The sequence below is a fragment of the Meles meles genome, chromosome 6 (assembly GCF_922984935.1).
Source record: "Meles meles chromosome 6, mMelMel3.1 paternal haplotype, whole genome shotgun sequence".
NCBI lineage: Eukaryota > Metazoa > Chordata > Mammalia > Carnivora > Mustelidae > Meles > Meles meles.
In genome coordinates this window covers 49,429,841-49,542,613 of record NC_060071.1, presented here as the reverse complement: position 1 = coordinate 49,542,613, position 112,773 = coordinate 49,429,841, and the positions used below count along the sequence as shown (strand labels likewise).

General features: G+C 52.5%; 2 protein-coding genes and 1 long non-coding RNA gene across 6 annotated transcripts; 2 read left to right on the top strand and 1 right to left on the bottom strand.

Moving 5' to 3' along the window:
- Positions 1–16,539: 16,539 nt before the first annotated feature.
- IGDCC4 (immunoglobulin superfamily DCC subclass member 4) lies at positions 16,540–55,543 on the top strand. Of its 2 annotated transcripts, none has more exons than XM_046010355.1 (20): positions 16,540–16,649; positions 25,971–26,315; positions 26,924–27,065; positions 33,871–34,007; positions 35,344–35,484; positions 38,810–38,965; positions 39,772–40,185; positions 40,720–40,884; positions 41,428–41,565; positions 42,433–42,603; positions 43,647–43,883; positions 44,034–44,135; positions 46,036–46,219; positions 47,005–47,132; positions 48,613–48,783; positions 49,020–49,157; positions 50,116–50,221; positions 50,730–50,958; positions 51,681–51,842; positions 52,580–55,543. In XM_046010355.1, exons 1-20 carry the CDS (start codon positions 16,580–16,582, stop codon positions 52,988–52,990), a joined length of 3,747 nt encoding a protein of 1,248 aa, XP_045866311.1. In that variant the 5' UTR covers positions 16,540–16,579; the 3' UTR covers positions 52,991–55,543. The 2 variants fall into 2 exon arrangements, with proteins under 2 accessions (XP_045866311.1, XP_045866310.1); XM_046010354.1 differs by having other exon boundaries at positions 50,116–50,287.
- Positions 55,544–58,090: 2,547 nt separating this feature from the next.
- On the top strand, positions 58,091–100,579 carry IGDCC3 (immunoglobulin superfamily DCC subclass member 3). Of its 2 annotated transcripts, XM_046010329.1 has the most exons (14): positions 58,091–58,187; positions 60,265–60,570; positions 91,610–91,754; positions 92,075–92,205; positions 92,615–92,752; positions 94,244–94,402; positions 95,584–95,749; positions 96,040–96,287; positions 96,468–96,632; positions 96,899–97,090; positions 97,246–97,350; positions 97,843–97,981; positions 98,124–98,343; positions 98,596–100,579. In XM_046010329.1, the coding sequence occupies exons 1-14, from the start codon at positions 58,109–58,111 to the stop codon at positions 98,818–98,820; spliced, it is 2,418 nt and encodes an 805-aa protein (XP_045866285.1). In that variant the 5' UTR covers positions 58,091–58,108; the 3' UTR covers positions 98,821–100,579. The 2 variants fall into 2 exon arrangements, with proteins under 2 accessions (XP_045866285.1, XP_045866284.1); XM_046010328.1 differs by lacking the exon at positions 58,091–58,187 and having other exon boundaries at positions 60,091–60,570; positions 98,599–100,579.
- LOC123944892 lies at positions 99,447–109,423 on the bottom strand. Of its 2 annotated transcripts, XR_006818857.1 has the most exons (4): positions 107,732–107,931; positions 106,218–106,417; positions 102,301–102,403; positions 99,447–99,572 (listed from the first exon to the last, which is right to left on the bottom strand). It is a non-coding gene; the product is annotated as an uncharacterized LOC123944892 (long non-coding RNA). The 2 variants fall into 2 exon arrangements; XR_006818858.1 differs by lacking the exons at positions 106,218–106,417; positions 107,732–107,931 and adding an exon at positions 109,069–109,423.
- Positions 109,424–112,773: the final 3,350 nt, after the last annotated feature.

Sequence of the window (112,773 nt, the reverse complement as noted above, 5' to 3'; positions counted from 1 at the left end):
GGGAGAGAGAAGGAGATGACCCCCTCTAAAATTAGGAAATTTGGGTTTGTCTGATAGTCCTTCCAGTACAGGCACTTAATCTGGATTCTGTAACCCTCTGAAGCGATATGCAAAATATGAGTGGAAGTGCATTCTGGGGAGAAGGGCTTTGGCTTCTCCAGATTCTTGAAGGAGGATGATCCCCAAGAAGAACCACTGCTGTATTATGTATTAGGTTTGTAACCTTTTAATTTTTAAACATTTTAAATTATTTTTAATGCCCCCTCTATTATTTATTTATTTATTTGGGGGGGAGAGAGAGAGCATGAGCAGGGGGAGGGGCAGAGGGAGAGGCAGACTCCCGGCTGAGCAGGTAGCCAGATGTGGGGCTGGATCTCAGACCCACGGTCATGACCTAAGCCACCTAGGTGCCCTGAATGCCCCCTTATTTAAGTAAACTCTATCGGCAACGTAAGGTTTGAACTTGTAACCCCAAGATCAAGAGTCATGTGCTCTACGGACTGAGACAACCAGGCGTCCCAGGTTCTTAAAACATTAATTTGTATACGGAAATTACTAGAAATAAAGATGATCTTGGGGCACCTGGGTGGCTTGGTTGGTCGAGTGTCCGACTGGATTTTAGCTCAGGTCATGATCTCAGGGTTGTGGGCTCCGCACTCAGTGGGGAGTTTGCTTCTCTCTTTCTCCCTCTTCCTCTGCCCCTTCCCCCTCTTCCTCACAAATAAAAAATACATCGGGCGCCTGGGTGGCTCAGTGGGTTAAGCCACTGCCTTCGGCTCAGGTCATGATCTCAGGGTCCTGGGATGGAGTCCCGCATGGGGCTCTCTGCTCAGCAGGGAGTCTGCTTCCCTCTCTCTCTCTCTCTGCCTGCCTCTCTGTCTACTTGTGATCTCTCTGTCAAATAAATAAATAAAATCTTTAAAAAAAAAATACATCTTTTAAAAAACTTTAAACAGGGCATTGCTATAGACCAGTGCTTCCTCACGTTTTCACCTCATCTCACACACACACACACACACACACACACACACACAAGAAGGCATTTGTATGATGCTGGGATGGACTGAGGCACACCAGGTTAAACTGTTGAGGCTGCTTGCAGCATGAAGTGACCAGTGAGACCCCCAGGCTCTGAAGCATACACATAATCTCATGTATGGACTCCAGTTGGGAAACGTAAAGACTACCTTGGTCCCTCTCTCTTTTTCCCCTAAGCTTTTTTTTTTTTTTTTTTAAATAATCACACACCCAAAGTGGGGCTCAAACTCCTGACCCCAAGATCAAGAGTCACATGCTCTTCTGACTGAGCAGCTAGGTGCCTCTTCCTTGGTGTCTTTAATTCAGCTTAGATTTATTGCTAATCAAAAATCAGAGGTTTGGGCGTCTGGATGGCTCAGTGGGTTGGTTAAAAGTCTCTGCCTTCCGCTCAGGTCATGATCCCAGGGTCCTGGGATCGAGCCCCATATCGGGCTCTCTGCTCCGCGGGGAGCCTGCTTCCCTCTCTCTCTCTGCCTGCCTCTCTGCCTGCTTGTGATCTCTGTCTGTCAAATAAATAAAATCTTTAAAAAAAAAAAAAATCAGAGGTTTCTGGGGTACCTGGCTGGCCCAGTTGGTAGAGCCATTGATCTCAGAATTGTGAGTTCAAGCCCCATATTGGATGTAGAGATCCCTTAAAAATAAAATCTTTAAAAATAAATTTTAAAAAATCAGCTTTCAACCTGGCCATGAACATGCTGCAGATACTGTGCTGGCAGTGCAGATATCCCAGTGTCTAGGGCTCCGGGGCGCCAGAGTCCTGTCAGGGCTGTAAAGCCTTCCGACTTCCCTCCGGCCTAACCTCACCCGCTCGGAGGTCATGAGGAAACAATGATTGATCCCTTGGTGCCTTGAGGGGGAACAGTGAAACAACTGCAGTGTGAGAATCTCATGATTGTAATTTTATTTTGGGCTTGGAGTGGTTCCAGGAGTTACCAGGATTTAATGTTTTATCAGCCTGGTTCAGTCCACAGCTCTGGTGCCCTGGCCATGCCACCCTAGAAGGGGTTGAGCTCCCGATGAAGTGGATTAGTTGGGGCTCAGCTCTGACTCAGCTGAGTTGTTGAGTTTGCTGTGTGCTCCTTACTGAAAGCTACTCTCTAGATTGGGTCCCAAACTTGAGTTACTGAAATAGAAATTTGGAGAAACAAACTTCTAGTATTCAGTTTCAGGACTCTTCCCCACCGCCAAGCCCAGTCCCCTGCTATCTTCACTGGAATGGTGCCCTGCAGAAGTGGCGTAAGTTAACATGCTAGTCACAGGGAACAACTCTTTGCAGGAAGGTCCTCTGGCCAGGTAGATTCTAGAGACCACACTGCTCTTCTGTAGAATGAACTCTCCATGTTAGCTGGTCTCTGGGCATATAGGTGGTCATAGTGGAGTTTGGTTGAGTACCTTAGGATGTGATGCCTTGCCAGCTAATTGCTTTGCATTATCTCTCAGCTGTCCATTCCTCCTCGTTCCTCTTGCTGCTCTTCTGCCTCAGTCTAGGACCTGTAAGGTCATGGTGGGTAACTGTAGCAGCTCTCTAGCCTGGGTTGGGTGTGAAGACTAAGAATTAAGTGCGGGGCGTCTGGGTGGTGCAGTCAGTTAAGCATCTGATTCTTGGTTTTGGCTCAGGTGGTGATCTCAGGGTAGTGAGATCCAGCCCACATCGGGCTCTGCGCTCATCGCAGATTCTGCTTGAGATTCTTTCTCTCCCTTTCCCTCTGCTCCTCTCCCCACCTCTAAAATAAATACATCTTTTAAAAAAGAAAAAAAGAATTCCAGGGGTGCCTGGGTGGCTCAGTGGGTTAAAGCCTCTGCCTTTGGCTCAGGTCATGATCCTGGGGTCCTGGGATCAAGCCCCGCATCGGGCTCTCTACTCAGCAGGGAGCCTGCTTCCTCCTCTCTCTCTGCCTGCCTCTCTGCCTACTTGTGATCTCTGTCTGTCAAATAAATAAATAAAAATCTTAAAAAAAAAAAAAATTCCAGTTGACTTTGGGGGGACGCCTGGGTGGCTCAGTTGGTTAAGCGTCAAACTCTTGATCTCAGCTCAGGTCTTGATCTCAGGGTTGTGAGTTCAAGCCCTGCACTGGGCTCCATGCTGGGCACAGAGCATGCTTAAAAAAAAAAAAAAAAAAGAATTCCTTGTGACTTCAAAGAAGCTGCTCTCAACTTTCATTCAGCAAATATTCAGTAACAATCACATGCCATGCCTTTGGTAAGCCATGAGAAAACAGAAGAGGACACAACCCTTTTCCTTGGTAGGTGCTCAGGACCAACTCACCTCCCGCCTCACTAACACACCCAGAAGGACACTGCCACTTCCTTAAATGAACTTTATATTCTCATGTTCCTGCTCCAGTCCCTAATCAAATCGAAGGCCTTGGGTCACCTAACCTTTCCTCGCTTTCCCTCACCTAGGCTCTTCAGTCACCACAAGCATCCTGAGGGATTCCTCTTTTAATTAATAGAACACATACTTTGAAGTCGGACCCAGGTTCCTCTAGGCATCCTACAGAGCTTTGGGGAATTTTCCCCCCAAGATAAGTGGGATGGCAAGATGATAGCAGCATTGGCTCTGAAGCCTGGCTTCAACCTTTGCTTTTGCTACTTGCTAGCTTTATGGGCTTGGGCATGTTCACATAACATTCTGACCCTTCATTTCGTAAGTACGAAACAGGAATAGTACCAGAACCCTCCTCAGCAGATTGGTGGTAAGGATTAAATTTGCTCACTATACTATAAAGCACTTCTTGCCTGGCGTGCAACGTAAGTGCTCAGTAATGGTTATCTCAGACTGAACATTTAATTTTGCTTCTCCAGTTAGACATTCTGAGAGTAGGCACTGTATTTAAACTTGGCAAGTTCTTCCCACCACACAGTCCCGCAGGAATGGCTTCTTACATACTTGAGTAGCAAACAATTTTCTCTCCTTTTTTTTTTTAAGATTTATTTATTTATTTGAGAGTGTGAGCAAGGGGAGGAACAGAGGGAGAGAGAGAACCCCAAGCTGACCCCTGCTGAGTGCGGAGATCCAGGGTGGGCTCGGGCTTGATCTCACAATGCTGAGACCTGAGCCCAAACCAAGAGTCAGATGCTTAACCAACTGAGCCGCCCAGATGCCCCTCAAACAATTTTCAAATTTCAAATATCTTGACCTTGCTGTTTAGGTTCCCAGGCACCCATCTACCCTACTAATAGGATTGCCAAAAAAAAAACCAAAAAAACCCACAAAAACCCAAATTCTCCCGAAGTTAAGCTTTAAGGACTGTTCCTTTGAAATGTCACTGGAATTTTTATTTTTTGTCCCCCACTGAGGCTTTAGGCCTGGAGAAGTGTTGCTTCTTAGCCCTGGTGGCTGTCACAATTGCCTGGAGAGCTTTCAAAAATGCTAATATCTGAGTCCCTCCTAAGATCAATTAAATCACCATGGGAAGGCAGGGAGGAGGTCTGCTATCTCTTCGTTTTTTTTAGAAGCTCCCAAGGTGATCCTACTATGCAACCAAAGTAAAGGTAAAGCAATGGAAGATGGTATTCTTGGAATGTTCGCACCAGGACAGATTCTTAGAAAACTTCTCACCTACTGCTTGACTTCACAGATGAGAAGCTGAGGCCCAGAGCCAGGAAGTGATTATACTGTAGCCATCCCAGCCGCTTCAAGTCCACGCTTGAGCTCAGATCTGCCAGCCCTGTCTTCACCTCCCAGAGCAATGTTCTCCCAAACCAGGGCTCAGCGGAGGAATTTGCCGGAGTGAGGAGGCTGAGACTGCCAGAAAGGCTCCAGCAGAAGCGGAGGGAGTAGAGGAAACCTCAGGGCTCCAGGCCCTCCAACCAGTGTTCATCAACAGCAGCTTAGCTTCTGACATATATGAGACTGGGGAAATGAACATGTTCTGCAGTTTAAAAGAAGAGGTCATGGGGAAACTGAGTCCCAGAGAAGACTGCAAAGCCATTCAGCTGCCAAGTGGCAGAGCTGGTACCCAAAGTCAGGCTGACTAAACTCCCTGAGGTCCCAGCAGGGGAGGTGACTCTCCCAAAAGGCGCAAGACTAGTTGGGAGCTGGACAGAGATGCTGGAATGCAGTCTCTAGGGCTCCTCCTTCATTTCTTAACATCTAAGATGTTACCCTTTGTAAGATCCTGATATCAAAAATATAAAAATGTGAATAGGAATGTATTTTAGAATCAAGGAAATATGGTGTTTGCCTGAAATCTGAGTTCCTTCAGGGACTGAGATCATGCTGAGAAAGCATATCCTGGGTGGATCTTGGATATAAATCTCCTTGAACTTGCCCAGAGAAAGAAGGGGGAGCATGGGAAAGACTAGAGAATTTGGAACCTGATAGACTTGGGCTCAAGTCCAACAGTCGTGATCCTGAGTAAGCCCTTTGCTTCTAATCTTGGACAAAGTGGGGTTCTAATACCTCCTTCGCACAGTTGAGGTGAGGCCAAAGTGCCAAGCACAGGCCTGGCATGGAATGGGAGCCCAGAAGTGGTTTATGAAGCTGATAGTGGCATTCCTGCCACCGGTGACACCCCCTTTCCCACCCCCAAAGAGTGCAAGGCTGCCAGTGGGAGCAGTCCGCTCTCCAGGACCTGAGTTGTCAGGCCTGATCCCTGGGGAGAAGGGAGATGCTGGGTGAGGAGAGGAACATGACTCAGCCCCAAGGATCTTGGGAGAACAGCAAGTTCTAGGAGGTGAGCAAGGAGGGTGGGTACAGAAGCCTGCTGTGGGGGTGACTGGACTTGGCCTTGGCCTCGGCCTCAGATACTTCCCACCTGCCTGAGCCAACAGCTGATTTTCCGGGTTGTACATTATTAGGATGAAGGCATTGTTGTCGGTAAGGCCCAGGTAGGAATACCATGCTTTACCTGTGACCAGGTAACACATTGCCCTCAGTACCAACTGCTACCATTTGTTAACGGGGAGCATCCACCACTTAGAGTATTTCCTCATGACAGTGTCTTGTTCAATTTGATCTCCATGATAAGCTAGAAGACATCAGTTAGGTATTAGTATTATTCCACCCCCACCCCCACCATGGCTTTCCCACCCCACTCCCCAGAGAAGGAAATTAGAGCTCAGAGAGGTTGTACATCTTCCCCAAGGTCAAGTGAAGAAGAGGAATGCTAATTCAGGCTTCCCGCATCCATTAGCAACAATATGAATTGAACAGTTGCCATGGCCTGGCTCATGGTGAGGGATCCAGCGATCTGAAGATGTTCAGAGGAGCCAGACACATTCTCTACTTTGAAAAGATTCTCAGTACAGATGTGGAGATGGCCATGTAAATGAAAGAGGTTGAGTGCTTTGTGAGCTCCCAGGAGGCAGAGCAGGACAGCCAGGAGTGTGGGCTTTGACCTGTCCTGACTCCCACTGAATCACTTCCTGCTGTGTGACCTTGAGCAAGTTACTTAACCTCTCTGTGCTTCAGCTTCCTCTTTTTTTTTTTTTTTTTTGTCAGAGAGAGATCACAAGTAGGCAGAAAGGCAGGCAGAGAGAGAGAGGGGGAAGCAGGCTCCTTGCTGAGCAGAGAGCCCGATATGGGACTCGATCCCAAGACCCTGAGATCATGACCTGGGCCGAAGGCAGCGGCTTAACCCACTGAGCCACCCAGGCGCCCCTAGCTTCCTCTTTTATAACCTAGAACTAACCATAGTCCTACCAGATGGGGTTGCTACAAGCTCTGATAGGAGAAAATGCACGCCAGGCTCCTAGTATCTGTCACACAGCACTCAACGAAGAGGAGCTGTTATTTTTTTTCTGGGCAATGGGAAAAAAAGATGGTCAGGGAAGGCTGCACAAAGGAGGTAACATTTGGATTAAGTTTTGAAGAATGAGTTTCCCTAGGTGGGAGGAAGTCTTCCCAGGCAAAGAGAACACCTTACACATGGGCATGAAGGGATAAAGCAGCAGGTGGGGGAGGTAGCTGGCGGACTGGGAAGTGGGAATCTGAGTGTGTGAGGGTTGGGCAAGGAAAGGAACAGGCAGATGATTGGGGCTGGAGTGTGATGGGCCTTGAATAATGAATGCTAAGGGGGCTCTGCCTTTGCCCCTCACTCTTCTGCTTGCTTCACCTCCACAGGCTTCGTTTGCCTGAGAGACCACAGGAGAGAGCGGGTCACGGGGTAGACATGCTCTGATGGGAAACAGTGAGGAGGAAAAAGGTTATTGGGCACGACAGGCCTGGGCAGGGAGGGTACCGGCCCCCAGAGTCTGTGGGTGGACACAGTCACCAGCAGGAGGGGGTAGAGCTTCTGAAGATGGGGCACGGGGCTGGCTCAGTTGGTAGAGCATCCGACTCTTGATCTTGGTGTTGTGCATCCGAGCCCCACGTTGGGTGTAGAGCCTACTTAAAAAGAAAAGGGCATGGTGTGGTCATCCAGCCAAGGTCAGTGTGTTCAGCATCAGCAGAGGACCCAGAGCCCCTGGGAGAGAGCAGGTTTCAGCCCCATTATGCCAGATGTGCAGGATTTTTGCAAAGGGGTACTAGAAAGGCACCATCTGAATCCAAGGCTTGCTGGGGCAGGCTGGCCTTGAGCAGAGGTGGGCGTGTGGGAGCACACAGGACAGGAGCTAGCTGTTGGGTTCGGCAAGCTGGTGATGGGAGTGAGGCAGGGGGTCAGTGTTTGCCTGCAGCGCTGAGAAGGAGGGATGATTCAGGGCAGGAGGGCATCTGACTGAACCCTACAGAGAATTGTGTCACCTTTTTTTCTTTTTTTAGGTTTACTTTTCCCCCAATTTCACAGACACATAGCTTTATAGAGTCAAGTTCTCAAACAACCCTCTAAATAAAAATGTGTGTAATGTTAGTGACTTTTTTCAGGTTTTTTTTTGCATTATTTAGTGGCACTTCCTCTATGCAAGCTTAGAATTTAACTCGTTTCCTTCCCATTTTCACCAAACATGCACATTTCCCATCCCCCTCATCTTTTCAATATATTTCCACTGTAATTTTACTTACACTAATATTCAGTGCTTACACATCATTATAACTACGCAAATGTATTCAGACATGAGTCATTTTCATTCATGCAGAACTTCGTTTTATCTAGTTAATAATTATCTCTTTTTAAGTGTATATATTTGTTACTAACTCAATCCCAAACTTGTCAACCTTTCCATTGATTTTTCTGTTTTGTTTAATTGCCAATATTTCCATTGTTTTCTGCAACACATTTTCGTTGCCCACATACAACATTTCAGATATTTAATGAGTTAAAGAGGTTTTGATTGGCTAGTCTAAGAACAGAGCCATCATCTGTCATGTCAGTTCTTTAGGGAAATACGTTCCGATTTCCACGCAATTGTTTTATACACATACCGTGGGCATGATCATCGGTATAATGCCGGTTTCTGCCCTCAGGGACCTTCCAGTGTCATTGGAGACACAAGACCGAGACAAACTAATTTTGTAAATGAAGAAATCCCCATACAAGGCAGAAATAATCCAGGATGTATTGAAAGGTACGAGACCATGGGTGAGAACCTGGTGGTCACTTGGAAGGAGGCAGGGCTTGAGTTGAGTTTTAAGGGATTGTATACAGTTTTTCCATTATGGTAAAGTATACCTAACATAAAATTTACCAGCGAGCCAGTTTTCAGGGTACACTGGCACTCGGTACATTTGCACTGTTATGCAACCGTCACCAGAACGTTTTCAACATCTCAAACTAGAGATTATTCTTTTCGCCACTAAGTTACATTTAATATTTCTGATTCCAGAAATAACCCATGTCCCATGTCGACAAATGGTTAAAAACACAGAAAAGCACAAGGAAGAAAGGAAAAACATCCCGAGTCCATCAATTGGTTAGCGATCTAGTGGTGAGGGGCGGAAAGGAAGGTCAGGTGGAGAGGAGACGCCGCCCATGGGCTCAGAGGGCTTGAGCAGAGGCACAACTCGGGAGATACTTTTGCATGTGAAGGGTAAAGATACTGTAAACATGTCTACCTTGTGTATCTTCCTTAAAAGGGGATGAATCGGGGAGGGAGGCAGTCGTGGTTCTAACAGTGAACCCAGCCCAGTACAGACCCCAGCAGTTGTCTGATTATCTAGGATTATGTAACAAACCACCCCAAACTCAGTGGCATGAAACGGTAGCAGCCATTTGTTATTTTTACCGGCGTCCCAGTGCTGGGGGTTGACTGGTCTCGGGGTCTCCTATATGGTTGTAGTCAGACAGGGCCTGGGGTTGGACAGGGAGAAAGACTCCTCCCACATTTGGCTCCTGGGCTGGAACAACTGGGGCTCCTGTGGCAGCTCTACGTCCATGTGATCTCCCCTCGTGGTCTCCCCAGCATGGCAGCTTCAAGGTGGCCAGACTTCTCACATGGTAGCTCTGGGCTCCACCGGCCCATGTCCCCCAGAGAAAGCCAGGTGGGAGCTGCATCTTCCTTTGTGACCAACCTCAGAAGCCAAGCAGCCAAGCGACGTCACCGCCACCACATCCTCTCCCTGAGACCTGAGTCCTTAAGTCCAGCCTGTATCCAAAGGGAGGGCAAGTAGACTCTCTTTTTTTTTTTTTTTAAGATTATTTATTTATTTATTTGACAGAGAGAGAGATCACAAGTCGGCAGAGAGGCAGGCAGAGGGGGGGGGGGGGAAGCAGGCTCCCTGCTGAGCAGAGAGCCCGATGCGGGACTCGATCCCAGGACCCTGAGATCATGACCCGAGCCGAAGGCAGCGGCTCAACCCACTGAGCCACCCAGGCGCCCTAGACTCTCTTTCTTGATGGGAGAAGGGCTAGAGATCTCGTACCCATGTTTTAAAATCACCACAGTGGTGGATTTTGTCATCTACTCTAGAATGGTCTGAGCGCCACAGACCCCCACAGTAGGTCCTGCAGAGCATGTGGTCTGGATTTCGAGTCCCGAAGCCTACTGAGATCTCAGAGCTGTCAGGCAAGTGCTTCCCGACATTGTTGGAAACTCCACAGTAATATGCTCTCTTGAGGACTCCCTTAGTGATTCAAAACTTTCATCAGTTTGGCATGGCCTATGATAAATGAGCAACTTCTTTTCACATTCACTTTAAAAACATTAATTGGGATCTTGGGATCTTGGTTTTTTTGTTTTTTTTTTTTTTTTTGAGATCTTATTTATTTATTTGACAGAGATGCAGGGAGAGAGGGAACACAAGCAAATGGAGTGGGAGAGGCAGGCTTCCCGTCGAGCAGGGAGCCCGAGGTAGGGCTCAATCCCAGGATCCCGGGATCATGACCTGAGCCAAAGGCAGACGCTTAAGGACTGAGCCACCCAGGGGACTCCATTACCTGGGATCTTACTATATGCTGTGCACTGTGCTAGATGCCACGAAAACAAGAGCGAGCAGGACTCATGTGGTCCCTGCCACAAGGAGCTTACTGTCTAGCAGTAGAGCTGGACAATTCCATAAAGAACATTACAATCAAGTGTGCTAGGCGGTCTGATAGAGGCTTCAGCTCACAAAATAGTTTCTCCAGTTCTGATCTCTCTGCTCAGGTGAAAATGACATTTCTAGAGATTTTACAAGTTTGCCTGGATGCCAGGCAGGCCCCTCCCCCTCAGCATGTTAAATTGAGTGCCCCACTCCAATGGCCCCCTCTTCCCCGAGTCCTCTTTCTTTGATAGCATCCCATCCACCTAGTCAACCCAAGGGAAACTGCGGTCCTCGATGGAGCCTTTTCCGGGTCTCTCAACTTCTTCATTGACTGGCCCCCAACATGTTATTTCTTTTTTAGAACGGCCTCAAAGGAGTTATTTTAAGAAAAAATTATAACAGTATATTGTTAATTGAAGACAATTTTAACACATTTAATTCAATTGATGATTTTAAAAGGATTTTGTTTTTATGTATGTTTTTAAAGTTTTTTTTTTTAAAGATTTTATTTATTTGAGACAGAGACAGGGATAGCAAGAGAGAGCAAGAGCAGGGAGGAGAGAAGGAAGCAGGCTTCTGACCTAGCATGGAGCCTGGCGCGATCCCTGGACTCTGGGATCGTGATCTGAGCTGAACGCAGACACTTAGTCAATGAGCTACCCAGGCGCCCCAAAGATATATTTATTTTAAAGAGAGAAAGAGCATGTGCGAGTTGCTGGAAGGGCGGAGGGAGAGGGAGAGAACCTTCAAGCAGATTTGACTGAGCACTGAGTCGGGGGTGGGGCTCAATCTCATGACCCTAAGATCACCACCTGAGCTGAAACCAAGAGTTGGATGCTTAACTGACTGAGCTACCCAGGCACCCCTAAAGATATTATTCTTTAAGTAATCTTTACACCTAATGTGGGACTCAAACTCACAATCTTTTTTTTTTTTTTTTTGAAGATTTTGTTTATTTGACAGAGAGATCACAAGTAGGCAGAGAGGTAGGCAGAGAAAGTAGGGGGAAGCAGGCTCCCCGCTGAGCAAAGAGCCTGATGCGGGGCTCAATCCTAGGACCCTGAGATCATGACCTGAGCCGAAGGCAGAGGCTCAACCCACTGAGCCACCCAGGCGCCCCTCAAACTCACAATCTTGAGTTCAATAGTCACATGCTCTACTGACTAAGGCAGCTGGTTGCCCCTAAATTGATGATTTTTATTTCTTTTTTTAAAGATTTTATTTATTTATTTGACAGACAGAGATCACAAGTAGGCAGAGAGGCAGGCAGAGAGAGAGGGAGGAAGCAGGCTCCCTGCGGAGCAGAGAGCCTGATGTGGGGCTCGATCCCAGGACCCTGGGATCATGACTTGAACCAAAGGCAGAGGCTTAACACACTGAGCTACCCAGGTGCCCCAATTGATGATTTTTTAAAAATATTTTATTTATTTGACAGAGAGAAATCACAACTAGGCAGAGAGGCAGGCAGAGAGAGAGGAGGAAGCAGGCTCCCTGCGGAGCAGAGAGCCGATGCGGGGCTCGATCCCAGGACCCTGGGATCATGACCTGAGCCGAAGGCAGAGGCTTTAACCCACTGAGCCACCCAGGTGCCCCCCCAATTGATGATTTTTAACTCTCTTCCCTTAAGAAGTGATGCATGCTGATTTTAAATTAAAAAAAAAAAAAAGCATGACTTGTCAATGAACAAGATTGTATCTCAAATTTGGGGATTGAATGTATACTAAAATCTAGCCATGTGGTATAGGATCAAAAGAAGACAAAACTTGCTTACATGATATGATTGTATGTTTGCTAGCATTTAAAAAAGCTTTAACATTTTTGAGCTTTATTTATTTCTGAAATATGAAATAAGAGATTTTAGGATCTGTTGGGAAGTCCTTGTCTACGAATAACATTGTAGATAGTCTGCCTTTCTGATAAGCGAAAAGCCAAATGAGAGTGAACTATCATTAGATTTCAGTTTTAAACGTTGGCTTTGCATATTAGTGACTAATGACTTCTGATTAGAAAATGATACCATTCTTTTCTGATGAGGTTCAATTTGAGGCAAATTTGCAAAATTATCGTTCTCTCCTCAGCATCAGGTTTTTGTTAGTATAGCTATCAATGCTCCTCATACTTCCTGATGGTCCAATATGGCTGTAAATTAAATAATGCGTAAATAAGATTAGCAACAATTTAATCTCTTTAGTGGTAAAAACCATGACAGTAGTTAATGATGTTCACCTGAACATGCTCATTAGCCATCTGTGGTCATCTACTCATGAACACCCCATACCCCCTTGGAGGCATTCCATGGCACCATTTGAAAGGGGGGATATAATGGAGTATTTTATTGATGGACTGAAAAAAAAGATATTAAGATGAATACCACATACACTTTTAATGGCGTGAACTCTTTGGAGGAACTTCTCTGAAATGTGCATCGGCCCTCTTATTTTTCTCAGTGATGAAGCTGAGGCCCAGAGAGGGGAAGGAAGCTGGGCAAGGTCACAGAGCAAGGTCGCAAGCAAGAGGCAAGACAAGAACGTGACTCTTATTCCTTATGGCGATTTGGCTGTGGCTTGAGCCTGTTACACAGGTGTGGTGTCCCCACCACAGTCTGTATGTTCAAATATAAATACAGAGAAATTAATTGGGTTTTTGTGTGTGGCTTATGGACTTAGTGACACTCTTTATATGGTGACATGTTGTTGGTTGACTCATTCATTCAGCTGACAGTTGGATTCATCAGCTGCTCCCCAGGCAACAGTACATGGCCTGCCCCATCTAAGCCTAGCGTTCTTGTTTGGCTTTATCTCCCACCCTGCCCTCCTGCCCAGTTCATACCTGCCACATTCCACTGACACTGATTCAGGTATTTGTCTCCTCCAGAAACTTTCCCTTCTTCCCCCGAGATCCAGCCTCAATGCCCCTCCTCCCTGGACCCCTTCACAGCCTATATCACACAGAATAGGAGTTGCCTGCCTCCTTGTCTGTCTCCCTCATGGTGCTCAATCTAGCAAGAACCATCTTTTTCACCACTATGCTCCTAGTGCCCAGAGCAAGCTCTGCCCCGTAAGGGCTGGTCCATGGATATCTGTGCAGTTAACTATCCAATCTGCCATTTCCTGGACTCTCACACCACTGGCCTCTGCAGAGCGTGTTTTTTCCCTCACCATCAGCTCTACCCTCTTGAAATTGTCAAGACCCAAGTCAAACATCTACAACAATCAATAGTTCTGGGAAGACTTCTTCCTCACCAACCACCCCCACCCCCTCTACACATACACCACACAGTCCCACCTCTTGTTCCCATTCTCCCTGCCACCCATGTCACTTAGGACACTACTATCCCTGTGGGCAGGGACTTGTATCTTTTATGTTGGCCCCCTGGCATCTACAGAGCTCCGGGTCCTGGTCTCGCTGTTTGCAGTTCAGCAGGGAAGCCAGCAGACGAAAACCCCTGTCCTCCTGAAGCTCTCAATCTGTTGAGTGGACAGACTAAGAATAAAATAAGTCAAATGTAGAATATGTTAAAAAGAAGGGGGGTAAGGAGAGGGGGGAATGTTGTGAGGACGGGAGGGGTGGGGAGACAGAGTTCTAGACTGAACTAGGTAGGCAAAGCTCTAGAGGATGGAGGGAGGGAGCTGGCCACCAGGGCTTCTCATCATAAAAAAGACTTTGGCTTTTGTGGAACGTGGGTGGCTCAAGTCGGTTGAGCATCTGACTCTTGATTTCAGTTTGAGTCATGATCTCAGGGTCCTGGGATCAAGCTCCTCGTGTCACTCAGCAGAGGGTCTCCTGGAGATTCTCTCCTTCCTTCTCCCTCCATCCCTCCCCCTGCTCATGCTCTCTCTCTAAAATAAATAAATAAATCTTTTTAATTAATTAATTAATTTATTTTTTAAGAAAGACATTGGCTTTAGCTCTGAGATGGAAGGTACTGGTGGGGTTTGTGCAGACACGTGACATAATCTTGTGCACTTTTTAACAGGACAACTCGTGCTGTATTGTGAAAAGACTGAAGGGCACAAGGGGAGAGAAAAAGAGACTTTCGAGGAGACTCCTGCAATAACCCAGGTGAGAGGTGATGGTACTTGGATCAGATGGTAGCAGGAAGGATGGAGCTGCTCGGACCTGAGACAGGGAGACTCTGGGAGGTGCAAATTTAGCAGGGAAGATCAGGGCTCTGTTTTGGACATGTTAAATCGAGATGCATAGTAGACAGCCAACCAAAATACTGAGCAGGTGTTGAGATATAGAAGTCTGGGATTTCAGGGGTCCAGGCTGAAGGTATATGTTTGGGCATCTTTAGCATAAAGATGTCAATTTAAGCTCTTTTCTTCCCTGGCTGCCTGAAGCTCCACCACCATCATGAACAACAATAATTATCTGGACTAGGAAGTTCATGACCAACAGACTACTTTAGCAGAAACAAATGGTCATTGATATTCTTCACTCTGGAAAAGTAGAAATTCAGGGAAAACTAGCCAAACCATATAAGACCACACCAGACATCATCTCTGTATTTGGACTCAGAGCCCATTTTGGTGGTGGCAAGACAACTAGCTTTGGTGTGATTTATGATTCCCTGAGTATGCAAAGGAAAATGAACCAAAACCATGGCTTGCCAGACATGGCCTGTATGCAAAGAGAAAGACCTCAAGGACATGCAAAAGGAATGCAAGAACAGTATGCAGAAAGTCAGGGAGACTGGAAAAGCCAATGTTGGTGCTGGCAAAAAGTGAGCCGGAGATTGGACCACAGAAGGAGTAAAGATGCTGCAGTAACTTTATCTACGGTGATGGTGCCAATTTTTCATGAGAGAATTAATACGCTAAGAATTAAAAAAAAAAAAAAAAAAAAAGCTGTTGTCACTTCAAGGCTTGTTGACCAGCTGAGATCACTAAGAGAAGCAAGTGGGAGTACTCACCTAAATCAAATGCCGCCAATGGGCCCGACAATAAATGAATATATGCCAGATTCTGTTAGATCTGCAAAGTATGGGTCATTATTAAGGGTAACTAGCAATAAATGAGTAAGGCAGCTACCAGGTACAGAGACAAAATGGCTCTAAGTCATGGGAACACTGGAGACCTAAGAAATGACAAATCATGGCATCTTGGTCTTGGAAAGGACCTTAAATAGGTCATTTAATCTGAGCTGCTCTCCGTATCCTAGCCTGATGATTGAGTCCCCAGTTTTAGAACAAGAATAATGTGTGAGATATTGAGGCAACCAGTCTGGCCAGTGCAGGGAAGGCATCACATTGAAGAATGAGTGGGAAATGACCTTCTGAGTCTGAAAACCTGGGTTTCCAGATGTAGGGTTCTGATCCTAGATTTACTGCTCCCTAGCCTCATGTCCTTGGGCAAGTCACTTCACCTCCTCCATCCTCAGTTTCCCCGTGTGTGTAAATGGGAGCAATCAAACCTTCCTTGTCCCTCCCAGGGTTGTAGAGAGGTCTACATGTGGTAGTGCTTGGGGCAGAACACCCTCTTGCCGCCTTGATTATTCCGAGAGGAAGAGGAGGAACCCAAAAGAAGTTTCCAGCCCGGAATGGCAATGGAAATGAGGGTGAGGAGGATACTGTCCTGTCCTCAGTGCGTCTCCTGGAGCAGCCTGTGCAGTAACGAGGATTCAGGCCAGGATTTGGGCTATGACGGACTGGGCTCGAATGGCAAATGGGCCCGCGGGACAGAGACCTTGACTCTGCCTCCCCTGAGCCTGGAACCGAGATGGAGGAGACCCTGAAGCAGCGACGTGGAGATGAAAAGGACAGACCGAGGCAGAAAGAGACCCAGAGACAGGGAGTCCAAGGGACAAACAGACCCATAAACAAGCGGCCCAGCTGAGGCCCAAGACGACCCGGAGAGGGCGAGGCTCCGGGCGCAGACCCCGGCGGAGCAGAGCCCCGCGCCGCGCGAGGTCACGGTGCGCGGGGCCGGGGTCCCCGGCGGGCCCGGCGGCTGCACTCGCTGGGCGCCCCCGCCCCGGCTGCTCGCCCAAGATGGCGATGGAGGGGCGGGCGAGGCGGCTGCAGCCCCGGCCCCCGCGCCGGCCCCCGCTCGGGCCCGGGCCCCCGAGGCCGCGCCCCCGCCCGCGGCGCCGCGCCTCCCCGGGCCACTGACGCCCGGCGCGCCCTCCCCCGGCGGCGGCGGCCGTGGCGCGGGGAGGCGGCGGCGGCGGCTGCGGCGGCGGCCCGAGCCGGGCCCCATGGCGCGGGGGGACGCCGGCCGCGGCGGTGGGCTCGTGGCGCTGACCTTCTGCCTGCTGGCCGCGCGCGGTAAGGGCGGGCGCCGCGGCAGTGGCGGGAGCGGCTGCGGCGTGTCGGTGCGCCCGCGCCCCGGGGCTGCGTCGGGCTGTGGGGCTGGCGTGCGTCCCGGGTCCCGAGCGAGTGCGGGGCCGCGGGGCGAGCGCGGCCCGTCCCCGTGATGCCTGCGCTTGGGGGTCTGCGAGCTGCGGCCGGGGGTTGGGGGGGCGGCGGCTGCGGCGCGGACTTGGCCGCAGGGGGTGTGTGTCCTTGGTTTGCGGAGTCTGGAGTGTGAGTGTGTGTGAGTGTGTGTGCGCCCGCGCTCGGAGGGTGGGGACGGGGGCTTCTGCGGGCGTACGTGTCCGCAGTGCGTGTCACGGTCGCGGCGTGGCATCGCGGGGCCGTGGCTGCGGGGTTGGTGGCTTGCACCGGGCGGGCTCTGTCTTGCCCGCGCGTGTTCCTGGCTTGAGTGCGTGAAAGAGGAGGGGTGTGGGGGTGTGTGTGTGTGTCAGCACCTCCATTTGTGTCGAGATTGTGTGTAATTGTGTTTATGGGTCTGAGCTAATATTTGGCCTTGGCTTTTGGGGAGTGTCCTTGCCCGTGGTTGGGGGGGGACAGGGCAGGCGATTCAGGATTGACTGGGGGTAGAGGTGATAAAACACTCAACTTTGCCCAGTGGGTGTGGTCCCTGGGGCTGGTTGGGGCAGGGGGTTGGGTGGTTAGTGTCGCTCCCCCAACCCGTGGCTCGGAGCGGACTGGGGGGAGGGGGCAGGAAACCAGTTGCTTTCGTGGACTTGTCCAACACTCGCTCTCGGGATGGGACGCGTGTCACTCCTGCCCCACCCACCAGGGACAGGTCGGGAAAGTGTTGCCCAGGTCAGCAAGGCCTCCTTCCAGCCCCCCACCTCAGTGCCGGGTTGGGGTAGGGGTAAGAGACTTATCCACTCTGGAGAAAGGGCTGGGACTGGGGTGACGGAATCCCAGTGCTCTGTGCCTAGGGCTCCTTCTTCCACTCCAGCTCTCTCGCTTCCCGTGCTGTGTGCGTTTAGGGAACGGCCCTTGGGGAAGGTAGGTGGCAGGGCTGGGGAGGGGGATGGGCTGCCCGCTTTGTTCGCCTAGTTCTTGCCTTCCCTGCCGAGGGGGGAGCTGAGGATGTGTCCGGGGCGAGTCGGGGAGGGACTTGGAGGTGGGGGTGGGGAGGGGGATTTCTCTCCAGCTGCTGCGGCTTTCTAGAGAGACTCAGCCAGGCCACGTGGGAGGAGGCAGGGACGGCGGAGAGGGGAAGGAGCCTCCGTCTGGCCGGCCCAGGCCCATCTCCAGGAAACCCAAACAGCGGGTGGGAAAGTGCTGGAAAAAGCTCGGACCCCTTTTCTCCGGACAAAGACACGCCCCTCTCCAACCCTGGCTTGAGTCTCGGGACTGTCAGGTGAAGGGGGCGGGGAAGTGAGGGAGAGGCCTCAGCCCCCCAGGAGCCCAGGAGATTAAGGAATAGCTGTGCCTACCCTCTTAACGCTCTTCCAGGAGCTCCAGGAATGGGCTCAGAGTCACCCAGCCTAGTGGGATGAGGGCTGAGAACTACTCTCTATCATTATTGTATACCCGTGGGGCCTCCTGCAAGGGGCTCAGTTTGCCTCTGAGACCTGGCCTCTCCCTGCTCTTGAGTGCACAAGGCTCCCGGGGCAGCAGTGTGCATGGCTAAAGCAACTAGGCTACTCGCCCTCAGTCTCCCAAACCCATTGAGTGTGCAAAGCTTCACAGGCCTGGAGACAGTCCTATAGCGTTCTGACTAGCCATCCTGATCTGGACCAAGGTCATTCATTCATTCATTCATTCAACAAATATTTACTGAGCACCCTTTTTGGTTTAGCATGTGCCTGGTGCCTGGAATATAGTAAATAAGGAGGCAGACCTTGTCCCTAATGCAAAGCTTGCAGTGTGGTGTGAGGGAGACTGACAGAGGGTTTGGAAAGGTCAGGAAAGGCATCTTTAGGAAGTGATGAATAATTGAGCTCAGTGCAGAGGGTCAGCTAGCCCTGTAGGAGAGCCCTGTGAACCGCATGTGTAGGCGCTCCAAGGTGACTTCATTTAGACCAGTGAATGCAGCTAACTCTGGCTAGAGTTTAGAGTACAGGGTGAGAGTGGGAGAGGTTGGAGCTGGATAGGACAGGGCCCATAGAGTGTCAAGAGTGAAGGATGAAGGGGCTTCTGAAAGGCCTGATAAGCCCCACCAAGTTTTCTGCCTGAAAGCTTCCCGCCACCACCACTGTGAGCCCTTGGCAAGTTTGTTTAAGATTTTATTTATTTATTTGACTGAGAGAGATCACAAGTAGGCAAAGAGGCAGGCAGAGAGAGAGGGAAGCAGACTTCCCGCCTAGCAGAGAGCCCAACACAGGGCTTGATCCCAGGACCCGGAGACCAAGACCCCAGCCCAAGGCAGAGGCCAAACCCACTGAGCCACCCAGGCGCCCCCCTTGGCAAGGTTTAAGATCAGCTTTGCATCAGCTCACTGCAGCCAGTGTGGAGAATCAGTTGGGCAGGGCTGGAGGCAGGAAGCTCCAGCTTCCTAGGAGGCTGTTGTAGTATTCCAGAAGAGGATGGTGGCAACAAGCGTCATGGCAGTTGGTGTGGCCAGGGTAGCTGGCTTCTAGAGGTATTTAGAAGTAGAATCACTAGGATCTGAGGATAGACTGAGTTTGCAGGCAGGCACAGAGGGGGCGGTGCAGAATAATAGACACTTCAGCAACCTGAACTGGGCAGAATACAGGGCTGGTGTCCCCCAACACTGTTCCAGCCAGGGACCAGGAACTGGGGAGATTTATAGGAATGGGACTCCTCTCTGGGGGTAGTGGTAGAATGTTGAGTGCTGTTTTTTGGTTTTTTTTTTAAGATTTTTATTTATTTGACAGAGAGAGCGAGAGAGATCACAAGTAGGCAGAGAGGCAGGCAGAGAGAGAGAGGGAAGCAGGCTCCTTGCTGAGCAGAGAGCCCGATGCGGGGCTCGATCCCAGGACCCTGAGATCATGACCTGAACCAAAGGCAGAGGCTTAACCCACTAAGCCACCCAGGTACCCCTGCTGAGTGCTGGTTTTATCAGTGCAAGATGTGGGGCTCTCCCCTCCACTGAATCAGAATTGGGGGGGCGGTGCCAGAGGTCTGTTATAGGAAGGCTTACAGAACATGACAGCTACTTTCTCCTCACCAGGAAAGTCCCCTCACCCCCATCTCTTTCTTGGCCCAGAGACTCAGAGGCCCACCTCAGTTGGCGTGGCCCTCTCTGATTCCATCTCCAGGTTAGGAACCAGGTCAAACAAGTTTCTCTTAACAGTGAATTTTGTCCAGAAGTTATCTGACTTTTAGGTAGTTTCATGACCCAATTCATCATGTGTTGTGTGTAAATTACCAGTTCCTTTCTTTACTCCTAAAGGTACCTATTTCAATTAAGCTCTCTCACAATCAAAGTGTCATCCAATGTCAGCACTGAAGGGAACTTAGAAATAATTTTTTTTAATTTTAAGTTTTTATTTAAATTCTACTTACTTAACGTATGTGGTAAAATTGGTTATAGATGTAGAATTTAGTGATTCATCATTTTACATACAACACCCAGTGCTCATTGCAAGTGTCTCCTTAATGCCCATCAGCTACTTAGCCCATCCCCCACCCAACTCCCTAGAAATAATTTTAGCATGAACCCATTTTCCAGATGAGAAAACTGAGTGACATCCCAAAGTTGCATGGCTAGGGACTGAGCTGGGACTGGAACCAGTCTCTTGGCTCCTGGAGTCACACCTTCCCTGGATTTGGTACACAAATACCCAAGTTCAGTCTCTCTGCACCCCCTCCCCCTCACATGAGAAGTTTAGCTTTGGGCTTGGTCTCCCTCAGTTGGTGTGTCTGAGTCTGGGCTCTGGAATTCACCCTTCTCCGCTCCTCCCCACCCGCTACCTTCTGTTCAGCCTCCACGGTTTCTGAGGTACAGCAACCAGACTTGACACAGAATTCCAGATGCAGAACAGATGTCATTGCCAGGTGGGCTTGGGGGGCTCCCAGCTCCCCGGAGGATGGGGAGAGGGGAGGAGGAGTAAGAGCAGCTTTGATGGAGGAGGACGCCAGCCCTAGCCTGGTGGGAGGAGGGTGCTGGGAGCTGCGGTTGGGAGGAAAATCCAAGAGATAATGTTTGGCCCTGACATGCAGAAAAATAGAATCCTTATATTCTGGGTTAGGTGGGCTGTTAGTTACTCACTGCTGAGGCTGCGCCCTCTGGATTTGAGGGGCTTTCGGGTCACTGAGGTCGGAGAAACGGAGGCCCAGTAAGCTCTCTTTCAGATGCAGACCTGAGCATGTGAGCTGGGCCAGAGCTAAGCTTTCTGGATGGTTCAATAAGAGGCTCATTACCTTGTCACAGAGTTTGGAGGACAAAGTTCCAGCAAGGGATCAGAGCATACAGGGAGAGAACGGTGGGCACAAAAGAAAGCTATTTTGAATCGTATGAACCATACCGCAGGAGAACAGGTGAGGTAGTGAGCTTCCTAGTCCTGGTAATGTGTAAGTACAGAGTTTTTTTCAGTGTGAGTTTGCTGTTCTGTCTCTGTGCTTTTTAAGCATTTCGTCAAGTGTCTGCTAGTTGCCAGATAGGCAGTTTCCACATGTATTATTCCCAACACGTCTGGCCCTTAAGGAGTTCCTATAATTTTTACAGATAAGGAAATTGAGCCTTGGAAAAGCATAAGGGGCTGTGTCTCCACGTGTCTACTTACGTGTTCAAGGAATATTTATTGAGCACCTACTGTATACCAGATACTGTTTCTGGGACTAGAGGTTTAGAAAGCTGACTAGGACATGATGCTGAGTTTGTTGCCAGACAGGGGAGAAAAGGAAGTGTAAAACCTCAAGTAACAACTGCAGTGGCCAAGGTGCCCAGGGTCCTTTGGGGCAGAAAAAGGAGAAGCAACTCAATCAGACCCTGGGATGGCATAGCTACTGTGGGGAGAGGGAGCAGCAGGAACAACATATGGAACAGCAGTGAGCTCTCAGAGAGCTGAAAGTGGTTTGGTCCGGTGGCTACAGAGGCGCGCAGGGATTAGGAGGTAGGCAGGAGCTGAGTGTGGATTTGCTGTCAAGTCCACTGAGGCTGCGCCTCTCAGGAGCACACATGAAGGGAACTGTACAGCCTTCCCTGTGTCCCAGGCAACTGTCCCAAGCTCTCCTTCCAGCTGTTGGTGGGAGGGGATCAGCGTGTGGTAAGGGAGGTGACCAAGGTGGGGGGTGGGAGGAGGAGTTTCTGGAAGACACTGACTTGGTTCTCCTAGGAAAAGAGAGTGGTGATGGGGGTCATGGAGAACTTCCCGTACCCTGAAAACAAGTTGTAAATCTATTGGGCTCTGAAATTCAGAAGTGACAAGGCATTGATGTCTGTGGCAAGTTGTTGTCTTAATGAACGAGATATCTGGGCTTGGTTCCCCTCCCCCACCCACTGGCCCCTTTCCCGAAAGTTTACACCAGGCCCCACTAACCCCACGAAACAGCATTGAGCGGGCCCTGGGGCTCAGCCGCAAATCTCCTCTCTGTCTGGGTTCTAATTGGCCTCATAAAATCTAATTTATCCTGTAAGTGGGTAAAATAATCTGTTAGGAAAAGATTGAGAGATGGCCTCAGGGCTCCCTAGCATAGAAGCTCTGTGTCTCTGACAGGGTCTCACCAAGGAGCCTGAGGAGAAGGAATTGTCCCCATCGAGGCAGAAAGCTGGTGAGCAGCCAGAGTCCACTGTGTCCCCAGTCCTGAGAGGGACAGCTGAGAACTGCTTGTGGGAAGGGCTTTGGGGGTCAGCCATGGCAGTGGGCCGGGGGTGACAGGAAAGGGGTGACCAGGAAGCCACTGGACAAACGAGGTCCACTCCTCAGAGCATCACTTTCACGAAAAGATCTGGTGGTGTAGGAACCACGTTTACGTTAAAAGAAACATTGCTATGTAATGGAGCAGAATGCAAAATGTGCCAAAGGTTTAAAAATCAAAACATTTGGGGCATCAGCAAGCCTCCTGCCTACGTTCCCCTCTGCTGCTGGGAGAATTTTGGCAAAAATGAGAATAGTGGAGACTTCTCCTTTTCAGGCTGAGGGAACTGAGGCTGAAAGAGGAAAAGTTGCAGGCCCAAGGCCATACAGCAAATGACCCAGGAGGACCCTGACTTCCGACCAAGGCGTGTCTCCCCACCACTCATACCCTATTGTCCATCTAGGCAAGAGGAAGGATGGCTAAGGGGCCTGCAAGTGGCTATGAGATAGGAAACACATAAAGCTTCCTGGGAGAGGGGAGTGGACCGGCAGGGGCGGCCTCACAGAGGCCTGGCACGGGAGCTGAGCCTGGGGGGCAGGGGAGGCGGGGCGGGGAGGAGGGCATGGCCTGGGCACAGAAGTTGGGCTGGGCACTGAGGCAGAGAGAACCCTTTTTCTTACTCTAGAGCAACTTTCTCGTCAGTGCTGGATTCATCCCCAGAAGATCAAAGATGGTTTCCCCACACTGTCTCCCGGAGAGAGGAGACCCCCCACCCCTTGCTGGTCCTCAGTTTCCCCACTTACATATAGTGAGGAATCTCAAGCTTCCAGGACATTTCCACCCCCAGGGTCCTCTCCGAGGGGGACCCCTGGTTCTCTGCACATCTACATCCCTGTTGGTTTCCCTGTGCTACCTTGTTGGGCGCTGGGCTCCTCAGAGGTGGGGAAGCCAGACATCTGCTGATCCATGAATATTCAGGAAGGGAATCGGAGCCTCCTCTGGGCTCTGCAGCCAGCCGCCGGCCTCTCTGGCTGCCGTCCTGCCCGCCAGAGCCCAGGCTGCTGACATACCCAGCAGCTGCTCGGGCCCCAACTGTTCACATTGTTTGTTCAGCGCGGCAGGGGATTTTCCAGGCCCCGGACGTGCTGTGGGGGGCGGGGAGGCCGCCGGAGGGCTCAGGGATTCGTGTCATGTGGGGCTTTTCTCCCCTGAAGTGCAAACTGACTGCTCAGCGGCTGGAACCAGGCAATTGGAAGCCGCTGGGCTGAGAGCCCGGTCTTGCCTCCCCCCCACCCTGTGTTTGAATCTTAGAATTGAGGGCCGCAGAGGTAGAAGGGACTGGTTGTTAGAACAGTAATTAGCATTGGTACAGTAAAAGAAAAAAAAAATCTTTAATTTAAAAAAAAAGGCAAAAAAAAAGAACCCCGAACTCCAAACACTTGTACAGTTTCTGAAGTGCCTTTGAAGAATGAGCTCCCATCCCACCGTTGGTGGCGCTGACGTCCTTCGTCTTGTTTACTCCTCACAGGCTTGGTAGTGTCACCTTCATTTTACAGATGTGGAAACTAAGGCCCAGAGAGGTTAGACAGTTGGTAGCTGGAGCAGCAAGACTAGAAACTAGATCTTCTGTCCAAGGTCTAATGCTCTTTCCACCACAGCCAACAGCCCCGAGTGACATGAATGCCAGTTTGGTTTCCCCTATCAGAATGGAGACTGAGTGAGGACAAGGCCTGCCTTCTCCCTGCACCCACTAGTAATGCCGAGCCCAGGCGAGCAGTGGGAGGGCAAGTAGAGCCTTCCCGATAAATTAAGAGAGGCAGAGGTGTAGTTTAGGCTCCCTTAGTCTCTCCATCCTTCGCAAGTAGTGTCAGAGCCTGGCTTCGGCCCTGGCCTCCGTATCTCGGCCAGCTGGGACTTCTCTTTGCCGCTCAGTCTTGTTTCTCTTCAAGAGTGCTGGGAAGAGAGCCTGGGGACAGACAGGGGTTCTAAGTGTGGGCACAGATATGTCCAGGTTTTGACAAGTGCGGCAGAAACTAGGGTGTGCGTGTTCAGGTGTGGAAGGTTGTGTCTACAGTTTGTATGTGTGTCTAGATGGTGTTCTGTAGGTTTGCTCAGGAATAGGTATATCCAGCTGTGACTATTCACTGAATCATCCTAACAGCATAGAATCTCACACATCACCTGATACGTTTGAGTAAGACTAACATCCAGAAGAAGTGACTGGCCCAAGGCCACACAGCCGGATGGTGACAGAGCCAGGTCCAGAACGGAGCGGTTGCCTGATTCCCAAGCAGTTCGGATCTCTGCATGCCCTCCCAAGGCTGTCTGCCCAGACCTGCCTCGTAGTAAGGACGTGCCATTGTACTCAGCTCTGTCTTGGGTTCACTCTCAGATGGGCCATTCCGCCCTTAAGCAAAGTGTCAGGTCAGAGGATGAGAAGGGACCTCGGACCATTGAGCTTGTATGGGACAGGAAGGCAGCAGGCCAACCTTCTGGTTGACACACCTGGGGAAACAACCATTTCTCTGTGAATAATGGCGACTGGGCCTTGTCAACATGTTGGTTAAAATGAGAAGCATTGGCCTTTGTGTGTTTTTGCCTTGGCCCTGGAATGACATTCCCTTCCTCCATTTTCCCCTTACTTTTCCCTTGGTGGCAGGGGGCAGCTTTGGAGCTGCAGGCCCTGCTGGGGCCCCTGGAGACAGGCTCTGGCTTGCTGCATTGCCTAGGAGAATTGACCTCAGCCCTGCCTGCCACCGGGGCACAGTAGATTGAGCGATCGAGGTCAAGATGATCTGGAAGGTTCCAGGAAAGGAGGACCTTATTGAAAGCCAGTTCTGTGCCAGGCCAGGCACTGTGCTGTGCTCTTTTCCTACCCTGCGTCTCACAACAGCCCTAGAAGGAAGGAATTCCTGGGTCCTTTTTAACTGAGATACAGTTCACACACCACAGAACTCACCAGTGTACACAACAGTGATTTTGTGTATGCTCGCAAGGTTGCACAACCATCACCATGGTCTAGTTCCAGAACATTCCTATCACCCCGAAAAGAAACCTCATGTCCCTCGCTTCTCATTCTTCCCTCTCCCTAGCCCCTGGCAGCCATTAACCTACTTTCTGTCTCTGTGGAGTTGCGTCTTCTGGACATTTCATAGGAATGAGATCATAGAATATGTATCATTTTGTGACTGGCTTCTTTCACTTAGTGTAAAGTTTTTAAAGTTCTTCCATGAAGCAAGTATCAGTACTTCATTTCTTTTGATGGCTGAGTGAGATATTTATCTATTCACCAAGTGATGAGCCCTTGGGTTGTTTCTCCTTTTTGACTGTTACGAGGAAAGTTGCTAGGCACTGTGCTTTTTGGTGGATGAGGAAACTGGGAAGGTGAGCCCAGAGAAGGGTGGCAAACTGCCCAAGAGCACAGTAGGGAGGGGCAGAGCTAGGATCCAGACTTAGGTCTCTCCATGACACCTGTTATTCTTTGAGTTGCCCCAGCCCTTGGGTGGGTGACTCAGGATCTAGAGGCTGGGGGAGATGGGAGGACCCACACTGATGGCCCTGGGACCTGCCCTCTCTGTGCAGGGGAGCTGCCGTGGCCCCAGGAGACGACCGTGGAGCTGAGCTGTGGTGCGGGGCCACTGGAAGTGATCCTGGGCCCAGGGCAAGCTGCGGTGCTGGCCTGTAGTCTGGGGACTGCCGGACCCCCCACCAGCACCACATGGAGCAAGGACGGAGGCGCCCTGCCCGAGCACGACCACCTGCGCCTGCTGCCCAATGGCTCCCTGCGGCTGTCCCAGCCACCCGCACCCGACGACAGTGACGAGGCAGCCCCCGGGGTCTCAGAGGTCATTGAGGGCAGCTACTCTTGCCTGGCCCACGGCCCCCTGGGAGTGGTGGCCAGCCAGGCTGCGGTGGTCAAGCTCGCTAGTAAGTGCCTGCCTCGGGGGCTGAGCTGAGACCCAGGAGGCCTGGGGTGTGGGAAGTGGGATCCCCATTAAGTCCTTGCACACAGGCCTGTCCTTGAGCCCACTCCCCTTTCCATGCCTCTCTTCCTGCTCAGCAGGTCCCTTCCTGGTATGGCTACCTTCTTCCCACCTCTCCTCTTCTTCCTCTTCCTCCTTATGTTTCTCCTCCGGGAAGCCTGCCATAAAGGCTTGTTAGAGTGTGGGGCATGGGAGCAGACCCCCTCGGGGTTCTCAAGAGGCACAGATGACCATGAAATCATTTTAGGCCAGGAGAAATGTCCATCTTACTGCGGTCTGACCACCATGGTGACGTTAGGCGTGGGGCGCTGCAATTCATTGTGACCCAGCGTCTGACCAGTAATCACCGCTTCTTATCCCCCTGCTGCCCTTTCAATTGTCTCTGTTGGCTGGAATTTGCCCTGCTTGTGTTTCTGTCCCCCGACCCCCTGTGTTTCTGTGTGTGCATGCACGCACCGTGTGCACGTGTGTACGTGTGTCTCACTGTGTGCGCCTCCCCTTTCCTGTGCTCCTCCTCTGTCCCTGCCTGTGTCTCGCCATCCTCGCCCCCAGCACTCGCAGGCTTCTCTCTGCACCCGGAGTCTCAGGTGGTGGAGGAGAATGGGACTGCTCGGTTTGAGTGCCACATTGAAGGGCTGCCGGCTCCCGTCATCACCTGGGAGAAGGACCAGGTCCCAGTGCCAGAGGAGCCTCGGTGAGTATCCTGTGGGGGAGTGGGGAGAGGGTCCCAGTAGGCTGGCCAGAGAGAGCCCCGACATGTGCTCAGGAACCAGGATTCTTAGAGCCACAGTAGCTCCATTTGCCCAAACTGACTTAGGAGCCAACCACAGCCTGGTTCTCCACTCACGTAGGCCCCAAAGAGAAGCTGGGCAGGCAGTTTTGTTCCCTGCAAAGAATGCCACCCACTAAGCTACGGAGCTCAAGTAGAGAGCAGTGGTAGGGTCCTTCAGAGCTTATCTGCCTTACTGAAGAGGAGACTGAGGGCCAGAGAGAAGCTCTGTTTTGTCCAAGGCCACAGGTGAGTCCGTGGCAGGAATTTTGTTGTTCCTTAAGAGCAGAGCATGGAGGCTGCTGGGAGGCTTCCTGTCTGCAGGGTTCCTCCGGCAGCGCTACCTTGGAGGCGAAACCTCTCTTGTCTCTCGATGCCAACCTGTGGGGTGCAGCATATGATACCGGGTTACGGGGGTCCTTCCCGTTTTACCCTCCTCCCTCCCCATAAAGCAGTGGGTAGGTGCAGTGATCCCAGGGAAGAGTTTCTGGGGTCAAAGAGCAGCAGAAACTAGACCCAGGACTTGACCCTTACTGTGTCCTCCTGGGAAGGCCCAGATGTACCAGCAGCACAAGTAGAAAGCACGAGGCTTGTTTACTTTTGTGGACTCAGAGCTGGTCTCACCAAGCAGTTGTCACCCCTTGGATTCTTACATCTTCGGAGATGTGGCTCCAAGGCCTTTCCCAGCAACCCCCCCACCCGAGCCCCCTCCCCGGCCCGGTCCTCTGCCTCCATCTCTCGAGCTGTAGTTACCAGCTCGCCCACTCTTGTCCTCTCCTGGTGCAGGTAGGGCTCCACGGGCTCAGAAACACTGGTTTACAGGTCTCCCTGCCCTGAGACTTACCTGTCTTGAGTGTTGACCTGTCCCAGTTCCTCTGACTTGTGCCCACATCTAGGTAGGGGGGAAGGTGTAGGGGAAACTTCTGGGTAGATAAGCCACAGGGCACATCCCTGCAACAGTTGTGAGGGAGGAAGCAGGTCAAGCTGCTGATTTGGATGATTGCATGGCCTGTTGCCCCTCGCAGAGGTTCTCTCACTCAGCGTCATTCCCCCATCTATAAAATTAAAGGAAAAGAAAAAAAAAAAAAAAGGGTTGGACTAGATCACTGTTCTTTGGAAAACATTAGTCACTAAAGGTGCTTCTCGAGAAAAAGTATTCTGTGGTCAAATAACGTAGGGAAAAATGCCTATAAAATTCCCTTCTTGGTGTTGACAAGGCTCTGAGAAGTCCTGTATGGAAAGCCTGTTAAACTTGTTGAAGCAAGCACTTCCTAGATTCATCTGCCCCACAGCCCCTTTTGCCACAACCCCGTTAACATCCCATGAATGAGCATTCTAGGGAGCGACCTTGGAAGTGCTGACCCAGCCTTTCTAGCCCTGACATTTTAACTTCTGTGCCTTGCAAATGTGGGCCCCTTGCTGCTGTCTGGGAGTTGCTGAGTGAGAACCAAGGGAGAGCCCCCTCCTGGCAGCCCCCAGAGAGAGTAGGAGAGAGCCCAAAAGTCGCCCCCTGTTGAAAGGCATGATAGGCCCCCCTTAATGTGAGCTGTGTTTTCTCACTTAATCCTTCCCTTCATCATTCAAGGTAGGTATTTCTTAATTTCCATATTTTCTTCTATTTACTTTTAGTTTATATTCCTGGAAGATGCTTTATTCACATTCACGTAAGCAAAACAGAAGAAACAGTCATCACCCACAGAAAGTCTCTGTTAGTTTTCATGTCTATCCTCTGGAATTTTCCCCTGTATGTTTATAAATACCCTCTTTTAAAATTTGGATTATATTGTACACACAGGGGTTTTTTGTTTGTTTGTTTATTTGTGGCATTTTTAAAAAAAGATTTTACTTATTTATTTGACAGAGAGAAAGAGATCACAAGTAGGCAGAGAGGCAGGCAGGGGTGGGAGAGTGAGGGTGTGGGATAGGGGAGAAGCAGGCTCCCTGCTGAGCAGAGAGCCCCATGCAGGGCTCCATCCCAGGACCCTAAGATCATGCCTGAGCTGAAGGCAGAGGCTTAGCCCACTGAGCCACCCAGGTGCCCCTGTTTACTTGTTTTAAGTAAACTCCCAGTGTGGGGCTCGGACTCATGACTCCTAGATCAAGAGTCACCTGCCCTACCGACTGAGCCAACCAGGTGCCCCTGTATGGGTTTTTTTTTTGTTTTGTTTTTGTTTTGTTTTTTTCTCCATCACCTTTCTTCTAAAACATAAATGGGATTATGAAGCAACTTCTACTTTTTTTTTTTCACTTCACACATCATGAACCTCCTGCCATACATGGTTATGGCAGATACGATTATCTGGATTAAGTGAGAGACCCGGGGATCAGAGACAGAAGTAACTTGACCCAGGTCACACAGCTAGGACACAGAGTGTGGGATGCCAGAGGCCTGGCACGAATGACACACAAGCCTCTTATGATTCGATGGTTGGGGTAGGGAAGCTGCAGGGTCTGGAGAAGTTGATGCTACAGATGGGCTCAGAGGTCAGCCAACTGTGGCTCTGAGTGGACACGTTACTTCCCCCAAAGTTTCCCAGCAAACAGTAGGGCTCTGTTATCTCCCTACATGTAGTTCAAGCTTCATTCTACGAAGCCACAGGCCTCTCCCAGAAGTCTGGAGCTGCCAGTTTCTGGGCTCTGAGAGTGCTGGCCCCCAAGTCCTCTGAAAAGTGATCCTAGCTATAAATAAGCTAGGCTCACATGTCCCAGCACATTGTGTGGGGGAAATAAAAAAATGTCTTAAACAGCAACTTGATTATGCCCAAGGTATGTATTTTTACACACGCTCAGATATAGGACATGTACAAGTATGCTATTCATAAACTCAACCCAGTGGTTTGGAGACCGTGTGCCTTCTTGGGGACCATGCGCACGTGCAGTTAATAAACACACTGTCAAGGTATGGGTGTGTATTTTCAGAACTGATGGTGAGGACTAGAGCCCAAGGCAATTCCCTGCTGCTTACCCTAATGTCTAATGATAGGGGATAATTTTCCTTCCATGGGAACCAGTAATCAATGAGCACAATGTTTCCCACATCCCAGGCACTCACAAACCCCCTTTATAATTTTGGCCATTCCTGGGCCATTTACTCAATCACCTACTTAATACATTTCTGTAACTCAGCTCTCTTCCTTAACTTTAACACATGCTGAAAAGGAACATTATCTCACTGCAGTCAAATGGAAAACCAGCAACGCTTACCATAAATACAAAGTAGCCATAAAAATAAATACATAACCACTGGGATAAAAAAATGTGTGCCTAGATCCACTTGCAATCATTTTTGTTATCACCATTCACTCACACTTTAAAAATGTGGCACCAAGGGACCTCAGTCTGCAGGCTCCCTAATGTAGTCTTCTGCCCTACACATCTCCCAGGGCCCAGGGTGTCTGTCAACCTTGTGTGACCCTTGGCCAGTGGCCCTTTTCCCAGGGTGGATCTATGAAGGGCTCAGGGTGGGGGTCCCTTGGCTCTTCTGAAATTCAGAGCAGCTGTGAAGTTTCTACTGTGTTCTTTCTTTCTTTCTTTTTTTTTTTTTTTTAAGGTAATCTCTACACCCAACGTGGGGCTCAAACTCATGACCCCAAGATCAAGAGTCTCATGCTCTACCAACTGAGCCAGCCAGGTGCCCCTTTGCTGTGTTCTTGAATCCCTGGTTCCAAGTGGCCTTTTGGGGTTGGGACTCAAACACAGGCTTGGAAAGAGAACGATCCTTTCCTTTTGGACAGAGGTTGCTTTTCATTCTATAAGTAGCTATTTTGTTTTATTTGCAATCTGAATTATTTTTAAAGTAATAAAACACACCATTTTAATGGGAAAAAGTCACCTACCAACTGGACACAGACAGTTGTTACTCTTAGTATTGTTCCTTCCCAGTCTTTTAAACATGTACAGTTTATATCATTTAAACGTGTGTTTAGAATCTGGGATTCATAGATAGTGTTTCTGTCCATTATCTATTGTGAACTCACAACATAGTAGGGCTGGGGTTGTGAAGTAGGCAGGACAGGACTATTTAACCCATTTTTCAGATGAGAAACTGAGGTCCAGACATGTGATGTCACTTGGTACAATCACATCTGCTGGAACCAGCTCTCTCCACTATGTCACAGCTGTTTCTGTATTAAGAGCCTGGATTTCCCCAGTAAAGGGTTCAAGGTCATGCTTTTATTCAATTTCAATTTTTTAATTTATTTTTTAAAAGATTTTATTTATTCAATTTCAGTTTTTCAGGTTTTCTATTTCCAACCTAATAAATATTCAAAAAAAATTTTTTAAACACAACAAATAAGCATTCCCAGTAATCACACTGCCAGAGAAAACCTCCCTGAATGATGTAAGCTCTACCACCCTTGACTTTTTCTGTGCATATCCTCACATATCATTTATCTGGTTCCCAAACATAGAACTGCTTCTATGTTTGTGACTTCTAAAAGTCACTGTTTGGTGACTTTTGTCCCCCATTCACCAATGTATCTTGGACATCTTTCCAGGGACAGGGCTCCTAAAAACACGTTTTAACTAAACAGAAAAGATTTTAAACGAACACTAAAAGTGCTTCCATTGCCCTCTTGGTTAGAGGGTTGGAAAGTGGCTCAGGTTAGAAAGGTCTGGAGCCCTTGCTTAGGAGACAGTGCAATGAAGGCAAGGCTGTGTCCATGCAGAGGACACTGGGGTGGCGGTAAGCAGAGCAGACCAACTTCTGTTGGCCATAGTGATTATACATATCTGAGAAAGGTATCCCTTTTTCCTCCCTTCTTTCCTCCCTCCCTCCCTTCCTCCCTCTTTCCCACACATAATAAGGAGATGTTCCTTGTCAGAGAAGTATCAGCTTTTGGGTACCTGGAGCACAATTTCCATGGAAAGCCTGGGAAACTTTGGGGTTAGGAAATGTGGGTTGCTCTGGTGGGAACCCTACAGGCAAGGTCAGCTACATAGCCTGAACAAGGAGGAAGGGTCTTGAAGGCGGGATTTATTAGGTGTAGGAGAACTGGATGGAGGTGGAGGTCTTATTTCCCAGATGGGTTCTGCTTGTCCTTCCCCACTTGTCCTTTTCTATCAAATTTTCCTGGCCCAGGATCTTACCTCCCACCACCTCCATGTCCCCTCCACGTCCCCTCTCCCCTGCTGGCCCCAGCACTGACGTGGGCAGCTGCTGGAGCTGAAGGTAAGACCCTGGGGGAGAGCTGGGTTTGCCTGTGGCATGAGGGAGGGAGTGAAGCAGGCTTATGTGCATTCTCTAAGACTTTGGGCCACAGCAGGTTTCCAGGCCTGTGGCCAGAATTTTCTCCCAATGCCCTTGAGCTAGTTCTCCTTGGCTGCATTTAAATTGTTTCCCCAGGAGCCAAGGGACCTTCATCAAGCACACTGCTGTCCCATTCCCTCTCCAACCTTGACCTATTCTATATCCAGAGACCAGCATCATTTGCTTTGTTGAGAAACTGGGGCTCTCAGCCGGAAGCTAGCCCTGCAAGAATAGAGGTGGAGGATTCAGGAAGACCCCCGGCACACACACTTGGTCCAGAGCCTGCTCTGCTTACCACCACCCCAGTGCCCTCTGCACGGACACAGCCTTGCCTGCATTGCACTGTCTCCTAAGCAAGGGCTCCAGACCTTTCTAACCTGAGCCACTTTCCAACCCTCTAACCAAGAGGGCAGAGAATACCACCTTTATCCATCCTACCCCTCCTAAGCAGTGTGTGCGTTGCTTGGGGCTTCGGGACCCTTCCTCAGGCAGTCTTAGCCATCTGATGGCTGCTGAGACAGGCAGGTGAGAAGAACAAGGGATTTGGCACTGAAAGACCTGGGTTCAAGTTTTAACCCTGCTCCAGCTGTGAGTCCCTGGGGAAATAATGTCCTTGTGCTTCCAAGCCTTCGTCTTGTCACCAGTAAAGTGGAGGTTGTGATGCCCTCTGTCTCTTCAGATTGTTTTGAGGGTCAGATGGTATTGTGTGAATAAAAGGGATTTTTATCAGGGTGGGAGGAGTTAATCCAGGCAGGGGTAAACGAATTCACACTGTTTAGAACGCTGTATAATAAAAAGTAAGTCTCCTACTGCCCCCCCCCCATCCCAGGTCTCCTCCCCAGAGACAACCGCCCTCACCCGGGACTTCTGTGCAAGCACGTAAGCGTGCATAACCTCACACACCATTCCGCGCCAAAAACACTTTAGAGATCGTCCCATTAGAGCACACATGCAGCTGCCTCCTTTTTAACAGCTGCCTTGCGTTCCGTTGTATGAATGTACCCAAACCGATTTAGCTAGCTCCCCCGCTACAGATGGCCCCTTGGACTGTTTCCAGTCTTCTGCCATTGTCCTCGCAGCGCTGGAGTGAATATCATTAAACAAGTTTTTGTGTACATGTCTGAGAATATCTGTAGGAGAGTCCTTGAAGTGGGGTTGCTGGGTCAAAGGGCACAAGCAAGATTGATTTTAACATATTACCAGCTTGCCCTTGAAGGAGGGTGTATCGATGGGCATGGCCACCAAGACTAGAGTACCTTCCCCCATTCCTTCATCCACACTGTGTTATTAAACCTTCTGATCTTTGCCAACCTGGTAGGTGCAAATGGTATCTCACAGCTTTAATTTGCATGTTTTATTATGAATAAGGCTTGAGAGTGAGATGCTGGTGGTAGTTCAAGTTGGAGGGGGGAGCGGGACTTAGGACAGTTCCCTGCAGAGCTCCTGCCCACCTCATAGGTGCCCTCTCCCCTTCCCAAGGCTCATCACTCTCCCCAACGGGGTCCTCCAGATCCTGGACATTCAGGAGAGTGACACAGGCTCCTACCGCTGCGTGGCCACCAGCTCCATCAGCCAGCGCTTCAGCCAGGAGGCCCTACTCAGTGTGGCCCACAGAGGTAAGGGGCAGGCCAGGTGGGGGAACCCCCAGGGGTTTCGGGCATCAGCCACCTCAGAGCTGGCAGGTGCCGCGTGAGATCCAAGCTCTGCCTTCAAATTGCCATTGGGCAGGTGAGGCGAGGTAACGCAGAGAAGGCAGTACCACCCAGGAAGTCAGAGATAGAACAGGCTGGAACCCCAGACTCCAGTCTTGCAGTCCAGGGCTGTTTTCCTATAGAGGCTCTGTGCTCCCTAAGGTTGGGTGGGGCATCCGGGCTAGGGACAGAGGTGGGGGAGAGAGGAGGGGAGGCATCTGAAGAATATCAGGAAGCCCTGGTCCCAGCCCTTCTGGGCATCAGCGGATTTGTCCCTTGCTGCTGGCTGGACACTGCAAATCTGGTACCCTGCAGTCTGATGCTCCTGTCCTCTTCATTTCTCTGAAAAGCTCCTGTCCCAGTATGATGCTGTAGGAAGGGCACAGGCTTTGGGGCCGGAAAGACCTGGTTTGAAACCTGGCCTCTCTACTTACCATCTGTGGGACCCTGTGCTGTTATCAAATGTCTAGCTCAGGTGGGTTCTGGGAATAGCTGAGATAAGAGTGGAAAGTGCCCAGCACCTAGTAGGTGCTCAACAGATCTTAGTGCGGGCCTCCCCCAAGGGCCTCTCACTTGCCTTCCTCTGCCGTGGCACCCCCTCCCAACCCGGCCCTTCTGCACATCTCTTCCCATCCCCCTCCTCATCCCTCCCACCTCCAGGGACCCTACTTGCTGTGGTTTGACTGGTGGGTCTCCTAGTCTGGTCCACTTTGCTCCTGTGCCGGGAAGTCTCTGCCGCCACCTGCTGGACAGACCCGGTATTCCTCAGGATGATCCAGGGGACAGGGTCACAGGGAGAACTTGGTAGGGAATCAGAGCTCAGGGAGCTGCCAAGCTAGCGGAAACTCGGGCCTACCTCCTGCCTTTTCCACAGGGGAACCCAAAGCCCTCTGGAAAGGGGACTTGCCTAAGGTCACACTGCATTAATGGCAGTGCAGTAACCAGAAACTTTGACTGTTGACTCCAACCCCAGGCTCCATCCAAGTCTACCTGTGACCCTGATGATCCTCTGCCAGCAGGGTGGGCTCCCTTTGCAGGGAAGAATGGGGGTGGTGTGCCAGACGCCAGGTTATTCCTCCCCTGGCTCCAAAAGAGAGGGCTCTGAGTTCCGGTCCCTGCTCTGCCTAACTATGCAGCTGCTTTCCCCATCTGTCAGATGAAACCTTGACTGTTCCCTGCCTCACCAGGTGAACATCAGGTGAGGGACTGCAGGTAAAGACACCTCACAGTAAGGCTGCTTGCTGATCTGCCCTCTCTCCAGGGTCCCTGGCGTCCACCAGGGGGCAGGACGTGGTCATCGTGGCAGCCCCAGAGAACACCACGGTGGTTTCTGGCCAGAGTGTGGTGATGGAATGTGTGGCCTCCGCTGATCCCACCCCTTTTGTGTCCTGGGTCCGACAGGGTAAGTGGAGGGAGGGGACCCAAGGGTATGGAGAAGGAGGGTGCGGCATCTCACGTGTCCCCAAGGTGGGGTGACGGCTCCATATGGTGGGAACTCCTCTTCCGGGGCTGAGTGTGGGTGGGGGAGCCTGGACAGACTTAGGCATCGATCTGTGTAGCATGTTCCTTTAGGAAGCACTTTGCGTCTGCCACCCACAAAATCATCACTGAGACCTTACTCAGGGTGGGCTCAACAGTGTTGCAAGTGAATGTGTGAGAGCTGGGGTCAGGGGAAAGTAGGCCCCCTCCACGGGGCTGCAAAGCTGCCCCTCGGCCCCGCTCAGATTGCTGCAGCCTTGCGTGCTTGGATTTGTGCTGGGCACAGTGAATTAAAAAAAAAAAAATCAGATGGGAGAGACAGGGACCCTGCCCTTTGAACTCATAGTCTGCGTGAGGGCAATAAAACATACACCCAAGAAGAGAGGTTCAACGGTATCAGGCAGCAAGTGCTGAGTGCCAGGTGGGACTGTGTTCCAGCAGGGACTATCAGAGTAGTGAAGGCTGCTGGCCACACGTCACTGCTGCTGTCTACTGAGCGCTCAGCCTGCCCTCCTGCCAGAGCCTAGACCAGCCCTTTGAAGGGAGCAGGGGTGAGGACTCTTATTTCCACTGGATGGATGAGGAAACAGAGGCTCAGAGAGCCAAGGCCCAAACTTTAGAGCCTGTTCTCTTTCTGATACACCACTTCCTACAGCCCTGTCCAGAAGAAAAGTAAAGTTTTGTTTTGGTTTTGTTTTTAAGATTTTATTTATTTATTTTAGAGAGAGAGTGCATGGAGGACACACATGAGGGGGCAGAGCAGAGAGAGAGGGATAAGCAGACTCTACACTGAGCCTGGAGCCCAATGTGGGGCTTGATCCCACGACCCCAGAGATCATGACCTGAGCTGAAACCAAGAGTCGTACACCCAAGTGGCTGAGCCACCCAGACGCCCCAGCAAGGATTATTTTTGTTTCTGTTTGTTAGTGAGAAGTGACTTGTCTCAAGTTGATGGCAGAAGTCTTAACTCTGCTTTCTTTACCTTTCTTCCCTGACTCAGTCTATTATCCTATACTGCCTCCTTTCCGTAAGTTTTTTTTAAAAAAGATTTTATTTATTTATTTGACAGACAGAGATCACAAGTAGGCAGAGAGGCAGGCAGAGAGAGAGGAGGAAGCAGGCTCCCTGAGGAGCAGAGAGCCTGATGCGGGGCTCGATCCCAGAACCCTGGGATCATGACCTGAGCCAAAGGCAGAGGCTTTAACCCACTGAGCCACCCAGGCGCCCCGCTTTCCATAAGTTTTTAATCTCACATCCAAAAGAGTATATAATGAATACACAGAGTTTAAAGAAAAATAATAAACTGAACAACGATTCACCTCCCACTAAACTGATGGATAAAACAATGCTAATATCTTTGGGCCTTCATGACCTGCACACTTCGCTGGACTTGGGACACTGGCCTAGTTAGGGGATCCTGGCACCAGCAGGACCCTCATAATATTATTGCGATAGGCTTGTGGCATCACCCAGAAGTTCTAATATTAATGTTTCTCAAATCCTGACCTTGCATCAGGATGACCCAGGGAGCTTGTTAGAACCGCAGGCTCCCTCCCTTCATGCCTGGACAGTTGTGACCCAGGAATCTTAAACTGCCTTAGATCCTTGCTATTGAAAGGGTGGTTTTTGGACCCGCCACCTGCACCTAGGCAGAAATGCAGAATCTGGGGCTTGCCCTAGGCCTCTGCATCTTAACAAGGTTCCCTGAGATTCTGTGATTCGAGTGCACAGTGATGATTTGAGAATTGCTGTCCCAGAGAATCCCGACACGGGTGGTCCTGGGAACTCCCTTGCAGAAAGTCTGCTAATAGCACTTCTGGACAGAGATTGGGAAGAGAAAGGCTGGAAAAGGACTTCCTACCTGACACCTGTCACTGCTACTTTTCTACAACTTCATGAAGTCAGGAAAGGGACATGGCTTTTTGTTTTGTTTTCTTCTGATTTCAAAGGTTGTGTGTTCATTGGAGAAAACTGGAAAAAGCAGAAACAGAAAACATTCCACCACTCAAAGAGATTGAAATAGTTAACATACAAGTGTATTTTCTTCCAGATTTTTTTCTACACACATGTACATTTTCCCCCTGAGTTTGGGAGCATGGTATATTTACAGTTGCAAGTCTTACTTTAATTCAACAGTTTATCATAACCATTTCCCCATCTCTAAAACTTTCTCAAAAAGTAATTTTAATGATAATGACTATATTCCATCATTTGAATATAGCCATAATGCAATTTGCCAGTTCCTACCATTGAATTTTTAAGTCCTTTCCCATTGCCCACTGTTACAGAACACCACAGTGATCAGACCTGTTCTTATCTCCCCAGGACAGGTGCCCACAAATGGGATCCCTGGGTCAAAGTCAAGGTGGAGCCCCTCTCAGCATTTACCCTTTCTCTGGCAGCTTACCCTTTTTAAAAACTTTCTCAATTTGATAGTGAGAATTAACATCTGTGTTTTGGTGTGCATTTCTCTGATTATGTGAAGTTGAAGACTTTTTTAGTGTTTCCTGGCGATTTGCATTTCTTCTCTGGATCTTCCGTTCATGTTCAGAAAGCAGGGGCTTTTAAAATGGTTCTCGGGGGCACCTGGGTGGCTCAGTTGGTTAAGTGTTTGCCTTGGTCTCTAGTCATAATCCCAGGGTCCTGGGATCAAGCCAGGCAGGGGGCTCACTGCTCAGTGGGGAGCCTGCTTCTCCCTCTCCCCCCCTGCTTGTACTCTCTCTCTCTCTCTCTCAAATAAATAAATAAAATCTTTAAAATAAAATAAAATAAAAATTGTTCTCATTTCAGACTCAAGATAAAAAGTCTTGCATATTTTCAAATCTTTGGTTCTGGTCAGACCTTTCCAGCCATGTCTTCATCACAATATTTGGGATAAGACCATACAGGAGGAGCGTGTCCTTCTTGAGAGAAATGAATTTAATAATAATGGTAATAGTAATAACTGACGAGTGTACTGAGTACCTATTCGGTGCCTGCGCTGTGCCTGGCTTTCTCACAAACCTTATGGGTCCCACCCTCCCAGCATCCTTCCAGCTAGGGACTCTCCTCTCGCCATTTTACAGACGGAGACAGGAGGGCTCAGAGACGGTCAGCCTCTAGCAAGCGGAGGAACTGAGGTTCAAACAAGGGACTGTTGTGTTCTCTTAAGCGGGTGTGAAGGCCCCCTGTCCCACCCCGGATCCAGAGCATAGATGCAGGGGCAGTCCTCGGTGCCCTAGTCCACCATTCTTCCTCTCCTCCCCCAGATGGGAAACCCATCTCCACGGACGTCATCGTCCTGGGCCGCACCAACCTTCTCATCAGCAGCGCGCAGCCCCGGCACTCGGGCGTCTACGTGTGCCGCGCTAACAAGCCCCGCACACGCGACTTCGCCACGGCCGCCGCTGAGCTCCGCGTGCTGGGTGAGGCGGAGTGGGGGACTGGGCAGTGGGCGGGGGGGACCGAAGTGGGCAGGTCGGCTAGGGCCAGCGAAGGGAAGTTGAAGACGGGGGATGGGCAAGTGGGTGTCTTAGAATGATCGAGGGGCAATCCTGGAGGACGAAAAAGGGCTGGAGCTGGGGGTCCGGCACTCCGGGAGAAGTCCTTCGTTAGGGTGGGTACTGGAAGGGACAGGCTAGAGGACTGGAGGCGGGGGAGTGGGGGAAAGAGATTGGAGGATAAGGTGGGGGAAGTTGAGGCAGGGAGAGAAAGGGGGATGGTCAGAGCATGACTTGGGTGATGGGGGGGTGGAGAGGGGAGGGCTGAGTGGGACCTAGGTCACGGGGGGAGGGGTAGGACTGAGGGTTAAGGGAGATAGTGGCGTGGTCCGAGTGACACGAAACACTGGGGGACGGGGTTGCTCAGGGCTGGGGTAACTGTGGAGAGAGGTAAGTCTCCCAGGTGCAGGGGACACTGGAAGGAGGGGAGAAGGAGGTTACGGCACCTGAGGGAGTGGAGTGAGGCTCGGGAGGACCTAGGGTACTTAGGGGAGGCTCAGGAGGCCTGGGGACAATTCGGGGCGAGGAGGAGAACGGCCAGCGCGGGGCTGGGGTGAACCCGGGAGGAGCAGAGGTAGAGCGGCGCCGCCCGCGAGGATATGGGGGCGGGCTGACTCAGAGAAAGGTTGGAGCGAGTGGAGGGCGCACGGGAGCCGGCCGGAGCGTCCGGGGAGGCGGCAGAGCCCCTAGCGGCCGGAGCGCGCGGTCAGCGTCCCCCTCCCCGCCCCCAGCGGCCCCGGCCATCTCGCAGGCGCCCGAGGCGCTGTCGCGGACGCGGGCGAGCACCGCGCGCTTCGTGTGCCGCGCGGCCGGGGAGCCGCGGCCCGCACTGCGCTGGCTGCACGACGGGGCGCCGCTGCGGCCCAACGGGCGCGTCAAGGTGCAGGGCGGCGGCGGCAGCCTGGTCATCACGCAGATCGGCCTGCAGGACGCCGGCTACTACCAGTGCGTGGCTGAGAACAGCGCGGGCACCGCGTGCGCCGCCGCGCCCCTGGCCGTAGTGGTGCGCGAAGGGCTGCCCAGCGCCCCAACGCGGGTCACGGCCACGCCGCTGAGCAGCTCCACGGTGCTGGTGGCGTGGGAGCGGCCCGAGCTGCACAGCGAACAGATCATCGGCTTCTCCCTCCACTACCAGAAGGCACGGGGTACGTCCGCTGGGGACCCGCACGGGGGCGCCCCACGTGGGGGGCACAGGTTAGACTACAGGAAGGGTTGCCGCGTGGGTGGGTACTCTTGGGGATAGCATGGGAAGGGGTGGGAGCCCGCAGGAGAGACCCGCATAGATGTGGGCTAGGTCATAGCCTTCGACGCCCCGCTGGAAGGTTTAACGTGTGTGGCTCATTAACCCCCAGCCACAGTCTGTTAGGATAGAGGAGGAAGAGGATACTTTTCCTCCCAGGGTAAATGCCTAAGCATTCCTGGAGCTGGTTTATTAACTGCAGCAGGAGTCACTTCAGTTAGACACCAGAAAGAACTTCCTAACTGGTGGAGGAATTAATACAGTGAAACTAGAAGCTGGGGAAGTCTATACTCTCCAGCTCAGATGATCTGATGATAAGGTTATACACAGATTATTCTAGAGGCTGGGACAATGTGAAGGATCCCTAGATAACCTCCAACTGGCAGACCTTTGAGGGTGGCTTTCTGACAGTCCCTTTGGCCCCTGTGTACGGCCCCAGGCATGGACAATGTGGAATACCAGTTTGCAGTGAACAATGACACCACAGAGCTGCAGGTTCGGGACCTGGAACCCAACACCGATTATGAGTTCTACGTGGTGGCCTACTCCCAGCTGGGGGCCAGCCGTACCTCTAGCCCAGCGCTGGTCCACACACTGGATGATGGTAGGGCCTCTCAACCTTCAATGGGCACCTTGGGTTCCAGAGAATTCCTTGGTGATGGTAGCTCACTACTTTCTACTAGTGTATGCCAAGGCACTTTTACCTGCCTCGTGTCATCTTCTGTGCCCTGTAAGGGAGTGGGTGAGGGTTCTTCCCAACTTACAGTTTGGAAAACTGAGGCCCAGAAAATGAGAATGACTTGCCCAAGGTCAGTAGTACAGCTGGGACTTGAGTCCAGGTGTCGATTCCCTGTGTCATATGTCCCTTCTCAATATCCATGTGCCATCCGGTCAGGTAGGGACCGGTGACATGAACCCACTGGATGTAGAAGATTGTGCCCCATACCTTTTTCTGGCTTTTGGGTGGGAAGGATATCCCCTCATCTCCAGTTTGGGGCTCCCCTGAGAGGCTCCCTTTCCTCCCTCAGATCCTGGTCCTGGGCCTACTTCTGACTTGCTGTGTGACCTGGGCAAGTCTCTGACCGCTCCTGGGCCTCACCTTCCACGTCGGTGGAGCAGAGCTCACCCTGATGTTCTTCTGTCTCAGTCCCCAGTGCAGCGCCCCAGCTCTCCCTGTCCAGCCCCAACCCCTTGGACATCAGGGTGGCGTGGCTGCCCCTGCCTCCCAGCCTGAGCAATGGGCAGGTGGTGAAGTACAAGATAGAGTACGGTTTGGGAAAGGAAGGTAAGTGGGCACAGGGTGAGGGCTGCACCCAGCTGGGAATTGTCGCTATGAAGGGCTGGCCAGAGCAGCTGAGGGTCCAAGCAGGGATGCGGGGGACGTCTGAGGAAATGAGCCAGAGCTGTGGAATAGGGAAATGGGAACCTGGACAAGAGGAGTGAGTTCTGGGTGTAGGCAAAGGCCAAGAGGCACAACTCAAGACAGAGGGAGGCCCAAGATCTAGCCTCACCTCGACTATGGCTATAGTGGATAATGCTGTTAAGTCCCTGTCTCAGTTTCCTCATCTGTGAAATGAGGCAGGTAGCCTAGGTAATCCCTAGAATTCCTTCTATCTCAAAAAGACCAGACAGGGCTGTGGAGGGCGTATTTGCCGATTTGGGGAAACAGAGCATTGGGGAGGGCGTGTCAGGGCAGATATAAGGATCTAGGGGAGAGGGTATGCAACGGATAAAGAGTTGGGGGACGACAAGTGGCTGGGGGTCAGGATGAGAGGGAAGAAGGAGGGAAGGGTGAGGAAGAAGGCTTGGGTTCTGGCAGGTAGGCAGTGCCTGATGGCCTTCAGAGACAAGCCCTTGGGCCTGCACCCTAGTGTGTGTGTGTATAAGGGGATGGTCACGACAGCTCATGGGAAAGTGTGGCGTCCATGCCATGGTTCTCTCCATGCTGAGCTGAGGCTGATGGCCTGCATCAGCCCAGGCTGGAGGCCCAGGAGTCCACTCTGGAGCTGTGGAGCCCGTCCAGGCACCGAGGGATCTGTGCTGAGAGAGCACTGAGGAACCAAGATCTGGGGTGGAACAGCTGGTATAGGGGAGTTTGGGGGTCATGGGTCTTCAAGTGGCCACCCAGCAGCCATGTTTTCTGTCCCAGCAGATCAGGTTGTCTCCACCGAGGTGCCTGGAAATGAGACACAGTTTACGCTCAGCGCGCTTCAGCCCAACAAGGTGTACCGAGTACGGATTTCGGCGGGCACTGGGGCTGGCTACGGGACCCCCTCCCAGTGGATGCAGCACCGGACGCCCAGCGTGCACAACCAGAGCCACGGTACAGGGGCTGAGGGGAGAGGGAGGGTGGTGTGTGTGATCATGTGGGCGTGTGTGTGCCTTTGGAACGCAGGCCCCAGCACCCTCTTCGTCAGAGACCCTCCACAGATTCCCCGGCTTGATGGGCCAGGGAGACCAGGTGTTAGAGGCAAAGGGCTGGCCTTTACTAACAAACCTGGGCTCCAGAGTCCTTTCTATCTGTTGCGTGACCTTGAGCAAGCCATTCACAGCTCTGAGGTTTCACTTAACTGCCACGGGTTGGGGGTAGCGTTGTGAGGGTTACTAATGCATTGTAAACAAGTGTTTTGTCCATAACAGGAACTTGCCAGACAGTAGTTGCTTCCAGAGTAGGACCGTTGGTTTGTCAAGAGGCCCAGTAATAGAATGACTGAGTACAGACAGTGCGCATGCCACGTTCTGTCAGAACCCGGCACGCGTACTGTCTGTATGACGGTGGACAAGTTACTTAGCTTCTCAGTTTTCTTCTTTGTAAAATGGAGACAATAGTATTTTTATCATTTTATCGGGTTGTGAGAATAAAGTCAAAACACACGCCCAAGGAGCTTAAAACAGTGTCTGACGCATAGTCAGGCCCCACTCTTAGACTCCAAGTAGGCTCCCCACACCAATGGCTCCTCCCCTTCTTCCTGGCCTCAGCAACCCCGGGAACCCCCTTGCCTGTCAGTACCCATGCCTGCCTGCCTTCAGAAGAAATACAGAGCCCGACGCTGTGCCGGGTATTACCAGTCGTGCCCCAGAGGGCGTCCTTGCCAACACCTCTGCAAATGCCCAGGAGACAGCCTTGCATGCTCAGCACTCTGGGCGTGTGGAACAGCGAGTTCACCTCTAGGCTGAGCCGAGGCCTGGCTCCAGGGTTGTGGCCGCGGGCCAAGGCATTGTGGGGAGGCTGGCAAGGCTCTCGCTCAGTGCTCCCTTCCTGCTTCTGGCTTCCTCCTGCCCCGCTCCCCTCTCCCGTTCCTGGCTTACTTCTCTTCATTCCTCCTTCCCTCTCTTCCTCTTCCTGTCCTGCTCCTCCGCCCCTAGTCCCTTTTGCCCCCGCAGAGTTGAAGGTCCGGGCAAGGATGGAGTCCCTGGTGGTGTCGTGGCAGCCACCCCCTCACCCCGCCCAGATCTCTGGCTACAAACTCTACTGGCGGGAGGTGGGAGCCGAGGAGGAGGCCGATGGCGAGAGTTCCCCGGGGGGCCGTGGAGACCAGGCTTGGGATGTGGGGCCTGTCCGGCTCAAGAAGAAAGTGAAGCAGTATGAACTGACCCAGCTAGGTGCGGAGGGCTGCTGCGGGAGGGAGTGAAACAGATAGAGCCTTGGTGGGGCACTGGGCAAGCTGGGCATGGGAGCTGGGAACGGAATGCCCTCGGGGATGAAAGTGGCCTCAGGTCCCTCTAGCCAGTGACCCCCATGACCTTCCCCAGCCCCTGGCCGGCTGTACGAGGTAAAGCTTGTGGCATTCAACAAACATGAGGATGGCTACGCGGCAGTTTGGAAGGGCAAGACAGAAAAGGCTCCCACACCAGGTGAGAGGGCTGGGGAAGGAGAGGGAGGAGGGCTCCGTCGAGGGGTCCATGGGCCGCTTCCTTTCACTTTCCTCTGGGTCAGCCCTGGTGGTCAAGCCATCCGGTAGCCTCGACCACCCCCAGACCCATTCTTCTCAGTTTAAAGGTCCTCTTCTAGCCCCAGACAGCCTCTGCTGTAGAGAGAAACTTCAGTCGATGCAGTGTCCTTTAGGCGAACTATGGGACTTTCATTACCCATGAGCAGTGCTAATCGGGAATGTTTGGACAGAGAGAAACCCTGTGGCTGATCAGCGACTCCTGACCCTGTTTGATCTTTAAACGTTTTTAAAAACACATCCACTTACAGCGAACTATCAGACTGTCTCTCTATGCTAGGCAGGGAGAGCCTCCCTATGCGGCCCATCAGGGAACGGAGGCTCAGAGAAGTGAAAGGACTTGCCCAAGGTCACGTAGAGTTTTAAACTAGAACCAAGACCCCTGGTTTCCCAACAAAAGTCTGCCCACTGTATTACACTGCCCAGTGGCTCTGGGTGGGCCACCCTGCTTGTCCGTTATGACACCCCCTCACCCCTGACTTACCAGGCTGAGTTTCAAGTGTGTGTTTTATCGAAGGGAGCACTCAACCCAGAGCCAAGAAACCTGTTCAAATTCCAGTTAGTTCATTCAGCAAATCTTTTTTACTGTCTACTACCCTGTTGTGGAAATTTAGTGGTGAACAATACAGATAAAGTACCCACTTCTGTGTTATTTTGTATTTATGTAATAAACATGTCATCCTACAGTACTTACTGTATAGGTCTTAGGTCGGGCTGCCGTAACAAAAATACCCTAGACTGGGTGGCTTAAACAACATTTTCTTTCTCGCAATCTCAGAGGAAGTCCAAGATCAAGGCATCAGCAGAGTCAGTGTCTGGGGAGGGCCCAGGTCCTGGTTCGGAGACCATAAGCCCTCTTCTCACGGTGTCCTCACATGGCAGAAGGGGGGCTGGAGAGCTCTCTGTGGGCTCTTCTACACGGCGCCGTTACAGACGTGGAGTTTGTGCCCCTCCGCTTCCCCCCAATTCATACGTTGAAACTCCAGCCTCCAGTTTGCTGTATTAGGAGGTAAATCAGGTTAGACGAGATCAGGAGGGTGGGGCCCTTTTAAAAGTCACAAGAGAGCTCGCTTCCTCTCCTCTCTCCTCCACACGTTCATACAATGAGAAGTCGGCAGCCTGTAACCCACGTGTAGGCTCCTACCAGAACTTGAGCATGCTGCCACCCTGGTCTCAAACACCAGCTTCCAGAACTGTGAGAAAGAAATTTCTGTTGTTTGTAAACCACCCAGTCTGTGGTACTTAGCTATAGTGGCCGGATGGACAAAGCTAATCCCGTTCACGATCACCCCCCCAACCATGTGTTCAAATTTCAGCATATGAATTTGGGGAGACACAAAACATTCGGTGCTTAACAATAGGCCAGACCCTTTTCTAGATGTTTAACAAAAATTAACTAATTTAATGCTCCTAACAACACTATGAAGGAGGTCCTGTTCTCAGCCCCACTGACATAGGGAATGGAGGCACAGAGAGGTTAAGGAGCTTCTCCCAGGCCACACAGCTAGTGCGCGGCAGAGCTGGAATTGGAACCAGGGCCACTTGGCTCCCAAGTCTGTGCTTTTAATTGCCATCGTTTGCTGCCTCTCTGTAGTACAGTCTGCTGTATGTATGACCTTGGCAAAAATCACTTAAATTCTTGGGAGCCTCCGTTTCCTCAGCTGTGAGGTTGGGATGATGCTGCTCAGCTCACAGGATCAGAAGACAGAGGGTGAAGAACGAGTGCCTTGGAACTGTGAACCACTACCCATCTTTCGAGATGGGTGTCCTGCCTCCTTTCCCTACACCCTGTTTTCACCTTCCAGACTTGCCCATCCAGAGGGGACCACCCTTGCCCCCCGCCCATGTCCACGCGGAATCTAACAGCTCCACGTCCATCTGGCTTCGGTGGAAAAAGCCAGACTTCACCACAGTCAAGATTGTCAACTACACTGTGCGCTTCAGCCCCTGGGGGCTCAGGAATGCCTCCCTGGTCACCTATTACACCAGGTGGGGAAGCCAGCCCACGCTGCCAGAGGCTGGTGGGGGGCCGGGGGAAGGCAGCAGATGGGGTCAAGGGGAGGGACCCAGGGATTCAGGAAACTTTCTTGGCTCACATGTTATAGCGGGACACACTGAGGGTCTGCTGGGGCCAGGTAGAAAAGGGGAGTCCCTTCTATCCCGTCCCCTCCCAGCAGAGCCTTGCCCTCAACTTCAGGGAATGTGCGGCAGAAATAGGCAGACCTATTTCTCCAACCTCAGAGGCCTCCCGACAGGATGGGGAGGAGATGGCTGTGCCGCCGTCCTGAGAGGGCCCCCAGTCAGACAGGGAGACAGCGCCACTGCCCTGAGGAGCTGCTCGTTAGGCAGAGGAAAAATTCGCATAAAAATACTGAAGACATAATAAAGCACATAAAACAGATAGACTAAAACAAAGTAGGGAGACAGAGATACGTACAGCTGAAGCTCAAGTGCCATTAAGTCAAGGAAAAGATGCATCAGAGATGGATCCTTGGGTAGACAATGACTCGGATGAATCCAGGAAGGTTTCCCTGAGCAGGCGCCTAGTCTGGAGATTTGGACAGACTACCCTGGAAGCAGCGTTCATCCAGACCTCTCTGTAGGAATCCCGGGTGGTGTCCGTGTCACTGCCCCCCTATCCCCCACCTGGCACTGGCCAGTGAGTTGATTCCCCACCCAGGGGAGGGCCTGGGGCTGGCGGAGCAGATTGGGACGGGCCTGCCCTGCTGGGAGGGTGCTCCTGAGAGCACCAGTCGCATTTCTTGCCTCGGCAGCTCTGGAGAAGACATCCTCATTGGTGGACTGAAGCCTTTCACCAAGTACGAGTTTGCAGTACAGTCCCACGGCGTGGACATGGACGGGCCTTTCGGATCCGTGGTAGAACGCTCCACCTTGCCTGACCGTGAGTGGCCGCCTTGCCACCAGTCCCATCTTTTACCCCACTCCTTCCTGCTCCGATGGCCCTCTTTTTTGACATGTCCCTCAAAACCCTATTTCCGTCTATCCCTGGCTTCCATTCATGCCGGCCAGTCCTGTGCTGGTCTTAATCACTTACTCCTAAACACAATGAGACTTCGAGGAGGGGCTTCTTGTATGAGACTGCCAAGAACTCACTGAGCTGGTGACAAGGGGCCGGGTCAGGGAGGCTGGTGTCCTGGATTCTACATCCTGCCCGACACAAAGGGAAGCTTGGGCAGGTCCCTTCCCCCTTGGGCCTCTGTGTCCCCATCTAAAAAAGGATGGAACCATTCGCTGTGCACGCCCGTGACTCTGGTACCTCTGGAAATGGCATTCCAAGAAAAATGGACTTTTGTTTTCCTAGAAGAGGCTCTTTGGTTCTGCCTGCCCTAGCACTGTTCCCCTTCCCATGGACAGAAGACCTTTGTCTTGGGTGGGAGGGGGTGCAAAAGCCATGCACTCGCTGGCATTTGCTCTTGAAAAAACTGCATACAGGTTGTCTCCCACCCGCCTATCACTTCAGTTGTTATGGTCTTAAACTGCATCAGGAGTTTGGGCGGCCCCCCATGTTTTCTCAGAAGAGACTTTGTGTCATTGGCTCCCCAGCACCACTGACTGTGCGAAGACGGGGAAGTTTTCTCCTTTTGCAGATGGGGGGGACCAGAGCTGAGAGGGTGAGAGGCGAGGAGGCTTCTGCCAGCCTGTGATGCTGTGGCTGCCTCACGCCTTAGAGCCCTGGGTCCCCATCCCACCCTCTGCTGGGCCTTGAAGCCCTGAAACCCCAAATCTCTGTCCCCTTCCAACTCACTATTCACCTGTGTCCCTACTTCTCCTTCTCTCCCTTCCTCAGTCACCCCTACCCCCAGGATCAGTTTCTTCTCTAAAAACAAAACCACAAAGGTTGTACTTCTCCTACTGGGATGCCCATGACCCTTAGAAACTGTGTCAGGGGCAAACACAGACAAAGGCTCTACAGGGCATCAACTGATTTTACAGGAAGGTCTGTGGGTAGCAAGGGGAGTTAGGAACTTTCAATGATAAATAGTTTTAAACACTACTTTATGTTAGACTTCACCATGGACTAGAGGAGAAACAGCATGGGAGTTCAAAATGAAATGTAAGTCTTCCAGAAAATTTTGAGCTCTGCTCCTAGGTCTCTGGACACCAGATAGTCTCCTCCAGCTTTGGAAGTATTGAGGTATGGAAGGTTGAGATCTGCTCCAAGGAGTGAAAAAGAGTTTCTGGGAGGAGAGGAATGGTAGTGAACACCTCTTCCCTGCCAAATGTTTTCCAGAAACTCCTCAGTTAGAGATCAGATGTCATTTTGCTTTGTGGTTTGTCCTCACGCCCCTGTCTCCTGGCTGCCCCCAGAGCTGGGGCTCTCAGTGACGGTGCCTCTCCTCATCTCCTCCCCTGTATTCCAGGGCCCTCAACGCCCCCGTCTGACCTGCGCCTGAGCCCCCTGACACCATCTACCGTTCGGCTGCACTGGTGCCCCCCGACTGAGCCCAATGGGGAGATCGTGGAGTATCTCATCCTCTACAGCAACAACCACACCCAGCCTGAGCACCAGTGGACCCTGCTTACCACGGAGGGTGAGGGCTCCCTCCCCAGGGCATCTGAGCAAGAGCTTCCCCACCCTCTCCCTTTTTGAACCCCTCCAGGGGCTGGGCTAGTGGTGAGAGTGTGGCTGAGGTTTGTTCCATGGGTGTCTGGGAGAAGCAGGCAGAATCTGTGCCTTCTTAGTCCCATTTTTCCAGACTGTCCCTTCATCCTGCTCCCATGCCCCCAACCCTCCAGCCCTGCTTTCCTTGCTTTCCCCTGCCTCCAGGAAACATCTTCAGCGCTGAGGTGCATGGCCTCGAGAGCGACACGAGGTACTTCTTCAAGATGGGGGCACGCACAGAGGTGGGGCCTGGGCCCTTCTCTGGCCTGCAGGATGTTATCACTCTCCAGGAGAAGCTCTCAGGTATGAGGGCAGGGAGGGAGGAGTGGGTCCACCCTGGTACAGCTTGAGGTCTCCTGAGGGCCCCTGGAGTTAAGTCTTAAGTCATCTCTTCCAGGGCCCCGCCCCAGGGTACAGCTTCCCTTTCATTGTTTTGGACAGCTGGCTTCCTGCTTTGGTGGGCAGAGGGCAAATCTGAAGGGGGTAGTTCAGTGGCGGTTCAGTCAAGAGGTCGGATTTACGGGAGACTGGCTTAGTTCTTTGGGAGAGTGCTTTGATTGGAGGATTGGCTTAGAGAGGGGACGAACTTTAGGGGGTGGGAGAGGGCCACAGAACTGGTTATGTGATTTGCAGGGCCAAGGGTGAAATGAAAATGTGGTACCCTTATTGAAAAATTAGCATTGCAAGACGGTGATAGCAGAACCTTAAACCAAGCATGGCATCCTAAGTGTGGACCCCGTGCGACCACTCTTGTGGCACACTCACAAAACCAGCCCTAGTGTGTTTTATTGGGAGACCAGGTTGACAGAGAGGGACCGGAAGTTCAGATGTCCATTGGGGAGAACAGTCAGAGAGGGAGTGGTGGACCCCTTTTTGTAGCAGAAGATTTTGTTTCTAGAGGGTGAGACTCAGGCCAGTGGTCTCCTGAGGAAGCCATAGAAATCCTGGTCTATTAGGGCGCCTGGGTGCCTCAGTCATTAAGTTCCTGCCTTCGGCTCAGGTTGTGATCCCAGCGTCCTGGGATCGAGCCCCTCATTGGGCTCCTGGCTCAGCGGGAAGCCTGCTTCTCCCTCTCCCACTCCCCCTGCTTGTGTTCCCTCTCTTGCTGTCTCTCTCGCTCTCTCTGACAAACAAATAAATCTTTAAAAAAGAAAGAAAGAAAGAAAGAAAGAAAGAAAGAAAGAAAGAAAGATCCTGATCTATGAACCCTGGACCTCGTCCTGGCTTTGACCTGTTCTGTCCCCTCTCTGTCCCCTGCTAGACTCCTTGGACGTGCACTCAGTCACAGGCATCATTGTGGGTGTCTGCCTGGGCCTCCTTTGCCTCCTGGCCTGCATGTGTGCCGGACTGCGCCGCAGCCCCCACAGGTGGGTGAAGGAGCCAGTCTGCCTGCAGAGAAGAGAAACTTCCAGAAGGGCAGCGGAGATGAGAGGGTAGGGAAAGTGGCCATGACTTGCCCGAGATACCCCCAGAGGCCCCACCGAAGCTAAGACTCTGGGGTGAAGGGACTGGGAGTGATGTCCTCATGAGAATGGGGAGTGGGTTAGGGAGCCCCGACCTACCTCCTCAGCAAGGACGAGCATAGGCTGAGCTGCCTTCTCTCACTGCTTCTATCATTGCCAGCGTCTTGGAAAGAGAGACCCCTAATCTCCAGATACCTGGACCTGGAGGGTGGGGTGGGGGGGGGGGGGAGGAAAGGTCCCATTTGCAGTGTCACAGCTGTTTTGAACCTAGTTTCTTAATCATTGCCTGGACAGGGAAACCAAATTCCAGAGATGGATGGGAACCTGCTGGAGGACATAGGCGGGACTAGATCCCAGGCCTGCCTCCACCCCTTTCTGACCACTGTGCCCAATTCTCTGTCTTCCCTTCCAGGGAAGCCCTGCCAGGCCTGTCCTCCACAACTAACGCTGGGAACCCCACCCTGTACTCTCGAGCCCGCCTTGGCCCTCCTAGCCCCCCAGCTGCCCATGAACTGGAGTCCCTTGTGCACCCCCGTCCCCAGGACTGGTCTCCGCCGCCCTCAGACATGGAGGACAGGGCTGAAGTGCACAGCCTTATGGGGGGCGGTGCTTCAGACTGCCGTGGTCACTCGAAAAGAAAGGTAAGCCTGGAGCCTGGGTGGCTCACAGTCCCACACTATGACTCATTCCCAAATAGGACACCAGGGGGCGCAAGAGCCCAACGTGTGACCCCCCCTTAGAGACGCTCCTCGGGCCCCCCTCCCGCTTTACCAGGGCCAGCTGCAGGAGAAAAGGATCTCTCTCCTTCCTCCCTGAAAAAGTTGGCAGGGTAGGGAAGCAGATGGGCCTCCATCCCTGGCAGAATAGGTCATCCTGGTTCTCACAGAAGGAGGGAAGTGCCTGCAGTGGACCATTTGCTGGTAACTCAATTTGGCCACACCACCCTCCTCATCCTGCGAGCTGGAGAAATCTGTAAGCCCCAGCCCTCCCTAGTATGAAGGACAAGTGAGACCAGGACCTGGATAAGGTGGGCTCACGTAGGACAGGGCCCTTCCACATGGGCAATTGTAGTTCCTCCTCCACTTCTCGGAGGAGCCTATTCAAACCCTTGTGTGCTTCCTCCCTCTTTCCCTGCCTCTGTGGTGGAGACCCTGCCTGGCTTGGACACCTCTAGGCTCTGTGGTACTGGGCTGTTCTGCAGGAGGACTTCTCCATCCTCATGTTCACCCCCAAACTCTTGGTCCCTCCCCAGAGCCTTAGCAGGGAGGTGGCCAGGAGGCCAAGAGTCTCTATCTACTTCTCTCTCTTAGGCTCCCCTCTCCCAGCCAAGCCCTCAGTGCTCCCATGCTTTCTCCCCTTGCAGATCTCCTGGGCTCAGCCAGGTGGGCCAAGCTGGGCAGGTCCCTGGGCAGGCTGTGAGCTGCCCCATGCAGGCGCCATGCCTTCTCTGACCCGGGCTCTGCTGCCCCCTGCTGGAACGGGGCAGACACTGTTGCTGCAGGCTCTGGTGTATGATGCCATAAAGGTCAGTGTCCTGGGACGGAGAGGGAGGAAAGGAGAGAAGGGGCTCTGTGTTTGTGAAGACCAAGTAGTGAGTTTTCTCGTGACCCCTGATGATAACTTCCATGGGGATGGAATTCTAATTAGGAGGCCCCTGGAGCCTCCGAAGGTGGGTGTGTGGGGGGCAGGCAGTTGGCAGAGATCTATCTCCCCTGGGTTAAAGACAGTTGCTCCTCTCCTGTTGCCTTAGTGGGTCCCAGCAATATTACCATGGATCTGAGGGAGGGCCTGGATTGAGTGCATTCTGCCCTTCCTCCTATGCACTGAGGCTCTGACTAAATCTGGTACTTTTGGAACTCTGGGCAAAGGCAAATGGGTAGTATTCCATTCTCTCCCTGCCTTCACATAGGCCTGATCATCATCTCTTGGAGGACAGCGGTCGCTGTGCTCTGGGGTTTGGGGGAAGGGGTCAGTCCTTCTCTGCCCCAAGTATGTTAGCCACTTTTTAAAAAAGACATATTTATTTTAGAGAGAGAGAAAGATTGGGGGGGGGGGCAGAGGGACAGAATCTTTAAGCAGACCCCCCACTGAGCACAGAGCTGAAAGCTAGCTCAGTCCCAGGACCCAGGAGATCATGACCTGAGCCAAAACCATGAGCTGGGTGCTTAACCGACTGAGCCACCCAGGCGCCCCTGTGATCATTCTTCTGATGATCACTCTCAGCAATGGTCACCCTGTCTTTACGTTCTCGGCTCTGACCAGGGCAACGGTAGGAAGAAGCCGCCCCCAGCCTGCAGGAATCAGGTGGAGGCTGAAGTCATCGTCCACTCCGACTTCGGTGCATCCAAAGGGAACCCTGACCTCCACCTCCAAGACCTGGAGCCTGAGGACTCCCTGCCTCCAGAGGCTGCTGCCCTCCCTTCGGGAGTCACAGATCTAGGGCAAGGGGTAGACTGGCTGGACAGGGAGCTGGGAGGGTGTGAGCAGGCAAGCCCTGGGCCAGACAGACTCACCTGCCTGCCAGAGGCAGCCAGCGTTTCTTATCCGTACCCAGACCTCCAGCCCAGTGAGGCTTTGGAGGAGGCCCCCGGGAGCAGCTGCCAGCCAAAGGCCCCCTGCCCGCTAGGAACCAGTCCAGGCCTGCCCAGAGCCCCAGTCCCCTCCTCTGCCTAGCTCCCCTAGAGGGTGCAGTTTGGGGCAGGCTAGGATGGATCATGGGACACGGCCCATGTGGCTGAGTAGGTATGCCCATGTACCTGCCTCGTTCCTGAGCATCGTCACGGTGTCTGAAGCCTCCCCGGGGGCTGTGGCTGTGGGGAGAGGAAGAAATGGGAGTATCCACTCCCCCCACACTCTGGCACCTGTCCTGTGGGAGGGACCTGTGAGGCATGGCTCTATGTGACGTGCACATGTATGCGCTAGCTGGCGAGCTGGGAGACTTTGTCCAGGTAGAGGTCCCTGTGGCCTAATTGATCGTCCAGGTCAGGATAGTGCCCCAGAGTGGTTAGTCCCTAGCCCTGTGGGCGTCCCTCCTCTGTCACCCAGCCGTTTATTACACACTCTGAGAGTGTCTGCAATGCCCTGTCTGACAAAGACAGCCCCGGCCCATTTCCCCTTCTGGCTGGGCTGAGTGCAGTAGGCTCTGGTTGCCTAGCATCTTCGTCTTGTCACTACCCATTGGTCTTGTCACTACCTATCGCTGGTGTCACTACCCATCGCCCCTGTCCCTGTTGCTGGGGCAGGGTGAATCTGGCTCCCCTCAGAGCAACTCTGCATTTCGTTTTGTCATTTGGGAAGTGCCTGGTTTTGGAAATCCTTTGCCCTGGCTCTCCTGTCCTCCCTTCCCCTCCACTCCTCTTGTGCTCTGTCTCCAGTCAGCCCCGTGCTCCCAGTTCTGCCCTGCTCTTCCTCTGGGCTCCGCTTTCCTATCCACTCCACTGTTTCTCTGTCTCCTGTCTCTGCTGTCTCCCACCCTCTCCCCGACCGTGTCATGTGGTTCACCTGCCTGGGTTCAATCTCTGCACCCTTCCCTAACAACATGACTACCTCACGTCTGCTCTGAGGCCACAGCCTGACTTCTGTGTCCACCACCCACTTCACCGGCCATCCTCCTGTCCCTCTTCTCTATGTGCCACCATATGTCCCCGCCCCAGGCAGACTGCCCGTCTTAGGGGAAGATCTTCCAGTTTCCCTTGTGTCTTTCTCCCTGGGTCGGAGGATTCTCCTTGGAGTTGGGTGATGCAAGTCACACAGGGGGACTTCTGAGAAAGGGAAAGGGGAATGTGACTTCTCCCTTTGAGGTAGGAAGGCAGGGTTGCTGGATAGAGGGGGTTTGGGCCCTTCCTTCCCAGCTGAAGCTGGAAGGGGAGAAGGAGAGTAGGGATGGGGAGCACCACAGCCCAGGAGCTTCCCTTCCGCTCTGCACACCTGGAACAGGAGCTCATGGATGGGGGGTGAGGGGAGTTTCAACCTTTGGGGGCTGGCACTGAGGCCTTTGCACAGGACAAGGGTAATTGGCTCATTTCATTTTGTTGGTTGGTTTGGTTTTTTTTTCCTTTAAATTCAATCCTAAAGTTCTTTTCCGTTGACCTGTCACACAGGGACAAGCTGGACTTCTATTTCCTGTGTAGAGAAAACAAGGTCATTTATTTGATTTTGCACCCCAGCCTCTCCTTGGAGCTTAGGATGTGGGGGCTTTTCTCCCTAAATGCATCTTTTTTAACTGATCTGCACATCAAGGGTTAACTCTGGCTTCTGGGCCAAATTAGAAATAACCAGTCTATCTTTCCCCTCTTCTTCTTCTTTTTTTTTAATGGTGACATGTCTCTCAAGCAGAGTTGCGACTCCCTCAGACCCTTTCAGCATCTGTGTTTATTACACTCGGGTGTCACTCCCGCCTGACATCCGCACCTACATCTCCCTCCCCTCCCTGCCCCAGCCAGGCCGGGAGAGCGGAGATTATTCCTGCTGGCTTGTAGCTCCCTGAAGATGGAATTGTTGCTTGGACTCTTCCTGTGATATCCAGCGTCACCATGGCCGAGGCCACTGTCTGTGTTTTGCCATTGCTCTGAAGGTCAAAAGCCTCTTTTTATTTTCTGGTTTGCTCTGCTCCACCACCACCACCCCATGCCCCAAAAGGGAGAGGAAAAAAAAAAGAACTGCCCTGAATCAAATGGCTGTTTTAACAGTAGGCTCTTAGCATTACACCACATAGTCATTTTTCATGTTCTTGTTTAACAGGCACTGAGGTTCTGGTTTAAATTAAATAGCTGCAAATGAGACAATTTATAACCCATTAGGTTGGGTGGAAAATTGTTTCTCAAAAGCAAATAAGTAATAAATCTGGTATCTGCCTATAACTCACAGTTGATAAGAAAGTGGCCATTACTCACTAGCATTATATATTATTTGGGCTCTGGGTAATTTGGAAGTGTTAGGTTTGTGTCTTTGTAGCAGTATTTTTATTAGAAAAGAGTCCATTGGCCTTTTACAGGGTATTAATCCCTTTGTCACCTACCATCGATGCCTTATGTTTTTTGAGTCTCATTTAGAAACCTTCCTTTTCTTGATGCATGACAAGTGTAATCGGTACCTGCTCATTTATTTGTCAGTATTTAGTTTATGCTATTTTATTTAATTCTTTTTTCCAGCATTTTTTCCTCCTCATAAATATTATATTCTTTAGTGTTAAGCCAAGGCATTGATCATGTATCTGTCCCTATAATGAATTAATAAACTATTTTCCAAAAATGTGGAATGACTAGAATTTCCTCAGTCTTTCTGTCCTAGAGAGTATATTTCCTGCCAGGATGGGATATGCTGAGTTTCTGAGAGTAGAGAGCAGATGGTCATGGGAAAGAACCAGACCACCCTTCTCCCTCAGAAGGCTCTTAGGAAACAGACTTAAACTTAGGAAAGATGCTTTCTTTGATTGCAAACTTATAGGCTTTTTGGGGGAGTCTCTTTCCAACTGGTCACAGACTTTTTTTTTTTTTTTTTTTTTTTAACTTTCTTGGGTGCAAAGGAGAAGTGAACAAGCAACTCCAGAGATTTGGGCTTAACAACTATTTTTCTGTGTACTCTGGTCTCCAGAGTTGCTCACAGCTGCATGGTAACACATATGGGCACTGTGCCTACAAGCTTAGAGACCCACGCACACACACACTTACCTTCACAAACACCCTTGGATCCATTAACTCAAACATGGGCATGCAGCCACACGCAAAACTCCACACCCACGCCCCACATGCATCTCGGAATGACACTCTGCTAAGATCTTTCCAGAGCCTGGTAGGTAGCATGCTTTTCTACTGAGGGAACCAAGAACCAGAGGCCACCCTGCCTGGGACCACCCCTAAAGTGGCTGATGGGCCAGACCGGTGTTAATTGACAGATCACAGGGAGAGATACTGCACATTCTGCAGGCAGGCGAATAGCCATTATTTGCATATCACTCTCAGACCGAGGGCTGTGATAAAGAAGAATTAAACACTTGTCAAAATGAATTTAAAATGACAGCAACTCAGGACACCAATTTGACCTCTCTGAGTCTAGGACAAGCCAAGAAGGGGTTGTTGAGAATTCAAGCCCTGCAGGAGGGAAGTCCAGGACTTTGGGCCCAGGCAGCCCCCCTCCCTCCCTTTCTTATGGCCAGTGGAGGCCCATCACTCCTGCCCCTCCTCACGATGAAACTGGTTTGGGGTTTGGGTATGTCCCCCAACCTTGCCTCCCCCCACTGCCTCCCATGGCTCACTCATATACCTCAAGTCCTGCCTCCTAGATTCATCTCCCAACTGCTACAGGAGAGTCAGGAGTCCTGGGCTGGGCAAACTCCATCAGCAGTAAACTTACCTGATCTCTGGAGGCCTGCACTTTTTTACTCATCTGCACCAAAGTTAGGTTTATGGATGGCTAACACTCCTGATTCCAAGATTCCAGAGTTGGTATCAAAAGAGAAACCTAGTTATTCCTTCTCATCCCAGTCTAATGCTGGAAGAAGAAATAGCTGAGTGAGGCAAAGAGGACCGTCTTTAACTCTCCTGATCTTAGAAGGGAATAGATGGACAAGCTCATCATGCCGCACTCAACAGAAGATCATTTAATAATAAGGCCAAGATTCAAGATCTCTGAGCGTTAACATGGGTATGTATCCCCTAAGAGGTAATACATACCTATCTTCCCTAAAATTGGTGCACTCCTTGGCTCATGTGTTCTCAGACATGAAACACTGAGAGTCTTCTTTGTGACACAGAAATGTTACTGGGAGTTTCAACTTTCAGTGTGCTTTCCCAGATACCAGATCATTTGTTAGGACCCACCCGTGTCCTTTAAATATCCCTGGCAATGAGCAGGAGAGATAGGATTATCTTTATCTCTCAGATGATCTCTGAGAGTGACTGCCTGGGTTGGCTGGGCTAGACAGCAGGCAGTACTGGGGTCAGAACCCACGTTACTTTTGCGTTCTCATTGTCCTATTGGGTCTGCTGTCTCAGGGCCCTGGGGGAAGCTGCCTTCCTACCCCTTCCACCTCCGGTCCACTCAGTGCCAGAACTCTGTAGTTTAGAGAGGCCAGTCTTGCACCTTTGGGTGGCAGGACCAGAAACCAGGGAAAACCGAACCTTTGACAAGTTTGTGCAGCTTTTAGGCGATTATCTCGAAAACATATACTTGGACTCGGTGGTGCAGGGTGCAGCAGAAAGAGTGGGTCAGAGCAGACCCCACGGCTTTGCGTGTTTCTCCGCAGCCCGGACCCACTTGACAGTCCGCTGGCTCTCTCCACTTCCCCGGCCCCCCAAGTCCGGGGCTGGCCCGCGGGCAGGGGGTACGGGGCAGTAGCCCGGGACCGCGCCGGCCGCTCCAGCCACAGTTCAAAGCGCAGGGGGTGCGTCCGCCGCGCAGCCGGGAATGTCCGGCTGCTTAAAGCGCTCGCCGGCTCTTTTGTTCCCCAGACCGGGCCTCCGGGGAGAGGGGCTGGGGGAGGGGACCGGGAGGGGAGGGAAGAGGGGCGGCGGGCGGAGGGAGGAGGGCGGGGCGGGCGCGGGCGGTGCGAGTGCGGAGCGCGCACCCCGGGCGAGGCTGACAGATCGCCGGGGTGGGTGCAAGATGGCGCAAGCGGCGCTCCCCCTGCGCCCCCGGCGCTCCTAGGCAGGCATGTGGCCCCAGCCCGCCGCCGCCCGGGCTCGGCCCCGGCCGGAGCCCCGGCCCCGGCCCCGGCGCCGACCCCGCGGGGCGCTGTGAGCCGCCAGAGGCCCCGGAGCCGCGCGTCGCCGAACCGAGCGGACCGAGAGCCCCATGGCTGCTCCGCGCGCAGCGCCGCGCGGGCTCCTGCTGCCGCTGCTGCTGCCGCTGCTGCTGTCCGCGCCGAGCGACGGTGAGCGCCCCGGGCGGCCGCGGACCGAGCCCCGGGAAGGGCGAGAGGGGAGTAGGTGGGCGCGAGGGGGCGGAACTGGGGAGAGCAGCGCGGACCCTGCGGGCGGACCCGGGGCAGGAGGGACTTGTCCGAGAAGGGGAGCCGAGCGGGACGGGGCGGAGCCGGGGGAGAGGGCCCCGAGGCCGGCGGCCGGGCCGGCAGGGGGATGCTGAGGACGCGGCCCCGGAGGAGAGACTCCGATTCGGGGCGCTGAGGCTCCGGGACTCGAGCAGGACGCAAGCCCAGACCGAGGAGCACGGAGCGCCGCAGAGCAGAAGCGAGGCGGGCGGGCGGGAGTTGGGGAGAGGGAGAAGCGAACCAGGGGGGCACCTCAGGGCCGAGTCCCGTCCGAGGGGGCGGGCCGGGGTGCGCGGAGCCCGGCTGCGGGCCAGAGTAGCCCGAGGCGGCCGAGACCGAACGCAGCCGAGCCGGGGGCGGGGGTTCGGAGGCGGGTCCGACCGGGCACATCCCGGGTCGAGAGTTGGCCCTGGCACCGGGAGTGCTCGGCCGAGACCGAGGCAGAGGAGGAGGCAGAGTCCCGGCGGGCCGCGCGTGGCGAGGGGGAGACCCGAGGGAGACCGCGTGACCGGGGAAGGGGAAGAGAAGCCGACCGAGAGGGAGCGAGCTTCGGGGACGCTCACGTGTCCGCCCTTCCCGGGAGGGTGCACGGGCAGAGCGCCCCTGACCCCGGGCTCGGGGTCTGCCCGCGTTGCTGCCCAGAGCTGCGTCACCACCACCCTGTTCCCTCAGGGGCTGTAATGGGCCCATCTCACGGGAGGGGAGCGCACATCTAGGCCCTTCCCCTCCCACCCCAGGTTCTCCGCAGACGCCGGTCTAGGCGGTGTTCTCCCTCCATTCCGCTCGGGAGAAGCAGGATACCGCGTCCGCATCTAGGAGAAACTTTATTCCTCGACTGCTGTACCGGGGTTGGGTTGGGGGCTGAAGCGGCTGAAATGCAGGGCAGGGGGAGCGTGGGTAGGGGTTTGAAAGGTCGTGACCCTCAAATGTCTTAAATTATTACATATCCCTCTGGCTAGGGGAATCGTCGTTAAGGCGGGTCCCCCTCCCCCTTTCTCCCCACCCACTTTCCGTCTCCCCCAACCAGGGAGGGCGCTGGTCCGTTGGGGAGGGGCCAGCTCCAGGATCGCTAGTTCCCTGGAAATGTGACGAGGGGGTCTGTGGCTGCCCTTTCGGACCAGGTGGGTTCGTTCATTCTTCCCGGAGTGAGGTGATAACTGGTCTGGTAAGTTGCTCGTTGGAGAAGTTGGGAACTTAGCATCATGCCTGGGATTGGAGCTCTTGTCCTTCCTGTCGGGCTCCCCCACCCTCGTTCCCCAATCACCTTCTTCCCTCTCTCCTTGTTCCCCTTCTCTTCTTCCAGCTCAGTTTTGTTCTACAGGAGCGGTGAGGTCGCTCGGAATAAGGAGTCTAGAAACCTCCCTCTTCCTGAATTTTGGGAACTCTGAGTTGACGCTTGGAACCCCTCAATTCTCCTTATGACAAAGGCAAAACAACCACATAAACCAAAGCACAGAGTGTCCTAGGGCAGAGGCAGTGGGGTTGGCCCATTGCCTACCGTGTACCTATCAGATGAGGAATGGGACGCTAGGACAGGTTGAACACTTTGACCTTGAAATCCTGTGAGGCTGCGGTGTGTAGCCAGAGTGATCACAGAAGTGGTAGCAGCCATGTTAGAATCAGTCTTACTTTGGGATCTCAGATGTGTTACTATGAATTGTAACACCCTAGACAAGTTGTTTCATTATCTCTGGGCTTCAGTTCCCTTGTCTGTAAAAGGAGGTAAGGTACAAATAATATCTCTCTCTGAGATGGTCTGCTGATTGAGAAAGGTACTGCATAAGACAGCACTTTCTAATGCATAAAATTGTATATGTAATAGAGATTTCTACTGACATTACTGAAAGTTGGGGTGGGTGTACAGTTTTGAGAACTTGGGCCACCTGTGTATGAAGTTCTTCCTGCCTGTTCAATTCACACTAACCTCTCCTTTTCCTTCCATCTCCCCCGCCCGACACAGGTCTTGGCCACTCTGCCGAACTGGCCTTTGCTATGGAGCCAAGTGATGATGTTGCAGTTCCTGGGCAGCCTGTAGTGCTGGACTGCAGGGTGGAGGGGACCCCTCCAGTGAGAATCACCTGGAGGAAGAATGGAGTGGAGCTGCTGGAGAGTACCCACGCCACCTTGCTGGCCAATGGGTCCCTGATGCTCCCTCACTTCCGGCTGGATCGGGGAGGGAGCCCCTCAGATGAGGGTGACTATGAGTGTGTGGCTCAGAACCGCTTTGGACTTGTGGTCAGCCGGAAGGCTCGAATCCAGGCTGCAAGTAAGTGGACACCCATTACCATTTTTTCCTAGACTGGGGGTTCAGGGTCTGCCCAGGGGTTGGGATCAGGGGGAGCAATTCCCTCTTCTGCAGCCTTCTGGAGGACTGATTTCTCAGCATGGGTCAGTTGAGACGTACATAGTAGTCATTTGTGGCAGTGGAATTATACCCTGTACTCATTTAACTGACTAGAATGGGATTCGGCAAGAATACAGCCAAATACTGCTGGGGGGAGAAGGAGAGAAAGAGAGCAAGCTTTATCCAGCTCTTGGGTCGGTGTGTCTTAGCTTCCACGTGGCTGCACTGGGAGCGTCCCAGTCCATCGAGTGGGATGCTTGTGTCTCAGGAAACAACTGTCATACTTTATGGGTGATTTAAGAGAATTTTGAAGGGTAATTTGGCTACGTGCAATTTTAAATTATGTGCTGACTTTCAGATCTTTTGGGTAGGATAATGATATTCGGAAGCTTGTCAACAATTCATTTTACAAAAAAATATGGTAGGTTAATTTCAAGGTTATCACAATGATGACGTTACTCCCACTCACCTTCATGCTAATGTGCCTCTTTAAAAAAATTCAGCTTTATTGAGGGATAATTGACAATAAAATTGTAAGTCTTTAAAGTGCACATTGTGGTGACTTGACACCTGATGTGTTTTGCACGGGAGAGAAAGGGCCAGGCGGGGAGTTTCAGTTCTAGAATTGTGCTTTGCTTACACTGATCGACCACCAGTAGTTGAGATGAAATGAAGGCTGTGTTCTACTGCCCTGTCCCGCAAAAATTCAGTTGTTCTTTAATTTGTGCACACTCATGGTTGTGTAAGTCAGAATTATCTATGGCTCTTGAAGGGGTCAAGCTGGGGATGTGAGGCAAGGTGTGTATCAGGCTTGAGAACTGCTCTTGAGAGAAGGCGAAAGTTTTAGCAAGTTCTAGGTAGTTCTCTACCCCACAACTTCGTACTTCTGGGGGAGTGTCCCTCAAAGACGCTGCTTCAAGAGGCTATGCCTTAAAGGTGTTGGTAATAATTCTATTTTTTTAAGATTTTATTTATTTACGGGATGCCTGGATGGCTCAGTTGGTTAAGCGGCTGCCTTCGGCTCAGGTCATGATCCCAGCGTCCTGGGATCGAGTCCCATTTCGGGCTCCTTGCTCAGCAGGGAACCTGCTTCTCCCTCTGCCTCTGCCTGCCTCTCTGCCTACTTGTGATCTCTCTCTCCCTCTCTTTCTCTCTGACAAATAAATAAATAAATAAAATCTTTAAAAAGATTTTATTTATTTACTTATTTATTTGAGAGCGAGCACAAGCAGGGATGGCAAGGAGCAGAGGCACAGAGAGAAACAGACACCCCGCTGAGCAGGGAGCTGACACGGGGCTCCATCCCAGGACCCCGAGATATGACCCGAGGGGAATTCGGGCAGCCACCTAACCAACTGAGTCATTCAGGTGCCCTGTATAATTCCAGCTAATGCTTACCAAGCCCTTGCTGTGTGCTGGGTCCCCTAAGTGTTCTGCATGAACGTTCAGTTATCACAATGGCCTGGAGAAGACAGGTAGTCTTTGCCCCCGTTTGACAGATGGGAAAACTAAGAGGCAGAGGGATCCCGGGACGCTGCAGTAGGCCGAGGAGCCAGGCTGCAGTCTGGGCAGTAGGAGCCCTACCCGTCCTGCCTAACTCCATGGCATGCCGCTGCTCCCCCGGCTGAGGGCCTGCCAGTTTCCTCCTGGCTCTTAGGGCATTTGCCCAGTTGCTCGGAATGGCTGGTGAGTGATGAATCGTTCTGAGGCAGGAGGCTTCTCACTGAGTTGAAGATGCCCCTTTGTTCTAAAGAAGGCTGATTCAGGCCCCCATATGGAGCTTGCTGGGAGGCAGCCCTGGACCTGGAGACCCAATCACTTCTGGCTCAGCGACCCCTCCACGCCAGCTCTCGGCGGTGCAGGGAAGGCTGGTGTGGCCTCTCAGCAGATGGCAGGGTATGAGGAAGAGAAGCGTGGACGTGGATGCAGGGTGGGGCCCCCAAGATTTGCTGGGGAGAAAAGTAAGATTTCTTGGGGAGAGAATCCCCACACGGCCCCAGCTTGTGTCAGCACTTGCCCCTACATCGCCAGCCTAGAATTCTGGGAGATAAATCCCAGGTGTTTATATATAGCTAATTGTAAATGTGCTTTTCTATAAATGGTAATACCTTCAAGATGTCTGTTCTCCTTAAACTCCTACAGTATGAGAAACTGAGCTGTGGGCTGGGGGAAGGGCCAGTGGGTGAAGTCAGCCTGGTTAATCCTTTGGGGTCCTGGGGACAGCTGGGGGGTTGCCTCTAGGCACCAGCGGTCTGATATGGCCTCTCTCTCCCCTGCAAGGCTGGTGACCCCATGGGGGAACGCTTGGGTACCAAGCAACCGGGTGGCTGGATCTCCTTTCCTCACTTCACAAGCTGATGTCCCTAGAAACCTCCAAAGCTGATTAGCTGCCTGAGTTTTCTCCTTTGGTAATAACTCCCTGCCCGTGTGCCTGCGGGCGCTGCAGATGTTGTGTGACATGGGAGGGTGCCTTGCTGAAAGGTGTGAGGAGCCCTCTGGAGCCCCTGCCTCTCCTGCCTGCTCCCTGGGGGCTGATGGGGAATCGGCAGGCTCAGCACAACTCACAGACACACAGTCTACCCAGTGGATTCGCCAGTGGGGCACACAGGGGCCCAGGTCTGTGGGGGGAGCCCTGCTGGGGCCTCTGAGCTCTGGGCCAGAGGCCACAGCTAGAAAAGCCCCCTCTTGGGGCACCTTGGTGGATTAGAGCCTCTGCCTTTGGCTCAGGTCATGATCCCAGGGTCCTGGGATCAAGCCCCACATCAGGCTCTCTGCTGGGCAGGGAGCCTGCTTCCTCCTCTCTTTCTGCCTGTTTCTCCGCCTGCTTGTGATCTCTCTGTCAAATAAATAAATATCTTAAAAAAAAAAAAAAAAGGCCCCCTCTTCCATCCCAGTGGCCTCAGGTGCTGTCATCGAAAGATGGCCTGACCAGGCTGGGCTACATTGCACGCTGGTCCCTTGGTGGCTTCTGTTCCCAGTATCTCCTCTTTAGGACGGAGTGGCTCAGGGTCCTAAGAGTATTCCTGCTTCTGACATGTCTGGTTTCTCTGCCCTGCAGTTCCATGTGCTTGGGGTCTGGAGGCTGCAAACTGAGACACTTGTTAATAATGAGACAGACCCGGACAAGTTAGCCTCTCTGTGGGCCAGATTCCTCACCTGTGAAATGTGCATATACTCCTACATTTGTGGGATGGTTGGAAGGACTGACACATCCCATGATTTGCCTAGTATACAGGAGGCACATGGGAGCCAATATGGCATTCTTCACCGAAAGGTGATTTTACAGACATTGCCAGCGAAAGCAAACTGCCTGACTCTGTTCCCAGCCCCCAGCTCTCTCCCTCACTGGGATTCGGTTAGGAAGTACACCAGGGAAATCTACCAGGGAGTGGAATTATTGGAGCCAGAGAGCAACTTGTTCTATTTTAACTCCTTCCTGGGAGGGCCTGGGGATTCTCCCAAGCCTCAGAGTATGGGCTGAAGCCAGGTTAGCCTCTGAAACCCTCTGCCATCCCTCTGGAGGGTCTCTGGGAGGGTATGTGTGTCACCTGACCCAGTGGGAACATGTGCATTGCCTCATACCTGTTGAAGTCTGTGCACCTGGACGACCCCAAAGAGGGATGGGCAGTGGGGCGCCTGACTGGCTCAGTAGATGGAACATGTGACTCTTGATCTTGGGGTTGTGAGTTTGAGCCCCACGTTGGGTATAGAGATTACTTAAAAATAAAATCTTTTGGGGTGCCTGGGTGGGTCAGTCGGTTAAGCATCCGACTCTTGGTTTCAGCTCAGGTGATGATCTCTTAGTTGTGGGATCGAGCCCCGAGTTAGGCTGTGCTCAGTCCAGAGTGCTTCAGGTTCTCTCTCCCTCTTTCTCTCATTCACAATCTCTCTCTCTCTCTCTCTTTTTTTTTAAGATTTTATTTATTTGACAGAGAGAGAGAGAGAGATCTCAAGTAGGCAGAGAGGCAGACAGAGAGAGAGGAGGAAGCAGGCTCCCCACTGAGCAGAGAGCCTGATGCAGGGCTGGATCCCAGGACCCTGAGATCATGACCTGAGCTGAAGGCAGAGGCTTAACCCACTGAGCCACCCAGGTGCCCCCACAATCTCTCTTTCAAATACATACAAACATACATAAAACCCCCTTTTTTTTTTTAAGAGAGAGAGAGAGGGAGAAGTTGGGGGGGAGGGGCAGAAGGCAAGAGAGAATCTTTTTATTTATTTATTTATTTGGGAGAGAGAGAGAAAAATTCAAGCAGACTTGGTGTTGAGCCTGATGTGGGGCTTGATCTCAAGACCCTGAGATCATGACGTGAGCCAAAACCAAGAGTCCAATGCTCAACCAACTGTGCCACTCAGGGCCCCTGAGAGAGAGAATCTGAAGTGAGCACCAAACTGGGTTCAGTCTCACAACCCTGAGATCATGACCTGAGCTGAAATCAAGAGAGGGATGTTTAACTGACTGAGCCACCCAGGAACCCCCAAAATGAAATCTTAAAAAAAAAAAAGATGCGCTAGATACAAGGAGGGGGGATGCTTGGGGGACCCACCCCTAACCCTCCTCAGGCAGATGCCCTCAGGCCCTACCCTTCACTTCCTGGTCCTATGCCCCTTGGAGAATAAACAGTATAAACAGCTACTCTGGAACCCACTTTTAGCAGCAAGATCCGTGGTTGTGTGGATCTGGGATCAGGGTCTGGAGCCAGATCTGTGGAACCAACTTGGAGCTGGGGGTGAGGGGTGGTGGCAGGAGAACCATGGGCTGGAGCTAATGGGGAGCAAAGATCTATGTGATCTAGAGTGGGACTTCACAAATTCTACTGTGCCCATGAAGTACCTGGAGAGCCTGATAAAATTTGTATTTTGAATCAGTAGGTCTAGGCCAAGGCCTAGGGTCCTGCATGTCTCACCAAAGGCCGGGCAATACGGACGGATCCTGCTGGTTTATAGGTGCTGGAGCAGAGCCCGCCCCCCAGGCCATCCACCATCTCTGGTGTGGGGGTGTGTGGGCAACACAGTGAGGTTGGCAGAATGTGGTGCAGGACCAAACCCAGATGGGTTTGAACCCCAGCTCTGCCCCTCACCAGTGAGTTACTAATCCTCTTGAGCCCTCGTCTGAAAAAATGGTCATAACCCTATCAGCCTATCAAGGCTGTTGGAGGATGAAGTGAGTAGATTGGGTGTAAAAACCTGGCATGGGGCTTGACCTCTAGACCTTAAGTAGTTTTGTCAGTGCTAGGTACTGACCACTAATTTAGGATGAGATTCAGCCTATCTGGATGGTGGCCCAGTCCTCCAAGAGCCTGGATGGCCTCCCTCCCAGCCTGGGGCTGTCAGGGCAGGCCCAGCGGTGGCTGTGAGGGTAAACTGCAGAAGCCACTGCCCACCGCTGGACGGACATGGGCAAATCGCTTACCTGTTTGGAGTCTTTATTTTCTAGATATAATATTTTGTTATCTTTTAAAATTCCAATGCAAGTTGTTTACACTTACTTTTTTAAAGTTTACTTATTTTTTAGCAGTCTCTACACCCAATGTGGGTCTCAAACTCATGACCCAGAGTTGCATGCTCTACCTACTGAGCCAGCCAGGCACCCCTTAACCTCAAAATGGGGAAATAGGACTTCCCAACAAAGAATGTTATAAGGATTACCTGTGACGGTCTGGGTGAAGAACTCAGCACAGTGCAGGACACCTAGAAAGTGTTCCTCAAATATTAACATTATTATTCTGAGAAATGCAGGGTTCTACACTCCTCTTGTGCCGATTCCAGGAAGGCTCCTTGTGAGCCCAGACTCCTAGGAAGAGGCTGTGGGGTGGGGCAAGGGAGAGTCTCCTGCTGCCTCCACCGACTTCTCAGACCCTCAGGCACCCACTTCTAAAATCTGATTCATTCTCAACCCATCTGAGGGAAAGCAGTACAAACAGCTACTCTGGAACCCACTTTTAGCAGCAAGTTCCGTGGTTGTGTGGATCTGGGATCAGGGTCTGGAGCCAGACCTGTGGAACCAACTCGGAGCTGAGGGTAAGGGGTGGTGGCAGGAGAACCATGGGCTGGAGCTAATGGGGAGAACAGTTTGTGGGGGGGGGCTCAGTGTATTGAGGGGACCCCAAAGTGTTTCACGGTAGGGCAGTGGGCTTTGGAGGGAAGCGGTTCCTGGTGCAGTGGTTGGGAACCCCAGAGGCTTGTGTCACCTGGAGGGTGGACACTCAGGCCTGATATATGGAGCCCAAGCTTCTCTCTCATCCTTGAAGGTCAGCTCAGCTGAGGTATCCCTGAGGAAGCGCCCACCAACTGCCTCTGTCACACACATCTGCCTACCAAGTGGAGCAGGAAGCAGGTGTCGCAGCGGAAATGTCACTGGTGTGACGAGTGGGCTGGCAATGCAGAGGCCGGCTCTCCTTTCCCGCAGCTCACGTGTAACTACACCAGAGTCAGGTGCAAGTGGGGGAGGGTCAGGCCCTTTCCACATGCCAGTTGATACCCCACTGGCACTCCTCAGACAGTCCCTGGCCTCTGTGAGGTGTGATGGAAGGGCGCTTGCCCGGACACCAGGCTCCTGCGTGGCTCTGGGCAAGTCACTTGCCCTCTCTAGGGTTTGCTTTCCTCTTTGTGAAAGTGGGTGCTTGGGTTCAGGTTCTTGTCTGCTCTAAGGTGTGAAGGCTTGCTTGCCATCCAGCCTGTCCTGGGGATATGCTCGCCTTTGGTGGGCCTTTTCCCAGTCTCTTCTTGCCCCTGTTTGTCCCTTAGCCGATCAGTTTCTTCTCTTTCACCCTGCTAAGCGGGGTGGATTCGCGGCCTGTGGCACTCAGGCTCAAGCTTCCCCTCAGTGATGGCTGCTTACATTGTTAAATACCGTTTTGTGGCTGGATATTCCATCTGTCTCCTCAACTAGACTTCAGGCTCCTAAAGGCTTCGCTTTTGTATTTCTCACGTCCCCTGCCTGTGGAGCTTGGTAAAAACTGAATGAACATGTGGCCCTGCGGGTGCAAAGCTCGCTCTCCCTTGTTTCTCTTGCTGCTTCTCCCTTGCTTTCTCTCTCTGTGTGTCTCTCCTGGCCTTGTAATTGATAGCATAGCTCAGAGGAGCAGAAGCTCTGGAGCCGGCCGGGCCGGCGGGGGAACGAAGCACACCCGGCACAATCGTGGGCGGCTGCTGCTCGGTGTTTATCTGCAGAGGACATGAGACTTCCTGACCACATGGGGTGTGAGGCGGAGACCAAAGCACTTGGCACCCTTCAGGCGTGGGTCTCGGGGTCTCCTGCCTCGAACTTCAGTCCCTGGTTGGATGAGGGCCCTGTCCCTAGCCACACTGGCCCCAGCTGTGGGGGGAGGGCCCCACTCGCCCCCACCCGCAGGACTCGAATGTGGAAGTCGAATGCTTCTGGTTCCCACACCTTGGCTCCACTGTTGCAGGCAGCCAGCTGGCCCCTTGAACACAATGTGCAAATCTCCTCTGTTCCTGTTCCCGGCATTGTCCGTGGCCGGGCGCCTTGGCTGGGAATGTGGGCCCGTGAATAGGAGAGGCATTTGCAGCCTGCAAATGAAACAGGCCCCCAGCCCCCCTTAACCCCGTCCCCTCCCCGCCCCCAGGGAGAAAGGACTTTTTCACTCCTGGCTTTCTTGTATTGCCTTTCCTTCTCCTCTCCAGAGTCCCTGCCGGCCAGAGAGTGAGAGAGAGAGAGTGTGTGTGTGTGTGTGTGTGAGTGACTGAGAGAGAGAGAGAGAGAGAGAGACTTTTTACAGCAGCTTGAAGGCTGTTCTACACAGGCTTCAAAAACAGTAGAATGGAACAGAAGGGCATGTGGGATGGAAAACCAAACTGCTCGTGGCTGTCTTTGTTTAAACTGGACCAAGTGATTCAAAAAATGTCTGTCTTGTGTGATTCACCTAGGGCACCCAAAGCTTCTCTGACCATAGCCTTGTTGCACCCAGGAATGGAGAGAACTGTAGTGTGTGTGCGCTGCCACGTGGACCTGTGTGGGGACCTGAGTGTACAGGTGTGTGTCTGAAGGAGGTGTATGGAGCCCAGGATTGGGGTCCCTCTCTTCTCCAAGCACTTCCCTTGGGCATTGTGGCCAGACTGGAAGGCGAGAGTGGACAGAACAGGCGCAGGCCAAGAAACAATGGTCGGTGATGTTTAGGTCCCACAAGGAGTGATACTCAGCCAGCTGAAGCGAGAGAAGAGGGAGATAATCCCCAGGTCACTGGTGGAGGGTGGGGGCTCACCTCATGGGTTCGCAGGCATGGGAGCACCTTGGGAGTTGACGCCATATTCTTATTTATTTATTAGGCAGTGCCAACAGTCTGACTGCAGTCCGAGCCCGCTGGCCTGTGTGGCTCCGTACCCCCACCAAGGATCACTCTTTGATTTCTCATCTTGCTTCCAGTGCCCCCAACTTTGTTCACCGCCTCCAAGAAATGCTAACCCAACTCTTGTGACTGCCCTCAAGTATAAGGTTAGGACAGAAGACAGATGGGAGCAGTCCCAGTGGCTTCCTGAGAAGGGGTGCCTGGACACGTGCCACTGGGACCAGTGAAGGTGGAAAGGCAGGGGTTGAGCAAAGGCCTGAGGAGGGGCAAGCAGGAGGAGCTCCTGTCCAGACCCCAGACCCCAGGGAGATGGAAGGAGTGGGGAGTATGACCCTACGGCCAGCCAGCCACCCACCCAATTCAGGCAGGGGGAGAAAAATGTAATGCAGCGGGTTCACCTCCCAACTTCTCCCACCCACTTTTCTCTCTCTCCTCTCTGGATCTTGGCTTTGACACTCTCCCGCAGACTGCCATCTACCTCTGCCTTCCTGTGGGGTCATGCTTAACATCTTTGTCTTTATCGCCCTCAGCCCTTGTTTCTCCCACGCTGTCCTTTCGCCTGCTCCTCTGTCCCTTGTTCTGTCCTTCCTCCTGCCTGTTTCTCCAATTGTGGCAACTCCTGTGTCCACCATCCTCTCTTGGCTGGGAGAGAGAGCCCCCTGAGAAGCTCAGTCCTGGGCACAGAGCAAAGAGAGAAGAAGAGGAGATGGAGAGGTGAGGTTTAAAGATGACCCCCGTGGAAGTGGTCCATGGCCTCCCCAGCAAGCCAGAGCCCCCTGGGGGCAGACTTTCCCTGGGAGGAATCTGAGAACACTGGCCCCTGCTTGAGGCTTGTCTCTGAGCCTGGACACTGACCACGGCGTGTGGTGGGGGCAGCCCCAGGCCACTCTCTGGAATGCTGGTGTTGGGTTGCAGTACAGATGTGAGCAGTGATAATGGGCAGGAACTGGACTTTCTGGTCTGGCTGCTGCCCCCAAGGCCATTGGAATGTGAAGGGGGGACCAGAGAGAGGCTCCAGGGCCGTAGGGTGGGCAGACGGAGACCAGACCACCTAAATGGAGAGGAGGGGCAGACCACCGTGAGAGAGAACAGAGTCCTCACCCTTTCCCTGAGTTGCAGGCTGCAGCAAAAGACCCTGCAGATCTTCCTCTAGCTAGGATGTTGGAGGCTTCCCAGCCTCCAGTGGGACCACAGGCATCCAGAGCAGAGGGACTAACTTTGGAGCTCATCTAGTCCGGCTTCTCATTTTACAGACTTGAAAACTGAGTCACCAAGTTGGTAACCTGCCCAGGGACGTGCCTGGTTCTCCAGCCTGGGCAGGTAAGAGAGCCTCCTGGGCACGTCACCCCTCTCACGGTCCTGGTGCCTCTCTGGATGGAGAGGGGAGGGATCTTTTTATGTGCTCCCTGCACTGAGGGGAAGCTGGTACATGTATACATACATTTCTCTTTTTCTTGTGCCCTGCCCTGCCCTAGACTTTATCTGTGGTTGTGGTTCTGGATATTTGTTGACCAGCAAACGTTGAGTGTGAGCTTCTGACATCCATGGCGTATTTCGGGGGCTTCCAATTTCCAGAGCACTGGATGCTGAGCCTTGTGATTCGAGGGCCACCTGTGTGCGGGCACTTGCACTGAACTAACTAGTAAAAGACTTCCTAGTACTATGGGTCGCACTGTCCTAAGCCCTTGATGTGTTAATTTACTTAATTCCCACAACATTTCCCTTAATAGGTATTACTAGTCCTATTTTACAGATGAGTAAACAGAAGCCCAGGATGGTTATTAACTTGCCCAAGGGCACACAGTGTAAGTAGGGAAGCTGGGATTTAACCCAGGTCTGCCAGACCCAAAGATCAATGGCCTGAGGGCCTTTAGAGGGGGCTAGAGTCCCTCGAGAACATAACCAGAATTACTGCCTCAGAAATAGAGCTGGGTGCCTTGACACATACAGGATGGAGATGGGGAGTGTTGGGAGCAGAGCCTTGAACCCTGGCCAAAGTGGGAGCCACTTCCAGCTGGGCCAGGATGGGCTACATGGCCCCCGCCCAGAACTGCTGCTGGAGGCCCACAGCATGGAGGGCCAGTTAGGCTGGCAGGCTCTGCACGGAGAAGGCTTGCTCTACCCCGAGTGCAGGATCCAGGTTCCTGGCAGGCAAGGAAGTTGAGAAGGTGCTGGGGCTGCTGGCGCTAGAGGTGGGAGTTGCTTCTTCCCGAGGAGGAAAGACAAGTTCCCCTCCCCCGTGGGGCCCCCTCAGCTCCCTTTCCCTTTCTTGTTTCCGCATAATGACGCTGATTGCTCCACATCTGTCATAATTACTCTTTGTTTGAAAATTCAGAACAAATCACAGGAGAGGAACTGGTGTGGCTAGAGAAGGATCCTTCTCCCCAGGGGTCCTATTGGGGTGGGGGAGAGGAGGAGGAGAGAAGAGCCATAATCAGCCTACAGGAGCCAAGCTGCTGATTGTCCTTGTGCTGTCCCCTTGCCTGGGCAAGGTGGCCTAAGGCCTCCTGGGGTTGGATGCCTGTCTCCTGAAGCCCAAGGCTGCAGTCCCTGCCTGCTGGGCTGGCTGGGAGAATCCGCTCCCACCCCACCCTGGAGGAGGGGTCTCCGTTTGCCTCCCCCCCCCACCCCCGCCCTCCTGGCCCCACTGAACAATGGGTTGGATGGCGGACTTTGTGAAGCAGGCTTCTTGGTAACATGAGCAGCACAGCAGGGAGGGACAGGCTGTGCTGCTAGAAGGGTGCAGGAAGCCTTATTGGCAAGGAGAGAGGGAAGTTCTTGCTGGGGTCCTTGAATCAGAGCAGGCACTGGGTCTTGGGGTGACAGCCAGAAACAGGGGAATTGTAATTCTGGGAAGCACAAAACCCGTCCTCTTGAGATCCAGCAGCTTCCCTGGGTGCTCAAGGTTTCCTCATAGTCGCTCCCCACAGACCTGACATCTGCTGCTGTGAGTCCTGTTTCCTGCCCCCATGCCCAGCCGGAAGGCTCTTGGTTTGGGGAAGCTGATAACTCCTGGGGCATGTGCTCTGGCCTGTGGCCCTGCCTGCCACCAGCATGCCTCCTTGTCCCCCCTCCCAACCAAGCCCCTTCCCACCTGGGATTATGTCTGCAAAGCCTCTGCACAAGTTTGTGGGGAGAAATCAAGGACAGCCTGTAATGTGTCCCCAGACCCCACCTGTAATAAAACTCCACTTGCTCTTGCCATGGGACGGTGGTGGGACGAAGGACACCCTCAAGGAGCAGAGCCATTGTGAGATGCAGACAGACTGGAACTGAGGCTTGGCTCAGCTCTGGGTTCAAGCTTTCTGCTCCCTACCCCCAAAGCTGCTGGGCCTCAGTTTGTCTTGGTGGGAAGTGGGAGAGAGTGCTGCCCTACTTGGTCTTTGAAGGGGAGAGATGGAGTAGGATCCAGGCATTTGTAGGGTGTAGGGCCCTACCTCCCCACCCCCTTGCCATCACAGGTGGCAACTGGCACCCTTTATTGGGACTTTAGTGGGCTTTGGTGTTAGCAGGGCAGGAAGCTAAAGGGATGGGGAGACCTGAAGCCAGGGCCCCACACGAGGTACCTGGCTTACACTGGCTTGGAGGGGACACCTCCTGTGGCCCCACCACTATTGAGGGTCCTGGATTGACTCAGACACCATAATGCTTACTTCTGTGCCCTCCCTGGATCCCACTTCTAGATTTTCTAGTGTAAATGTTCAACTCACCCCTGTATGACTTTGGACCCGTCAGTTCACAGTGCCTCAGTTTCCTCATAGGTGGGAGGCAGTGTGAAAAGAGCCAGATTAAAAGATTCCTCAAGTCCCTTCTCCCTTCTAAGGTTTGGAAGAGCAGACTCGATTTTGTCTTGCACAGCGTCCCTCCTCCCAATCTCCGCCCTCCTCCGCGCCCCTCTCCAGGCTCGCTCCAGCTCTCTCCTCCATCTCCCTCTCTCAGGCTCTCCTGGCGCGCTGGGCTTGGCCTCCTTTTCTAAATGTCAGGATCAAAGTTTGGCAGAAAAGCTCCCCCGCCGTTCTCACTCGCCTTTGCTCCCCTTCGCCCCCGGCCGGCCGTGCACGTGTCCCAAGTCCCCGGACTGTGGGCCGTCCCCGCTGCGTTCCGGAGGGCGCGCGCCAGGAACCGGGGCTCCGCTCCCCGCCCCGGGCCCCGCTTGGTGTCACCGCGGCGGGAGGAGGGACGATCCACCCCAGACACCGAGCGTGGCCGCCTCTCACCCCGGCCGAGCCTGGCGGGCCGGGCGGGCGGCAGAATCAATGTGCATTCAATTAACCCCGCGCCGCGCAGTCGCTGGCCGCCCAGGCCTCGTGCCTCTTGCGTCTGTGTGGGTGTGAGGGAGGACGTGTGTGCGTGTGCAAGTGTGTGAGTGTACGCTGTCTGTGAGTGTCCGGGTGTTCTCGCTTCCTGGACTCGGAAGTCCCCCAGGGCTGCGCTGGCCAGTGTGGGAAGGGACATTTTATCTGGTAACTTAGGAACTCGCCCCTGCCAACTTGGCGTCTGGGAACTGGTCTGGGGCAGGAAGATGGGGCCCGAGAGCGGAGGGCTGGAGGTCCCAAGGCCTCCTCCCTGTTGGCTTGGGGTGTAGGCCAGGGATTTCTGACCCCGGGCTAGAGCTAGACCACCGTTTGTGGGCAAATCTTTAAGCAGGCCAGCTCTAGGGGCAAAGGAAGCAGAGAGGGTCCCAGAGCCTTTACGGAAGGACAGACTTGAACATCAGGACGGGTGCTTGGGGGTGTTCTCACCCCAGGTCAGACAGGAATGGGGAATAAGGGAGCTCTCCAGGCTTTGCTCATTCACCCTGATCCTACTTTCCCCTGTTCCTCAGCCTCCTGCCCATGTTTCTCATATCCCTGCTGCGGAAACAGGTCCAGAAGAGAGGGCATTGCCCCCAAGTCCTGGGTATACAGAGCTGGGACAGAAGGGGTGTGATGCTCTTTTCAACATGCTGATTGGCAAAATGGGATTTGGGCTCCTGCTCAGAGGCACGATCTTAGGGAATTGAAATCCAGTCTTTGGCTCATGACAGACAATTCTCGGATCTTTTTCTGCCATCTTCACATCTGGTTTGTTTTTTTTTTCCTCACTGCCCCTCCCCTTTTGGGTTATTGTTTTTCCCCAACAACCTGGCTTATCTGGAACATCCCCCTCTTTCTACAGCAATTTCTTTCACCCTAATTTTTTGAGGTCTCTTGAAATTGTATTTCAAACCTCAAGCACCTCAGAGAAGCCCTAATTTAGTCTCCCTTGCAGATTGGATTAGAATATTCTTGATTCCATTATGTCAGCTCACTAGTAATTTCACGTAGAATGAGCCTCACGATTGAGCCTCTTTGATATTCCTGCTCTGCTGTGTTTCTGGTTTGGCTTCTCAAATCAGTAATTTTCCCATCAAACTGTGGCAAAAATCAAGATCATTGCAAGTAAGCCGGTAAGTGCAACACTGATGGGATCAAGGCTTTCCTGAAATAAAACGATGTAGTTTTTATTACATCAATTAAAGAAGCATTCTTTATGCTTCTTTATGGGCTTTATGCCCAGCTTTGTTTTGGGGGTGGGGCGAATTCAGGTACACGGTCCTTTCTGGGACAATGAGTATATAGCTTGTCCCTCCCCAGTGGTCTGCAAACTCTTTGAGGGGAGGGGCTAGCTTCTCTGGGCATCCTCAGTGCTGGGCACAGTGCTTGGCCTGGAGTTGGTGCCTGATGAGGGTGAGTGAATGGGGAGCCGTGGGTACATGAAGCGGGAGGCTAGAAATACCTCCTGCCTGTTGGGGGTTACTTACCCTCTGGGGCCCAACAGCCCAGGTAGGAGAATGGCAGACAACGTTACATCAGACAGAAATTATTCCTTATGGGCCTACAGCTGTGGTTTTACTTGTGCCATTCTCCTCTAGCTTCTGAGCAGAGAGTGTCCTGTCTGCATCTAACTGTATCCTAGGGCTCCCATCCCAGCCTCTTCTGGTCTTAAAGAACACCCGGCTCTCCCTATTCTGTTCCCTTCCTTGAAACATCCTACTTCCAAGGTCCCGCCACTGGCCACCTTGGGGAGGGGAGGGATTCAGCTGAGCTACAGGTGCTACTCCTTAGTGCTGAGTGGGAAGGACTTGGCCTGGCAAGTTCAGACCTCAGTCCTGCCCCCTGCCACAGGAGAGGTGACTACCAGTACTCAGTCACGCAGAGTGGGGGTGGGGGCATGGAACGGACAACCTCCCAGGCAAGCTGGAGAAGGTCCCAGAATGCCAGACTAGTGGCCTCACCCTGAAAAGAGCTTACAGGCCAGGCCAGTTTCCATTGAACAAGCGTCCCTCTGCCCTCCAGCTTCCTGTGATCCCCTTCAGAAACACTAGCCCTGCCTGTCCGTGCCAGCCTTCCTGTTATCTTAAAAAGTCATAACCATGATAACAAAGCCTCCTGTGAATATTCACATGTTGCTGTGGGAATGGATAAGGGGGGAAAAGCCCAGTATCATTATTATACTCATTATCTTTCTGTCAGAATTCTCACCCATGGAGCATTTTTTAAACTTGCTTATGGTGTTCAGTTTGGGGAAAGAAGAGATATGAAGAGAAATAGGCTTCTTTTTAAAGCACTTTTTTAGTTAAAAGTATTGAGTCTCTAATTTGGGCCCCGAGGCTCCTCTTGGTTTTTGAGCAGTGGATCATTTTACAAAGTATAATTTATCTGGGGATTAGACATTTAGGCATTCTGACTGAAATCTGGGCAAACCATAAAGGCACACATAGAGTCATAATTGTATTTGTAGTTTCTGTTTGAATGGTCATTTTAGTCTTTTAAAGTAAAGCTGGTGGCCTATATGTCATCAAAATGATCTTTGATCTGCCTACCTAATTACCTTCCCCCCCAAGTTTTTAATTCCAGTTAACTGCTACTAACTACCTTGTTTCCTTGGATAAATCCTTTTTTTCCTCTAACTCAGGGGACTTTAAGCATCATCCCTTAGAGTCCCTGAGTCTGTGGAGGGGGCACAGGGGCTGGAGATGGGCAAAGAGGGAGGCCAGATTGGGGGGGGCTTCAGGCCTCCCACATTTACTCCATCCACAGCAGCCCTGCATTATCCTTTGGTATTGTTTTTGTTGTTCTCGAAACCAATTAACTAGGCAGATCCAACTAACTAGGCGGATTGGCCTAAGTGGCGGAGTATTTCACCAGCAGCAGGTGGGTGCTGTGATGCCTAGGGAGCTTAGGGTTGTAGAGCCTTTGGAGGGGGTAGAAAGACTCTAAGATACAGAACTAGGAGAATTATAAAGAAAAACATTATGACCACATCTGTGGGTAGGACCAGGGTTAGATTAAACCTTGGTTCAGGATTGAGTCAAACAAACAGTGAGCTATACCTACAGTCTCCTCTCTTTTAAAAACATGCTTTTCTTGTATCACTGTTAACAGCTAGTGCTTGTTACCATTAATTATGGTCGGTTGGTTGGAGCAAGGCAGAATTTTGGCTCAACGAGTGTTTTCCATTCTTTAATTTTATTCTCAAATAAAATTCTCCCATCCAAGTACTAACCAGGCCCGACCCTGCTTAGCTTCCGAGATCAGACGAGATCGGGCGCGTTCAGGGTGGTATGGCCGTAGACCTCAAATAAAATTCTCAAATTTTATTCTCAAATGGATGAACAGGTACGTAAATGGTTCGTCCTGTTTAGGAGTCTGGCTATGCGCTGCCTGTAATGGGTTTCTAATCCAGTTGTGGCCACTCAGACATTAGAAAGGATTGCAGCCTCAGAAAGCCACGATGAGCATCTAATCAGCGATGCTAACTGAGGGCTACTGGTTCAGCCCAAGAGCCTCCTGTTGATCAAAGCAACAGATCAGACCCTTTTATCATTTGATAAGCCTGATAGGGCATTGGAACACGTGTATAACATTCTTCCTTTAGGCAGAAAGAGTCTAAGAGCCCATCAGAAGGGATTAGGAAGTGCATGCTTCCAGGAAAAGGATATGTTGACTTGAGGGATATTAAAGCAGCTCAGTCCTCAAATCAACGGCTCTCAAAGAGCTAACTATCCTGTGCCTACCTGCCTCTGAGCATGGCTCAAAGATAAGACCCTTCCGGATGTTGAGAGCTGTAATCTCCTGCCCCTTCCCCTCTTAAAAACAAAAACAAAAATAAAAACAAGCAAACAAACAAAAAAACCCCACCTAATTTGGTGGTGATTGTAAAGAGAAGGCAGCCTGCGGGGCGCCTGGGTGGCTCAGTGGGTTAAGCCGCTGCCTTCGGCTCAGGTCATGATCTCAGGGTCCTGGGATCGAGTCCCGCATCGGGCTCTCTGCTCAGCGGGGAGCCTGCTTCCCTGTCTCTCTCTCTCTGCCTGCCTCTCTATCTACTTGTGATCTCTCTCTGTCAAATAAATAAATAAAATCTTAAAAAAAAAAAGAGAGAAGGCAGCCTGATGTAGCCCACAGAACCTACTGAATGCATAAAGAGTGTGTTCATCAGCTTATCTGGCTGCACCTTGATTGCCTTTGGTTCTGCTTTCTAAGCTGAGCTCCCTTACACCCTCCTGCTTAAAAGGTAGGGGGAGATAGCCTGGGGCAAGTAGGATTCCTGATGCTGAGTGGGGTTTCCACAGGCCTGTGGTTGGAGCTGCAGTCTTAGCCATCAGCCCGCCACTCTCCCTGGATCAGAACAGTGGCCTCGGCGCTTGGGGCACTCCTTCCGGACCCTCTGTAATTCAGACCTCCCTTTCCTAACCATTTCCAGCTTCCTCCCGGAGGAGGTGAGTGCCTCCGCCGGTCCAGGCTCCCCGCAGCTTTTCTTCCTTCCCCTTCTTTCCCGGGTCTTCCTCTCCTACCTTCCGTACTCGTCTCTCCCAGCCATCCCTCGAACTTCCCCAGCCCTGCGGGTTGGTGGCACGCCCTGGGCACCGACCCCCGGAAACTGCGGCTCCCTCGCCGGTTGTCTCACGTGTTCCCAACCACGTTTAATCAGGCCGCTGAGCGCCGCGCCCGGCGAGCCCAGTAGGCGCCCTAAGAACCGGCGGGTGGAGAAGGCAGGTGAGGAGCGGGTGGTGGGGTCGCGGGGAGCCGGGGGCGGTTGCTCCTGCGCGGCTTCCTCAGTTTCCCCTTGGCCGCGGGGGCCCGGCCCAGCTGGGGAATGTGCGCCGCCGCGGGGGGAGGGGGCGGCGGGAAATGGTGCCTCGCTCGCCCCAGCGACATCAAACCCTCGTTTGGCGTGTGAGGACAATGGCTGTCTTATTTTCTCCATTCGCCGCGCACAATGCCGGATTCTCTCATTCACCCGCGGCGGTGCGAGCGAGGTAATTAGCCAGCGCCATTCAGCGCGGACACTACCGCTATGCGGGGGGGCGAGGGCGCCCGCCCCGCGGGGATTAGCGGCGGGTCGGGGTGTGCAGCTGCGGCCACTTCAAAGGGGCCCGGCGGCCCGGCCGGCTGTGGGAACCGGCGCTGCCTCCCTCGAGAGCCGCCCGGCCCCGGGCCGCTGCGCTCCGGACCCCGCGCTCCTCCCGGCCCGCGCCCGCCGCCGCCTGCCCCGGCTGCCCGCGTCCCGAGCTCCGCGGCCGCTGTCGCTCCCCATCACACTGCCACTTTCATCACGACCTCGAGGGCTTCTTTCTTTCGAGTCCCGGGAGTCAGAGGGCACGGGATGGGGGGTGCGGGGGGGTCGGGGGAGGCGCGAGGGGGATGGGAGCTTGACACAAAGCGCTGACCTCAGAGGAGAGGAGCAGATGGTCCCACTTACTCCTGCCGCCGAGAGAGCGGCTCTCAGGGCCCCAGGCTTGGGGCGCTGACCCCGCCCGCCGTCCCGGGGACTGAGCCTGGGGCCCCGCGGGGGCCGGGCTCCCGCACGCCCGTCTACCCGCCCGCCGCCCGCTCTGCGCCTGTGGCATCGCAGTCACACCGCGGGGATCAGCCGGCCTCGAGCAAAGCTGCGGGGGTGGGGGGGGGGGCGGGGGCGGGCCGGGAATCTGTCCTCATGGGATGCTGGAACCTTAGAGGAGATCAGATTCTCAAGAACCTGCCAGACCGGGGGTTCCCAATCCGGGCTGTGCATTTGAGACACCCTGTGAGCTTTAAGAGAGACAGATTTCTGAGCGCCGCGCCTGACCAAAGGCTCGCCATCTAGGCAGTGGAGTCCAGAAACCTGCATCGTTAGCGGGCCTCCTGGTGTGAGCACGGTGGCCCAGCCTAACTGCTTCATTTTCATTGCAGAAGCTGGGACTCCCGTAGAGGGGTAACCTGCCCCAGAACAGACACTGGATTGTGGTGGGGTGCGAACTTGCATGGAAGAGAGGATGATGGGGGGAGGGACCCCCTCTAAGCCATATGACTCTTAAAGTCAGCATTCAGGAAATAATTTGAGCACTTATTATTTACCTAGTGTTTGTTCTAGGTACTCAAGATAGAAAGGTATGGTATTGGTCTCTGCCAGTAAGGGACTCATGGCTAGAAGGTAGATGTGTGAACAATGGACTCTAATACAGATAAGGACAAGGAGAGAGGGACAATTAATTCTGCCTCCTTTGGGAGATGTGGAGGATGGGGCTGCTGCTAGAGAAAGGAGCAAAATGTCCCAGGCACAGGGGACAGCAGAAGTAAAGAAATTTTAGAACTGTGAGCATTATAATATGTCCAGGGAAGGCAAACTTGTCTCACACGGTCAGAGTACAAACCACATGAAGGCAGAATTAGAGGGCTTTCGAGGCCAGAAAGATGAAACAGGATCTAATAATGAAGACGTCAAATGACATCCCAAGGAGAGTGCTTTGATTCAAGGCAATGGAGAACCACCAAAGGCATTTAAGGGTCATATTGGATGGTTAGGAAGATAATTATGGCTTTGGGATGGGGGAAGAAGAGGGAGAGTGGGCTGCAAGTGGGAAGGCTGGAGAGGGGAAGCTATTACAGAAACACTTGAGAGTAATAAGCCAAGGCAGTGGGATGCAAGAGAGACAATGCAAGGATTTGGTGACCAGTTAGTTGGGGGAGATAGGGAGAAGGATGGGGCATTGGCCCACTGGTTTGCTTATAGCTTGGCAGCTGGTGCATGATTAGTAAGAGAGGGAGAGGAAGAGGTTAGGGGTGTGGGTACGTATGGTGACTCCTTTGAATTTTATGGGAAAGCTTTTGAAACCCTCTGTGGAAGATGGTTCCTAGGGCTTTGGGAGACCTCTGACAACTAGAGGGCAAATAAGTCTATTTCCAAAAAAAAAAAAAAAAAAAAAAAAAAAAAAAAGTCTATTTCCAAGAGTTGACAGCCCCTTACCAATCAAGAAACTCTGTAATCCTCTTATGAAATATAATCCTCCCTCTTCCCCCAAACAGATAAGGCTTATTCTGGAATATTGTTGGGGTAGGGGACCTGCAGGCCTTAATCTATTGTGGTTTGGTGTTGAGCCAACAGATTCTGTAGAGCTGTAAAACAAAAAAGCAGCATCGAATCAAGGTGTGAGAATAGGAGAGGGTCCTTTCATGGATGCAGAGGGGACAACTTTACTCAGTGTTATCCTAGAATCTTAATATTAGTATGGACCTTAGAGATGATCTTGTCTGTCCTGCCCCACTGCCATTTTACAGATGAGAAAACTAAGGTCGAATTGGAAGGCCACGTAGGGAGTCTGTGACAGAGGCAGGCATGATCCCAGGTCACCTGTCCATTACCCGACCCCTGCAGCATTCATCCCTACAGATCCTAATATATGACTCTGGAAATTCGGGGGAAGCGTCTGTTTTTGTGGAGTTGTCCTTATGGTCATGTGAAAGCAATTTACTTAATAGCTCCAGCCTGGGCTGCCTAACCAGACGCCCTTCCGGGAGGCGAGGGAGATCCGGTGTCTTGACCAGAATGACGGGAAGTTAAGGATGTTGTGGGCTTGGGCAGGTTTACACAAGGAAGATTGGTGACCATGACACGGGTAGAGACGTGCAGTCTGTGGAGAGGGGCTCTGTTGGGCCTGGACATTCTCAAGTCTAAAGCAGAGAGGGATTCCCTACTTGGCTCCCAGCCCCTGACACTGTACCCCTGGCTGGTGCACTCAGAAGCAGACCGGCCTCAAAGGCAGACGCTGAATGAGCCTTTACAACTCGTCCCACTCAACTCCCTCATATTAGAGAAAGAAACCGGCCCAGCGAGGGGCTTTGGTTTTCTCAAAATCATACATCCAGTTGTGAACAGGACTGAGTTCGTCTCCCAACTCCTCCTCCTTTGAGCGCGTTCTCCTCCCTGCCAGTCATCCCACAGAAGCAGTGGTATTTCACAGTGCTTTGCCCTCCTGCCCCAAACTAGGAAAACAGATTACTCCTCTGGTTTATGACGCCTAGGAGGATGGGAGTAGCCCTCCAGGCCCCACTGCTCCAGGCCCTGCCACTGGATGACCCAGATTGCTGATTCGGAAATGCTCAGGGAAGAGCTGTCCTGGGTCCAGCATCTGGGCTTGTTCATACACTTGTGTTCATAGGGCTAAGGAAACGTGTGGGCTCAGGGAGCCTTAGTGGGGCGGTAACACCATCTTACAGTGGTGCTTCTCTGCATTAGCTACACTCGGGGAAACTTGTGCTGCCGGAAGCCCGCTGTGCCAGGGGCATCTCTGACTTTGAGTCGACACCCTTAAGGGCCTAGGATGTTGTGTTTTCCTATAAGCCCATGTGCAGGTATCCTCAGCCCTCTGAGCAGCGTTGGAATACAGGTGCCCACCTCATCCCGACCCATCCCACCCCAGGCGTGATGCAGGGAAAGAGCGCTGGGTGTGGAGCTAGATGGCTCCAAGTTCAAATGCTTGCTGTGACATCAGTCACTGGGTGTATCACATAAGCTCCCCAAGCCCCGGACGCCCCACTTGCCGGGGTTGTGCCAATGTCACATGTAACCTCTGACACCCAGTGGCTTCTGCAGAGCAGTTATTACCGTGATCATCCCTGGGATCCTGGCCCTGGGCTCTCACCCTTCTGATATTTCTTAGGAGCATGGGCGGGGACCCCTAAGGACAGGGCCTGTGGGATGGGAGGAAAGTGGCACCAGGACATGGTCTCCTACACATTAGCAGCCAATACGTATCTGTCAAATGAATGCTTCCAGTCGACTCCGTGGGTCTGCTGTGAAACACAGCGGATGACTCTCTTTCCCACACCCCAAACCAGGACACATCCTCACTGTCTGGCATATGGGATGAAACCAGGGCAAAATATTTGAAGTGCTTTCAAAATCCTAGCAGTGGGACAGGTAGGGTGGTCACAGGGGTCGGTGATACTTGTCTCCCTTTCCCCTTCCCCGCATGTGTAAGGCAGGTGCACGGCTTGTCCCTCAGCACATGTTCCCCCACCAGAGGCTGGAGGGGGCAGAGAGGAGGAGCTCGGGGCTTGATCTGGAGGAAGAACTGGAGCCCCCGAATTATGGGCAGAATCATTACAAGTAGCGCTTTGAGAGGTTTTATTCCCTTGGGGTTGTAAACGCCCAGTGCAGAGGTGCAGAGAAACCCCAGATGGCCCCCACCCCATCCCCTGCATCTGTGCCTCCGGCCTTACAGTCCACTGGAATCAAAGATAAGGCCATAAAGGTTTGATGCTCTCGCCAGTCCTACAGCAGCGGACCCACAGCTGGAGGCAGGGACTTTCCCAAGCCGAGGCTGGCCTCCCACTGCTCCCCACCTCTCCCCATCCAGGCCCCCATTTGTCAGAGGTGGCTGCCAGGAGGGAGGGGAGTGATGTGGATTTATGGCTGCTGACTTGAAAGACAAAGTTGCCTTTTGTGTTAGAATTGGGGCTGGGTGGGGCGTGGTGAGCTGGTGTTGGAGTGGGAGGGGCTGGGGTTCGTGGCTGAGGCAGGGGGTAACGGGCTTGAGGAGGCAAGGAGGCAGACAAAGGGATCCAGAGGCTTCTCAGAGCAAGGTCACCAGGCAAAGGCCCAGAGGAATCAATCACCCCCAGTGGACAAGAGCAGGATCCCACTGGGGGTTGTGGCAAATCCCCAGGACTCAAGGTTCTCTGCTACGACCTCCCTCCTTCCCGTGCAATCTAGAGACAGGACATTTACAAGTGCTTTGGGGAGTGTAAGGAACATTGGAGGTGGGACTTGGCTGGCCTCCTTGCCACTCTGCCTGGTGGGTCTGGGCGGAGGCCAGAGTAGCCCTCGGGTGCCCGAGTTCAGCAGGTGCTTTAACTACGCCTCAGAGAGCCACATCCATCCCCCGGAATGAGCCTGGCCAATAAAGGCATGAGTTTATGGGCTTCATAAACATTTTACTAGAGAAATCAAGGCCTCAATTACCCAATGGCCTCTTCCAGCTGACAGCTCGCCTACTGGGGCCTCCGTGAAGCCCCAGGCTGCGGTGAGATAGAAGAAGCTGAGCTTGGTTTACACCTGCCCTCCTCCCCTGGCACAGATACCCCCTCACCATTCAGGCCTTGCAAATTCTGTCTTGATTGACTTCTCTAGAGGGCTTGAGGTCCTACCACTAACTCTCTGGGCCTTAGCCTCTCTGAGGGAAGATGGCCACCCCCTTAGAGAAGGTAGCTTCTCTTCCCTCTCCCCGTAAGCCCACCGTCTTTTTCCATAACTTCTCAGTTCCCTTTCACTCAAGATTCTTCTGATTTCTCTCAGCAGCCGCTAGCAAGGGTTTACTCTCTGCTACGCACTTTACGGATCTATCTCATTGACCTAGCAACGTGAGCTGTTTTCCTCCCTACTTTATAAGTGGAAAAGGAGAGGCTCTGAGAGATCGTCACTTGCCCAAGGTCACACAGCCAAGAGTGGCAGGGTTGAGTTTTGAATGTAGTTCTGTTTGACTCCAGAGCCCATACCATTTATTGTCCCACCACCTCAAAAAGCTCTTAGCAACTATTTCCCCACTAGGAGCTAAGAATCTTGCTGCATGAGGCCTTCTTTGTCACACAATGTGCTAGCCCTAGGGTATGATCAACTGTGGGCCTTGTCACCTATCTGGGTCCACGTGGCCAAGGGCGGGGGTGGGGGGGCAATGCTAGGCTAGTGCTGAAGGTGGTGAGGAAGGGGATTCTCAGCTGGGGCAGCAGAGAGAAGGCAGCTAGGGGGTCTGAGGCCTTGTCTTGGATTTAGACCAGCACTGTCCAGTGGAATTTTCTGTGATGATGCAAATATTCTATTGGTGAAGTTCCATAATGTACCACTTGTGGCTCTTTAGTGCTTGAAGGGTAGCTGGTAAGTCAGAGGAGCTGAATTTTTCAGTTTGATACAATTTTAACCTAAATGGCCACATGCAGCTAGTGGCTACTATATTGGACAGCACATGGATACTCACTGCGGCTCATGGCTGAAATCTGGTCAAGGTCCTATGGTGATAAAAAGGCTCAGACCAGCCCCATGGGGTTCTGGCCATTTCTAAATGCCCTACTCTAAGGGGGCCTTGCCCACCTAGAGCTTGGCTAGAGGAGGGTCTCTGGGCTCAAGACATCTGAACATCGTTTCACATCACAAGTGGCTTGAAGGAGTGAAGGGTATTTTACCTCTGAAGATATTTCTCAGGGAACAACCCAGACCTCAAGTATCTGAAGGGCCGTTGTGTGAAGAGCAAAATTGTTTGTCTTCTAGAGCAACACTGTCCAATGGAAATAGGATATGAGCCACATAGCTAATTTTAAATTTTCTAGGAGTCAATCACATTTATCAAAAAAAAAAAACAGGCAAAGTTAATTTTAATAATCAGTTTTATTTTACTTAATATATCTAAACTACTATTCCAACATATAATCGTTATTTTTATTTATTTATTTATTTATTATGTGTTTATATATTTTTTTCAGTAATCTTTATGCCCAACATGGGCCTTGAACTCACAACCTCAGGATGAAGAGTCACATGTTAAATCAAGTGAGCCAGCCAGGTGCCCCAATATAATCATTTTTAAATTATTAATAAGGTTTTTTTGCATTTTTGTGAACCAGGTCTTTAAAATATTATTTGAGGGGCGCCTGGGTGGCTCAGTGGGTTTAAGCGTCTGCTTCGGCTCAGGTCATGATCCCAGCGTCCTGGGATAGAGCCCGATTCCACTTGTGATCTCTGTCAAATAAATAAATATTTTTTAAAAATAAAATATTATTTGAACTTGTAATCAGTATTTCAAATTTTCTTTTTTTTTAAGATTTTGTTTATGGGACACCTGGGTGGCTCAGTCAGGTTAAGCATCTGCCTTCTGCTCAGTTCATGATCCCAGGTCCTGGAATGGAGCCCTGAGTCTTAGGCTCCCTGCTCAGCAGGGATCCTGCTTCTCACTCTGCCTGCTCACCCTGCTTATGCGCGCTCTGTCTCTCTCTCTGACAAATAAGTAAAATCTTTACAAATAAAGATTCCATGACCCGCAAGCACAAGCAGGGGGAGCAGCAGGCAGAGGGAGAAGCAGGATCCCTGCTGAGCAGGAAGCCCTAGACTGACACTCTGAGGGTGGATCCCAGGACCCTGGGATCATGACCTGAGCCGAAGGCAGATGCTAATGACTGAGCCACCCAGGAACCCCAGTATTTTAAATTATTAATTAATACTATCAATTACAATTATTTTTCCAATTTTCAAGTTGTGGTAAAATACACATAAAATTTACTGGTTTTAAAAATTTTTTTTTTTAATTTTAGAGAGTGCGTTCTTTGGGCAGGGGGTGGAGGCAGGGAGGGACAGAAGGAGGAGGAGAATCTCAAGCACGCCTCATGCCCAGTGCGGAGCCCAATTCAGGGCTCAGTCTCACCATCCTGAGATCACAGCCTGAGCCAAAATCAGGAGTCGGACACCTAACTGAGCCCCCCCGCCACCCCTAAAATTTACTGTCATAACCATTTTTTAAGGGTGCAGTTCAGTGGCGTTAAGTACCTTCATGTTATTATGTGAACCATCGCCACCATCCATCTCCAGAATTCACCTTCCGAAAGTAAAACTCCATTTCCGTGAAACAACAACTCCCATTTCCCCCTTCCCCCAGGCCTTGGCAGCCACCACTTGGCTTTGTGTGTCTAGGAGGGTGCTACTCTAAGTGCCCCATCTAAGTGGAATCATGCAGTGTCTTTTGTGTCTGGGCCTAAGTGCCCCATCTAAGTGGAATCATGCAGTGTCTTTTGTGTCTGGGCTATTGCACTGAGCATAATGTCCTCCAAGTTCATCCACGTCGTAGCATGTGTCAGAATGTCTTCTTTTTAAGGCAGAATAATACTCCTTTGTATGTACTTCCCACATGGTGTCGATTCTCTCCTCTGCTGATGGACACATGGGCTGCCCCCACCTTTTCAGCTATTAGGAATAAAGCTTCTGTGCACATAGGTATACAACTGTCTCTTGGAGACCCTGTGTTTAATTCTTTATTTATGTCCTTGTCTATACAGGGAGGTGCAGTTGCTGGATCCCATGATAACTTTATTTTTTGAAGACCCGCCATATGCTGTTTCCCATTATGGCTGCGCCATTTTGCTTCCCCACCAGTAGTGCGTACGAGGGTTCCGATTTCTCCATATGCTTGCCAACACTTGTCATCTTCAGGGGTTTTGTTCTTGTTTCTGTTTTTGCTTTGACAGTAGCTATCCTAATGGGTGTGAGGTAGTATCTCATTACAGTTTTGATTGGCCTTTCCCTCTTGCTTAGTGTCTTTTTATTTTATACTTAATCTTTGAAATCCAATGCGTGTTTTTCACTTACAGCCCATCTCCGTGTGGACTGGCCACAGTTCAAGCGCTTAATAGCTGGCTGCTATATTGGAAAATGTGACTCTAGAGGGGACATTGAGGGCCGGTGGGTAGAAGCAGAGGGGACTCAGGTGTATCTGTAGTGTAAGGAAAAACAGGACAATCACCTGAGCTGTCTGAGGAAGGGCCAGGCATCCAGGTGTCCCTGATCCTCTGTGAGAACAGATAAGAGGAGGGGATGGCCTTGGTGGCCTCTGGAGGCGCCTGTAGATTGTGGTTGTTCCTCTAGAATGGCTGGCTGGGTGTGGGGGACCAGGGCAGGGAGTTGGTGTCTCAGGGCCCCAGTGCCACTGGCTTCTGCAAAGGCTGTGTTTTGAACTCTCCATCCTAACATGCCCGCTGATCCTTTTGTCATCATACGTCGGATAGGAGTGTGGCTATAGTCCAAGAGTGGGAGGCCGGGCTTGGGGGCTGCTGCCAGCTTCCTTCCTAGCACTCTGCCTCGACCCTTTCCTGCCCCCCAGCGTCCCCCTGGAGCCTGTCTAATCAGATCCAGACCTGACCTCGCCAGAGGTCCTGGACCAGGAGGCAAGTCCTCCCTCCTCTCCCTGAGCTGGTCTAGATCTGGCTCTCAGGAGACCCCCTCCCCTTGGGTGATTTATAGGGGGTGTCCAGGAGCTGTTTCCTGCCTGTTTCTGCTCCCTTCCAGCCCCGTGGACTGCTGGGCTCTCTCTGCCCACCTCGTCCCACTGCCTGGATGAACCCGTGGTTGGGGCAGGGTGGGACTGGGAGAGTCCTTCCCACACTGTGGGGGGACAGAGGTATTTTCTCCACGGTGGACCCTGAGCAGGTCTTTGTCCTCCCTGTCACTCTAGCCCTCACACCGGAAGGGCTCCAGCCATTGCCCATGACCCTCTCCCATTACCTGGCCTGAAGTGAGGGACCCAAAACAGTCCCTGCCTAACCAAAAGCATCAACGGCCACACGTCACGGCAGCACCCTCACGCACACCAGGCATGGACACAGTGCAACAACAGCAGCCACAGACAGGGTCTCCAGCTACACCAGCAGCCTGTGCATCCCCTTACCAGTCACACCGTGGTCTCCAGGATGAGTGGTTCAGGACTCAGCACGCTCAGAGGTCCTGTCCTCAGGCCCTTGTGCCCATGGTTGCCCAGAAATCCTCTCCCCAGAGAGACCTGGCGAAGGACATCTTCCCTCTGACTCTGGCCTGCTAGCAGCAGCCAGGGCAAAAACAAACTTGTTGGGTTTTTTTGTTGTGTTAGTCACCATACAGTACGTCATTAGTTTTTGATGTAGTGTTCCATGATTCTTTGTTTGTGTATAACACCCAGTGCTCCATGCAGTCCATGCCCTCCTTAATACCCATCACCGGGCTCACCCAGCCCCCACCGCCCTCCCTTCTAAAACCCTCCATAGTCCATAGTCTCTCATAGTTCGTCTCCCACTCCGATTTCTCCCCCTTCATTTTCCCCTTCTAATGTCCTCCATGCTATTCCTATGTTCCACGAAGAAGTGAGATCATGTGATAATTGACTTTCTCTCCTTGACTTATTTCACTTAGCGTAATCCCCTCCTGTCCTGTTCATGTTGATGTAAAAGCTGGATATTCGTCCTTTCTGATGGCTGAGTAATATTCTGTTGTGTATAAACTACATCTTCTTTATCCATTTGTCTGTTGAAGGGCATCTCGGCGCCTTCCACAGTTCGGCTCTTATGACCATTGCTGCTATGAACATTGGGGTACATGTGGACCTTCTTTTCACTACATCTGTATCTTTGGGGTAGATACCCAGCAGTGCAATTGCAGGGTCATAGAGAAGCTCTATTTTTAATTTCTTAAGCAATCTCCACACTTTTCCAAAGTGGCTGCACCAGCTTGCATTCCCACCAACAGTGTAAAGAGAGGGGGGTTCCCCTTTCTCCACAACCTCTCCAACACTTGTTTCTTGCCTTGTTGAGTTTTGCCATTCTAACTGGTGGAAGGTGGTGTCAGTGTGGTTTTGATTTGAATTTCTCTGATGGCTAAAAAACAGACTTGTGAACCAAACTGGCCCCACCCTGAGAGATGGGAGGAGGCCCAAGTGGTCCCTAGAATCTTTCTCCCACTTGCTAAAGAAAAAAAAATTGCCTGTGTACGAGGGGTGAATGCAGGATTGTGGATGTGGACAAGAGCCTGTTTCTGGAGGCAGTGGGAGTCCTGGTTGGAAGGGCCCTTCGTTTACAGACGATTGGACCGCTGCCACCCCCGTCTCAGGGCAACCCCCCTTGGACATCTAAGGAATAGACAGGGCTGCCTGGAGGACTGGGCAGGGGTGTGAGGAAGGGGAAGCAAGAAGGAGCTTCAAATCAAGAAGAGCACCCCCTCCTACGGCAGCCACCTCGCCGGGCCACATCTGTGTAGCCAGGGGTGGGACCGAGAGACCGCCTTGCTGAGCCTCTTTCTCCCCTCACCCTGCAACATGCTGCCAGCCCCCAACCCAAGAGAAGAGGCTGGTCTGAACTGCAGTCCACCCTGGGGTTACCTGCTTTTGGAGAGTGACAAAGTGACAAAGCTGCTGGAGAATTAAGGGACCCCTGCAGAGGGCCTGGCCTCAGTGACCCCTCCAGAAAATGAAGGGGTTGGCTTTCAGATGCGTGCTTCTCAGGTACTTTTAAAGGCAAAGCTGCCCTTTGAGGCCATGCTGGTGGGGAGGGGAGAGCCCAGTTAGTAGAGCTGCTAGGGAGAGACGGCACGGGGGCTGCTCTGGTGGGAGGGAAATGGGGAGAGCCCTGGGCAGAGGGGGCTCAGCTGCATCCAGGGGACCGTTAGGAATCCTGCTGTCCACTGTGTGAAGGATACTGGGCTGGCTTCTTACCTGTGACCACTTCCTGCTTGAGCGTTTTCCTCCACCACACACTCAGCCTGTGCTGTTGTCCTTGTCTGGTTTTGGGGGGATGAGTGGTTTTGGGGGGATGGTAGAGGCCAGATTTTTCTCCATCCCCAGCGCCCTGAGAAGCCGCAGCTCTAGCCCTAGTCCTCTCCTGGGCCGGCTCCTTGCTCCAGGTGCCCCCAGGGAGCCCAGGCTGGGGCTAACACAAAAGGGGTCGGTTCCTTAATAAGCCGGCATCTGTAGTCAGCAGAGCCATCAGGCCCCGCCCCAGATCCCTGGGGGACTGCGAGCTCCTCTCCAGCTGGAGCGAGGAGGGGGCAGGCTGCTCCCTGGCTCCTGAATGGGCAGAGCCCTGGGCACACAGGCAGCCAAGCCGGGAGCCTCGGTGCCCTCTCCACACCCGAGACCCATGTCCAGCCCTGCCCTCCTGGAGGCTGAGGCCTGGAGGTGGTAGAGGGCACCCAGCAGGGCCTCGGCCCCCCTGTCGCAAGCCCCAGGGCTGACCTGCAGGTCCTCGGCCAAACACAGCCTTTGGCCTGAGACAGGGCAGGCTGACCTCACAGTGCTTTACGGGGACCCTCTCACCAAGTCTGATGGGGACACCAGCGGGGTACTTGCCCCCACCTCCTGCTCTGACAGTCCCCCACCCCCAAGCACACTTCATAAAGGGACACAGGAGCTGAGACCTACAAACCCCCACACACATCCAGCCCTGGACACGCTGACCACATACGTGGACACAGCCACGTCCTCCAGAAAACACAGCCCTGCACATGTGTGCAAGGAGCTGCTCACACCCATCAGCTGCACTCCTGGGAGGCTGAGACGGAGGAGGCGGCCGGGCGGGGTTTATGCATGTTTATATTTAATGAACCGCATGCAAATGAGTTGGAGAATGCGCCTCAGAAGAGTCAGCCCCTAGAGACTCTGAGAAGAAGGGCACAAAGGCTCGGCCTTCAGGGGCTGCCCTGGAGTCCAGAACAAGCCAGAGCATTGAGGGGACCTGAGATGGGGTGTGCCCACCCTCACCAGGGAGCCTGGGGTAGGAACCAGGATGGGCTCCAGTGGCGGTGCTGCTGCTGTCAGGGGAGGGCTCCTTCTGGGAGGGGACAACTGTCCCAGTTGATGGAGTGCCGGAGGGGAGGGGCTGCCTGCCTGGACAGATGGTGAGCCGCCTTCCCGCACTTGAAGCAAAGTGGATTTTAATGAAATCGCAGCCCCAGTGCTGAAGCTGGGAACCTGCGTGGGAGGGGCACCTTCCCTGGGCTGCAGTGGGGGTGGGGGTGGGGGAAGGGTGGGAATGAGGGTGGGTAGGGACACTTAACTAGCCTAAAAGTGGGGTGTGGGGGGGGTGCACCATAGCCCCTCTGGCCCAACCTCTTCAGACCAGAGTTCAAGCAGTTTAGATCCCCAAAAGGTGGGGAGGGGAGGTCCTGAATATTTATGACACATTGAAATGCAGATTGTAGGTCTGACAGTATTCTGAGAGGCTGTCACCTTGGATGGATGGATATACCACCCTCTCACCCTCTTGGGGTGCATCCTGACGCTGCAGATCCAGAGCTGGGGATGGGGGTGCTGAGGAAAGGCAAAAAAAAAAAAAAAAAAGGCTGCTGGGTGCTGGTAAGCAGGGTCTGATGACTGGTGTCCCCGCTGGGCACCGTGGGACTAACCACTTACCCTCTCTGGACCTCTGTTTCCTATTCTGTAAACCAGGCAGCATAATACCCAGGCCTCGATGCCTTAGGGATAGTTCATAAAGATACATCTGAAAGCAGCTGAAACAGTAGGAGTAGGACTTGGGAACAGGGCCTTTGTGGATCACCAGCCCAAGATCTCCTTGTTAGAGCCTTGTTGTCTGACACTTTGTCCAGACCTTTCTCAGCATGTCCCAGCCATATACCATCCCTTAGGGGGAGATGCCTCTTATGATGGGAGGCAGGGTCAGTGATGGTGTGTTCCCCCCTGCCCCAAGCCTTTGCCCTGTGTCTGCCAGCTCCAGGAAAACTCCCAGCCCCCCTCCCCGGGGCAGGGGGCGGTGAGGTCCGAGGCTCCAGAACATGGGACTGTGACCCCCCACCCCTCTGCCCCTGGCCCCTCAGCAGTGGGCCTCTTCCATACACACGTCCTTATTTTTCACCAGCCATGTCGGACTTCCACGTGCATCCCCAGGCCACCGTGGGAGAAGAGGGCGGGGTGGCCCGCTTCCAGTGCCAAATCCATGGGCTTCCCAAACCCTTGATCACGTGGGAGAAGAACAGAGTCCCCATTGACACGGACAACGAGAGGTAAGGTGTTCGTGGGAGAGCTGGAGAGAAGACAGAGAGGCGGGCAGCGTCCAGGGTGGTGCTTCTGCAGCCCTGTTGAGATCAAGTGTCTGTATGGCTGGCAGGGCCCAGATTCGAGGCTGGTGGATTGATCCATGAGGACTGTGCGTGATTGTTGTCAAGGCTGGAGGGGGAGTCCCAATGTGTGTCTGTGAGGATGACGGTGACTTTGGGACAGCGCCCGGGGACCGAGCAGTGTCTGTGATGTCAGTGTCCCTGTGGCTGATGGTACCCATGGTTGTGCCGGTGGTCAGCTGTGCCCCACTCCCGCCTCAAAACAGGTACACATTGCTGCCCAAGGGAGTCCTGCAGATCACAGGACTTCGGGCTGAGGACAGCGGTGTCTTCCACTGTGTGGCCTCGAATATTGCCAGTGTCCGGATCAGCCACGGGGCCAGGCTCACGGTGTCAGGTGAGGGTCTTTTGCTCTGACTAGTTCTGCCCCTCACCAGCCCCCTGACTTCTCTCTCTCAGATCCATCCCTGTTCAGCTGAGCCCTGGAGACCTTCTCCACTCACAGCATGGTGCTCTTTGGGGTGTGGGTTCAGAAGGAATGCAGCCCACTCTCTGGCTCAGCTCTCCCTGGGGAAGCCCTTCCTCTGCTCACCCCAGGGCTCTCCCATTGCTAGAGGGCCCTGCAGGGACTGGAGCAGTGGGATGGAGGTGTGCAAGGCCCCAGGACCCCTAGCATCCCTCTCTGGCCCACAGGACCTGGTGTCCGGGCTGGATCTTGTTCCCCACTCCCTGTGTCCTGGGTTGTGGGCAGGATGAGGTGGGAAGGGTCACAGCTGAAGTTAAAAAACGTGGCCTCTTCCTGCCAGGCTCGGGCTCTGGGGCCTACAAGGAGCCAATGATTCTCGTGGGGCCTGAGAACCTCACCCTGACAGTGCACCAGACCGCTGTGCTTGAGTGTGTCGCCACGGGCAACCCGCGCCCCATTGTGTCCTGGAGCCGCCTGGGTGAGCCTCATCCTACAGTCCCTGCCTCTCCCACCCCTGTCCCACCCCCTGGGAGGGCAGTCTCATCACCCAGCTGTGGGGGGGACTTTGAATCCTGTTTGTTCTCCATGAGGGTCTGTGCTCTCTGGGGCCTTATGGAGGGGTAAGATTCCCTCTGCTTGGCAGGACTGGGGAGGTCGGCCTGCCCACTACATTCTCCCTCCCCCTGCGTGGATGGCTTAGCTCCCTGGGTTACCTCACCCAGTTGGGCCAGTCCTGCTTTGCTGGCATTGGGCTCTCCAGAAACCCTCGGCAGCTCTCCTTCCCCCAGGTTCCTTTCCCTCCTGCATGGCCCTGCCCTCGATACCGTGGCTGTACTCCCCAGCAGTGCAACTCCAGACCCCTCAAAATCTCAGACAGTTGTCACACCCTGTCTCCGGGCCCCCCAGTCTCTAGCCTGGCCCCCTAAATCCCCAGCCTAAATCCCTAGGCAGCTGAAGGAGAGAAATGAAAGGGTGCAGATGGGCCCACATTGTCTGAGCGGAAAGGTCACTAGGGGAAGGAGAGTCTGGAGGGGATGGGGTGGGGTCGCATTCACAAGGAGACTGTGCCACATTGTAGCAGCTGAGTGATCGGGGAAGGAGGGGGCAGCAGGCAGGATAATGGAGTAGATTTCACCACTTCAGCGCCTGAATGGGGAGCTGTCTCCTTGCATTCTGACTGTGCTAATCTGATCCTCGGGTGGGGGGAGGGCCCAGTCCCTGGGAGAGGCTGGAAAGAGTGGCCTCACCATTAGGAGGAGCCCATAGGCACTGCAAGGACCATCTGGTCCAACATTTCCCAAAGCGTACAGGGAGGAAAGAATGGCTTGGTGGTCTAACGTCTAACGACTTTGGGAAATAGTTTAACCAGGTCCCTTTGCTGTGGGACTTCTCAGAGCCTTTATATTAAAGGGCAGTGTGGGGGCGCCTGGGTGGCTCAGTGGTTTAAGCCGCTGCCTTCGGCTCAGGTCATGATCTCAGGGTCCTGGGATCGAGTCCCGCATCGGGTTCTCTGCTCAGCAGGGAGCCTGCTTCCCTCTCACTCTCTGCCTGCCTCTTTGCCTACTTGTGATCTCTCTCTGTCAAATAAATAAATAAATAAATAATCTTTAAAAAAAAAATAAAGGGCAGTGTGACAGTCCACAAGTGGAATGAAAAATTTGAGCATGCAACTGTTTCCAAGAGAGACAAACCAGGCTGGGAAACGCCCATCTAATCCAAACCCCTTAATTCCCTGAGGGGAGGGAACTTGAAGGTTGCTGGTGAATCGGTGAAAACGCCAGAATTAGAGCCCAGGTCTCTGCTGCTAGGCAAGTTTTCAGGGCTGCTCCAGCTTCTTCCACAATGCCTTGATGCCTGGGAGGAAGGGTGCAAAGTGAAAGATCAAGGCTCCCTGGAACACGGGTGGAATGCCAAACAATCTGGACCATTCCTCACTTGCCCTCTTCCACATTCTTCCCCCCACCCCCAGATGGCCGCCCCATTGGGGTGGAGGGCATCCAGGTGCTGGGCACTGGAAATCTTATCATATCCGATGTGACGGTCCAGCACTCCGGCGTCTATGTCTGCGCGGCCAATAGGCCGGGTACCCGGGTGAGAAGGACAGCGCAGGGCCGGCTGGTGGTACAAGGTACGGAGCTCCCCGGCCTCACAGCCCGGCCCCACAGCCCTCTCCTCCGGTTCCCTTCGTTCCTGGCTTCGTCACCAAGCCTGGCCCAAGCTCCCGGCCCTGGACTCCTCCCAACCCTGGCCTCTGCCCCTCCCCAGGCCTCCAGGCCAAAAGGCAGCTCCCTCCTCGCCTCCAGGAAGGCGTGTGCTGAGAAGGGGAATGTGGGTCTTGCCCCTGCATGCCTCTCTGGGTGCCCGTGCCATGCCCCCCACCAGTCATTCCCGTTTTATAATCTTTCCTGCTTCCCACACCCCTGTGTTCTTCACACGTGTCCCTGTTTTCCTTCACAAACATGTGGCACCTGCACGCTCACACCTGCCTGCTCACTCTCAGGTGTTTGTCATTCTCACACTCACACCCTAGCTCCTGCCACGCTCACGGCTGGTCTCCAACCCACGGGGGGGGGGGGGGGGCGGCGGATGTCAGCCTCTGAAGCTGATCACGTCCTCCTGTCCATCCTCCTGCGCTGGGGCTCAACCGTCCCCATGAACTGGGCTGGGATCCCATTCTCAGGGGCTTTCTGGGGTGGTTCCCTCCCAGAGAGCTGGGGAAAGGGTGGGAGATAGGGGAATTAGGAATTTAAATGCCTGTTTGTTTAGCATTCCATGTGCCGTTAATCTGTCCAAATGAAAGTGATGGAGCATTTCATTTCTCGGGTGTTAATGGAAGCTGGAGGCTTGGGATTGGAGGAGGGGGGATATTGCATGTAGGGGAGAGGGGAGCTGGTACTGAGCCTCATCCATCTCCCCGTCATTACAGCCTTCGAGGTGCAGCCAAACCTATTAGCACATTTATTTATTTAACAATTTCCTGAACAGGGAGCTCAGCTTGATTGCTTTCGGATACAAATGTCAGTCTTTTAAATAGTCATTAAAATGGAGTCTTCTCCTGGGTCTGCCTCTCTGGGGCCAGTGAGGTGGGGCTTGTCTTCCTCTCCTACAGCCTCGGCCAGGTGGGGGGGGGGGGGTGAGGGCGGGCCCCACCTGGAGGGTTCTCAGAGGATCTGACTTGCGACTTGTGACTTGCACAACCCAAGCCCACCCTGTCCCCATACCCACCCCATCCCTTCACTCACAGCTGTCTTGTCCCCCTCCACCTACCCCTCATGGCTGCTCCTGCTTCTCTCTGCCACCCCACCCCAGCCCCAGCCGAGTTTGTCCAGCACCCCCAGTCCATCTCCAGGCCAGCAGGGACCACAGCCATGTTCACCTGCCAAGCCCAGGGTGAGCCGCCCCCTCATGTCACGTGGTTGAAGAACGGACAGGTGCTGGGGCCGGGAGGCCACGTCAGGCTCAAGAACAACAACAGGCATGTGTGTGGGGGTGAGAACGGGGGAAGATGGGGAGAAAGATGTGGGGAAGGGGGCCTGGATGAATAGCCTGAGCAGGCTCTGCCCTCCTGTGGGGAAAGAGAGCTAAATTGAATCCGGAGGCTTGGGTTTGAGTTTGAGGTCTGCCCCTGACTTAGAGGGATCTCAGACAAGTTATTTGCCTTCTGGAGGGGCTCAGTTTCTCCATCTCTCAAATGGGGTGATCTGGCCAGACTTCAGGGATATTCTGGGAGGAGGAAGGGATCTAAGGTTCTCCCTCCCCCTGCAGCACCCTGACAATTTCTGGAATTGGCCCTGAGGACGAGGCCATCTACCAGTGTGTGGCCGAGAACAGTGCTGGCTCCTCCCAGGCCAGTGCCAGGCTGACTGTGCTGTGGGCTGAGGGGCTGCCTGGGCCCCCCCTCAATGTACAGGCTGTCTCCGTGTCATCCACTGAGGTCCGCGTTTCCTGGAATGAACCCCTGGTCAACACCAAGGAGATTATTGGCTATGTCCTGCACATCAGGAAGGCTGCTGGTGAGTGGGAACTCTGTAGCCCCTTCTTTTTAGTCCCCGTTGATCATCCCTTTCAATCCTGAGTGTCCTGACCCAACCCCTTCCCTCCCTTGTCCTCCCTGCACCTTGGATGCCCTCATCTCACCAGTGCTGGTAGGACTCCCTCGCGTGGCTTACTCTGCCCTACCCTTACTTCCCCAGACCCTCCGGAGCTGGAGTACCAGGAGGCAGTCAGCAAGAGCACCTTTCAGCACCTGGTGAGCGACCTCGAGCCCTCCACTGCTTACAGCTTCTATATCAAGGCCTACACGCCGAGGGGGGCCAGCTCCGCCTCTGCGCCTGTGCTGACCAGCACCCTGGGCGAAGGTGAGGCCTGGGTGCCACATGTACTGACAGTCCGGGAATCAGCAACAGTGCACGCAAGCTTGCTCACCACACTCCACCAGCGGGAGCCCGGCCCCGAGGCAGAGTGGGGTTTGGGGCTACCTGAGGAAGGGGCGTCCTTTTCCAATTCATGTAAAGGTGTCCTTGAGCAAGCAGAGACCCTGCATCAGAGAGGAACTGCCAGGCTCGTGGGGGTCAGGGTCCTGGGGGGGCCTGCCCCCTCACATCTCAGCCTGCTCTGCCCACAGCCCCCGCCCCTCCCCCACTGTCGGTGCGGGTCGTGGGCAGCTCGTCCCTGCAGCTGCTGTGGGAGCCGTGGCCCCGGCTGGCCCAGCACGAGGGCGGCTTCAAGCTGTTCTACCGCCCAGCGAGCAGAGCCTCCTTCACCGGCCCCATCCTGCTGCCTGCAACCGCCTCCTCCTACAACCTCAGCCAGCTTGGTGAGCCAGACACAGACCACGCTCGGGGAGCGGACAGGAGTGCGGTGCCTGGTGCCAGGAGGTGGGGTGCGGGGGTCACCTCTGTTGCCCTGCTGCACCAGAGCTGCCGCTGGGGCCTGGGGAGGTCACTCAGCACAGCACTGCCTTTCCCTCAGACCCCACTACAGTGTATGAGGTGAAGCTGCTCGCCTACAACCAGCACGGGGAGGGCAATGCCACAGTCCGCTTCGTGTCCTTGAGGGGAGCGTCTGAGAGGACAGGTAGGTTGGGGAGGGGTTGCGGGCCTCAAAAGTGGTGCTCAGGAAGGGAGGCCAGGCTCTGGGAGGGGTCGGGGGCAGGAGGGAGACAGGGGCACATGGAGCCCTTGAAAACACGGGCCTAGAGCTGAGTTTGAGATTCGGCGATATGACATTCTAGCTGTGTGACCGTGGGCAAGTTACTTAACCTCTCTGAGCCCCAGTTTTGTCCTCTATAAAACAGGGATAATAATACCTACTTTATAAAGCCGTGGTAAGGATGAAATGGTCCTTTCATCAATGGTGTAAAAGTGTTATTCCCAGTATTGGGCACAAAGTTAGTACTCAGTAACTTGTAAAAAGAGCCCAAAAAAGTTGGGCTGCGGTCCCAAGGGCAAAGGGGATGTAGACATGGAGGCGGGTACAGCTGAAGAAGGAGAGGAGCCCCCAGAAGCTGGGTGTCCAGAGGGTCTTCAGGCCAGAGAGCCATAGCTCTGTCCCTTCCCCCACCCGTAGCCCTGAGCCCACCGTGCGACTGCCGGAAGGAGGAGCCCAGCAACCAGACGTCCACCACAGGCATCGTCGTCGGCATCCACATCGGGGTCACCTGCATCATCTTCTGTGTCCTCTTCCTCCTGTTCGGCCAAAGGGGCAGGTGCGTCCCAGGCAGGAGGGTGGGGGTAGCCCGGAGAAGGCCTTGGCACAGGGGAAAGCAGAGTTGGAGCTCACTGTGTCCAGCCTTCTGTTTTTGCTCCCCCCCCCCAAAGCCTCCCCCTAATTCTTGTCTCACCTCTTAGGGTCCTCTTGTGTAAGGATGTAGAAAACCAGCTCTCTCCTCCTCAGGGCCCCCGGAGCCCAAGGGATCCTAGCATCCTGGCACTGAATGGGGCGGGCCAGGGAGAGCAGGGCCTGCTGGGCCGAGATAAGAAGCGTGTGGACTTGAAAGAACTGGAACAGCTGTTCCCCCCAGCTGGGGCAGCGGGGCGGCCAGACTCCAGACCTGACCCCAGAGCCATGGTGAGTGCCCCCACCCCAGGCTCAGACTACCTCCCAGTCCTGCCCTCCCTTCACCTTGCTCATGAGCCAGGGTCATTGGCCTTCACTAAGCTCCAGGTACAGAGCTTGGGCCAGTGCTGCTCTCTGAGTGCCTGAACCAGGCAGGGTGGCCCAGAGTCCTGAGTGGGATTGGGGGCAGGGCCTGACCCTCTGGCTGGGGGCTTTGGGCTCTGACTCTCATGCTGATGCTAGTGGGACTGGCTCTTTCCCCAGCAGGATCCTGGGGACCCTGCCCTGTGTGAGGAGACCCAGTTCTCTGTGCTGCCACTCGAGGGATTCAGCCTTCTGGAGGATATGGTGTCAGAAGCCAAGGACCCCAGCGCAGGCCCTGCAGCCTCCCTGCCACCCCAGGACGTAGGCCGTGGCCGCCTCGGTGAAGGACAGGCTACCCGGCCTCCTGTGGCACCAGCTGCCCAGGCAGTTCGCTTGGGACAGTAGCCAGTGTCTGGCAGGCTCTGGAGGGGGCAACCCCCCATTCTCAGGTCAAAGGCAAGATTTCTCCTGTCATGTGGGACTCAGATGGGGCTTCCCATCATTTCTGTCCTGACACCCTTAGGGGGTCAAGACCTAAAAGTAGCCTCAGCAGGGATTTCCCCCTTCCCCTAGGACCTGGAGGGGTTCCTGCAGGAACCTCTCCCTTGGACTAATGTCCCCCCTCACCTCTGCCTAATATCCACATGACATGGAACTGAATTAATGTTTTCCTTAAAAAAGAGAGAGAGAGAGAGAGAGAGAAAGAGATGAATCAGACTCCAAAAACACGCCCTTGCCGTGGCTGGGCCCCTGACACTGTCACCCTCCACCGACCTTGTTTTCTCAGGATGGATTTTTGCTATTTGGCTCTCAGTACCTACCTCAGCCGGAATGAATGTTCTTGAGGGAGCTGGGCCGTGGCCTCAGCACCCCCACCCCACAAAGCCCCAAATGCATTCCTACCTCAAGCCCCTATGGGGCAACCCCTCTCCTTCCCCAGATTATTATCCAGAATTTAAAAAAAAAAAAAGAAAAAAAAAAGCACTTCCCCATTTCCAGGTGTGAAAGAAAACATCTACCTCAAGGCTCGCCAGCTCTCCGGGCCTGTGTTGTATCACTGGACCCTCCTCCTGGCTCCTCTTCCTGCCCAAGACCTTCTACCCCTCCCCGAGAGAGGAGGCCAGAGGCTAAGTCACCAACGGTGGGCCTCTCAGGACCTACAGAAATAAAGATGGAATTAGTCAAAGAAAATGTGGAAAAAAAAAAAAGCCAAAAATGAGAGGAAAATGTGTTCCTTGACGTCTCTGTCGCTCCACACACCGTCCAGCAGGCCACTGCCACCGCTCCGCCCTGTCTCATCTGCCCACTCCAGTTTCGACCCTCTCAGCCAACTGATCCCTGACTGGGATCCCCACAGCCGGCTCCCTGCCTGCGCCTTCGAGGGTGGGGTGTTGCCCTGAAGCCTGCCTCCTATCCCGCCCGGCCCCAGAGCCCCTGGAGCAGGCTATCCTCTGGAATGTTCTGTGTGTGTGACCGCTGTGTGTGGGTGTTGGGTCGGGAGGTTCCCTGGCAGAATTGGCCTGGCCCTCTAGCCCGTGGGACACAGCCGGCTGACCCAACCCCTGGACAGTGGAACGACCACTGTCAGCAGATGTGGCTGGAAGATATTTTTATACAAGGTGTGTTTAAAGATTTATGTTCTTGTGACTTCTTGTTTCTCTTTTCTGTTGTGGTGTTTTTTGAAATACTTAAAGTAGGAAGGAAAAAAAAGAAACAAAGACCTATTTTTGGTTAACTCATTTTTTTAAATAGAAGGAAAACTTTTTTTTAAAGGAGAAAAAAATAAGTGTATTCCTTAAGTCTGAGATTAGACCATAAAGTCCCTGATCCCTAACCCTCTAGGGAACCCTCCTCCCTGAAGTTTAGTTAATTAGATGAAGAAGGTAGAATCTGTGGTGTTTTCCTAGAAGACTGGAGTCATGTCCATGTGGACTCGGAAAGGGCAGTCTGCCCCTTCTCCCAAATGCTGGGCCTGTGCCAAAGGCCCCCCAAACTCCCACACAGTACTCACTCTGTCCCTGCATTGGCCTCTTGGCACCCCCAGCATCCTGGAAACCCCCTCTCCCATGGGAACAGTGGTCTGGGGTTGGAACCGCCTGGCCTGACTGGACCTGACTTTTGTCACACTTTACTCATTTTGACTGAATAAAAGTCCTGTTGCCAAAGTGAACCTTGAGTTTTTTGATGGCTGTGTCAGGTCCTGGGGAAGGGTGGGAGTGCTGGGATTAGGGTGGCCAATGGTGGGGCAGGCTGACCCTCTCAGGGTCAGAGCCCAGAATAACAGCCGTTCCCTGTGTACCACTTACAGGCACCATGCACCCTGGCCCCCACAGGGAGGGAGGGTCCTTGGGTCCCCGCAACCTTTCTGGGAAGTAGACAGTCTAGTTATCATCACCATATTCTACAGATGATGAAACTGAGAAAGGATAAGAGAAATAAAGGAAATGTCTAAACTCTCACCCAGCCAGTTACGGCAGGACCAGAGATTGTGCCTGGATCAGGCCACCCGGTGCCAGGGTCTGTATTCTGACCGTGGCTCTGTACCTCCTTAGCTGGCAGTGAGGAATCTGAGACCAGTCCCTCCATACCGAGCCCGGTACTTCTCATGCATTGTCTACCAGGAGGGACTATTTTTGACTCCAGTCTACAACTGAGGAACAGGATCTGGCTGTAGTGACTCTTTCCAGGGCATACAGCCATAACTCCTGGCCAGGCCTCTCCATTCCTCCCTGTCTGCTCCTCAGTCCAGGCTCCTGAAGCCAGGTGTCTGGAGCTGACAAAGCTTAGGATAGGCCAAAAGAGACTTGGCTTAAAGGTGGTTGTGCCGACAAAGATCTGGAGGTCTCAGTGGGCCTCAAGCCTAGTAAAAGGCAGTGGTGCAATGCAACTTCTTAGAATGTCAGTGTTGCCTCTACTGTGGAAACGGAGGGCCAATGGGAAGCTTCGCAGGTCTAGAGGGCTGCACTCTGTACCCAGAGGTCCATTTTGCAAGGAGCAAAGCAGGACAGTGGTTTGCAAGCTGGGCTTCTCCAGCTGTAGCAAGGGGTTTGGGGGTGAGCCTCTCTGTAGGAGGATTCTACTCTCCTTGCTCATTCTCAACAAGAACAACTCCACTTGGGCGCCTGGGTGGCTCAGTGGGTTAGGCCGCTGCCTTCGGCTGGGGTCATGATCTCGGGATCCTGGGATCGAGTCCCACATCGGGCTCTCCGCTCAGCGGAGAGCCTGCTTCCCCTCCTCTCTCTCTGCCTGCCTCTCTTGTGATTTCTCTCTGTCAAATAAATAAATAAAATCTTTAAAAAAAAAAAAAAAAAGAACAACTCCACTTTTATCTTGTATGTCGGGCTCTTCATGAGATTTCATTTGAAAACAGCGTTCTGGGGGCACCTGGGGGGCTCAGTCAGTTAAGCATCCAACTCTTGATTTTGGCCCAGGTCATGACCTCAGAGTCATGAGAGAGAAAACAGGGTTCTGCTATAAAAGAACATTTAAAGATTATTTATTTATTTATTTGATAGAGAGAGATCACAAGTAGACAGAGAGGCAGGCAGAGAGAGAGAGAGGGAAGCAGGCTCCCTGCCGAGCAGAGAGCCCGATGCGGGGCTCCATCCCAGGACCCCGAGATCATGACCTGAGCCGAAGGCAGCGGCTTAACCCACTGAGCCACCCAGGCGCCCCTAAAAGAACATTTAAAAGCCCCTGGCCTGGCACTTGTTGAAGAGGCCTACAGGTCAGACCAGAAACAGTGATGGTGTGTGGACACTGAACTGAGAAAGAGAAGCCTGAGGCCACCATGGTACCTGTCCTGAGTCTCTGGGGGAAGTGGATGACTTGCCCTGATTTTCCCAGAGAAAAGAGCCAAGCCCAGATAGCAACATAATACCTTACCTTTCTTAACGCAGCACTTTGTAACACAGGAATTCTTCAACACCACCAGCCATCCGAGGGCTGCCTGGGAAGGTGCTGGGTCTGTCATCTGGTCAAGCAGATCCTGCAGGGATGGGAGTAGACGAGGTGAACCCCCAGTGTCTCTGTTCCCTCCCAGAGTCCGAGATGCTACTAACTTCCCCAGGGAGGCATCTGGAAATGTTGAGAAACCACCCGGTATGACCCATATAGATGTATGCAAATTGCATACAAATCACATGCAAATACAGGCAGGGCCTGTTCCAAGCTAAGGTAAAGGGAAGCAGGGTTCCAATTAGGAAGATTAGCAGAAATAGGCGTCAAAGCTGGGAGTTGGGCGGGGGGAGGGATGTGAGGGGGGGGCGTGCCTGCCTGGAATCTGGCTCCTGATCTCAAATAGGCCCATGGCCTCAGGCTGAAGACACCGGTCCCTATACACACACACAGTCCTGGGGCAGAAAGCAGCCAGGGCCTGGGCTTGCAACCGGTTCCAGTGGTCTAATGCTCGGTCACAGGCCACCCCACAACTTAGTGGCTTGATCTAACATCTATTTTGGTCGGGCATTTGCAGTCTGGGTAGGGCTCAGCGGGAGAGTGGTCTGCTTTATTGGGCATCGTGGTGGCTTGAAGCCTGGGGCTGGACTCATCTGAAGGCTCGCCAGCTCTCGTGTCAGGTGGCTGATGCTGGCTGTGGGCCCCACACCCCCACATGGCCTCTCCAAGTAGCCGGGGCATCCTCAAAGCATGGTGGCTGGGGTCCAACGACAGGTGACTAAAGAGAGCCGGGCCAAAGCTGCGTCATCACTTCGAATCTAACTGTGGATTGCGTGTGGTGTCACTTCTGCCTCGCTCCATTCATTAGAAGCAAGTCACTGCGGCCAGCCCTCTCCGATGGGAGTACAGTCAACGTTATGGACCAGTTCGAAAACTATCACAGGACCCCTTCAGGGGACAGGTGGAGAACATGTGGACACTGGGGGTGGCTGAGCAAGAAGCTATCCCCAAGAGGGCCCAGCCAGAAGGGGCTACTGCTGGGGTTGCCGGAGGACAGGGGTGCTCCTGACTCCTACACAAGCCCTGATAGGGTCACATTCCTATCATCAGTGAAGAGGGCCTTCAGTCTGAAGAGGCCTTCAGTCCTGAGGCCACAGGGATGGGGGACAGGCCCCCATGAATACCATGGCCTGCTCCCTCTCCACAGGCAGTGAGGGGGCCAAGGAGGCCGGTTCGGGCCTAAGAGCCCTACCAGCCTGGGTTGGTAGAGCCCATAATGCCAGCACTGGAAAGGACCACAGTCTCTCATGAGACAGATGCAGGGCAGGAGTAGCTCAAGGGGACAGGGAAGTTAGAGGCAGGGTCAGGGCTGGGACCTGGGATGGCTACATCCTGCCTGGAGCCCTTTCCACTCAGTCAGACCCTCAAAACTGGACTGTGCTCCAGAGCCTAGAAGGCAGGACAGGGAGAGAAAGGGTGGTGGGGCCGGGAGTCATCTTGCTCAGGATGGGGAAAGGGGGATCTGGATTGGAAACGGTAAATGAAGGAGTGGGAACAACCAAAGCTGGTTCAGGCCAAGGTCACGCAGGGGGAGATCTAGACCCACATCCCTCTCACAAAGAGGTTTATTGGGTCTGATTTGAGAACTCTGTTGCTTCCCTGGCTCTCTTGGGGCCACCCAGGGCACGAAAAGGGAGAGGAGAGGAACGGTGGAGAAAAGGCCCAAGGGAGCCAGGTTGCCCAGAGAGGGGAAGACCTTGCTCCTTGGGTTCAAGAGGGATGTACCCTGGACTTGGATCTCCCAAGGACACAGATAGTCACCCTGTGCCATGTGCCCACTGCCACACCGCAGGGTCTGGCCCTGACCCTCACTCCAACATGCCCACAGCCCAGGGCTCCTTCTCCCCTGAATGTCTATCAGGTCTCTGCACTTACTTCCTTGCCTTATGATCTGGCTTCCCACAACAGAATTTGTATCCCCACGACCCACTCAGGAACTGTTGGAGACAGGCATGCAGGAACAGGACATCTAACTGGAATGCTGGGGACACTGTCAGGAAGCTACAAAGGACAAACTCTTTGGCCAATCCCTGGCTAGTACGGTATCATCTTGGGTTAAACAACAGGGGAGTTTTGTGCCTGGAAGTTTGGGGTCATCTCTCCCGTGACTAAGCCCCCCAGTTACTGGGGCTACGGCTTGGGTAGGGAGAACTGGAGCCCCAGGAGAAGGAGTGATTTCTCTGCCATGCTCTCCTCATGGGCCACCTTATGGAGGACCTTCTCTAACTCCAGCTGGTGGCTCACTGGCCAGAAACAGCCTTTTGCCCCCTCCTCCCCGCCACCGGGAGCTAGCCCAGAGCTTACGCTCCGTTGTTGAGAATGATGAGCTCTGTCTCTTAGTGAGAAGCATGGCAACCCCTGCAGCTGAGGTGGGGGTCTGGCCCAGGCGGCATCTGACAGATGAGGTCTCAACAATGGGCTCAACCATTTCCTAATCACGTGACTATGAGGAGCTGACTTGACTTCTTTAGGCCTCAGTTTTCTCATCTGTAAAATCGGGATAAGATGCTCCTACCTCAAAAGGGTTGTTGACTCAGCTGGCTTCTTTATAGAAACTGAGAAGCTAACCTTAAAATCATATGGAAATACAAGGAACAAAGAAGAACAAAGTTGGAAGGCTCACTTCCTGATTTCAAAGCTGACTACAAGCTTTACTACAGTAATGAATACTGTGGGGTCCTAACATAAGGAAAGACAAATAGACCAACAGGATAGAACTGAGAGCCGAGGAATAAACCCTCACATGTAAACAGATTTTTGGCAAGGATGTCAAAACCATTCATGGGGAAGAAGAGACTTTTCAACAAATGGACAAGTGGATATGCACATGAAAAAGAATGAATTTGGACCCCTTCCTCACACCATGTAAAAAAAAAAAAATTAAATGGAGCAAAAACCAGAGTGCCTGGGTGGCTCAGTCATTAAATGTCTGCCTTCAGCTCAGGTCATGATCGCAGGGTTCTGGGATGGAGCCCCACATCGGGATCCTTGGTTAGTGGGAAGCCTGCTTCTCCCTCGCCCTCTGCCCCTCCCCCACTTATGCTTGCTCTCTCGGTCAAATAAATAAATAAAATCTTTTAAAAAGTGAGCAAAAACCTAAATGTAAAAGCTAGCACATAGAAGAAAACATAGACATATGCATTTATAGACTTGGATTAGGCAAAAATTGACATAATGCCAGGGGTACAGTTAAGAAAAGGGAAAATAGATACATTCGAACATCATCAAAATTAAAAACCTGGTGCTTCAAATGACACCACCAAGAAAGTACCAAGACAAGCAAGCACAGGATAGAAGAAAATATTCGCAAGTCATATCTCTGATAAGGGATTTGAATCTAGAATATATGAAGAACTCAGAACTCAATAAAAATAACCCAATGATAAAAAGGCAAGTACCCCAATTTAAAAATGGGCAAAGGTGGGGCACCTGGCTGGCTTAGTTACCGTGCAACTTAGAGCATGCAATCCTTGATCTTGGGGTCGTTAGTTTGACCCCTACATTGGGTGCAGAGATTACTTAATATTTAAAAAAATAAAAATTTAAAAAGGAATACATAATAGCACATTAAATAAATAAGAAATAAAACTCCTGGCACCTGGGCGGCTCAGTGGGTTAGGCCTCTGCCTTCAGCTCAGGTCATGATCTCAGGGTCCTGGGATCGAGCCCCGAATTGGGCTCTCTGCTCAGTGGGGAGCCTGCTTCCTTCCCCCTCTGTCTGCCTCTCTGCCTACTTGTTATCTCTGTCAAATAAATAAATAAAATCTTAAAAAAAAAAAAAGTAAAACCCCAATGAGATACCACTCTGTTCCCACTAGCATAGCTAGAATAAAAAAGTCACATACTGTTAAGTGCTGTGGAGAATATGGCAAACTCCAGGCCTTCATACGCTGCCCGCAGGAGGGTAAAATGGTACAGCCGTTGTGAAAAGCAGTGTTCATTGCTCAAAAGGCTGGATGCATAGTGACTAGATGACCCAGCAGTTCCATTCCTCAGTGTATAGTGTACACAAAAACCTGTACGTTGATGTTCATAGCTATAAGATCTGGGATAAAAAAGTGGAAATAAATGTCCACCAGCTGATGATCGGATAAACAAAATGTGGTACAGCCATACACTAGGATATTATTTAGCAGTAGAATGGGGGAACCCGGAAAATGTGACCCTGAGTGAAAGAAGCCAGCCACAGAAGACCACATATCATATGGTTCCATTTGTAGGAAATGCCCAGAATAGGCAAATCCATAAAGACCAAGAAGAGACAAGTGATTGCCTAGGGCTGGGGATAGGGGAAAATGGATGGGGAGTGAGTGCTAACGGACACAGGTTTCTTTTTGGAGTGATGAGAATGTTTTAAATCTGATTGTGATGATGGCTGCACAGCCTTGTGAATGTACTAAGAACTACTAAGTTGCCCACTGTAATGGTATACGAATTACATTTTGTTAAGCTGTCATTAAAAAAAAAAAAAAAAGCAGGGGCACCTGGGTGGCTCAGTGGTTAAAGCTGCTGCCTTCGGCTCAGGTCATGATCTCAGGGTCCTGGGATCGAGTCCCGCATCAGGCTCTCTGCTCAGCAGCAAGCCTGCTTCCCTCTCTCTCTGCCTGCCTCTCTGCCTACTTGTGATCTCTCTCTGTCAAATAAGTAAATAAAAAATCTTTAAAAAAAAAATATTTAAAAAAAAAAAAAAAAAAGCAGATGGGAGCACCTGAACGGCTCAGTCCCTTGAGCGTCTGACTCTTGGTTTCCGCTCAGGTCATGATCTCAGGGTCCTCAGATCAAGCCTCATGTGGGGGCTCTGCACTCAGCGGGGAGTCTGCCAGAAATTCTCTCCCTCTCCCTCTACCCCTCCCAGGCTCGTTCTCTCTCTAAAATAAATAATCTTTTTAAAAATAATTAAAAAGTTAAAAATTATAAATTTTTTTTTTTTAAAGCTGAAAGGACTCAGTGAGTTTGTAATATGGGAAGCGTGCAGTTTGTGTTCAAGTGATCCCACTGTTACAGGAAGAGAAATAGAGGTGGGCAGGGCAAGGTGACCCCATGTGGAAGAAGAAGAGTGGGGTAAAGACAAAAGTAAGCTTGAAGGGACCTCTGCACCTGGCCTGGCCTCCCTACAGCCCAGGAAGCCTCTGGACGCTGCATCCCAGCCTGCAAGCTGGTCTCCCAGGAGGAGGGCTGGGACCGGAGGGTTTTGCTGCCACCCTGTGGAATGGGTGAGGATTACAGCTATGGGGCTACGGCCGGATTGAAGCTCGCCCCTAAAATGTGCTCAGCCCCATACAGGGGAGGCGGGGCAGGCCCTCAGTGAACTGACTGCCCAGGCGTGAATAAAATTACTGAAGATGATCCACATACTCACTTGGGTGGTAACAGCAACAAGTTGTGGAAACAGAAGAAAATGCAGCATCTAGGAGTCCAGGATTAAGGAAGGCTTTGAAGAGGAATGATGAATCAGAAAAGGGCTCTGAGGCTGAAGGCCAGGAAGCTATCATCTGCGACATGGGGCTGGGCACTTAGTAGATGCCCAAGAAATAGGGGAATAAATGGTTACTAGATTGCCAGAGTACACGCTTTTGGCACAGTTGATGTGTCTGAGGAAAGCTTGATGTGGCCTTCTGGGTAGAAAGGGAACCAGCAAAAGTGTCAAATAATAGCCAGGGCCTTCCTCAGTGAAAGGAAAGAGCCTCTGGGGAGTCCTGAGTGATAATGATGAGGCCTCTGTTACTAATTCTGGTGGCGTTTTGTGGACACCCCCCCCCATTACCTCATCTGAGTCTTCTCAAAGCCTTTCGGTGGGCAGGGCTGGATTCTTTCACTTAACAGATGGAAACTGAGGCCCAGGGAAGTGAGCTGGAATGTGGGCCTCCTTGCTCTAAGGCCATGCTGTCTGCTGACTTGCTATCTGTGTGCTGAGGAGAAAGGACTGGGGGAACTCAGTAGTGGGGAGGAGAGGGAATGGTCTAAACTGGCTGAGATAAAGATATTCTTCCTGAATATTGAAGAGAGACCCAGGGATGTCAGACCGTGGAGTAGGAGAGTTGAGGAAGTTGGGCATGTCCTAAAATGTAGGTGAGATCAAGAGCCTGCCATGGCTTCCCATTGCTCACAGGGTAGTACAACACCTCTGGCCTGGCGTTCAATGCCCCCTCAGGAGAGGCAGAGTAATCCAGTGGCTCAGATGCAGGCTTGGGTTTGTAATCCCCATTCAGCCGCTGTCCAGCTGGGTGACCCTCTGGGACCATTTCCTCCTCTAGAAACCATGCACAAGGACAGCACCTGCCTCACAGGTTGCTTGCTTTTATTATCATTATTGTTATTATTATTATTCAGAACAGAGCCTAATTCTTGGCTCCTTTCATGTACTCCAATCCTTCAAGTTGGGCCCCTGGCTTCTCCAGTACATGCCAGGCATACTGGTGCCTCCAGACCTTTCTGCAAAGATGGTCCTTCAGCCTGGAATGATCCCACTCCACTGGCCCCTTGTTTCCAGATCCCTTCAAACTGCCTCCTCCCAGAGTCTTCCCTGATCCTCTCTGGTTAGATCCACTTCTGCTTCTGCCCTTCCTCTGCACCTTGCTTAACCCTCTCATCTAGAACTACTTCCTTCTGCATCAAATCGGCACAAGGGTCCTGCCTGCCCTCTCTGCTTGGGGAACTTAGGAAGTGAGTTTCCTCAGGATGAGCACAGTATCTTACCTCTTTGTGAGCCAGCCAGAGTCGACATGGAGAAGCTCTAAACAATCACATGCCTGTGGAAAGAAAGGCAGAGAGAGCAGGAAAGCAAAAATGAAGGGAAGTGGGGGAGGGGTATGCAGTGGAGAAAAGGAGAGAGAGAGGGTAAAGGTGATTGGGACTTAAGGCCAAGAGAGACTCTGGTGAATGCAGCTGGGGATGCTTTCTCTGGAAGACTTTGGCGAGGAGACTGGAGACTGGGTGATCCGCTGCTTTCCCATGGTTCTGATGTTTGTTCCTTGAGCCATGGCACTGAACGGACTCTGGAAACCTCATGGTGGCTTTGGACTGGCTAGTTAGCCCCTCTGAAGCTCTACTGCCCCATCTGTAACACAGATAATAATGGTACTTAATCCAACTGGATTGTTGTGGGGATCAGACAAAAAAAGTCCCAGGAAAATCCCCGGCACGGAGGCCATAGTAAGTACTCAGTAAATGCTATGTGTTAGGACGGTGATGGCTTGGTGGTTTGGAGAGTTCCAGACCTGTCTGAATAAAAGGCTTCTCGCTGCTGGGGAGGAGAGGTGCTTCCTAAGCTTGGAGAGATGTCTTTTGTCCCAGAGTCTGCCCAATGGCCACACAGAGGTCACACAGTGTTTTCCCTGGGGCCTTCCACCCGCCCCTGCAACAAGATACACAATAAAGACTCCTGATTGCTTGATTAAAGGAAGTGGATACACAATTAATTTCAACTTTAAGCCTAACCCTCCCTGCCTATCCAAAAGAACTGCACACCCTATTCCAATTTACACACTGAAACAATATGGAATTTTCCAGTGGGTTCTGAAGCCTTTGAAGTGACCAGACCAGACTATTGATTTATTTCCAACTAACCTCTCTCTTTGAACCCAGAGGGGTCAAGGTTAATTATACAATAAAACACCCTGTGCCCAGCTGCCCCCTGTGAGGGTGCAGGGAGCCCCCAGACCTTTCCAAGCCAGCGAACGGCAGATCATATTTCTGGTTCCCTCTCTGCATTCATTTCCTTCATCAGGACCCATTAAGGAGAAGAAAAAAACCCTCAACCCCCTCATTTCCTCCCTGAGAGATAAATTTTAATTTGCTGGAAACCAACAAAGGGAATCTAAACCATGTTTCCAGGCTGCTCCCTGCGGTTGAAACCTCTGGCTGGGAGCACAGCACCTATTCCAGCACTGGCTGAGAACGGGGTTAGGGGTGGCAGAAGGAAGCGAAGGGGTGCACGCTACCACCCCCTCCCTGGTCTGCCTCCCCCACACAGGGTGAAGGGAGACCCCAGAGAGCCTGACTGTGCGGAGGCTTCCGGTGGGACGAGAGGGCTGAAGTTGGTTAACCCACGGGCTGTGGCTTCTCCTGCGCGTGCGCAGTCGGCGCTCAAAAGCCTCATCAGGTGGGCACCCCGGGTCCCTGTGCCCGCAGCTGAAATGGGCTCGCCTGGCACCGACCACAACGGGTCCCCGTTGTCACAGGCAGGCAGTGGCGGGGCCAAGACCGGAGCCCAAACTTGCATTCTCCTTGTAAGAGAATGGATTCTCTTCCCCTGCATCTTCCCATCCCAGGGAAATATCATGAGAATGTTCTCTTTATTTCCACCATTAAAAGAAAAAAAGAAAGAAAGAGTCAAAGCTATTATCTAACACAAAGTCCACAATCCAGCGTCCCTAAGGTGTCCCAACAACGTCCACCTTAACTGTTTCTCAGATCCGGGACCCAACCAAGGCTCACACCCTCACCTGGGTGTCATGTCTTTTCACTCTCTGCTCTTCCAAAACAGACCCGGTCTTCTCTGTTTTTCCTGACACTGACATTTTATTTTATTTTATTCTATTTTATTTTATTTATTTAAGATTTTATTTATTTATTTGACAGAGAGGGAGAGATCACAAGTAAGCAGAGAGGCAGTCAGAGAGAGAGGAGGAAGCAGGCTCCCTGCTGAGCAGAGACCCCCCCCCCCCCCCCGATGTGGGGCTCGATCCCAGGACCCTGAGATCATGACCTGGGCAGAACGCAGAGGCTTAACCCACTGAGCCACCCAGGGGCCCCTTCTTTTCTTTTTTTAAAGATTTTTATATATTTTTTGAAAGAGAGCACAGAAGGAGAAGGAGAATCAGACTCCTCACTGAGCAGAGTCTGACGCAGGGCTCAACCCCAGGAGCCAGAGAGGCAGATGCTTAACCGATGGAGCCGTCCAGGCACCCCAACAATCACATTTCTGAAGGGACGACGTGAGTGACCCCCCCTAGTGTGGATTTGTCTTGTTTCCTCCTGACTAGTTAGAGAATCAGACAATATTTTTTGCTCTAAATAATTCACATGTGATGCTATATTCCTTTTAGGGCATCACTCCTGGAGCCCCATGATGCCAACTGTTTTTGGTGAGGGACCCAGGGTTTTCAGCTGAGGTTTGTTCTCAGCCTCCTTGAGGCTTCTTGGCACCAGGGCACTTTTAGCACTGGCCACCAAACGAGGACGTTCTCTGGGACTCTTTCAACCCACAGACTACAACCTAGAACCTTGGGAGGAAGTCCACCAAACACAGCCTGAGATGCATTTTTCCCAGTTTTTGCTGGAACATTCCTATGTTTGCCTCAGGGCTCAAGAGTCACATCTCCACCTCCATGAAGCCTTTTTAATTCTCAGATAGAATCAACACTCCCTCCTCTCCGCTTCCACACCCCCTTGTTTCTGGCTTCTTGAGTGATTTATCTCAACAGAGTAAAGGTTACTGCGGAGCTCTGACTGCCGCCTACACGTCCAGGCTCCACCACAGAAGGTTCTCTATGAATATCTGCCAAATAATACCAATCTGCCTTGTGGGTGATCTCAGTTTTCCATTTGAAAGAAAAGCTCAACACCCAATCAAATCAAAAAGCTGTTTGAGTCTTTGCTGAACAACCTGACACAGGAGCTGGAGGATGAATTAGATTGCCTGTCATTCACCAGAGTCCTAAATAGTCTCTTCACCCATCTTTCTCCCTATCATCTCATGGCTCCTTCTTCACCTCAAAACCTTTCTGCTTTCTCTCCTTCTTGCCCAAGTCCCGCCTCTTTGGGGATCCATTTGATTCCAGTATAAGAAAAATGTATTAATTTAGGTCAAACAAGCAATACCCAGAAACAGTCTCCTTGTTTAAAGGAAAAAAAAAATGTTGCTTAAGTCCCCTCTCAACTCTCCAAGCCCAGGGCCCTCCCTAGGGCCAATACCATTATCAGCTTTGGGTTCCTTCCAGCTCTTTTTCTATAAGATACAGACTTCCATCTATGGATATGCTAAATAATGTTTCCAGTTTCCAGTGCTGCACGGAACCTTCCACTGTCTCCTGTGCTCCTCAGCACATGTCTCTGTAGAGTATAAATGAGATTTGCTTGGTCTGGGGCATGTGCTTTGTGAATCTAATGGAGCCTGCTTAATGATCCCCGCTAAGACTCTGTGTACCCTCACTCTCCACCAGCGCTCTGTGGTGGGAGCAGGACTGTTTCTCTCCCATGGACAGCTTCCTTCTCTCCCAAGACTGCTCTGAGGACCCCGGTGCAAGGCTGCCTTAAGGTCTGTAAATCAATCAAGGTGATTGCCACATTGACAAAAGGAAGGATAAAAATCAGGGGATCGTCTCAACAGATGCAGAGAAAGCATTTGACAAAATTCAAAAATTGACAAACTCTCAACAAAGCCGGTATAGAGGGAGTGTG

Excerpts from the sequence above, each read along its gene's own strand:
- IGDCC4 (XM_046010354.1), top strand. The coding sequence starts at position 16,580 with ATGGCGCGGGGGGACGCCGGCCGCGGCGGTGGGCTCGTGGCGCTGACC. Across the intron at positions 35,485-38,809 it reads TGTGTCCTGGGTCCGACAGG|ATGGGAAACCCATCTCCACG; the intron begins GTAAGTGGAGGG and ends CTCCTCCCCCAG. Across the intron at positions 44,136-46,035 it reads AGAAAAGGCTCCCACACCAG|ACTTGCCCATCCAGAGGGGA; the intron begins GTGAGAGGGCTG and ends TTCACCTTCCAG.
- IGDCC3 (XM_046010329.1), top strand. The coding sequence starts at position 58,109 with ATGGCTGCTCCGCGCGCAGCGCCGCGCGGGCTCCTGCTGCCGCTGCTG. Across the intron at positions 96,288-96,467 it reads GCACATCAGGAAGGCTGCTG|ACCCTCCGGAGCTGGAGTAC; the intron begins GTGAGTGGGAAC and ends TTACTTCCCCAG. Across the intron at positions 96,633-96,898 it reads GACCAGCACCCTGGGCGAAG|CCCCCGCCCCTCCCCCACTG; the intron begins GTGAGGCCTGGG and ends CTCTGCCCACAG.